This window comes from Gordionus sp. m RMFG-2023, chromosome 5, assembly GCF_954871325.1.
Source record: "Gordionus sp. m RMFG-2023 chromosome 5, tfGorSpeb1-WG-v2, whole genome shotgun sequence".
Classification (NCBI taxonomy): domain Eukaryota; kingdom Metazoa; phylum Nematomorpha; class Gordioida; order Chordodea; family Parachordodidae; genus Gordionus; species Gordionus sp. m RMFG-2023.
The window spans coordinates 10595784-10739962 of NC_088779.1; the positions used below are offsets into that span (position 1 = coordinate 10595784).

The following is a 144179-nucleotide window of genomic DNA, read 5'->3' on the forward strand; positions in this document are numbered from 1 at the left end:
GTTACCAAATCAAAGGTACACAAAGGGCTGGTCTACAATGACAATTTAAGAGGAAAGCACCTAATCTACCCTATCCCACCCAGGAAAATCTGGTCTATATCTAAGCTAAGCTAAGCATCATAAGAAAATTTAAAAACTCCCAAAAATCAGATTTTTATTTTGTATTTACAAAAGGAACTTTTATATTGGCATTGACTCTTTAAAAATTTTAGCGTTGGTTTTATTTAATAAAATGCATTATTTTTTTATTGAAATGACATAGAGGCCTAAAAGGGAAAAAAAATTATTTATTGGCCTTCTCTGGCGAACAGCTACGCATTTCCATAGCCCTCCGCCTTGGCTGTAATGCCGTGGTTCCCTCAATTTGCATCGACTGTGGCCATCTCATTGAATCGAAAGCTTACCATCCCTTGCACTGCAAGTTCTCCCACGGACGTAACAACAACCTCCTAGCTGCTCTTAAATAATATTCCATCCACCCCCGAACCAGTGGGCCTCTCAAACGAAAACGCCATACGCCCCGTGGGATATCTCTCATTTCCCGGAACAATGGTCTCCTACTAGCTTGGGACTATACCTGTGTCGATTTTGCCGCCAAGTCCAACCTCTCATTTTCTGTCATCGAAAAGGCCGAAATCCTAAAAAAAACAAATATGCTTGCCTCACTAATACTGTGTTTATCCCAATCTTTACCAATACCCTAGGCATGTTCGGAAGTGATGCTCTCAATTTCATCAAAACTATAGGAAAAAAAATGAGGCAGATCTCAGAGAACCCCAATGAAGGATTTTAATCTGCCGGTTCAATTTTTTAGTCATTAACTTTTCTCTATGGTAATTTTTACCCTTTTTTTGTTAAATTATATTTTTTTTATCTCATTTCTCTTTTATACATATATATTTTTTAATTCATTTTTAATGTATTATTTGCTTTTTAATATATATTTTTAATTATAATTTGTAAATGAAAAATTTGTGAAAATTAAATAAAATATTATCCATTTAATTTTATGTTTAGCTTCTGAGATCTTAAATTTTTCTTCTTCTTTACCTATTATTTAAGAACACACAAACCAAGCCAACGTTCAGATGGTACAGATGAGATAAGAAAAAATAAGATCAAATTAATTATTAACACAACAAATTGATTTTTTTTCTTAACAAAAAGAAAAAGTTAGAAATTTAAATATAGGGGAAAAAATAATTGACAAACAATATATTTTACAAGGCATTAGAATTAATTTAATAAAAGTCGCTAAGCAAATAAAAAATTATAGGTAAGAAATTTTAATTTATATATTCTTAATTACGCTGAACCTTTAAAATTACATTTAGTAAATCTTTCTGAAGCCGGCATAAAAATTAAAAATCATTTTTTTTATAAATTTTATTTATGATTTGTAATGGTTTCGTTTCCTATGTAAAATAGAAGTTTTATAACAAATTATTCTTTATGAGATATGAAATTGTTAAATTTTTCGGGGAGAGGGGGAGAGATAAATTTTAGGGGAGGAAAGGAGTGATATTATTATTAGTTTAAAGTTTTATTTTAATTTTCAATTTTATAAATACTAAACATTTATATTTACTTTAATTTTAACAATTATGCATTATTTTACTCTACATAATTTCTTTTAATAGAATAAATGTTTTACTGGTACCTATGCACTAAATGGAAGAATAGTTTTTGGAAAATTATTAAGAATGACTCTAGTCTGTTCACAAAAATAATTCTTAACTTGTAAAACTGGGAAGAGTGATAATACTTTAACTATTTCTTATATTAGCTCCTCATTCTTTATTTTTATATGTTTTGGATTCAACTTTCAAGCAGGCTTAAAATATAGATAGAGCATGTTATCTATTATAATTTTATAAAATCTAAATAATTTATATAGCTGTCAAAAGTATAGCATATCTTTCGATACTAGAAGATCGTATCAGATAAGATATATTAACATGCCAAAGAATCACGATATATTAACAACTCTATTAAATTCATTGCTAAACAAATAAAATTTCATTTTTTAAAATTTACATATCATAATTAAGTTCCTAAAAATAACAATTAGGTATTAAATATTTATAATTGTATTTTCTGCCCTTAAAATAAATCTTACTAGGTTTAATCGATCTTTTGTGATTCAATTATTTTTTTGCTAAATTCAAGGTCATGGAGCGAACAGTCGTTAGCAGATGCTATTACTATATATTGAGGAATTTAAGAAGCATGTAAAGTTTAAAGTTAGAGATTTACCATGGCCCAATAAATAATTGCCATGCCAGCAGATCTTAACATCGTCCGTTGACAGGTTGCAAGGGCCTAGCTAACCTTGACTTTTGATGCAATGAAGTCCAAGTTTTCTTTAAAGTTTACTATATATAGGTTGCATTTCATGCAAACTTAGGGTTGAGCTAGGTTGTAGGCATGTCTATAACTTAGTTTTTCTCCGTTGTTATTTGTTAAGAGATTTTTTTAGTTTTGGCTGGATAATGCTGCAAATTATTCGTACCCTCATTTTATTTTAAAATTAAATGATTTTGAGAGAGGAAGAGGGTAAATGGGCAAAAATATAGGATTAAGGATGAAAATATTTTTGCTCTACTATTTCAGGAGAAATTAGCATTTTTTTATAGAATTGGTCAATTTCTATATATATTATTATTTATTTATTTTAAACTTAATTTATAAAAATTGGTAGAATATTTTTTGCTATTTAATCTTGCTTTTTGAGTATAATTGGAGCTTGACTATGTTCTAGTTCTAACAATTTTTGAAAAAAAAATAATTCTGTTTCTTTGAAATTTAACCAGGTTCTCCGGGAGGAATGAAATATTTTTTTAAAATTTAGATATTTAAATGGACCTAAAATATATAGCCAAATTTTTATTATACATATAAATTAATTTTACTGTTACAACTGGTTGAAATTTTAAAAGGCCCTGGTTCCTGTTCATATAAATTTAAGATATGAGTATCCGATTTTTGAACCTAAAACTGTTCTTTTATCAACAGTAAATTCTCGTTTTTGGTTTCATAAATTTTAGCATTTATTAAAAATGAAACATAAATTGTTGATTTATAAAAATCTTAAGATATTATAATAACTTAAACAGCCACCAGGACCATAACATAACTAAAAAATTTTGCTTGAATATAGGAAGGAGGCAATGAGGGAGGGCAAAAAATTTTTAAAAATGTATACCAATCAAACTCATTATATAACCTTCTTTTCATCGGCTATCTCTTCGTTAGTAATTAAAAATGTGCTTAATCCAGCTTATTATCGCAAAATCTATAAGCAATATAAACAGATGTGAGTGTTTCGCATATTAATAAAAAAGCATTGTTTTTCCAAAATGCGCCTATTCGCGCATTTTTTTAATTGCCCGCAAATAAGGTATTTATAATCTAATAAAACTTGATTCGACATTTTTATAAATGGATTTAATAATCATGAATAAGAAGCTCAATATGATTAAGGTAGTATAAATGTAATATAATTATAGAAAATTATCTATAATCTGTAAACTAAAATGACGGAATTAAGAAATAATAAGCATAAATTTACATTAATTAATACCTTTCTAAAATAATTCACTTTAATGTTAGAGTATGAAAAATATATTTAATAAATTTTGAGCAAAATCTTTTTTTTGAAAAATAATCTAAATTAAAAAAGATTTACTAGATTTTGGTGTTCGAAAATATTCTGCAGATTTTTTTCAAATTCTATAAATGTATGTAAAGGATAAAACGCAAAAAAATTAATTTTGAATAATTTAATTTAAAGTCCATAATTTCTTTTAGAGGGGGATGATTTTAATCTCCCTTCCCAGCCCATCGTTACAGCCCTGTCAAGAATTAAAATAGAAGACTTAAACGACGATTGAATTTCTAATATGAAATATTTTCATCTCCTAATTATCATGATGAGAATTTATTTAATCAATCTACATCAAAATTTTTTTTCTATATTAATGGTAATTAAATATTTTATATCCTTCATATTTATTTACCATGAAAAATATGTTTAAATTTTTTATTTAGAATAAAAAAGAATTTTAAGAAATTGTTTATAAACATTATACCATGTCAATTCAGTAAAATTTTTATCATGCTACACTTTTTAGTAAATTTTTTATCGCGGAAAAATTTTAACGCGAAGCATATGGCGAATCCATAATCGCGTATTTATTTTCGCAAAATCTGAACAGCGAACCTTTTAAAGCGCATACATTATAGCGAAACTTTTATCACAATATTCTGAAGCACAACTTTTGCATAGTTATTATCGAGCATTATCACGAAATAGTGAAATGATATTAGTTACCTTTTACTAATGTGAAATAAATTAATATAACAATTATTTCCTGGTCTCCCTCATCACATATCATTCAAAGTATGTATGGGACACTTTGAGTTTTATTTTTAGTCCCGATAAATTAATCCCCATTTCCTCCATTTGGCTTTGTAAATATAAATTTTTCAAATTTTTAAAAGAAGAAATACTATATTAAGAAATTTTTAGTATATTAAATCCTTTTTTCTTTTTAAATAGATAAATATAGCTTATGTGTCAATTTTTTTATTTATTTACCTTAAATTATATAGATTTTTTCAACTGGAATTTAAGCCTTTGGAGATCAAGCCTGTTAATTTTTTTAGCAATATAGTTCTATATGGATATGGTCAATATTAAAAGAAAGATAATAAAATTGAGTACTAATCACTTCAAGTCCTCTAGTCTCACAGATGATAGCTGGTTAAAAACATTAAAGTATCTATACGAACCATAATAAAAAATTAAAGTTTTTTCTATAAAAATTTACCTTATTTTTAAAAACATAAACCAAAAAGTTAATATGAATAATAAAATATTTTAAATTTGTCAATTATAATAATTTGTAAAATAAAAATGATTATATTTATATATAAAAGAAATCCTTATTTTTTAAGTGGTGTGGCAAATATACGTCCCGGATGGGGTGGGGAATGTCGATACTATTTCCGGATTTTTTTTTGAAACCAAACTCTTAAAGGAGGTTAGAGATGTCTAAAATGTCGTCAATAGTGTTGTTAAAGCAATTAGTTACAAGTCTAGTTATAATTTACTAGTTACTGCTAAAAAAAAATTAATTCTATTTTTAAAACTATCTAGAAAATGCAGCTAAAATCTATTAGGAATTTGTACATATATAATATAGGTCTTAATCATCGGCATCATTATAAATCGGAATCGAGAAAGGAAAGAGTCGGACATCCAGAAATTTTTAATAAAATTCAAAATTGGTAATTCTAAAAACAGATATACTAAATTGTAATAAACCCTTATTATTATACTAATTCATTCCAAATCAGGTAGATTTTGTAAAGATATTTTCTAGATCTAATTTTCGTCTATTATTATTGAATATAAATAAACCAGTTGAGGTCATTTCTTCTATTGACTACAAAATTATCCCCCCTTTTTATTGTAAAGTTTAAAAGGAGCATCAACCCCTTCAATTAGAGATATGTATCGGGCCTAAAGATTATTAGGGCTGACCCGAAATTTTTTACAAAAGGATTGACATAGCCCAAAAAAATTTATTTTAAAAAAATAGGCTCATCCCAAATTAAAGTAAATTCTGACTCAGGGGGTGATCGGGTTGGGCTTGCAGATCATTATCGTCAATATCAATATTGCATAAAGCTAGTAAAAATAAATATCGAGATTTTCATGATCACTTTTACCCACTAATCTTATAAATAGCACAATATAAGGCCAGATGGTGTCATTTTTGCTCTGGTGATCACCCAATTTTTGAATAAATTATGAATGCAGAAAATATTCAGAACCCACTAATATAGCATTGCTAGTATAGAAAATTCAAGAAAGATGCCTTTAATTATTTTACTTACAACTTAATATTTACAAAATATACATCATATTTTTAGGAAGTCAATTTCGACCAATGCCATTAATACTAACCTTGGCTGACGATTTATTCATATGCATTATAAAATATATATACAATAAAATCCGCCATTGAAAGGCATTTATGCAAATGCGAAAGGTATAAGACATAATACCTCTTAAACCATTGTATTATAGCCAATGAGATTGACTTCAGCTTACACTAAAAATTCAGCTGTATATTTGTATTAATATAATGGTGTAGCTAAGATTATTCAAAGGGGGGGGGGGGGGTAATTTTTTTTTGGGGAGGGGGGGGGCTTTGTTTCCAAACTTCCATTTTATCGGATTTCTGCTAGGTCCCTCCTATGAAAAATTCTTATTGAATATTGTTGATTCTAACATGGCTATTTTTATTTTGCTTTTTAAAATGTGTATATCTTCCCTTTAAAGTTGGCTATACAATTGGAAGCATTATTTCCAAAATCAATGACATCTTATGCTTTATTAGTGCTTTAACTTGTATATTAATCAATATAAATTAGTTATTAACAAAAGGAAATTTTCCAAAATTAGTATCGATATTCAAGATAGAAGAAAAAATACTGAATCACTAAAGCAATTGTAATCTAAAGTTAAATAATATATATATATTATAAAAATTATCATCATTCGGTAGCTTAGGTGTTGAAACTCTTCCCTCCCCATAGAAAAAATGACTAGATAAAAAATTTATTTTCCTAATACTTTTATATTGATAACTAGATAAAAAAATTTCAGTTCATATAAATAATCAGATTTTCCATTTTCTTATGAATTATATTTAAAAAAAACTAATACTCCCAAAAGTTAGTTCACTTCATACTCAAAGCTTGATGTCATAGTTTTCATTTGATTTTTTTTTTTTGATTCTCAAAATTGATTGAAGAATTAATAAGAATTAACTAGGCAAGAAATACTAGTGCAAATCAGATATTTAGATTTTCTATATTTTCTATTATAGTTAGCCATTTTTTCTTATTTTATTAATTATTCTCTTTCTACTATATCAAACGGATAAAATTTAACAATTAAGCAATATTGATAAAATTTGCAGAATAAATTCCTTCCATTATCTTTTAATCGTATGGTTGGCCAGAATTTAATTAATAATTATTTTTTCCTTTATACTGTACTATACTGTGGTTGAAGCAATCATAGGTAGTAATAAAACACGAAACATCGGCATAGATTTTGGAATTAGTGCTTACAATTGTTCAACCCCTTTTAAAGGAGATGATTAAAGATATAACATATTTTAAAAGCAAAATAAAAATAACCATCAAAAAGTTAATAATATACATAACTTTCAACCCCCCCCCTTCCAAATAAACTTTTAATCGTATTTTAAAAAAATGAGCCTCGATGTCTTTGACTGTATCTTTGGCCCTTTTATAATTTAGTAGTGACAGCATTAAAATGTAATCAAATAGACTCGTGGAATCTTTGAAAAATGTAACACTAATATAAGAAAAAGATTACTGTGAAATTGAAATTACATTTTTTTTACCCTTAAGACTAATACATTTTCATCTAAATATCTATATAAAAGCATAATTAAAACAATAATATTACCTAATCATATTTTCACTGTTAAAAATACATTATCTATATTTATAAAAATAAAAAACCAAATTCCTCATGTACGAATAGACTACATTCGTCAAACTTGAATAACAATAAACTAGTTTATTTGAATTTTAATTATTTATTTTCTTTTAGTTTTTATTCTAATTCACCTTCTCTTTTTTTAAACCTCCACCAAAATAATGCTTCTTATAAAGTCATTAATTTTGTTTGTTATACTTATATTTTAATTTGCTGCTAATTACATTTTCTTACCATATGATTAACCATAAAAAACAGAATAAATGAATAGGATGGCTAACAACGATATAATAAAATGTTTATAAAGCATAACACGTTTTACAATAATATAAATACTAATTATATTTAAAAGGAATGGTTATATTATAAATTTGATATTTATACTGCTAAGATCCCATTATACCAACAATATATTTAAAAGGAATGGTTATATTATAAATTTGATATTTATACTTGCTAAGATCCCATTATACCAACAAAACTGTCCTGGACCATTTTTATGAGATTGTGATTAAACAATATTATAATTTTATGATAATACGATAACGATGATTTATTATCAAAACGCTAATCATTTATAATTTTAGACTTCAAAACAAGAATAATAAATACACATTACTTAGATAATTTTTACACGCTTTTTCTTTCAGTTTATCTCGTTCATAATTTTAATTAAAAAAATTAATTAGCTTGAGGTAATAAAATCTGCATATTTTTTTACAAACAATTAAGTTTCCAAAAGTTTATTTTGTAGATATACTAGATTTAAGCAATTTAAACATAATATTCAAAACTCAAAAATAATAAAATCAATATCTTTGTCAATCTTTTATGTTCAATTAATAATTTATTTTGGCAATAAGAATATGAACATTTCATTTATATATCAAAATATCATAATATGGCAATAAATCTCCGGATCCGATCGAGTTGATGTTATGCATAGATACCGAGATAATTTTTAACATGTCAATAATTGTATTGTCCTAATGCTGATTCTGATTCGCCGTTATTGCACATCCTATCTATCCTCATTTTACTAGTTATTAGTCTATTTTTTTACAGTTTAATAATTTAATAAAAGCTTGCTTGAAATGCACGTTAGCCAAAGCATACATGAAGGGGTTAAGAGGACTATTTAAGTAACAGAGCCAATAAGTAAAGGCGTAAAAATGAGGATTAATTTGACAACTATCGCAAAAACCCCATATAGTTTCGAGAATATGATATGGGGTCCAGCACAGCACAAAAGCTCCCATAATGCAAGTGATTGTTTTAAGGGCCTTTCTTGCCCTACTATTTTTTTGGGGCCTTTTTTTATGACTTCTGGCCTTATGGGCGACAAGTGTGTTAGATATTTTACTTCTTTTTTTCTTCTCATTTTCTTCTTTCGCCTTGTTTTCATTACATTTATTATCTAGTCTCTCTCCGTTTTCCTCATTACCATGTTTAACATTGCTTGCATCTTGAAAATCGTTGAAGCTTACATTGGTTAAGGGCATAAACGAGGTTAAATAAGAAGACGGGTAACTTGTACTTTTTAAACTTGTTATATTACTAGTGATAGATTTATTATTTTGATTGTTATTATAAATGTTTTTGACCACTATGGTTTGCTTTGGAAAGGTAGGCTTGTTGTTTGTTAGAATAATTTCTTCATCGGAACCCTTTTTGATTTTATGGCTCGGACCTATACTTTTATTAATCTTCCCGTTAATCATGGTGGGCCCTTTGAATGGCAGTTGAAGAAGTTGACTTACATTTGAATAATAATTATTTTGTTTAGACACTTTAGGCAAGACTTTTAGGTTATCAGGTATTCGTTCAAAATTCTTGTTATTTTCCTTATGGCCTGCTTCTTTGGAATTGTCTACTGGTTTATAGCTGATAATTTTACCGGTTTTGTTATTAATATTGTTCAAATTTTTATCATTAGATAATTTCGATTCCTTCTCTGATAATATCTCGCAATTTCCTGGCTTTAACAATTTCTTTTTTTCAATCAAAATTCTAGACAAGAGATCATCATCATATAGAACCATGTCTTTGTTATCAGTATTTAAATTTTGTTTTACAAGGGCATCATTACTATTTGAATTGGCTTCATTTTTTCTCAAACGAAACCTATTAAAAGCATGAATAAAAAACGGGGTTTTTGGTAATAATCGTCGAGTCTTTTTAGAAAATAATTTTGTCGGCGTCGATTTAGGGTCTATAAAATTGGAATCAGTCAGTGCTGCATTGGGTTGCACTTGGCCTAAAATATCTTTATTATTTTCTGACAATGTACTTCCCTTTCCTTCCTCTTCCTTTATGGTAGAAGAGCTTATAACTTTAACTGACTTTTGATGACTAGATAGCTGATCTAATCTCTTGTTATGATCGTCAATGCATGAATAGTAATACGGATCCACGGGCCCTGAAAGACTACTTCGACTATTATCATCTTCTGATCCCGACTTTTGAAACTTAGAATTTTTTATGACAGAGTTTGTCATATTCATTGATTTGTTGCCTGTTACCGATTTAAGAGAATTGTTCCTCAAATATGGAGAGTTATCTGAAGGAGTTTCGCTAAATACTCTTTTGTATTTAAGTGAAGGGGCATCTCTAAGCTTTAGTTGATTTGGATTATATTTAATTACTCTGGTAAATAAAGATTTACTGAGATCCATATCGCTATGATTACGTTCATTGTTAAAATTGACGAATGGAGCGGAGGTATTGGATAAACTAAAATCTTTGCCATTAAAGTTTTCGGATATACTTTTACTTTTGGAATTACTGCGAGAAGTTGATTTATCAATGCTCGTGCCATTCGTGTAGCTATCCGATAATTTAATAGTTTTAACATTTTTAATATTCTTGGCTCTTAGAGATGGTGACAAATCGTCGGATTTATTTTTAAATGACTCATAAGGTATAATATTATCGGTATCTTCATCATCTGGATAATCTTCAATTATTAGTTTTGTTTTATCTGGCCCCAAAATTTGTTGAATTTTTTTCTCTTGTTTTAACCTCCTATCTTCATCCGATTGATACTTAGAACCTCGCTGACTAAGAGTTCGTAACAAAGGAAAATTTGTCGTAGCTGTCTTAAATATTATCTCGTTACCTTTGAGCAGGGTATTTAATTTACGATTGTCAGATTTTTTGGCTATCTTATAAGCCACTCGATAGATCCCGTGATATAAGTAGAGGAGGATAATTAAGGAGGACCAAAAATAGCAGAATATAAGAGCTGTATTGAACACCTTGTTATTTCGAAATGGTACGTAGCATTCGGTGATACCTCTCAGTCTGCGCCCCGTGATAAGTGGCCAACCCACAATAGACGTGAAGAATATTCCGAATGAAAGAACCCACACAAATACAATCAAAAATTTTAGTTTGTTGTTAGTTCGCCAAGCCCTGTATCTGGCCGGTATTCGCACTGAACAAAATCTGTCTACAGTAATAAGTAAGACAGTGTATTGAGAGACTAAACACGCGGTATAATCGGTTGTGAGCCATAAATCGCATAGAAATGGGCCGAGTGGCCAATAATCGAGTAATAAATACAAAGTATAAAAAGGCATGGAAAATAGTCCGATCAACAAATCTGAGGCAGCTAAAGACACTATGCAATAGTTGTTAGGTTGTCGAATGGAAACATCCTTCATAAATGCTAAAATGACCATTATGTTCCCTATAACGGTCATGAAGCATAGAATACCTACCATGAGCCATATTACTATCTCCTGCCACAATAAAAAAGGTTTTGACGATGGGACTATCATAATAGCCGTAGTTAGGATCGACGACGAAGGCTTAAAAAAATGTGTAGCATTTATTGTGTTCATTATTTGAAATTTTTAGAAAATATCTGATTCTTCACGCAAAATTACATATATTCTTGTATTTAGAATTAATGGTATTTTCTAATATTATTTTGCTTTATTATTGATTTCGCATTTTTCTTTTGATAACTGGAATAAATATAAATATTATTATAAGCAATAGCACCATAGAATATATCTTTGGCTTAAGAATTGAACTTCTAGAACATTGATGTTGATTTTTATAATTCTAAAATGATAAAAAATAAATTATTATTTCAAATAATTTTATAATAATTAGAAAAAAAATTTATAATGATTATTACTTATTAGAAGATTCACAAATAGCTAATATTTTGAACTAAGCTTTATTTTGATAATCATCAAATTACTATTATAATAAAAATCCTAATAATTAATTTTTTTTAAATGTATAAAAAAAATGAAAATAAAATTATATATAAAAAATAGGACATTTCAAAAAAAAAATTTAACTTAAATTTTAAAATTTTATTGATAACTTATCATTTTGATAAGAAAGTTCAAAAAATAACTTAAATTAGTCAATAAAATAATAGACTGTTGTTTAAGATATTAAAATCATAAACGAAAAAAATAATAATCCGGGTATTCTAAAAATAAAAATGAAATGTTAATTAAAAATTACCGTTAAGAACAAGGTTTATAAAATCTCATAAAAACCTGTCTATTGAGCGATACCAAATTAGATGTTATTCCGTTTACCAATCAGAGTTCATTAATTATCGCGCGTTACTGTTAAGTTCAAGGTTCATATATTTTCATAAACTTGCCAATATTAAGTAAATTACTCATTAAACAAACTGTTATTCCGTTTACCAATCAGAGTTGATTAATTATCGCGCGATAGTGTTAAGTTTAAAGTTTATATTATCTTAAGATTGCAAATATTGAGTGAACTACCCATTAAACCATCATTTTTTTAAAAATATATCATTAATTTTAAACGCCTTTTTTTATCGCTAAATTAATTACCGCTCAATTAAATTTTTCTTTTATATATATCACATCTTTTCTTTTGGTTGTCTTTATTTTCGCCCTGTAACATGACTTAGGTCTAGCCTAAAATTCATTCATATTAACTCTTTTTTTATCAATTTTTTATTTTCGCATCTGGATATAGCTTTAAATTCTTTTATTATCTTATTAATTCATTTTCCTTACATATAGTGGCGCTATTCACTTAAGTTTTGCTTTACAATTTATAACAATGGCCAACCCCTTTGAACCAAAAATCTGCTCTCCCTGCCTGAAACTTATTCATTCAACAAATGATGGTGTATTTTATGTTCATAGACCAATCATTAACAGGTGCCCTCATTCAATACTTTTACCTCTCTCCTAGAACCCGCTTCCCAGCCCTTTCATAGAACCCCCTTTATATCACGCTTCTAATACATTTTTTTAGACCTATTCCTCAATACCAGAAAACCCAAAATCATATCAAGAATTCCCAAAGGTGCTGGATTATGAGTCGCTATGTCTCCCTGATTGTATCTCCTCTCTATTGATAAACTTTAAAAGTGAGATGGAATGGCTTAAATTCCTATTCTTTATACCTTTAAATTACCTGATAAACCTCAAGAATTTATTTAACTAAACAAATTAAAGATGCATCCTGCAATGTTTCTCCCCATCTCCAAGAGTTTAAAGGTCCCACAATTTTTTATAACCAAAAAAACTTCTCCTATTTAATTTAAAGCCAAACTTATTTCAAAGAAAATCGACTAAATATTAAAGGTGCTCTAAAATTGACCACTTTTTATGATTCACTTGATAACCACTCAGATGAGACATACATAAAACTCCTTTCAAAACACCCCTCTTCCACTTCAAAACCAATCACCCAACATTGTGCTTCCGATATCACTTCAGATAAAGTAAGGAAGGCAATCCTATCTTACCCCCGAGATTCTGGTTCACAGCCTAGGTGGAATCAGACCCATTCCTCCAGGACACCAATTCTCCATTAATCAGCTCACAAACTTATATCCTTGCAACCGAATCCTATATGGTCATGTTCGCAACTTTTAGAGGCAGAAGTCATTGGATGATGTGAAACCGCTGTACATCTTACTTGTCTTTATTTGGAGAGTAATCCCATAAATGAAACACTTATCAGTTGAATTTGCTAATGCATACAACACCCTCACCCATAATTCATTCTTGCAATCAGCGAGCATATCATTCCCATGCAACACTAAATATTTATATTCTTGTTACCAATTTCCATCGGCCGAGGACATCCAACAAAATGTTTCACAAGGATCCATTTTATTTTGTCTTGCAATCGTACACATTATCAATTAAATGGGATGCGCTGTTAGTCTCATTCTCAAACCCTAAAATCCGAATTTATGCAAGTAAACTTCTTTCAAAATCTCCACAATTCCAAAATTACCTCCAAGGAGGAGCTAACACATCTAGGTTACCTAGAAGGCAAATTCACTGCAATCAGTGCCTTCCTCTACTCTATTCTTGATATCTACTCTTGATATCCTTCTAACCTATTACTGGTCAACGCACCATATCTGCAACAGTTGCTATTTATTGATTTTTCACATATAAATTTTTTGAATTAAATTATTTCATATATGATTCCTATAGCTCGAAGATTGTAGTATAACATTTTAAAAAATATTTATTCTTGAGTATGCTTGATGCCATTGAAGATCGACAATTTTGTGCTACTAATATGCCATATGTTCTAGACTCCCTCGTTGAAAGAGTATTTATTCCTTTTAAATGTAATTGAAATAAATTTATTCCTTATAGATTCCTTAACCTATTCTAATTAATAGGTGCCCATCATTTTATCTATTCAAGTATTTATAATTATATGTTTTTTTACTGATGATTTTTGCAACGTTGACCACATAAGGATTCAAAAAAAGTAATTTTTCTAAAAAAAATTATATAAAAAATTTGGCATAATATTTTATTAGAAATTTTTGTTTATATTCTTACTTAAACAAAACTACTATATTTTCATCATAATATTTTTAATATTTATTAATAAAATTCCAGTATTTTTTCATCTCATATTGGCCAAATTTTAAAATAATATTAGAATATTATTATGACAAAACAATTTCTAACAGTTGATGAAGCCCTATCCATGCTTTTCGATGAAGGCCCTAATGAAGAAACAGATGTTGCAATTAGTGATCTGTATCGGGCCTAATTTTTCAAGCATGGCCCGGCCCGAAATTTTTTTAAAAAAGTTTTGCCGGTCCGGCCCGAACTTAAAATTTTTTAAAAAGTTTTGCCGGTCTGGCCCGAACCCGAAATTTATTTTAAAAAATTTACCGGCCCGGCCAGGCCCGAATTTATTTAAATATAGAAATTAATTTTTATAATTACTTAAAATAAAAGACATATGTTATATAGAGTTTAGTTTCAATAAATTAAATCAAAATTTCTTATTTTACATAAAAAATTCAATATAAAATTGATAAATTTAGATATATTTAATAAGATTTCCAAGGTCCGACCCAGCCCGGCCCGACGGGCCGGCCCTAACTTTGCAAATCTCTAGTTGCAATTATACCTCCTAATACTGCTTTAATTAGTGATGAAGAAGATTATGATGAAAACGATCTAACCGACACACCTAATCTTCCACTAGATACTGCAGGGGAGATCGAAATCCATAAACCAGCAGTCATTGATATTGTCTCAAAATCCTTTATATCTACAAATCAAGAAAGCAAATTAAATTTTCGAAATAATTTAAAATGGAGAAAAAATGATCCAATTTAATAATCTTTATAAAACCCATATATAAATTTACCAAATAAAAAGTTTCAACAATTTGATATATTTTTATATAATTTATGCATAGATGAGAAAATGTTGGGTAACGAAGAAGATATTCCTGTAAAATGTTTATCAAAGGTAAACCCATTCTATTTGAATATAAATCATTGACTCTTGCTTCATCCGATATATATTGCATTTAATATAGATCAAGGTAAAAATAAAAGCCCAATGGTTTCGAAACTTGGATTAGGAAGTATAGTTGTTACAAATTTATTCAAAGTTGTCCAAGTACCTTCTTTGAATTCTATTTACTTCGATAATTTTTTTTACATCTCTATTATCGCAATTGAAAATTATCCCCAAGAAACAATTAAAGTTATCGCCCAACTGGTATACCCATAGAAAAACTATCATAGTTTTTATGATCTTCATTAATTACCGCCTTTTTACTTTTACTAAGTTTACCTGTATTAGCTGGAGCATTAACAATATTAATTTTAGACCGAAATATTAATACTTCTTTTTTTGACCCTTTGGGTGGGGGTGATCCTATTTTATTTCAACATTTATTTTGATTTTTTGGACATCCAGAAGTCTATATTTTAATTTTACCGGGATTTGGACTTATCTCTCATATTTTAACAGATAACGCCAATAAAAAATTTACCTTTGGTCATCTTAGTATAATTTATGCTATTATGGGAACTTTGCAAGTTTAAAATACCTATTTATCAATATCTTTCCATGCCAGAAAAGTGAGGGGTTATTACGATTATCGATTTGAAAAGTCATATGTAATATTTGTATTACGATGGAATGATAGTTCATCAATATGTAAAGCTCAATGTATTAAGATTCTCTCGAAAGATTTTCTTAAAAATAAAAATTCACAATAATTCATTTAATTCCTATATGGGTGGCGTTAATCTGTGCCATAACATAGTTTCAATATGTAGAATAAATATGAGGTAAAAAAATGGTGGTTGCCTATTTTTAGCAATTTTAATGTATTAGCAAATAGTAAATTCATGGAAGTTATGGAATCGAGTGAATCCTGATGATATAAAATCATTACTAACATTTTGGCAGGAAATAACTACGACATCTTTGAAAGCTTCCCTGGTGAATAAAAAGATGAGTACAAGTATAGGCCATCCTAGTCAATTTTCCTCATTAAGTGAAACAGCTGAAAATTTATATGTAAATTATGTTGCAACTATTATCGATAACAAAAGGCGACGTTTTAAGCTTTGGCATAGCAGGATAAGATATATATTTAACATGTGTTAAATACCATTACATATTGATTGTTTTAAAAAATTTCATAAAATATAAAAATTACAACTTTGTATATTATAAATTTAAAATTTGTAAATAAATTTTGAAAATATCTATCGTATTTCAATTTTTTGCAATAATATAATTTTATCTTATTTTTATACCCCTAATGGTCAACGTTGCAGATATGCAATAGTTCAAATTTCCTATTTAGGACGATTTTTTTATGATTTCCTAGTTAGATTTAAATAAATAAAATTTGAAAAAATCAAGAATTTTTATCGGCTGGAAAAAGTGTGACCATTAATGGGTTAAGCTTGGTTACCTCCTTCAATATCTATTTTTACCCTCCCAATATTTATGCTAACCTAATATATTTTGAATCTAAAATTCAATGAAACAGCATGGGCTCAAGCTTCATTACCCACGAAAAGTGGTGGATTAGGGATAAGATCTCCCACTGATCTTTCTCTCACTGCCTTTATTACAGCACTTTACTTTCAAAACCCATAATCACGTCCCACACCTCACAAAATGACTTTCCTTAGATGATACCTGCTATGGAGGACACACATTTATGATGTCCCATCGCCCGAATCCAATAGGTAGAAGGATTGGGACAGTCCAGTTGCTGCATTGAATCCCTATTATCTAGCTTGCTCCCAACAGACCTTTCTCTCTTCACTTCTTTACTATGTATGCGGGCATGAATTTTTAGAAGTCATTCCTTCAAAAATCTTCAACTCCGACTGCAAGAATGAGCTAACCCACGCATTAGGAATCCGCCTAAATTGTACAATAATCCTTCCTCACTTCTGCTTTGGTTGCAGTATCCCCATAGCTAGCAATAGAAGACTCAGTTTACATTGCAGACCGTGCAAAGACGAAGTCTCAGGCACACTAACATTTACAATATATTTCATCATTATTATTTTGATTATTTTTTTCGTATATAAATTTTTTGTTGACTTGTATTAATATGAATAATAAAAATATTATATCATTAATAGATAGAAAATGTTGGAATATCATATTTTGGAGCCTTTAATATTCATTTAAGGCTATTTTTACCGAACTTAGATGCCGGTATTACTAATAAAATATTTCAAGCCCCCTAGTTGAGGACTGCAATTATCGGGCTTTTTTTAACCCAACCTCTCGCCCATTCATTTATGAATTATTAACCCGCCCGCCCGTTTAAAAATTATTTTAATGGCTGGTTTGGTCCTTTACTTATTTATTTTAATGCATTATTAATTAAATATGCAATATTATGAAATATAACTATTATTTTTTAATAAATTGAAGTCTCTTCTGCTCATTTCACCTGATACTAAAAATTTACACGCCCATGCCCGTCTATTACTTTAAAAAATTTTCAACCCGTACGCCCATGTTGAAAATATTTAGAAAACTCAAAAACGTATGTAAACCCGCCCATTGCAGACCCTACCTCTCTATATAATATACACTGTTTGTTTTTATTTATCTTAAAGCTAACCCTAACCGAAATCAGATTAGATAAATAATTAAAAAGAATTTAAAAAATTGTAAAATTTATCCTTATATTTTTTAAGCAAAACCTTACAAAAATCAGTCTTCCACTTATATCGAAAATATACTAACCCCACAAGCCTATATCAGGCAATGATATATATGCATACTTTTATTTTAAAGAATTTTACATATCATTTTAGTAGATGAATATTTACCGACACCCTTGCATAAAAATAATTTTTATTTATTGCTCCTATTTTCAATTTGCCTTTGAAATCATTTATAAAATGCGGCTAAAATAAAATAACAAAATTTAAATAATCAGAAATAAAAAACTCAGACTCGTTTTCTGATTCAAAAAATTACAATATTTTTAAAAAAATTAGAGTTGGGTAATAAATTTCAAAAAAAAACTATTTCTCTTAATCCTGCCAAAGAAATTTCCCTAAAGATTGTAGAGCGAGTAAATTTTTTTATGTTTCTTTAAAACTTGAGAAAAATCTAAAAAGACCCGTGAGGGTTTTAGACTAAAACCTAAAAGTCGTTTATTTAGCCGACTAAATGACTAAAACGGCTAAAAAAATAGAACAATTACTCAAATAGAGCTTCTCTACCCCTCCCCCCTTTTATAGAGTTTTTGTAATAATTTTTCATAATTTTACTTTAGACATTTTTAATAGATATTTATGCTATTTATTATATATTTTATAATAAAAAGGGGGGGGGGGATTAGTTAGGTCCTTTTATTTATTAAAAAAAATATATACAATTTATTCAATTAAATGCCAAAAATTTCCTTGTTTTATTGCGAATTACGATACCAAATTAAATTAAGCCCCGAAAAAAAACTATATATGGGAAATAAAATAATAATAAAACTTAATCAATAATTAAATTTTTTTTTATTACTATGTTATATGTTGTTAGTAAAAATAAAACTCGATTATTATGTAATGGAGTGTAGCAAAATTTAAAAAGAATTTGAGGAAATAAGGGAAAGATTGGAATGAAAATACCGGAATAAAAATAATAATGTATAACTATAAAGAAAAAAAAAATATAGACATCGATTTTCATAAAAGAAAATTATTTTTTTCTTATGAAAAAATGAAAAAGAAAATATGATTATCATCATTAAATAAACGGACTCTACCTTTATATTGCATTAATAATTAATTCACTTTTACGTTATATTAATATTAATTATATATTTTTAAAAAAAATTATCAAGTATAATATTATAATATAAAATATGCGTAGATAAATTATCCTCTTCTTTATCTTAGGAGATTTAAGGGGAAAAAATAAAATAGAAAATAGAGATGAAAAGGAAAAAGTATATAGAAATCGTTTTCATTAATATTAACAGCGACTTTAATAACATAATATTCATTATTTTAATTAATTGTCCATTCAAGAGAAATTATTTTTAATTGAAGGGATATAGTTGAGAAGTCGGCGAGGTCCTAAAATAATTGTCTTATCATTACAAAATACTATTAAATATATAACACTTTTTTCTCAAAATCGATTTTAGTATAAATTAATTTTTGCCTTGTCTTCAAACTATACCTAACGAACTTATTCGATATTCAATTAGATTTTATTCATTCGATTCCCATTTTACGAAGAATAATTCGAATCTAATATGAATTAGGAAAATATATTATCTGTTGAAATATTTTATCTATTATTATCACTCACTCGCAGTTAGCTCTAATTCACGGTGGATCAAAATTATTATTATTTAGAATATTTTCTTAAATCATCTAAATTATTTATAAATATTCAAATTCATAAATATTTGAAATTATTCAAGTATTTAACATTTTAACTTTTTCCATATCTAGAAATCACTTTTTTAAAAAATAATATTTTCATTTTTGAAAATTTATTTAAAGAATTTAATTTTCAAATCAAATCGAATCGAATGATGTTTTTATTATCCGTACGAATATTATGAATAAGGAAATAATCAAACCGTACCAAATAATATAATTATTTGATTTTGAAAATATGAATCAAATACGAATAATGCAAATATTCGATTCAATTCCTATTTTTGTAGGTATACCCCAAACCCGAGTTTTATAGAAAAATACATTAAAAAAATTATATAAAAATGATATGAGTAGAAATATTTTGAAATTTAAAGATGTTAAAAATTTTTTTTATAAATTTTAAAATTTCTATGCTCTAAAATATTTCCTAATTTAATTCTATTTTCGTAGAATTCAATCTATAATATTTTGCAATTAATACTAATTTTATACTATTCAATAGATATTATAGTTTAATAGATAATATTTGCATAATTTAACCGACCCCACTAACCCTGATTATACTTACATTGACTGTATATTCACTAATAACTTTTAAAAATACATTTATTGATATATGATCAAAATTTCCCAAACTAAAAATGGTTTTAACTTATGCTTATTTATAATTTTAAACTGTTAATTCTATATAACTTTAAAGTCGTGATATAAAAATATTTTAATTTTGATTTCACTATATTTCTTTTATAAAAAATAAAAATAGACGATGGATTTAAAAAAATTGCCTTAAAGATATAAAATATACGAATATTTTATACTGTTTTAATCTTAAATATGACCAACCGCGGTCTCCTTTTCACAGTTTTCCATCCAAAAAATCGAAAAGTTTTGATGACGCACCAATGGTGACAAATAGGATATCCCAATATATGCAATAAAAAATATTGTAGGGAAAAAAATAAACCTTTTTTATTATTATCCAGTGATCGTTTAGCATAATAGATTAGTTTTAAAATTGTAGACATTACAAATATGATTTTTATAAAAATAAAGCATAAAAAAACAATTCTGACCCCCCCCCCCTCCACCTCCTTCAATATCTAAAGCGTCCACAAGGAATGATGATTACTATTATAAGGAAATTTTAATAAGTTGCTTTTGATCGCTTCAAAATTTTAAATCATAGAAAAGATTTTTAAAAAATTCTTTCCCACGAGGACCTAGAATCATTCTACTCCTAGTAATGAATATGATAAATTTTAAATTAGCGTCCATTAAAAAAATGCAAATCTTGACCAGTAAATACCTAGAACCATCCCCCCCCCCCACTCCAATTTTGTTACAGTTAAAATATTTTCGATCACCTTTCATCTGATATCTATATCAAAATTTCCCTCCCCCCGAAGAACTAGACTGGTCCATTTAGAATAATTAGAATTACTTTGGAGAATCGACAACATTATTACAATTACAATGTTTATTACATAACCATATCCACCATTTTAAAGCCTTTATGAACTATATAAACCGGGTGAAAGAGTTCAAGTAGGTTCTTTTTATTTTATAAATAATAATCAATGTATGCAATTTATTTTATCATTTTGTCTTTAGCATATTTTCCTAATGTTGTTAAACGTCTCAATTTTTAAAAATGGCTAACCCAATATTTTAGCCAAAAAATATTATGCAACGGGATTTCGTTAATAGATGTCCAAACCTTTCTTCCATCTATGAAAAAAATCTCCAGGCTTGGGTAATATTTATGGCTCAAATATTGGGTTAGCCGTTTTTAAAAATCCAGCCGTTTAACAAAACTAATTTTTCCCTAGCTAGGCGCTATTTTTTTAAAATCATATTTTATTTAATTCTTATGTATTAAAAGTATTATTATGTAAATTTTATCTACTATTTATATTACTTATAATTTTATTTCTTTGTTTGTTTTGGATGATGAAAAATAAAGATTGATTATTATTTGTCATTATAAAAATAAAAGATAAAAAAATTCTGGAACCTAAACTGAACCACACCTTTATCAAAAGGTTCGACACTCCGATTGAAATTTATTTAATGTTGTCTTTTAATGTTATTGTTTGTTAGTATTAAGAATAAAATTATTTGGAAGGAATAAAAAAAATATATAAAAAATGAATCATTATAATTAATAAAAATTTTAAACAATTCCAAAATCAAGTATAATTTTTAAAATATTTTTAAAAACAGATGAATGCGTCTCTTCGTTTAAGATTTCCCTTTTTGATTGACTCTTTTCTTCTAAGATTTCTTTAATTTATTTTTTCCCCTTTAAAAAAAACTTACCTTTTCCTTTTTTATAAACCCTATCATAAAATAAGAAGATATAAGATAACGTTGGCCATAAATAAACATTTTTTTAAAATGTTAACTTTTAGACATGGTATTAATATTTTACGAATGATCAATTGAAAATCTAAGTATAGTTGGGTAATTACAATATCTTTAGCCGTTAAAGCCAATTTTTAGCGAGCTAAAAAATCGGTTAAACAAAATTTTTAGGCAAAAAATACCATTTTTGCCTCGGGCTTTTTCTTTAAAAGATAGTAGAAAGACTCTAATATAAATTAAAACACCTTATTATTAACGGATAGGCGCCTGAAGATTCAACCTAATCAGCCGACATTTAGCCATTACTCAATTATAATAAGGAGGAACCAACTCAAAAAACTATTTCAAGATCAATTTTTGATAAACTTGTAAAATATTTTTATTATTTATATTTACTTTTACTCTAGTCTTCAAAATTTCCAGAAAAGTAGTAAAATTTATATTTATTTATTTATATTTAGTGATTAAAATTAATTGCCAGGTGTAAAAGGAAAATTAATATTGTTTATGAATTATTAAGATCTTCAAATTTATTAAGTGGAAAAGGGATTCAATAATCGATTTTAACTAAAATATTATTTTATTTTAAATTTATTATTGTAAGAAACCTAGATATAATGAACTCCGATCTGCTAATAATTATTAGTTATTGTAGAAACAAATTTCAAAGTTTGGCCCAAAATTCTTATTCTTACAGGTCAAAAATGTTAGATATTAGTAAAATTTATACTGGAATCCATTAAAATTTAAAAAAAAATTTTAATTCAATTGAAAATAAATTTTCAAATGCTAGCAATAGTTGATTACTCGTCAGCCTAAAACTGAATTTATTTAAAATTCATTTAAAAATATTTTTTTTAAGTTTGGACCAAAACCGATTGTCATAAATTTTATTATTTATATGGATGAATATTTGTATTATTAATCTTAACCAATATTAGTATGAATTTTTTATATTATTTATAATTAAAATTTTAAATATCAAGCAACAAGAGAAGACCCAATGGCATCTATCTTTTCACGTCTTTGGTGAAGGATTCCTGAAATTTATCAAATTATCGGTAGAAAATTAAGCGAGAAAGTGGGAATCATAATAATATCTTTCTATCTTAATCGAACCATTATAATAGTATTTCATCAGCATTAGTATTGCTATTCATGGTTCAATATAGGGCGGTAGCTAAGAACAGAGGGGAGAGGGAATGGGACGATTAAAAATGATAAATTTATCTTAGACCAGAATTATTTCTATAGAACCTAAGTCCATAAAGTATTAGTTATTTCGTTGAGTAAGTATAAATAAGGGTCAAATATGGTCAATCTATAACAGGGGGTTTAGCCTATAAACACTTCCATCTATTTAAAAATGACTTAAAAGTCCTGTTATCGCTTACCCGTTGTTTAAAAATAATTTGATTAATTAGTGCAGGCGCGTACGCAGGAATTTAGTCTGGGGGGTGGTGGGGGGGAGATAATAATTTTTTTTAAGAATTATCATTGAGCATAAATTTATTAGGACTAATAACTTTTCTAATACACAATTTTAAATTAATATGAATTAGAAAAAAATTATATATATAAACCGGCATATAAAACACTACAAAGTAAATGTGTTAAAAAATATTAAACGGATATAAATGGTGGCATTGAAATACAATAAAATAAATGTGAATTATAAAATATAAAGTGAATATAACCACCATATGAATCACTTAAATGACCCAACATAGAAATTTGAAATTTTTGAGCCTTTAAAATTTATATATAAAGTATAAAAAATTTAAAAGTTGGAAATATAAATTAATACACAAAAAGTTTCTTAGGAATAATTGAATTTTGTATGTTTTGAGCTAATTTTACAATTATCTCATATTTGCTTGGCGTTAAATGCCTATGAATATTCAAAAGATTTAAACCATTCAATCTACTTTCAGAAGTTTTACTTCATAGGTATGTTTTTCAGAGACTTGCAGACCCAGCTCTCGGGCCGGAACGTATTTTAATTTTTTTTAAATATACCCTGGCTAAGGGGAAATATCCGGGACGGGCTATATATTTTAAAACCAAATATTTGAAATCGCCATTATTAGCTATAAAAATCAAAAATAAATATAATATATTTTAAAAAAATTCAGGCCGGGTCTCAGTTCAAAAAAGCCGGGCCGGGCCTGAAAATTTTTTTTTTAAAAAACCCCAGGCAGGGCTGAAAAAAATTTTGAAAAAAAAATCCGAGCCGTGCCCTGCAAATTGTACCTAAATATGCAGGGCTCTGTTATTCTTCTTAAAAAGAAAATGTTCTCTCATTAGTTTACTAATGGGAAGAGTTGCTAATATATTTATAACCATTTTAATACATTAGGAATATAATCTAAAATTTTTTTTGAAATAATGCAAAGCATCCATGGCATTTTTTGGGACTATATCAACCATAGTTAATCTTTTAGTCATAGTTATTAAGCTAATAAGGCATCATAAGATACTTTAACATCTTCATGATAAAAATTTAATAAATATTTATTTTTTTTCTATCACCATCTGAAAAAAGTTAAAGGCTTTTGTGGAAGTTCTGCAGATTGGTAAGTGCTGCATGATGAATTAAAAACCATTCATTTATTTGGGTTATAAATGTATCTAAGAGTTGGCACATTTGTTTTATAATTCTTCTATTGATCCTATATTAATGTTTTGATGATGAGCTTGCTTGCTGCAAGTCAAGGGAGACAAATATTAAACGGTATAGATCTGCCTTTGACTCAACAATAATATATAAAATATGAAATTCTTTATCAACTTTAACTCTAATTTCCTTGAGTTTTAATAAAATGCTCTCCGCTATTCTCATCTTCTTAATCAAGTCAATGTCATGTTTTTGAAAAGTATTACCTAAAATAGTTGTATAATTAAATAATACATTCTAATGAGAAAAAAAATTTGGAATAAGTATTGAATCCTATAATTTTCTTGCTTCTGAAGAAATATTTATTTCAAACCATTATGATATTTCAGTAATATCATTAATAATCGGCTCTTCTAACTCCATAAATGCTTTACTACTTGATGGCAGCGACTCGATCTCGTTGGACAAGCTTGCAATTTCTTTCTCCCTGTTAGACAAGGAGTTTCAGAGATAATTATTATTTGACTAGAAATTTAGATAAATATTACGCCACTAATATTTGAAAATAATAGGTAAATATTACGCCAAGGAAAACTTGAAATCGAAATTAATTGATAAAATAACTTAGTAGATGAATGTGATAAATAAATGTAATTAAATATATATGAGATAGGAATAAATATTAACAAATATAAATTAATATTAACAATAATATTTTTGAAAAATATAATCCGGCATCTGCATTTACTGGCTTTAAGGGGGGGGGGGGGAATTGTCCCCCTGCCCCACTCCCGCTGCGTACGCGGGTTAGTGTGATTTTTTAAATTTATTTTGGTTAGTAAATTTTTTTTAAATTAAAAATATTATATAATGCAAAATTTTGAAATAAATGATTCTAATAAATATAAATGTGTATGCTCACTAGCTCATTGTTTTATTTTTTAAAATCATTTAGGCCTTAATTTTTAACATTCAAAAAATTTTGCATTATCATAATATTCAAAATATAAGTTCATGAATTTAAAAATAATTACATGTTGATGTTTTTATCTTCTGCACTTAGGACTTTCCCCGATTTAAAGGCAAAATTAAAAATGTGGCCTAATTTAAACATACAATACAGTTATTTACATGTTACACTTCTGAGAGGAAATAATAATTTAGAGTTCATGCCGTTTCGTCATTTTTAGATAACCGTGAAAAAGCAGATTAGAATATGAACTATGGAATAAATAAACTATATGCAATATTATAGCAAATGATAAATAAATACTAAATGACTAAATTAGGTAATATTAATCATAATTTTTTTAATATTAAGCATAATTTATGTAATATTAAAATTAAGGATAAATAATTTAATATTTATATGTTTTTTTACAATTCACTTTATGGAAACCACAAAAAAAATGCAAAAATGAACAATATTTAGTTTAGGGTGGAGGGTTTCGAGGAGGGCGTGGTTCCCAAATACCTTTCCATAGTTATGACTCTCTCATTATTATTGGTATATATTCAACCCAAAAATTTAATGCCATAATGTTTAAAAGTTTGAGATGCATAATACAATGACCATTTATTTGATAATATGAAAACTGAATGTGTAATGAGGTATCCATTTCACCAATCTAATCAATCATAAAATTTTCATAGAAATGTTTTTGTTCTACCGATATGATGAATATAAAAAAAAAATTCAAGTTTAAAATAAAAATTATTTAATTAATTAGATTAATAAGATGAATGAAATTTATATATTCAAAATCCAATTCCTATATAGATTAGAGAGCTTTAAAATAACTTTAACTAACAAATAAAATATACCAGGACCTTAGTCTTGCAATTGACGTTTTTGTAATTTCTTTTCAAATTTAGATTTTGTAAAAAAAACTCTGCTCGCAGCATAAAATAAATAATTTGCTTAAAACTAAATCGCGTGATCATAATTTATAAGTTATTACGCTTTGTTTATATCCTTCCTAATATATATTATACTTTTTATTTTCTATTTTAAAACCTTTAAATAATTTATAAGATGTTTTAGCATATTATGACAAAAATATTTTTTAGTATTTAAAGCCATACAAGAAATTTTAATTTTATTCTATTTCTTATTAAATACTATTTCAATTTCTACATTGATTATGTAGTTGGATCTTTAAAAGTTTTGAATTCGAATTTCAGAAATCTTATCATTTGAAGTATATCTTCCATTTTGGCATTTTAAATTTCTGGCCTTTAATTTTCCTGTATATAATTATATCAGTTTATATAAGATGTTAATATAAAAAATTATATATTCGCTATGTTAATTAAATAAATCTCCATCATGTTCATTAATATTAGATATTATAAAATGTTTATTGAAAATTGCTTGAAAGCCTTTATAATTTTAATTACACCTTTTATATTTATAAGAAGAGTTGACTAATATATTATTTTTCAAATTCAAATCTAGAATATTTATTTTTGTTTTGAGGGTGGAAATGGTAGTAACCTTAGGAAGCCAAAAAAATCTCGTTAAATTCAAACAATTATAATGATTATGACTAGTGTTGAAAATGCTTGATTTGAGCCTAATTTTATTAACGGCTAACTCAATATTTTATACAGAAAAATAATACCCAGGTCTGATTTGGACATTTATTAGAAAAATCTCGAGATTTAACCAATATATTTCTGGCTAAAATATTGAGTTTGCCGTTTTTAAAAATAGACTCAAATCAAGCAGTTTAACAACACTATTTATGATAAATGCTTTATTTCGGCGTGGGTAGATTGTCGGCCTTAATATATTAAAATTTATATATATTATTATTTGATTCAACCTAAGCCCAAATATTAAGTACCTGTGTTGATTAAGGTTATTCTGTCACTATATGAAGTCAGAGTTAATTTCTAACTTAATTATTGTTCAGCACAAGCAAATATCAATATACAATTTTTTAAATAATAAGTTTTAAAATTTTTTTTATCAATATATACCGTCGTAGAAAGATTTCGTTTATTATTTCTTCGCTTTTCAAAATTTTAATTTAAAGAAGATAAGGATTTAGAGATTTAATTTTTTTTATTTAAAAAAACAATTATCTTTATTTAGATTTACTATTTAATTAATTTTTAAAAAATGAAGTTTTCTTTTTATAAAAAAAATTATAAGGTCAAAATTTTTTTCCTTGCCATATTAATATTTGATTAATTAAAAATAATATTTTAAATAATATACTATCATAGATTGATTGCTTGAGCTTAGTTATTTTTTTTAGTAATCTGATAATGTTATAATTATAAATATTATGTTAAATTCAATTCTTATAATCGGTTAATTCGCGTATTAAATGAGTAATAACCTGGTTAATTAAGTATTGCCAATATCAACAATTTATTGTGTGTAGTATCTATCCAATTTATATTGTGCATTTGTTTTACAATCGACAAATCTGATTCTACCGAAAATGAGTAAAAATAATGTATCCCATAAATTTCCGACTATATTATAGATAAACATTTAAAAATAAAAAACCATATTATAAACGGGAATGGCATGAATTTAAAAATAAAAAACATCAATTCTATATAAATTAAAAAAATTACATTTTTTTATGTCGTAAAAATAAATTCATAGGTATTGGAGTGTTCTAATATTGCAAGGCGAGAGTATTTTGTATGTGTCTACACGGAGGTTGCAACTAATTACTCGATATATTGATGCATGATGATGTTTGCTCTAAGTGTAGGAACTCTATATCTCCCTTTCAGGTGATCTATATTATACTTTCTAATGCGATTGAACTATGTCACATATACGGGTTAAATAGACTTATGATAGCCCTCGATTGGTCCCCTAATAGGTGATTGCATAAGCTACGGCTAGGTAGTAGGCATCCAACTATTTGTAAACTCTTTGTCTGTTATCAAATTAACAAAGTGTATCGAATCTACGGGTTACTCCAAAAGCTTACAATAAAGGAGGAGTATTTAGCGAGGTTCAAGTTTCACGTAAACATTATAATATAGTCTGTGTGTGTGTTAATTATAATTTTAACCATTTTATATATATAATGTTTTCCAAACAGAAATTTAAATGGTTAAAAATAGGAAAGTTTTATAAGCGATAATGTTATGCCTTTAAACGTCTCCACATATTCTAATTTCTAAATTAATTAAATAAGCATTTATTTAATCCAAATTTTGTTGGGCATATTGCCTGGACTTTTCTAAGCCAGCTACAATGAGGGTCCCCTTTGTGACTGAAATATAAAATATTTAATTATATAGTGGATACTGACTAATGTATGTTGGATCCCCTTAAGTTTTAATAATGTAATTGTATCGCGCCCTCTTCCCCTATGTTAGATGGTCTTTTTTTTATTATATTATACAATAAATATTTATTTATATTTTATTTTTGATAAATGAAATTGCAATTATTTAACATGTATATGATGTAGATCATGTATTATACCTAATATCATGTAACTAGTTACTTTTTATTTCCAATAACTGATATTAGTTGCTTTTTTTATGAAGTAATCTAAATCTAGATATTTTTAAAAGTAACTAATTTCAAAACTAGTTACTTTTAAATTTCTAAAGTAGCTTTAATAACACTAAAAAAAATTATCAATATCCTCCAAAATTACTATTATTATTTAAAATGTTCATTAGTTTTGTTAAAACCCTAATTTTTTAAAAAAATGGACATATTTAGCCAAAATAATATTAAGCAAGCCTCAAGATTTGGCAAATAGATGTACAAACCTTTTTACCATATATGAGCAAAATCGGTTTACATAATATTAATCGAGCCGTTTTAAAAATCGACCAGAATCGTGATTTTTAAAAACACTAATGTTCGCCTCTTAAATTTTACATGTGAATAGTTAGTCCGATCATGGGCATGATAAAAAACATTTTTATTTTAGCTGATACTCAAAAAATAAGTTGTGCTAATTGGGAAAATCTAATCAAATTAAAATGTTATTATTTCAAATTATAATAAGAAAGAAGTTACACAACAAATTATTAAAGGTTTCTTATTTTATTAAAATATCTGTAGTTCAATTATTAAATTAACATTATATACGATCATTGTATCTATAACCACAAATTTTATTACGGTTGATATAAAACATATGTTTATAACATTTACTATTATATTAAGTGTTTGTGTGTGTCCAAAAATTACGAATTAATTATATTTTTTATTTTTAAATTATTAAATATTTCATAAATTACTTCAATTTTTTTTTGTAATTAATATAAACTTGATATATTATAAAAATATCATTGATAAAAATATAATTATTTATTATTAAATTTTTTCTAAATTGAATAATTATATGTCTCTTTTTTAAGTCTTTCTCGTCAGAATAAATAACCAAATAAGTATTAAAATTTATTTCTAAGAAAATTTATTATCTTAAAATAGCAGTTGTAGAATTGTATACAATATTTTATATTTACAAAAAATCTTTTATGAATATTATTTTTTCCAAAATATAACTTATCTCTCTATCTTTGATGAGATAAAAAAAAATGTAATTTTTGTCATTATTCAAAAAAACATGTATATCTAACATCCTTTTTTTTATCAGTTTTCTATTATCTGAGTTATTTCGTACTTCTAGTATGTGTCCATTGTTGGTGATATTTGTAGAAATGACCTAAATCAAAATGAACAGATTAAGGGACTTTGTTTTCACCCATATTATTAAAAATAAATGTATCGCATACTAAAGGATGACTCAAGATTCTAAATAGTTGGAAGCATTAACAACTGCAATTGTTGACATTCTTAAACAAATGAATAACAAAGCCTTGGACAATAAGGTAAGGTGAGAGCTAATTTAGTTTCTTGCGAAAGCTTTTTAATAAATATTGATAAGGGAAAATATGCCAGAAGGTGTAGCAAAAATAGGACATTTAATAATGTAAAATTATAGTAGGATCAAAGAAATTAGGCATTAAAATTATGGGAGAAATTTATTTAAAAAACGACTACAAAGAAAAATTGACGATAATGTAGGGTATGGTTTGTTTTGTTTGATGTGTCTCAGTTTTGGTTTTAAATTCAGTCATGATTTTAGATATCCGATAGTCTGAATTGGCTAAACCAGATTGACCTTCATTATTCAGATAATATCTAGTAATTTAATATCGCTCTGTTGAGCCGATTTTTAAAACGGGTTAACTCAATATTTTAGCCAGAAAATATAGCCGAAGCCTTGAAATTTCGCTAATAGATGTCCAAATTTTTGTGCCATCTATAAGCAAAATCTACAAATTTGCTTAATAATTTTTTGGCTAAAATATTGAGTTAGCTGTTTGTAAAAATTAGCTCAAATGCCATTTTCCATTAATAGTCATAACTCAAAACGAAAATAAATAAATAAATTTCTTCAAATTTTTGTTGAACTAGCTTGGATACTTATAATTATTTCTTAAAAAGTAAAAAAAAAAATTAGTGTCCAATTCCTCCTTGCCAAATTAAACATGTTCTGTTAAATAGATCCATCACCTCTTTATCTTGACCAAAAATAATTGAGACTCTTCGATAACTGACCACCTTATAGAAGTTCAATCGCTATATACTATTATTTATAATATAAATTACCAATATCATTATAAAAAAAATTTTATCTAATAAAAATAAAATCCATTCTTTTATAAAACTTATTATGAAAGCCAACGAATGATAAATGTAGATGTACAATCTCAGTGGAATTATATAAATATGGATTTATACTTATTTATATAACGTTATTACCGATTGTTTCAATATTTTAATATTATATTTATTTATTTTTTTTAAATTTATTGAATAAAACTAAAAGCTAAAGAAAAACTTAATTTAAAAATCGTTTTATAAGTTTTTTTTCATTATAATAAAAAATATTGAATTTAAAAAATAAAAAAATATAATATCGCAATATATAAACGCTTTTTGCACGCAAAAATAAATTTTAAATTTGTTAGCAAGGCTCAAATGATAAGGACTAAGAACTACCAGCCAATCGGGTCGTTAGCTTTTTACACTATTCGGAACAGCAAAACATAAAATTTTTACTTAAAATTAGCAAAAAAAATGAAGTTTTTGCTCATCAAATCTTTTTTTGAGCTCCTGTATGACCCCATTCTCCAATAACGATGTTACTGCTACTAGCTTTTCCAAAATCCCATTTCTATATTAGTGCATTTATACTTAAAAACATTAAATTACCTTTTAAAGAAGGTTATATTTGTTAGTGTTGGTTAAAGTTAATTTTGAAAAGTAACTAGTTTAGGTTACAAGTTATGTAAATTAAATTGGTTACAGTTGACATTTTTTACGTAACCAGTTATATTAAAAAGTAACTAGTTATATTGCAATCACTTTATAAATTATAATATTTTTTATTATACAAAATAACAAAATATTTTGCGATTTGCAAATTTTTATAAAATACAATATAAATAAAGAAACAATGGCATTTAACTAAATAAATCCTAATAAAAAATATATTTGCACTAAAAAAAGTAATAATGCATTAAAAAAAATTATTAACATTAATATAAGAATATTATATTTATTAATAAATTTTTATTCGGTTTTAATAAAAACACTATTTTAAAAATTTGTCAACAAGGCGGACTAGTTCAGAATAAGCTTCTCTAAACAAAACAAACCTTCTACTCTAGCACCTGATGTAAATGAGACATATATTTATAAAAACAAATTTTAAATTAAAGAAATTATCATATAATAGTAAAATTATTTATATAATAAATATTTAACATAAAATAAGTATATTTGTTTCGTTGAAATCTAATTGCATTTTTTGAGTAACATTATAGTAACTTTTTTTTGCAAAAATTTCACTAGTTTTAATAATCCTATTCCTATGCTAATAATTTAAAAGGTATTTTTAAAAAATGATTTAAACTGTTTGTGTTTCACCATCTTATTATGATTTATCATTAAGATTAATTAATTATTTTTTTGAATTTATTGGTTGATAAATAATATTTGAAGTCGACATTTATAATCAAAAATAAAATAAATAAACATAAGATATATTTTAAAAAAAAAATTAATTATAGAATTCGATTTAATTATTCTTTGTTTTTTAGGGGCATCTAGAAATGACGTTATTATAAGTTAGATCTAAAAAAAACAAAATTTGTCCTCTTCCCATAATTTCAGGATACATGATGTCTTCTATCTGCAAAGTTTAGCTTGTGACTATCCCCCCAACGAGGGCTGGGGTCTTATGTTACACCTCTGGATAGATTCAAATTAGGGTTAAAGTTAAGTTATACTAATATTATATAGTATATCTTAATCATGAATTTTGATAAATTTGTAAAAATAGTTCAGGGTTTGAGTTACCATCAAAGCCAAATTTGATATCTTTATATTATATATAATTTCACACATTAATAACAATTCAATTAATACTTATTTTTTAAAAAATAATTAATTCAAAATTTATCGTCTTAGTATCACAAAAAGAATTTTTAAACGTCATTAAATATTTTATTATAATTCTAAAAAAATAACACAAACTAACTTTTTTTCGAACAATTTTCTCCAGGAATAAATTATTATTTAATAAACGACATTAATAAGACACTTAATTTATTGATTTCTCCTTTTTATTAATTCCTTAAATAATTTATGAATTAATTTATAATAAAATATTATCTTTAGAGGCCTAAAATTTTAAACTAAAAAAAAATACATGCTAAATCTGAATTATATAAAATTTAAAAATTTTTGGCTGGTGCATCCCTTCCCTTTATTCCTTGATTTACTATCCCGACCCTATAGATGGGAAAAAGACATCTATCTTGTATTTTTCATTTGTTAAATGCTATGGGAAATCTTTAATTACGACAAAACAAATATTATAAATTATAATATTATTATATATTGTGTGTGTATTTAATATTTTGATTAATTCAAAAAGAATCCAATTAAATTTTAATTTAGCAAGGAATAGCTTATCATTTTAATTTCTGTAGGGAAAAAGATGAAAAAAATATATAAATAATAATATAAATTTGTATCTTTTAAAAAGAACACAATTTGGCATAAATTTTTTTTTTGTTTATGTCAACATGAATTTCTTCTTCTACGATGATAAATGATTTATTCATATAATAATATATTTATCACTAAATTTTTCAATATTATGTTAATGTCCTCCTTTTACAACCATTTTTGGCAGCAATTTATCTGACAATGGGATATTTAATATTTATGATAGTTAGGTATTATACCACCATTCACCAACAAAATAAAATTATTATAAATTTTAGCCTCATTGATTGTTATTGTTGTTAGAGAGGCCATATAAAAAATAAATAAATAAAGCGAAATAAAGAATGATCATATTAAAATTAATAATTTCTTTAAAAAAATTTGTAAATATAAATAATATGTTATAACATCCGGCTTGCAGCACGATTATGAAGTGGAGGTCACAAAATTAATGTTAAGAATGTCCTTCAAAATTTTCATAATTAAAGAATGATTATCGCTCACATTTGGTAATAATAAAAGAAGTGTATATCTTATCTCTTTATTTAGGGGAAATAATAATTGTCAAAGCCTTTTATATTCTTTAAAAGATAATATTAATAAGTATGAATTTTAAACCAAAAATTTTCTAATGCTGAGATGGTCTTTTTATAATTCAATCTGAAAATAACTTATAGCACTTATTAACTTATCAAATTATTTTGTGTTAAAAAAAAGAGAATTTTCTCATCCCAGTTGATAAGTTTTTAAATCGAAACCTATATTTATTTAGATAACCGTTTTACAAACTTAAAACTATCACCTTAGAGAAACGATATGAAAAAAAACTTTCTGAGTTCAAGACGATGCCTAAAAATTGAATAATTTAATAGAAGGTCATTGAACCTCAGATCTTAAAATCTGTATTTTTTAAAAAAAAACGATAATAAAGATAAAGATAGAAAACAAAGTTAAGAATTTTTAAAGAAAAATAAGAAAGAATAGAATAGAATAAAAATGGAAAGGAATAAATCGTTTTTTCTACTAGGTTCCTTCCTTTAATTCCCGTATATCCTATTCAGATTTGATTCTCATTTTTTTAAAAAAAATTTACTATGAATGACTAGTAAGGTAAAAAAATAATTTGTAGGCTCCTTAGATTTTTTTATATAAAAATATTTTTACAAATAAGACCCGAGATTAAATTTTGGCCAATCACAGATTTTTATTTTTGATCATTTTTTTGATAGCTCAAGGAATTCTTAAAATTTACTTATTTTGAATAATTTTGGCTGTATTTTGCGATTTTTTTTAAATGGAAATTGAAGATACATATGAATCTAATAAAGCGCTATATTATATAATTTTCTAAGATTATATTACCAATTAATTAGTATAATTCTCAATTTATTTTTTAGAAGTCGGCCCAGACAAAATTTTAATTTTTAGGCCCCATCCCGGATTTTTAAAATTTACATTTGGCCCATTCCCGAGCATGTCCGAGATCAGGCATGTAGATCTTTTATATAAACATCTACTTCCTTAATTTTAGTTTAATAACTCCGAAATTATAATTATTATTAAATAATTTCTTTTTTTTTATAAGTGAAAAATTTTAAATAAACATATTCCCAAATGTATAGTAATTTTAAAAAATCTATAACTTTATGCAATCCAATTTATTTACGTTTTTTTTAAAATTTAAATCAAAGAGATGAGATAAACCACTTTAAGTGTGGAAATCAAATGTAATAAAATATTTTATATTTAATATAGTAGAAAAAATATAATGTTAAAAGCTACATTTAAAAAGTAATTAGCTAACGTTACATTCTTAGTAATTAGTAAGTTACATTGCAATTACTTTGTTATTTATTTATTAATATTTTTAATTTAGTTATTGTTATTATACAGAATAATTTTGCGATTTAAAATTTTAATCAAATTAATTTGAATGATTATGACAATATATAAACAGTAATTTTAAAAAGGTAAATCATCATATAAAAATAATGAATGAGATATATATATTTAATTTATAAAAGGTAACTAGTTACTTTTAAATATTTAATTTATAAAAGGTAACTAGTTACTTTAAAAATACTAGTAAAAATGTTATTTATTTTTTTTGGAATACTATGAGTTAGAAACAAAAACTTTATGCTTTAAATCCATCCATAGTCTCTAGAAAGATAAATTTATTGAAAAATTGTAGCTTAAACCTATAGTGACAGATGAATCAATGTTTCTGGAGAATAGAAACATTATGAAATAGCAATGGCATTTCTTTTCATAGGCCTTTAACTGATGAGAGAGGGAAAAGTGAGAGGATGTGCTGGCCTAAGGAAATTTATTAGAAAAATACATAAGTGATAATAATCCAATAAAAATTTGAAAATGAAAAAATATATTAATTATCAGGTAATTTGGAGCATGAAAATCTAATAATTTATAATAAAGTATTGTATAAAATTATTTGTCAGTCTTGTCCAAATCATCAATAATATGTAATTTTTCTTAAAGATCCTAAAATTTGCATAAATTAAAAAATATTTCATTTTTCAATGTTACTAAAAGAAAATTAAAATTTATTACACATTAGGGACACATTCGAGCTACTATTTATTTCGTCAAAATAATAGATAAATAATTTCACCCCAATATAAATTTGGTTAAATTATCAATAAATTTTAATTTAAAACATTTTTAGTGTTTTAATTGAATGATTATATAATATCATAATTTTTAATCATTTCTATTATATGTTACAATCGAGTCAAATTACTGCATTATAGTTTTTATCACATAAAGTATTAAATCAAACCCAGTGTTCTCTTTCAATCTAATTAGTAATGAAAAATGATATTATGAATTTGAAAAAAAAACACTATATTACGTTGAAATAGGATATATTCTGTAATGTGAAGAAAAAATGAATAAAAAGGGGAAAAAGTACGACAATAGGAGGGAAGGTTAAAAGTTTGGCATAAAATTTAAAATGTTTATATTTTTTAGCACTCCCAAAAAATATAAAAGCTTACGACTTCTATTTAAATGAACATTTATACTTGAATCATTTTTTTAACATTATATGGGTATAAAAAACAATATAAATTTGAACAAAAGTATGACAACAAAATGGTCATAAAAAAGATTTCTATAAAGTTTTATTCAATGAAAACCTTAAGATTTCATCGGTAATTAAAAATAAAATTACCTCTATCTAATCTACCCAAATAAATGAAATATTTTCATAAATATTAACTATCACTTAGACAAAATTATATTCGCCCAACCATTAAAATAAAAAATATTTATTTTGCTTTTTATTTTTTACCTTTAAGTTCGAATCAGAGCATTATTTTGAAATTTTTTTGTTTTTTACAAAATGATAAAAAATATAATAAAAACATTGTTTAAAAAAATAATAATAAATATATAAAATATAAATTTTGGACTGCTATTTAAAGCAAAAAAAAATATATAAAAATCAATTGAGTGTTTTTTTTTAAAAAAAATTTAATTTTAATTAATTAAATGTAAAATTATTAATATTTAAATTTATTAAGCATTTCATTTTAATTTTGGAACTAAAAAAAATTATATATTGATTAAACAATGGGAAATGAAATGTGGTCCTTTACCTATTAGTTCCTTATTTCTTTTATTTTAACCTAATCTGGCTCTTAAGTTAGATGATTATGATTTATATTCTTCAAAAATAGTAATTTTATCCATTTTAGATCATTACCGATTTTAATTTTTTGCAAATTAAACTAGGGAAATTGGACTGTTTTTTTAGGTGAAAAAAATTGTAGCTACAAAGAATTCTTTCTAATAAATTTAATAGAAAGCAATTATATTAATTGCATTTATTTTGTTAAATTGTGAAATTTATAAATATTTATCCATAATAAAACCGAAATTATATCAAAATCAATATATAAAAATTGGCTATATAATTTTAATTGTGTGAATCCTGTTCTAATTAAAGAGAATTCAATTTTTTTTTTGAAATTTATAAAACACTAAAAATAAAGACATTTTATAATTAAAATGCATACCAAGGTATATTTGTAATATAAATTATAAATCAGGCCACATAAAAATCTCGGTAATATTATTTTCCTAGATTTTAAATTAAATAATCTCAGGAGACCTACTAAATTAGTTTTATTGCTTATCGCTATGCTCATATTACACAAACATAACTTCTCTTATCAATATTATTATTAATAATAAATTTTTAAGCATCGTCATAAAATTTTATAAAAACTCTTTTTTTTAAAGAAAAATTTAAATAGGTTTTTCAAGCCTCCCGAGCCCGACATATTTATAAGCCATTCTTGAGATCAAATTATGCCAGATAGTTTAGTATATTTATATATATAATGAAATGACAAACTATCTTAATCCAAATTTATTGTATTTCTGTATATATCTTTTTTAACTAATCCAAAAAGTTAATTAATTTCAATTTTTTTTTAAATATTCTATTCGGAACGTGAGAAAAGTTTTGTTTTTAAATTCATAAATTTAAATTTATTGAAGCATGATATGTTATGATGAATTAATAGTTTTAATTTTTTAAAAAAAAAAATTTTTCACTTTTTTTTTATAAAACAATGATGATAACTTTTATTAAAAGAATTAACCTTTTTTTATATCAATTCAATTATATATATTTTTTTAGAATTTCTTTGTGGAAAATCTGAAATATAAAACCTAGGGAAACACTCGATGCAATATTAATCTAACCTTACCCATTTCATGTAGATTTATCTAATCTCACATTTCATCCTTTATTAGTCTCTACTAACAAACTGAAATCAAGAAAATATTTAAAAATATTTATTCATGAAATCTAACCCTAGCCAACAATTTCATTTATATTAACCCTATTCCACAATACTTTTATTAACTTATGTTTATAGTTCATGTGAAATAAGGCTAAAAAAATATTATACTAACCCTAATAGCACAATCAATCCATATTCAAGGAAAAGATTATTAAATTTAATGAATATTACTATCTTATTATTGCCATCTTTTAGAGATTCATTGTGTAATCAATCTCAAGCCTTAGTCTCTATATGATATCTGTTTAATCATGATTATATCGTAGAGCATATAGGGCCATTAAGCATACATTTAATTTTACTTGATTGAGAACTAATTTCCTAATGTCAATTTAAATTAAGAAAAAAATATGGTATATTAATAAATTATAATCCATCACCCACTCTCATAAGATCTGCTTCCTAGTTAGAAAAGATTATATAAACATTAAATTTTGAATAAAGTTTTTAAGAAGATTGATAGCCTGCAATTTTAGTATACTCTTAATTCTAGGGTCATCGATTCAAAGGGTCCCAAAACAACATTATTAGCATGTAAGAAAACTTTAAATCATCTAGCTACCTAACTTATAGATTTAGCTAAAATTAAATATTCAATAAAGCATACTAAATATTTGATTTTACATTTAATTCTTTTATTTGAGACCAGGTTTTTACCTTTTAAATCAAGAGGGGCTTATCATCTCATAGAAATATAGAAATAATGCTTCCATTTTTTTCTAGTACTTCCTACCCCCAATGTACAAAAATCCTTTAATTAGATCTTAATTTATTATATATTAAATAGAGAATATTTATCCCGATTATAGCCACTGCCTAGCTTAACATAAAGCAAATGAATATGACCAGTATTTGCGCTTTCTTAAAATATATCAATATGAGGCGAAGAAGAATCGAAATAGATCTAGATTGGTCTTGCGATATCTCCTTGCCTATTTTGTGCACGAGTTACTCTTCTGTAAGGTAAGACACTTTCTTGTTCCAACTCTGTAGGTTGGGTCTAGAGATATAGAATAATCAATATAATAAATAGCCAAAATTTTAGATAAAGCTGGATTCCCAATTCAGGTGGAATCAACTGATCTATCACTTAAAAATGGCATAGCCTAATGCGGTCTTTATCATGATTTAAGAGGAAAGCCATTCATGTGAGCTTACCAATGTACATATCTGGATTCCCTTCAATATTATATTTCGATCTTTTCTATATAACTCATGCTATTTAGTTTAATAAATATACAAAATTTAATATATATATTGATAACCACCCCCCCCTTATATCTAAGCACCAATCAATCTGAACAGGTTACTTTCGGGTGAATATACAACAATAAACGCATTTAAAATATAAACTAATAATATTATTGCTGTGTCCTGAAAAATAAATTTAATAGTATCAATAAAAATACTAATCACAACATTTACAGTTTTACTTATGTCAAAATTAACTTGTTTAATTTTTTTTGTGAATTTAATATATTATTTAGTATCTTAGTTAGACAGCACTTAAAATACGAAGAAATAAATATATTGTAATTTATTTTTAAATAGTATTGACCAAAATCAATATTATTAGCTTTAAATTAAAAAAAAATATGTATGAATTTTAATGCCTATAGGGACCTATTAAAGTTTACAAAAAATCAGTAATCTGGGAGGCCCTGCCTGATTGTTTATGTATTAATTGTCCAGCCTGGCCCATTATAAAAAAAATTAAATTTTCCCGACCCGCGGGCCAGGCTAGGATATGCGGGCTGGAATTTGCAGATCTCTAATTAATATTAGGAGGAAACATAAAATCAATAATACATTTCCTCTCCCAAGTTATCATATATTCTTAATAGTTAAATTTTTATTTTCTTTCAATGATATAATTAAATAAATGATTGTTTAATTAATTTTTTACTTTTTGATTTACCTTAATTTCACTTCTGGGAGCTCTTTCTGGTTATTTTTCAGATTAATATTTCTATTAAAAAACAATATTAAATTGAAGAAATAATGAAAATTATTATTAACTTTTTAAAACAGTAAGTGTGCATATTATTACAAAATAATTTTGATAAAATGATTATTTATAACACGGCTATACAATTTTTTTTTATATAAAGGATTTGTATTATCTTGTAGAATTTTCAGAGTGGTTGGTTAAGATTAGTGAATTTATGAGCTAGAGTGGTTCCATTATTTGCAACAAAAATATTTTTTTAAAAACCAATTACATTTTATCTATAATATAAAGTCATTTTGATAAATAATAAACTTAAAAATGGATTATTTGAAATTATTATATTTCAAAAACTAACTTTTATAATATCATTCATGTTTAAAAACTATTTATCCCCATATAATAACAAATTATATCAAACTATACTTTATACTATGAATATACTGCTATATGTTTTATATATAATTGAGATTTTTATATTTTTTGATAAAATATTGTATATATACTATTAATATTTATTTCGGTTTAGTATGCCATCAGTGTTTTTTTAACATTATTTTTTTTATTAAAACTATCCTATTTTTTAAGTTAAATATTAATAATACATAAAATAAATATATAAAAATTTGAAAAAGTAAAGTCATCATGATTAATATCCCCTTTCCCTTAATTTTGATAATGTAAACTATACCCTTAAAATTTGTATAAACTATGTATCAATCTGTTAATAAAAAATATTAAATGTTAAAAATAACAAATATCGAATGATAAGGTTTTAATTTGCAACACATATCCATAAAATTAAAATCGAATAGTTGTAAATCTAGTATAATTTTTATATTTTGAATTAATTTTATTTAGCAACACTAATTAAAACAGATGACCCACTATTTTATGGCAAAAAAATATTAAATACGCCTGGTGATTTTGCTCATAAATAGCAGAAAGATTTGGACATCTATTAACGATATTTTGAGGCTTGCTTAGTATTATTTTGGCCAAATCTTAAATTAAAATTGGAGAAATCAAGTCGTTTAACAGCAACTCTAAGGTCCTTTTAATCATTTATTCATTTATTTGTATGGGATCTAAAGATGCATTTTAAAAACTATGAATTATATAATTTCTTAGAAAATATCCAAGATATTGCCCACTTATTGCATATTACTTAAATGAACTTTCCTCGTGGTATCGAAAATCGAACCATATTCACGTTCTATAAGATTATTGCATGTTCTCTTTAAAAGAACGAATTCTCTTTTGAGATATCTAAAAATATGTCTCGAGTATATATTTTTTTATTTTACCTAAATATATATTCTCTTTGAAAAAAAAATAAATTGAATAAACTCTTAATATTTCTAGTTCTCTCATTCCTTGATGTATTTGTTTAAAAATTAAATTGAAGTTATTGATATGTTAAAAACCATCGTTGAAATAAATTGTTAACAGAAAGAAAAAATTAAAATTTTATTCAATATTCCAAACAAATATTAAAAATGTAAAATTTAGGAAGATACAATGATGGCGTGTTGATAATTATGTATCAATACACGTTGCATTATTTTTTTAAATATTTAGTAAGAACATCTACAATAATTATAAAATTTATTTAAAAATTAAAAATAGAGTTGGTGTAACTTAGAATAATCTATAGAATATTTGCAGTTATTGAATGCTCAATTTTGTCACCTAATCTTTCATTACAAATAAAATTAGTTGTATTTTCACAAAAAATTTTTTATAGCACGTTCTCTTTTCATACATCATAAAAAGCCAACATAGAAAGAATACTTTTCTTAGTCGCAATTTTATTAAAACTAAAAAATTTTTAATCGCCTCATACATAAATTTCTATATATTTTTTTCAAAAATATACCAAATAAATTACGAATAAAAATAAAGTGAAAATATGAAATATATTTTTATAAGTCACAATAATAAATTCTGTTTATTTGTTTTATTATTTAATAATTATTGATAAAAAGATTTCCATTACAGACCTAATAGATTTACTTAGGGAAAGGATGTTTCATTATAAAAAAAATTTGAATTGCCAAGGTTATAAAAAAATTAAGCCGAATATTTAAAATAAATTAAGCTATCCTTAAAAATTAAACAAAAATAAATATATTTGTAAAATTCCCAAAATGGACCAGGGAAAATTTCCCGGGAAAAGGAAAAAATTATGCACTTAGGAAAAACAATAATTTTGTAAATTTAGCTTGAAAATCTTTAAATTTGCAATATAAATATCACTTGTGGAATAATAATAAAATTGGCATTTAATGATATATAACATCAAAATCTTTATCAATTATGGACTCTTATTTTGACTCCTGCCTAATATAACTACATTCTATTTTTATGATTGGACATTTTATATATAAGGATTCAAGGTATTTTCTTTTCAAATAATTTTAAAAAGGTGGTAGTAAAACTTTATATTTTAATGGCCTTTAATTTATAATTTTATATTATCTGTTTTTATATTGTTTTGCGGCTCACTGCTAAAAGGTATCCGATTATTTTCCCATAACTCTTATAGAATAAAAAAACAATGTTTAAATATTTTGGTAAATTCCTTACATCTATATTTTTAAGCCTTTCAATCTTTTATAGATAATGTAACCTCGTTCTCCTATTAATATATTTCAATAAAGATTTATTATTATCATATTAATAATTAGTATGAATTCTATACTACGAAATTGTCTAAAACATTATTAGAAGCAACTCCATTACATCAGAAGATTAGCCCTAGTCGTAGATATTTATCACAGTCTTTAGAGTAAAATGTTGTATCTCTCTCTTTATCTAGATACACATTTATAAAGCGTATATTATCAGGATACTATTCTAGAGTTAACTGTATCTTTTTATAACTTCCAAAATATATTTTGAAATAATTTTATCTTATGTTTTTTTATATTATAAATAATAATAATATTTGATTAATATGTCCGAGTTTATTTCATTACAAAAACAAACCAGACAAACTTTATGCGATGAATCATGACAAAATTGTAGATTTTATATTATAATTTATTTCATTTATATTAATTTAAAAAATATGTATCTTTTAGATTAAATCTCTGAAAAAGGTGTGACTAAAAAAAATTCAAGTAATATTTTGTTTAAATGTATAATCGAAATTTTCCGATTCAACTGTATCTATACATGGGTCATTAAGCCCTGCGACTAAATTTATTTATTTTTTAAAATATTTTTTTTATAGATATGGATGGTATGTGTTTAAATTTTTATAATCAAAAATTTATCCTATTCTAAATTTTTTCCATATTGAAATTGAAAATAAAAAAATAAAAAAACAAAAAATTATAACTATAATAATAATAATATAAGTGAGAAACATTTTTGTGGCCACCCCTTTTAATATATGAAAACAAAAAACATTTGAAGCTAAACTATTTTTCAGAGAATTTCTTATTTTTTAAACTCCCATCTCTATCTTATGAGCAATTAGGATCCTATTAAGATAATGGAGCCCCCCATTCCCCAACTTCTTTTAACCTCTACTCACTTTATTTGAATTAAGCACTTCTACCATGAGGAGATCCTCAGGTGAAGTATTTCCATGATTAAAATAAAGGAATAGGAGTGTAAAATGTAAAGAGAGCATATAAAGTATGATAATTTCTGTTTTGTTTTTAATTTCTTTTTTTTGGCCAATTTGGATTTGAATTTCTAGCTTTTTTCTAGCTGCTTGCATGATTTAATTATTCCTAAACTAAATAATGCAAAAAATTAAATATTAAACAAAAGACGAAGATATCTGAAATTTTCTCGAAAGAATGTTTTTTTATCCTCTGCATCTAAAATTATATAATTACTTAGATTAGAGAATTATGAACTTTTAATTAAATTAAATATAAAATGTTTTTAAAAAAAAAATATATGACAATATAAAGGAAAAAGCCGCATGGCAACCTTTTGTATAGGATAGATGATATCATTACCAAAATAAAAATTAAAACTAGCCAATGAGTAAAATTATTGTCACTAATTCTTGTTTGAACAATATTGTATAAACATTATATAAATTTTAACTTTTTTTTAAAAATTATAATTGAAAAAATATATATGAATTTTTAGTTTCAATAGCTTCACTATTTTAATGAGTTAGAATTAACTTCAAAGTTTGAAAATTTTTGAAAAGAATTTTTTTTTGGAGATTGCTCGAGAATTAAATTTCCAACCCAGAAGGGTGTTTTGGGGGTTCATTAACCTTAAACTGAATTAAACCCGCCAAACAATTCCCGAATTTGAGCCTAAATTTTTTTATAAAAACAATTTCTAAGGATTTGAAGGTTGCCTAAATCTCTATTGATTAAAAATTGAGACCAGTTAAAGGAATAGCAGAACCAAACATTGTATTTTACATCATTTTTGTTTTGCTTTATATTAATATCTCTTTACACTCATCAAGCTAGACAAATACTATATAGATATTTGAGAAATAAATAATTTTTAGTTATAGGAGAAGAGATTTGGTAGTTCCACGCCATGTACAACCTATTCTTAAAGTCAACCATGCCAATGAGATCTAGAAATGAGTTCTGACATAAAATTTTATCTAATATATAAATTTATTTTTTCGAAATTAAGAATATCTTGATGTTAAATCTCTTGGATTAAGTTTATAACCTTCGAATTCCAAAAATTCACTTAATATCTTAAAAAACTAAAGTTAAATATAAATAATTTATAGATAAGTAACACATAGTCCAATTATTGTTTAGAAACAAAATTTCCATAGTCGATTTTTCTCGATTAGGGTGTGGCAAAATTTTTACATTATATTTGAAATCAAGAAAATTTTTCATAAATCGTAAATTTTAATTAAAAATTTTTAATTGTGCAAAAATATATTCCAATCCAAATTTGAATTCCCAAGACGACTGATAATACATTGTAAATAATGTTTAAGCTTTTTCTTACAAAACATGTGAAACTATATGATAGTATTAATTTAAAAAATCAATTCATTTTCTGGATATATATTGCTAACAGATTTACTAAGCTGGAGGTAAATAATCGTTTTAAAATGTTAAATAAAAAGTTCGATTAATAGAAAAAGTATAATTAATCTAAAATGGCCACCAAATATGAAATATGTTTGTTAATTTAACCCTAAATCAAATATCGAATTTTGAAATGATACATAGTAAAGTTTAGGATGGTACTTTTAAAATGTTATCTTAAGTGATATACACTTTGAAGTTTAGAATGACATTCTTACAACGTAAAATGTCAATTAGTATTAGAAGGCAATTCATCAACAAAACTAAAGCGACTTTTAAAAAAATTGCCAATTCTGGATAAACTTCTCTTCTACCCCCCCCCCCCCCAACTCTATTAAAAGATATTATAATTTCCGCTATAACCCATCACTTAAGTAAGGTATCCATTTACAATCACAACTTAATTTACTCAATGCTGGATCAAATTAAAATAAGGCTCATAATGCAATTATTCGATTTCTTGCTTTCGTGTTATTTTATGTTTTGTATATATTTATTTTATGAATAAAATTTCAAACTACTAAATCGGTATGATATATATTATTTTATTAGTGATAACTTAGTATTAAGCTTCTTTAAAAAACCTTACCTTTAACATAAAAGATTTTCTAATTTTTTTAAATATTCTTTCAAATCGTAGATTTTTTTTGAGGTTTTGTTTCATTAATTTTTGGGAACAAAACATCCAGGCATGTAATGCCTTTGCCAAAATTTACGTAAAATGGGATGCCGATATCATCTCTATAAAAGATTGCAAAAATTATTGAAAATAATGAATATCTTGTTAACTACATTATATTATAGATAGTAAATTTTTGATAGATCTTTGGCTACTTAATTTTATTGCATTTAAAAGGGAGAAATAACCCCTTAGCCTCTATTAATATTTTAAAAAAAGGTTGTATACAATATAGGAAATAAATGAATGTGTTATATTAATATTTACAATAATAAAAGAGTTAAAAATTATCTAAATTAATGAATGATTTGTAAAGATCACGTAATATATAATGTTAACAAGTCAAATTCTAGAAAAATAAAACAAAAATTTCAATCTAAACTATTGACATGGAGATATGTAATATAATTATTACAATTTTCGTACAATCAAATATAACCTTAATTTATCTTTATTTACACGATCCCTTCTCGCAATGTGCCTTTTACCCTTTTATATCCGCAGTCACTCACTATCATAAGAGGGGCGTAGTGTTTAAAAATTATAGATCTATAAAAATTACTAAATTTTTCATGTGTGAAATAATTTTGGAGTTGTTTTAATATTTATTAAGCTAGCATGATATTTACTAAATAGGAAGAAACGCAAGACTTTAAAATAACGGGAATTTGCTAACTTCATAAAAAATTTGCCATGCCAATAATTAAGATGACAAAAAAATAAGAAAAATTAGGAACTATATTGAAATTCATATTTATAAAAACACATATTCTTACCTGTTTTCCCGGACCAATACCTGAATATCAGCAACTTGGCAACTTTGCTATATAACTTCTTCCTTTTCATGGGATATAGTCTTCACCTACCTACATCCATTCTCGTGCATTATTTTTTATCTTTGCCTTTCAACATTCTCCCTAAACCGTTCTTCTTATTATCATAATTATAGCCAGTACATCAATTTCCTTTTACCAATTCTGCTTCATGAAAACACATGGCACATTCACTTGATCTTTATCATATCCAATTTTGCTTAACACCTTAACCATTTCTGACTCTCGAATAAAATTATCGTAGGAAATTTCTTCCATACGCATCGCATCCTTGCCATCCATTCATTCTGCTCTCAACTAGTCTAAGTAACAAAATTTATACACTTTTCCCAAGGCAACTCCATTACCGATAATTTAAAATCCTGATAACTTCACACGTTGCGAGCTTTTAAATTGAAGGTAGCTCATTATTCAAATTTTTTTTAAATTGGCATAAAAGGTATTTATAATTTTGCAAAAATATTGTGGGATGGGGGGCTCCAAAGTTTTCAGACAACTTGAGCCCTATGCGCCCCTACAAAGAAACAACTGCATCACATACTAATCTAAAAAAAAATTAATACCACAAAGCATTATACCTAAGTTCTTCAAAGTGACCTGATATAGCATCCCGCTAAACGCTTTTCTCAAATATACATTCATAATTATTTATTTTATGTACAAATATCTTGCAACATTTCGCTATGTTTTTACATTACTAGTTGTACTTTTTTCTCCAATTGCCTTAACTATGTTAAGTCACGCCTCCTGGTGTAGTTGCTCTTAGTCTGAATTTACTTATCGTTTATCGGAATCCTGGAAAAACCTGCTTGTATCCAGGGCAATGACATTACCAATCATCATATTAAATGCATTATAATGTTAACACATTGAAGTTAACCATTGAAAGGCTTTTAGGTAAAATATCTTTCAATGGTATCTACTGTAACCAATTACATTGGGTACAACTGACTTCAATGTATGTAGTTTTAATAAATAAATCGCCAGCATTATCACGATAGATATTACTGAATTGTGCCAGATTATTAAAAGATTTATTTCTTGCACTTTTCTTCCGGTTCAAAATCTTTAGTCTCGACATATATCTATTTTTTCTACCACGCCTTTGAATGTAAGCGCCTTCATAATTAACCGATATTATAATACACAATCTTCTGCCTGGGATAATGTTTATACCAGGGTCTGTAAATATCAAAATTCTTAGGTTCAGTCCGGTGAGGTTTCATTTGGCCCAATCTGGAATCGCTTTCATAAATTAAGATTATCAGATTGTTAAAAATATAATTCCATTAATTAATCGTACTATAAGAAAATTATTTTCATTTTAAGCTATATTTACACTATCACTCTATTCAAGATTTAAAGGGTCACATTTGATGATTTAAAAAAGATCAATAAAAACAAAACTATCGACAAATAATTTTTTGCCCTAATAAAAGTTTCACAATTTGAGAATAATTTATACGGAACACAAGTCTTTAATATAAATTTTTTTAGTTATATAATTTCCATAATTTATAATAAACGAAGCATTTCAATATAATATATTACAGATGTTTCCTTTTAAATTTATGCTGAACAATATCTCTCACAGGTCTTCTTATACGATTTTCTTTCTTTCTTGATAAATTCTGTATGGTTTGTTTAGATTCGGATTTTTTCTTGTATAAATGTAATTTCGATTATATAATTTTTAATAGCTATATAAAAGAAAAACTTTCATGTCCCCTAAAAAATGAAAGTGGGAAATTATATGGCATAATCTTACTAAGTCGATTTAAGCATTAAAGTCTGTCCTAGTTTATCTTTTATACTGCATTTAAACCCTAACACTATTTTTTTTTGTTCTAGTCATTTAGGAAGAAATTGGTTCTAGTTATGCAAATGATTAGAGAAGGTCATGTTTGTAGATGACGTATCGAAAGTATACTATATCTTGAATGATAGGTGTTTTTCCATAAATAATTTAAAATTATTATAATATTAATAATTCAGTAAAATCTGTCAAAAGGGAAATCAGGATAAGATGGAAAATGATCAAGAAAAATTATTTCTCCTTTATAAATTTACAATTTCTTTCATTTTTTATGGCAAAAAAAATCGACAGAAATAAAGAATTTTTCTTCTTTTTATGATGTCTAATTCTATTTTCGTAATTAAAATAGACGGAAAAAAATCCTCTATTTAGAAATTTGGCCTTAAAATAATTTTACCACCTGTATATATGAAGAAGCAAATTTTTGAAGATAAAAAAATGAGTGAATGCTTATTTAAAATTTTGATCATTATTTGCTCAAAATTCCAAATTTTTATTTGGATCTTCATTTTCTCGATACTTTTTTTTATCTTAAATAAAAAAAATGTTAAACTCTGAAAAGAATATGATTATGTTTTTTTTTACCCTGTGAGAAGTTAATTTAAAGGTCATTTCTTTGTTTAAATTTTCATTCGTGAATGCTTTGACAATGGAAGAATTGCGTTTTACCGTTTCTAGACGAGTATGCAAATCCATTCTAAAAAACAATTTTAAATAAATTGTTTAAAAAAATCAATGCATTAATAATTACAACCTTTTTCTTGCAATTTTTAAAATCTAAAATAATCCATTTCATAATCCCTTTTGATATTTAATTATATATGAATTCCGATATTTAATTGTTTACGTATATGAAATTCAGATATTTAATTGTCTATGGATATGGAATTCAGATATTTAATTGTTTATGGATATGAATTCAGATTTAATTGTAAATGGATATGGAATTCAGATTAAATGTATATGGAATCCAGGTATTTAATTGTATATGGATATAGAATTCAGATATTTAAGTGTATATGGATATAGAATTCGGATATTTAATTGTATAAGGATATGGATTTCAAAATTATATGAATTATATTATTTTGATAAAAACAAACAAAAAACGATTAATACTAACTTCTCAATTACGATTTCTTTATTCGAACCAAAGCCTTCTTCCGATATTCCGAATTCGTATCCCATTTCTACATAATTTGCATTATTTTGAGTTTCTGTAGAATCCTTCACTCCCATATTTTGGGGATATTTACGATTTCCCAGATTTTTGCGTCTGTTTTGAATAGATAATTTATGATTCATTTCCGTTTCGTCGATTTCACTAGATGAAGGGCTACTTTTAGAGTTGAAAAAATAATTTTCGTCATCGGAAGAAGATAAAACTCGGTCCTTTTCGCCGAGGGAAATGTTTTGATCATTCGATTCGTCGACCTCCTAGTTCGTTAGCGTATAAATTATGTTTAAAAATTTTTTGCAGAAAAATATGGAATAAAAATATGAAAACTTCGATTAATTATTTTTAAAAACCTCACGGTCATCATTTTGCGCTCTCCTATTTTTGAGCGCTAATTTTTTCTCCATTCTATTTATTATGGGATTTATGAATTTGTATTCCTCACTGCCAGGATCTATATTGAAATTAGAGTCAGAAAATATGCCCTTGAATCGTTCATCGGTTAGGATGTCAGTAATGGTACAAGTTGATTTATTTTTCTAAGTTAAGTGCAAAATAAATAAGTTCACACTAATATTTTTAAAATAATTTCGGGCCGGGTCGGGTCTTGGAAATTTTTTTAAATATATCTAAATTTATCAATTTTATATTGAATTTTTTATGTAAAATAAAAATTTTTGATTTAATTTATTGAAACTAAACGCCATTTATAACATATGTCTTTTATTTTTAGTAATTATAAAAATTAATTTCTATATTTAAATAAATTCGGGCCAGGCCGGTAAATTTTTTAAAAATAAATTTCGAGTTCGGGCTGGGCCGGCAAAATTTTTTTGAAAAGAATTTCGGGCCGGGCTTGTAAAATTAGGCCCGATGCAGATCACTAAGACCAACCCAAAAACAAGAAAAGGAATGAGTTAATTATTGAGAGATAACTATCATCATATTAGTTGTATGTATTCAATTCACAAAATTCAATGCTATAATAAGATTCTATAACACTATTCATTGTCATATTTATATTATATTATAAGAAAAATGTTCTTATTAAAAAAACGTATTACTGGTTGCTCTGATAAATTTTCTTTTCCTCCTTTGGATGATTGCAGAAGCCGAGATAACTTTTGAGCTAATTCACTATTTACGCCATTTCCTATGTGAATTGCATTAAGTTTATAAAGAGAAGTAAACAATGTCAAAATGAAACTTTATTAATAGATATATAGCCCCACCCTATTTTATTTTAATTATATATAGAGCGATTCAATCTAAACAATTATTTTCAAAGATAATTATATCATGTCTGAGTTGGAGAATTCATAAAATCAATTTATTATACACAAAATAATTATCACTATATAACTTATTAATAAATTAGAATTCAAAACTTCATGTACCTATAATATCCTCCCTGGGTCCTAGTTTAAGCCTTTCCTTTTGGGCAACCCTCTCCGCTATAACCCTGTCTACTTTATGGCTCTTAAAGGTATTCAAACTGAAGGGATCCATAATAGCCAGGGTTTTAAAATACAGGTCAGCTTCTATAAAATAGCCGTGCATGTAAGCTCTCAGGGTTTGAGTTCCTATTAGATGAGAGAGTCCAAGCTTTTGTAATTGATCGGAAGTGACAAATTTGTAATCGTCGTATACCAAACGAGTTTGTAATGATTTATCGTCGAGATTTGAATCTAGTAAGATTTTTATAAATAGGCGAAAAATTTTTATTTATAAAGATTAAAAAAATGTTTAAAATTTCTCTCGTTATAAAGTTGTATCTCCACTCTAAAGCTTTTTTTTTTAAAAAAACCCTGCTATATGATTAATAAGGATTTGAAAAAAGCACAATATTTTATGCAAAAAAAATAACAGTGGATCTAGCAATCGTCTCACTAACAAGTTTAAAAAAAAGTAATTAATATAAATTTTAAGGTAAGAATATTCCCGAATATATTTGATTTTCATTCGCGCATTTTTAAATTTATTAAAATGATTTGTAAATTTTATTATAATGATATAAAATATGAGTTTGTAATAAAGCAAAAACACGAAGGCTAAATAGTGGAGTTAGTTAAAACTCTATAATAATCAAGGACAATATTACAAAATTTAGACATAATCTTCCCTGCTCAATGGGGTACCATAGCAAATCGATCAAAATTCGACCATTTTCGTGGACCTCTTTCAAATCGAATGAACTACATGATTATATGTTATGTCGATCTGCGCATTAATTTTTTAAGATCTAACTCAACTAGTTCCGTAGATATGGCAGGTCAAAGCTAAAAAAAATATCGTCCTTCCTAATTCGGCCCGTGAAAAATAAAAATCACAAAAAATATAAATGATAGACTTCTATTTGGTATTATTAGACAGCCCTTAAATCTCTTCCTTATAAATATTAAAATTTTTTTTAAAATCTCGGGTATTTTTTCATTTCCGGGAAAAGTAAAGGTTGATTTTTTAATATATATTTGAATTAAAAATTTTCATTAAAACCGTGATATCTTTCTCCCTCTAATTCTTCCGTCAGAGCATCAAGATAAGAGAACCATTTTGGAGCTGGTCCCAGTTTGGGAATAAAATAGGATGCTATTTGAGGCTCCTCGAGGGCTAAAAATAACATTCCACTATTCGGAACGAAGCAAACATCGTTAAGTGCTACATCGCCTTTTATATAGAAACAAAAAAATATTCTGAATTATATTATAGTACATGAAAACTTGGTGTTAAAAACATTTTGATAAGAATTGCTGTCTTTGAATAATTACTTTATGAATATTAAGCCGAATAATAATAATAATTTTAAATATTATCACTTAGCTATACTTTAAAAATAATTTTTTTTAATAGAATAGTATAGTAACATACCATTTCCGGGTTCAATACAAGTCAAATTTTTTGGATTTAATCCTTCTTCCCTTCCTTCGCAGTATTCATTAGATGTTGAATCCCATATCTTGAGACATTTAGCATCCATACTAGCAACATACTCGTTTTCGTAGTTCGTGAATTCTTCATTCATTTCTCGATTATTGTAATTGAAAATCGACGAGGAATTAGAAAGAAATTCTAATTTTTTAATGGGTAACCCGTACATATGGTCCTTAGTAAGGTAAGGGGTTTTGCAGCGCAAATCATAAAGGAGTATCTAAATAATTTAAATTTATTTGTCATTTATAAAATATTTCCAAACTTATGAAAATAATTAACGCTATTGTAAAAAAAAATGAGGGCAATTGTTGATTCAAGATCATATAAAACCACTCCTGGTTAATGAAGGGTTAAACTAAATCGAATTTTATACTCACACACGCAATTAGGGTCGATTTTAGAAAACGGCTCGATTAAGATTATAACCAAAATAACATTATGTAAGTCTAAAAAATTTTACACATAACTGGCAAAAATACATGGACATCTATTTGCCAACGATGCTTACATAATATTGTTTTAGCTAAAATCTTAATCGGGCCGTTTTGAAAAATTGACCCAAATCGGGCTTTTTAACAACACTAATTCACGTTGCTCCCAATTCTAAAGAAGATAAAATATAGGCAATTTCAGGGTTGAAAAAAAATTTACAATTAGCGTTACATTCATTTTGGAAATATAGCGAAGAGTCCCTATAACCGTTACATTTGTCTGTGTAACGTAGGGCCTATTTTTCGTTATTTTTAAAACATATTTTACGAATGTATTCAATGTTTAAGGTGAAATGCTTGAATTTATTGATTAACGGAAAAGGTATCCAATAGAAAGAGGGAATAAGAATTCTTCGTTTTTAAATCTCTTAGTTGTAATATTTTGTGGTTTCGTTTTCTATTCTTAAATCATGGCAACTATTGAAAAAGTTATTTCAGCAGAGAGATGACGATAGTTTTCTTAGAAGAAAATGAATTTAACACTATAGATTGACATATCAAAAAGAAAAAAAGAAGAGATTACTTAAAGTTTTCATTTAAAGTATTTAAAAAATAAATATACAGTATAAATATTTATTCGCTATAATGCATATTTACCTCACTATTAGAGTACTTATTTTCGTTTGCAAATTTAATTGATAGACCAAAACAGGAGACGAAAATGATATTTCATTTGAAAAATTAGTACCTTTTATCAAATGGTCAAAATGATAACTTTGGTTGTTATTATAATGAATTAGACAATCAAATTATTTACGACTGCAAATTTAATTAATAGAACCAAACAGGAGAAGTGTAGAGGTGGGCGATGGACAAACTCATATCTATCGATCATATTTTATTTTTAGCTCTTAAAGCGGTAAATTGTTTAACTTTTAATATTATTTTTTATTCGGCGTAAGCATTTAGCTTTTATTTTATAATAACTCAATTTTACTTTTTTATCATTTTTTTATATACCGGTTAAAAGCAAAATTTTTATTATCTTAAACTAATTGTTTTATTTATGTAACTTAAAACATGTTTAAATTATATTTCGATATTTATTTTTTGAATTTCGTTAAATATATTTTTTAATATAAGTATTCATTATTAATCAGATTAGACCCTCAAAAATTTTGATCCAAAAATTTATATTTAAAAAATACTTGTTTGATACTTATTTTATACTTGAAATATTTAAATAACAGAATAAATATATTTACCAAATGTATAGTAATGTAGAACTTAAATGTATAATTGCATCATGATACATATATATAATGGAAATATATGTATGAATATATGGTATTATATATTTTTATGGATTAATATTTTATAATGATTATATACGCATGTATAATGTCGAGTGGTAATATTTAACTGCCTAACATGCTTGCTCTGAAGAAAGATCTATGATATTTTTACATCCGTTTTATATTGATTGTTTTATATGTGGAATAAATGGCGTGAATGAATATGATTTGAACTAAAATATTGACGCAGTATAAATTTATTAAAAAATGGTCTAAAATTACAAGACGAAAATGATGCATCATTTCAAAAATTAGTGCCTTTCTCAAATGCTTAAAAAGATAGTTAGTGATTGAAGAGATTGAAAAATTAGATCATTTAAATTTCTTATTTTATTTTTTAAATAAAAAACTTCTAAGAAAACCATTATACCATTCCGAAATTCGTTCCAACTCCAAACTTGAGCCCATCCTTGTATCTTAACGCGGAAAACCCGGATGGAATATTTTGAAAATTCGTAATATTTTTATGGTCAGAATGAGGCATTTGGTGATCGTAAAAATTATTTTTGTAATTTGAAAGACTGCAATCAATAAGGGAAACCCTATTTTTTGCTCTAGGATCCCAGCATTCAATTGTGCCATCTATCGTGACACAGGTGAATAAACGGTGGGAAGGATTAAATTGACAAGCCGTTATTGTTCTAATATAAATCAAAATCAATAATTGTGTGAAAATAATTTTAAAAAATTGCTTTTTGTTAAAATTCTTATTTTTGCTAAATATGATCTCCATTACCAACTTATCATAAGTTATAATATATAAAGCCAGGAAAAATATTTGCTTTTGATTCATTATATAAGATAAAGTACTACCTTGCATTGGTCTGTAAAGAATTCATGAACCTTCCTTGTTGCAAATTCAGTCTAAAAATTTCTGATCTAAAATTTTAAAAAAAATTATTTTGATAGCCTTAGTAATAAACTAAAGAACTATGGCATCCTAATTTAAATTTTCTGTTTAAACACAAATTTATTTTATAAGAAGATATATTTTTTTTATAAATTTGAATCATAATACTTTGTTTTTCGTTATTTTTTTAAAAATATTTTGAATTTAAAAAAAAAAACCTTTAACAATTTAAATTTTAATTATAGTAATTCAAAAAATATTATCCAAACTTTGCCTAGGTAATAATGCAGCTATGCCATTGCTTAAGAATATTTAGATTAAGCATGGATTTTGCAAACTTAAATAATAAAATATATAGAAATATGACATTTATTTATTTTTTGTGTACCCATTTCCAACAAAATAAACTTCACAACTGATTGGATCGTAATCAAGATCTCTCCCAATTTTAGGAATTCTAGTCTTAAAGTGAAATCCATAGCTGGCATGAAACTCCACCCATCTATCTTGTTCTAAGCATATAAACTGCAATTAAATTGGATATATACTATAAAATTTATGCCATTCACACCTATCTTTTTCAGTGAATAATAATTTTTTAATCAGTTTACTTTAAAATACATGTGTTTTATTTGGATATGAAATCCATGGGGGTTGACAATCTCTGATACACCCAAAATGAGTATAAAATGTGCATCCTCTGCAAAGGAAATAATTTACTGATGGTAAGGGATCAATAAAATTTAATTTATAAATATAAAAATAAATATATATATCAATGATAAATTTAATATGAACAATATTTTGCTTTTTTTTAAATTAAGCCGCACAATTAATATATTTTCAAAATTCGTCTCACTCAAATTACATCTATAAGGAGATAGTATAAATTTAAATGTTGAAAAACATCTTTCTTGAGTAGCCGGCACTGCCAATATGATATCAGATTTGATGTGTCATTTATAATAATATTTTGGATTTAATTTTTCTCTAAGCTTTATAATTTCTAAGCTTAAAATATTTTAAAATGTTGTAAAATGACAATATACTAAAGTTTATAAAAATTATGACTGGCACTTATCAATTAAATGTGATTGATGATAATCTTTAAAATTATTCGAATATAATTGAAATCTAATAATAACTTACATATTATTTTATAAGCATAAAATTATTATGAGACTCAAACCGGTTTCGGTTCAGGTTCGGCTGAAATTTTTTTAGGTTTCGGTTAAGGTTCGATAAAAAATACCGGTTTTTAGCGGTTTAACGGTTCAGTTTGGATCCCTGGTAATTTCCAAATTTAAAAAATATGATTTGGCCAGAAATGTATTCCATGAGTATCCTTTGGACAATTTTGCCATTAACTTTTAATATATTCTTAATTTGTATTAATTTTTCTTCATAGATTTTGCAAAATATATATAAAAATTTATGGCCGTCTAAAAATTTATATAGGTAACTACATGTATTTAATTCCATTCAAATTATATTTTTTAAATTTATAAATCAACTTTAGTAGATTTAAGATTGTGATTCCAAATCCTCATGGATTTATATCTCAATAAAATATATAATCCAAATTAGAATCCATAAAGTTTTATTTAAAAATTTCAAAAAATAGGCTAGATTCAAGCTAAAAAATAATGTATATTTCAAAAATTTTCATGTAAACTAATTTTATTGAAATTTCAATTATTATATTTCAATCATAAATGTTTATAAAATTAAATATAATATTTTGAAATTTAATTAGTTAATTATCAAAGCTTTATGGGAAATGACTAAAATATGTGCCAACAAAAATTATGCTCCCCCTATCAAAGAAGCTTAATTTAAATTATATTATTACAGAATCGTATTTAACTTCATAAGATGAGTTAGAAAATGTTTTTCTTTGATTTAAAAAAAATGGCAACATAGTAAAATTTTTTAAAAATTATTTTTTTACATGACTAAACTATGTGCCCCCTATCAAAGAAGCTTAATATATAAAAAATGAATGCAGAATATATAATTTATTAAATAGAATCAAAAAATGTTAATACTAAGTTTATAAATTATTTATAACTTATTGAGATTTTAAAAAACACTTAATTTCTTCTTTTTTGACTAAATTTTTTTATAAATTTTACTATGTTGCTTTTTTTTAAATAAAAAAAACATTTTCTAACTCATCTAATGAATCTAAAGATTCTGTATTAATATAATTTAAATTAAGCATCTTTGATAGGGAGTGTGTAGTTTTTAGGGGAGCGTATTTTAGTCATGCCCGCTTTTGTTGATTAATTTATTTATTTTTTTACAATACAGTTTAATTTACATTTATTTTGTTAAGTATTTTTTAAATTTATTTAACATTAAAATTTATACAGTAATAGAAGGTAAATTAAAGAAAAATTTGAAGAGTTAATGCATGGTAAATAAAACTTTTACTTAATATTATATCAATTAATGTTATTTTTACTTACTTTAGAATAATCATCTGTTAACAAATGAATTTTGATGATTTCAGCATCAACACATCTTTCAAATTTCATAGAAAGTTGTTTTACATCATAACATCTGATTCTTGGTTTATACATACCTTATTAAAAATAAACGTATTGTTAAAAATCATATATAAATTGAACTATCTTAACATAAACTTAATAATAATAACTTGATATTATATAAAAATAAGCCTCATTTTGATATGTCGTTTTTTAATATCAAATTAACATAAAATTTAAACCAGTTGATAGTATATAATTTCCATCTTTGGTGATACATATAGAATTTGTTACAGCAGGCATTTCAAAATCTTGAATTAATTGAATTCTTTTGTCCAATTCTTCATCCTTCTTGATCATCGCTTTTTTCCTTTTTTGTGATAACCACTATATTATGAACCAATTTAAAAAATCTATATTAGTTTAACTTCTGGCAATATCTTCCCAGATGTTAAATTGTAAACTTTAACACCATTTATATCTGTCACATGCATTTGAAATATATGGAAAAAATAAAAGATACATCTGTCATCTTAAGATATGACCTGTCAGATTTGATAGCTAATAAGATCTTGTAAGAAATATCTCTTCTCTTCTCTTCTCTTCTCTTCTCTTCTCTTCTCTTCTCTTCTCTTCTCTTCTCTTCTCTTCATATTAAATCAGCTGAAGATTCAGCCAGACCCTCTTCGATTTTTTAAAATTTGTATGATGGTAATATATAAATATATTAACATATAAAATTTTATTTCCCAACTCAGCTTATTTCATGAGATATGGCCATTTAGAAACGAAATTTCCAAAATACACTATATTTAATTTAAGATACCTTAAAAATAATTATGATAAAAATATAATTTAAATAGCCCTAGAATAGCCCTTTAATATGATAATTTATTTTATTGAGAATTAATTACCAAAAATCAAAAGCAGTTATAAAATGAAAATATATATTTTTTTTTTCAAATTTTTTAATAAAGATTATACTTCCTTATTTTGTGCAAAATCTTAGACTGGGACAAACTCTGGTTTAAAAGATTTTGCACCTTAAATATTGGTCATATGACTAAATTCGTATATATTATTTATGTTTAAATATATATATTAATTTCTTCAAATTTTCAAAATTAAAAATAAACCTAAAATTTAGACATATTGTAAAAAAAAAAATAGATGGGTTGGCATTGTAAACTCTAAGTTTGGGCCTAAAATTTATAAAAAAAATAGGACCGTTGACGGCTTTAGAGTTTAAAATAATATTAATATATTTTAAAATTTTTTCAGGAACAAGTAGCCAATATTTTATGTGTATGATAGTCAACTCGATTTTGTTTAATAGCAAAACTTAGAAAAATATATAATTTCTATATCTAAAAAAAGTGGGTCGCGGATAAATAATTTTTATTTCTGGTTCGGGACATATAAAATAAATTGATTGGGATAGGGCGCCTATTTTTTATAAAAATTTGGCTTGATTTTCCCGATTCAGGTCACTAGTTGACATTATGTCGTATTTAAAAAATAAGTTTAGCTTCTATTTATTTTTTAAATTTTAGATATAATTTAGCAACTTTTTAATTCAGATCAACCATTAAATTTCTTCATTTTTATTTTAAATTTTCAGTCAAGATTGTTAATATAATCAATATTGAATCAATCAAGGGTTAATTTATATTCTTATTCTCGAAAATCATAATTTACTTTATAAAGAATATTATGTCAATTGCACATATTTTTTCAGGTTAATATGATTTAATCTGCCCTAGGCCCAGAGTTGGGCATACCGCGAATACTTGTATCTATGATACAAGATCCTTTTCTATCTTTTACTCCGTATCTTTTTGGCATTTCTAATAAGATTATAGTATCTGTAACTAAGATTCTTTATTTAAAAAAGAATCTTGTATCTATTTCATTTTCATTTTCTTGACAAAAAATATAGATACAGATTCTATTTAATATTCATTTAAAATTTTACATCTCACAGTATATATTATATTTTCTTCGAGAATCTAGTATTCATTTTCTTTTTTTTTTCCGCCATATTTTTATATATTGACAGCCAAAATTGGGTGAAAAATTTACCACTCATAATAAGTACATAGATAAAAAATATCAACACCAAAACGAGTTAATAGATTCGATAGAGTAACATTACCAATTTTATTTAATATTTTTAATTTGTAGAATGATTAACACTCATGATAGTGAAGAAGAAAGTAGTGAAATATAAGTTATAGAAATAAGTTCCCCTGAATCATATCCCAATTTTAAAATTTTATATGGAAATTTATTTTAAATAAATGTTAAAAAAACAATGTACAGGCTAGATGTAGAACCTGTATAAACAAAAAAAAGATAAAGGGTTAAAAACAAATTTTATTAAATATATTAAAGTATATTATTTATGTGGAGTTAAACATAAGTTATCTTAAAAATTCAAGTTTACAATATTGACTATCTTTATTAAAAGCTGCCCAAGATAGTATGGGCAAAAGATTTTAAGAAAATATTTTCATATGATTTAAATATAATGAGGCGTTTCTTGGCATCAAATCACATCCAAATTTTAAGAACTTAAGGATTAAGTCGGATGATAAAAAAAATTATTAAAAGAAGCCCTAAATGTAGTACCTGTGTATATAATCAAGCTAAAATTATAACACAATAAAAAATCTAATAAGGTAAATGATTATTATTTTTCTTTTAGTAAAACAAATGTCGCTGTGTTCAAACAAATAAAATAAATTTGGAGGTTTTAAAATATATTAAAGAAAGTCGAAATACATTATAAATGCTAAATTATTATCCTTCATTAAAGGAAATTTTTTTAAAATATAATACTGGAATACCTTCATCAGCTCTTTGAAAGAGTTTTGGCACAATGTTAAATACGCCAAAACGGCAAAGGTCTAATTATAAATTATTTTAAAAATTTGATTATCTCATAAAATAATGAATGTATTTTAAATGCGCTTTTGAAAATTAATATTTCAACTCCCATTAAAAATACTAGTCTCCCTTCTTGATCTATGTTAAGAATGGGCTAATACTAATATTAAAATGCCTGATAATTATGTTAACTCATCATTAAATGTTTTATTAATTAATGGAAATATTTATACATATTATATTTATTAAAATTGTATTTTATAAAATATTCTAATTTAATTGGTAATGATAATTTTTTATATTTAAGATATCTAATTAAGCAATAGATTCGAGTAACTTTTATCTTGTATCTTTTTAGTATTTAGAAAAAGATACTAATATCTGTATCTAAGATTCATTTTTTCACAAAGAATCTTTATCTGTATCTTGATTCTTTTTCTCCTGCCAAACTCCGCCTAGGCCCAATATAAAACATTTTTTCCACCAATAAAAGGGTATTAAGTCTGCACTTTGTAAAATTATGTATCAACTTAAACATGACCTCAATTAAGAAATAAATATGGGCAGTCTTCAAACTACAGATATTTTTTTTAAAAAAATGGAATGATATCTGATTAAATCGGTTATAACAAATTGGAACTCTCTTTTTTAACTGAAAATTAATAGTCTTATTAAGAAGAATGACCAGATGCAAAAATATTTCACCAACGCTTCCCTTTTAAACGGTTTTAACATATTGTTTTCTTTTCGACAGAAATATTTTTGATGTTACTCTCTAATATGCAACTTCGAAGAATTGTATCAGTTGCAAATTCAGTGGCGTAGTCAGGATTTTATCATGGGGAGGGATTTAAAAAATTTTTTTTTTTGGGGGGGGGGGGAGGTCGCCCTTCAAACTTCTCATTTTTTTTGAACACTTAATTGCTTATATTTTTGGATTTGTTAAAATTGTTTTATATTCACATTCCTTTATTTTATCATGTATATATTTTTATTAATTAAAATATTTTCAAAATTTTGATATTTTATATAATACAGATTTTAGTATTAAAAATTATAATGTATAAAGACTCTATTTTAAAAAAAGTAATTTTTTACAATTATATAAAATATGTGTAATTCTTATGCAAATAATGGTATTTAAAAAAATATGAGGATATTATCTTATAAATATTACTTTTTTTACAAAAAAAATTGATTATATATTAAAACTAATAAAATTTTATTGCTATTTTTTGATTTGAATTTAAAAAGAGAGATCTACTTTTCTCTGAGATTTTGCTAATTCATCTAGAATCAAATTTTTATCTAAAATAATCTCCTTATAAATATTCAATAGGTCTAATCCATTTCCATTATAACGTTTTTCACCGGTTGTGTTTCTTAAATAGATTTTTAACCTTTTTAAAGTTGAAAAAGACCTTTCATTTTTGCAGGTACTAATTGGCAAGGTAGCTAAATCAATTAATAATGTTTTGATATTAGGCAGGGAATCTAAAATGTAATTACAGATGGAAAGTATGAATAAATTAATGATTTATATTGAAAATGAGAAATATATATTTTTATAAAATGGAATATGACAAACAAGACAACTTTTATAAAATGCAAAATAATAATATAAAATTTATTTTATAAATATAAAAATAATCAAATGTGTATATCTATTATTATTTATAATAAATTTAAACATAAAAATCAAGCGTTTATTAATAATTTATTAAATTAAAATTAAAAAAATTTAAAAAAATTAAAAAAATAAATTTTTTATTCATTTTTCATGGGAAGGGGGGGGGCATGCCTACGTCACTGTGCAAATTCGAGCTAACAAAATGGAAAGTAAAGCAAATATAGAAGATGACGATTAGCACAATATATATTATTTACTTATAAGGTAACATCTATCCTCTTATTTTTATTTTGAAAAGCATGAGGCTCTATAACTCATTATATAGAAGACATCCTTTCCCATGGTATTGGCGTGAATATGATATTTTAAAGTTATCAAAGCTAAATCAACCTCTTCCCCCCAAATTGCTATATGAGGTTTCACCTAGACATGCAAAATTGACAATGGCCACATTGGAACATATGGGAGGTACTAAACTCAGACTTGAACAATTAAAACACCTTGTAGCTAACTTATTTAGATTTGAGCGTATAGAAACTACATTTATAAAGGGGGAGGAGTGCAGGGGATATGCAGAAAGAGTAAATTATAGCTCATTTATATAATATAATTATTTATTTTGCATATATAGTTGATAAGAGATGCAATTGATTTAGGAGATAAGCATAAACCTACTATGGAAATGGCATCTTGGTGGCTGAAGGTATTACACAATTATTCATTCTTTTAACATGTTTTCTAGACTAGAGATGAATGTTTTCCTATCATCTTAATGTTAACAATTTTTATCTATCAACTTTCCTATTATCTTAATTCTATATTTGTTTAACTCAAAATGATATATATTTTTCCTACAGCTGATATGAAGTTCAACTGAATCCAATATTCTTACCTCATAATTTTATTTAATATATTTGATCCTCTATACCAATATTAATTTCAGACATGCCAATGCCATTTATTGATCAGTATCAGTATATATCACTACATTCAATTTTAACCAATACCAGTTGATTCTCATAATTTTGATTATTTTTTTAGCCTACATTAAATCATGAATTAATTTAACTAAATTTGAGCTAGAGGTGGGCAATGGCCTAATTTTTTATTCACGTCCCACCTGCTCACGGTGGCAATAAAATCACACCCATTCACGCTTACCACTAAAAAATTTTGACCACACCTGACCACTCACGACAAGCAATATTTTCATGTTTTTAATTTAAAATCCATAATGATAATATCTCCTATAATGGTTAAAAAACTTAGATTTTTATAGTCATCCATCCAAATATCAGTGATTATGGACAAGTAATTATTATTGATCATGCTTTTAATCTTAAATTTTATTTCATGGTATATTTTTGGACCTATAGTATTCATGAGAGTTTTTCGATTTACATTATTTTGTTATCCATATGTAACACCAACATTTATCTCTTGGCCTAGCTTGTCCTTCACCTTCTGTTGCATTTAAAGATTGAAGATCTTTATAAATAATATAACTGACTTTTCTGTAAAAAGTTTAAGCAAAATTTAGCATAAAGTCTTGCAACAAAAAACACCTAAACATAAAAAAAAATAGAACTAACTAAATGATACCGGATGTTGTTTATAAAATGCAGAAATTTTTAGCTTTCATAAATTATTCTTTTTAAAAAAAGAACTAAATTAAATAAGAAAATATATGATATAATTATAAAATTGCTAATTTATATTTATAAAAAAATAATTTAAAAAAATTAAAATTTCCGTGATTCACGGGAAATTTATATTCACACCCGATCACGCCTGGAGAAAATTTTGGGAAGGCCCGTCACACCCAGTCACGCCTTGGAATTTAAAATTTATTCACACTCCCTAATTTCACGGCCTGCGCCCACCTCTAATTTGAGCTATATATTTCTAAACTATGTAATTTTTTTTAATTTATTTCGCTTTTAGCAATTTCATATATTAATTATAAATAAATATTTATAAAAAAGCTAATAATATCTTAATTTTCTGAAAAACATGCATAATAATAATATTTTTTGGTATTGGTTACTACATTTGGTTTTGGTGGCACCAAAAATTGGCATCTGTTAATTTTTTTATAACTTATTTGGAAAATTTTGCTGCGAATAAATCTAATTAATCAAATCCATGTTATTTATTTTATTGGTAAATTATATTAACTACTTGGAAAATAAAGAGTAGGGCTGTGCCAATCCTCAATTTTTTTTCTGTTCTGATATTACTACAATACCAATCCAAAATTTATATTGAATTTATTTACCATTTATAAGTGTTGTTAAATGGCTCGTTTTGAGTCGTTTTTAAAAATGGTTAACTCTTAGCCAGAAAAATATTGCCTAAGCATCGAAATTTCGATAATATATGTATAGACCTTTGTTCCTTCTATGAGTAAAATCTTCAGGCTTGCGTAATATTTTTCTGGGTGAAGTATTGAGTTAGCTGTTTTTAAAAATTGGCTCAAAACGAGCCATTTAACAACACTATCATCTATATTTGAATAAATGCCACAAAATTATTTTCTATTCAAAAAAATTATTAAGTATATTTTGTTTTATTTATTCAAAGTTAATTATCTCATTTATAATATTGGCAATGTTCTGAATGCTATGTTACACCTTGATTTCACTTATTTTAAAAAATGGATATCAAAATTTAGTCAAAATACAAGATTTTAGCTAAAAGTAAATTATCCAAGCTTGAAGATTTTGTTCATCAGTAAGTTTTGGATATCTATTGCTAAAATTTTTAGGTAGCTGTATAATAACACTAGCTTAATTTACTTGTTATATATTCTATAATTATTTTCTTATTGCAAATAAAATTTTAATTACTATACTTTTTAAAATAATATTTATTTTTTAAAAAAAACATAAATAAATTGAATTTTATATTATAAATCATATTTAAAATATAAGATCAATTATATATACAACCATAGTATAACCAAAAACAAAACTTAGAATTGGATTGAAAATAATGGCTGAATCCTATATTAATGCAAAATATCAGATCTGATATTAAATATTATCACAGCCCTAATAAAGAGTATAACGAAATTATATCAAATATATTCTAGCACAAATTTTATATATAATATTTTTAGGGTACAGTTTGTCATGAAATTAGAGAGTATTTTTTTTTAAAATATTAAGTTAAGATTCAAATAATTATTATATGGGGGAATGGTTTAAAATCATAATTTATGTCAATCTGGAATAAATTAATTGATTTCTATTATCTTCAAAGTTAAGCCTTATTTATAAAAAAAACCTAAGCTAAAATAATGGTTTTTGATTAAAAAACTAGGGTTGGCCATTTATTAAATAGCTTGCTAGAAATTAGTGAAAAGATTAAAATCGAATACTAATACCTGGCTAGAAAGATTTTAAGCTACTCTAATTTTTTTTTGATCTAATTAAACTTATAACATCCCATGACAACTATAACAATAGGAATTTTTTTATATCCCCTCCCAGAGCCCTTTAAACCCAGCCTAATTTTTTATTAAAATCTCGTCTAGTTTGGGCATAAAGTCTATTTGATTTTTCAAAATTAAACCAGGCTTGTGCATAAAAATTTCTGATGAAATAATAAAAATTTCAAAATAAAATGATAGTCTTTGGCACTGTCTAACATAATCCCTTAAAATACCTCTTAACACTAACTATCAAATTATCCTTTGATATTTAAAATTTTATTTTTAAATATTTTAAAATCACATAATTTCTAAATAATTAGTAATATTAATATTGTTATCTGAATAAAACTGGAAATTAAAATGAATATGTATAATTATATAACAAAAAAATATAAATTAAGATTTTCATATTTTTTTTCGAACTCTTCTAGGGACATTCATAGAAGCATTCTACTCCATTGTAGTTCCATAGTTTCTCCAAATTCTGTTTATTGAACGTTCCATTTCATGTCTCTAATTACTATACAAATTTATACCTACCTTTAAGGGTACAAAAAGTAGCAATCTGTATAATATTTAGAATTTATATTGAATTTACACAATGTAAAATGTTTGAATAAATTCTGTTTTAAAAATTAAACCTTAAAATTTGATAAAACTATCGTTTGCACTAATTTTAGCTTTATTATAAAATAGTAAAATATTTCCAATTAAATTTTGAAATAAAGTAATTTAAAAAAATTATATTAATTTTGTTCATTATATGATTTCTATATTAAACACCTATATAAAATTTACAGATGAGAATGTAAAATATATAAGTGTAAATTACACAGAAAACTTTTAATATAAATTTTTCGTTTAGATTTGTTGAATATGTTGATCGATGTTATTTTATTATTTATTTTGGCAATTGATTTATTTTTTTATATATCAATTTTTATTTAAATTTAATCGGTGAAAATTATATATTAACATTTTTTTTATACATCAATTTGTATTATATTTTTTTAATTATTGTTTAAAAAAAGGATATATAAAGAGATATAAAAAATGTAATTGATCTTTTTTGTAAAATAAAAATGTAATTTATCATATAATAAAATTTAAATTATGATTAAAAATAAAATGATAACCAATGAAATATGTCATATAATTATCTAACTATAATAAAACGTGGAATTAACACAATTTCAACAAGATTTTTAATATAATGGCATGATTTGTATAACGATGAATAGAGTCGTATGCTCCAGTGCTCTAAAACTTCTATAAATAGGAAATCATTACTTATTAATTTATTATAAGTAATGGTTATTAACAGCATTACATAACAACTATGTAAAAAAAAATTTTGAATCAAAATATCTATTAAACAAAAATGTATAATTTATATTTTAAGGGAAATGAAGATTTAGTACACAAATTATTCAAAGTATTAGCGCCGAGATATACGAATATTAGAACTTGTGTGACACAAATATTTAAACGTTCCAGTCAAACCCAAAGATTATGTGTTTTAGAATTAAGAAGTTAGTTTCTATCCTCCCATTTACTAAATTATTTATTTAATATTACTATGTGGAGCCATTAGAATAGGGTCAAAGCCATGCACTTATTGAAAAACTCCTGAAACTCGCTTAAAAAATTTTCGCTCTTATTTTATAGTACGACTAAATGTATTACCCCGTACAGAAAATATCACAATTAATAATAAATATTTACTACAATAAACCTATTAAATATATTGTTCTGATAAGATTAATTTTATTTTTTCAAATAAATTTTAGTCTTTTTTGTCTGGCATTCTTTTATTATGTAAGATATATCATTTCAAACTTGTACCGTGCTACTTAAAAAAAAATATATTTATCAATTAAACCTGATAATCAAAAAGCTTTTACAGGTTTGATTAATACACTATAAAAAATTTTTTTTAAAAATCCTATCTTATTAGACAATCCACTACCTCCTATCAAGCCATTTCAACATACTTTCAAGTATACCTTGAGCAATGTGCTCCTCGAGGAGCTCAGGAAAGATTTCGAAGAGGCTAATATACCCACTAATATAATTGACAAAACTATGATCGAAAAAGCCCCAACACCTGAATCTAATGACAAATCTGACCTGAGAGGTGTACCATTATACACTAATGATCCTATATAAACCAATAGATTATCACTAAAATTTATAAAGTTGTTACTCTGCATGTACATATATAGATTGAATATGCAGTCCCAGGACAGAATGTCCGCCGATACATACATAAAAAATATACTATTTTGAGATTGATTTTTAATTATTCATATAACATAACTTCATTTATTAATAATATAAAATTACTATATTTGGATGGTTGTTTTTGTGTTCTTAGTTACTTTGTATAAATATATTTAAATGTTTTTTTTTACCTTTAATCACTTTTTCTTTTACTTTTCTCTTTTGTGTGAAGTTTGAAGAGACAAATAATTTTGGGAGGGAAAAGAATAAGAAAACAACTATAATAATTTTATTTCGTTTTTTTCTTTTTATATCTACTATAAAAATATATATATAATCTCTATTATCTAAAAATAACAATTTTACATAAATCCTTTTTAATAATAATAATAATATATTAAAATCAAAAATAATTCATTACCAAAAATGAATGACTTCACACTTTAACATAAAAAAAACCACCCACACAACAAATAAGATATATAACGAATGCGAATTTACAAAACCATAATATATTTATATAAACATTACGCATAACTTATAATTATTCATATCAACATTATACATTACTTATCCCTCTAAAATTTCTCATGGGTGATTGCTCTTGTATAATATGTTGCTACATTGTCATACAACCCCCTCTCCTTTTACACATTTAGATAACTAATCCTCTATCTTTTTGAGACTCGTCATAATTATGTTTTTGACAAACCAAATGGTATACACAATTGAACTGTTCTTGAAATCAGTAATCCGTTACAGGGCAATTGGATCGTAGTATCCAATTTCTATCAATAATTTACTTTTGGTTACATAATCTTCCATTATTTAGTCATTTCTAGGTAGTCTCATATTAGAGATATATCAAGGTTATCATTATTGGCTATCAAATGATTCCATATTTCATTGCTAAATCTAAGCTAAATTTATGGTACATTCTTTTTGAGACAATAAAAAATCCGTTATACCTTTAACTAGGAATTTCAAGAGATCCTGCATAAAATCTTTATTAGAATTAAATAATTTGAGATTATTTTTTCACCATTCTATTTAACATATAATAATTGAACTTTTTGTTGGTTTTATTCACGCTCTCTAGCATCGTTACAAAATTATACCAAAGTATAGGTTTTTTTTAAGTATTGTTTTTTTCATATCAAATTCAAAAAGTTCAAAGGATTTCTACATCCAATATATCTGAAATGTTATCCATAGCTTCGGCGAAGTTTTTCAGAATAACCTTTTAAATATGATCATAGTTATAACGCAACAATAGTTTTTTTATTTTCTAATTTATTTAACATCATTATGTAGCCCATGCTCTAAATACATTGTATATAATTATAAAACAAATTGTTTTAACTTAATGTTTGTCTATAATAAATTTAAATTTAACAAAATATTTAATAAATCTGATTCTGTTAATTAAATAGAAAAAGAATTATAAAATAATAGAGGAGACCAGGGGAACAATGGACAGAATTTTATATAAAAATCTCTAAATATTAACGAAATGTTAAAATCTAGCCAGCTTCTTTACCTAATATTTAGGATTTTAAAAATATTGCAATTCAAAAAAGAAAATACCGGGTACATATGACCTTCTGTTTGGTATATATATAATTGGGAACTTATTTCTTTTAAATAATCTTATATAATTCGTCTGGGTGGATACCTAAATAATAAAATTAATTAAAAGTCCGCCATTATGTAGATAAAGGTATATAAATTTGATTATTAGAAGTAAACTACAAGAAACAAATGAATATTTATAAATAATTTTTCCAATTACAAAGTGAAAGTATAATATAATGTAAAGATATCTATTACGACATTATATGTCTTTTACTGATTACAAAATATTATAAAATCTTGCAATACCTAAACAGAAAACTTGAATAAATAAAAAATACCTATTTGTATTTGGATGAAATAGTTTCCTTTTCTCCCTCAATCTTTTGATTAGTATACATCTGACCTATAAGGTTTGTTGGTATCCTTGAAAAAAAAATCGCCATATCCTCCATATAATTCACGTTCGCTCATTTTGGGCAGGTCTATGACCAACGTGCTAGATAAGATAAAAGAATTATTATTTATCAATTTAAATCTTAAGTGGGTACGATGGATATTGAATAAGTTTAAAATACTAGTTTTATTGATTACTGTTTGTTGTACTGGAATTTTTATTTTATTAAATCATATGTTTATTTCTAGATTCTCACTATGCTAAATAGTAAAATTATCATAGCCAACATAACTCTTCCATGATCAAGTTTTTATTTTATTGGGCGGCTTTTTACCTCTCCTCTTATTTCCCATGGGATGGACTTTTGAGTAAGTAGCTTTGCCTCTTACTGATGAAACAATAGTAATTATGCTAGAGAAAAATGATCCTATCATTCAGATAGTCCCAATACGTAGTGTATTTTAACATTATATTTTTTTAAGTTAATATTGATGAAAGATCTGCTGTATATTTTATTATAATAATTTATTTATCAATAATACTACCATATAGATAATACATCCATAGGTACAAAATTAGCAATCTGGTTAAATTTGCTTATATTTTAAAAATATGTATATAATTAATTTTATAACTTTACCATGCTATTTTACAAATAAGAAAGAATGCTGATTGCGAATTTAGCAATATTTTTAATTTGGTGCATTCATATAATATGATAACAACATGCCAAGAAATCAAGACAAGTACATAGGAATAATATTTCCATGTAATCAGTTGATGAGGATTACAGAATTACGATTTTTATACCACTTATGGATATATTTTTAACTTGAATTAGAGAACGTTTATTGAATCATAGACTGTTGCTCAATAACTTTCAAATTTAATTATCCTCTAATCCATCATTGACATCTCGGATGAGATTATTATAAAATTCACTATTTATATACGTGTTATTTGCAAGATATGGTAGCGACTTAATTGGAAGTAATTTGAATTTAAATATTGGGATGTTAGCTTAAAAAGAAAGGACATTAACCCTGAGAATGCACTAAGTGCACTTAATGTTTGTAAACACACATTATTATTCCAAACATTACAAAATTATTTCAAATTTTAGCATGCCTCCCTATTATGACTTGTATTAATGGAAAAACTTTCTAGGATTTACGAAGGCTAAAAACATATTTACGGAATACTATATCGCAAAATAGATTAAATGGATTAGCGCTTATAAGTATTCATCGTTAATTATCATAATTATCAAATTCTAAAAGAAAATTAGATCTAACATTATAAATTTTTAACACGTTTTTATATCAATATATATATGTGATATATATTATTATATGAATATATATATTTCCTATTTGTTCTAGAATTATTTTTTGTTATAATCTCTTATCCTTCATATATTTTAAATAATGATATTTTTTAAATTAAAATTAACCTCCTATCCTGTAAAAATATTTTATAACTATATATAGACTAAGTTAACCCATTCAAAGACTAGACAAAAGCGGGCCGAAGACCCGCCCAAAATGGAAACTGGCGCGAAGCCATAAGCAATTTATTAATCCCCACCCCCCTTAGGAAAATCTTTGATATGCCTATGGATGTGAATGTATTGAAGAATAGCTTGTGTGTGGGCAGCGTCTACATGACAGGATTTTCACTGGAGGCAAAACCCCTTCAAAAACCTTTGCATACCCCCCTAAAAAATCCCCGCCGCCTTCACCTATTTATTTATTGATACTCTTTTCAAATAATTTATAAAGGATAAATTAAATTAATCTATCTCTACTACCAACTATCGATATTTTGTGAATATAAATTATTTATTTTTTAGAAAATAAATTTAATTAAAACCTCCATTTACAATGAATTAATTATTATGGCATTATGAGCTTGCTGAAATATCTAAGCCTTTTAAATTATATTTAAAAGGATAGTTTATTTGGAAAACAATGTGTAAGATTGTTTGCAATATATAGATTTGGTCGATGAATTGTATTATAATAATACTATAATAAAAGTATTAATTTTTACAGCAATTAACTTTTTCTTATTTCTTCTCAAAATTTAATAGATAACCCCCCAAAAAAAATTTATCCTACCCCCATTAAAGCAGCTTACCCCCTACCCCCTCAAAAAAAGGATGCAAACTGTTCCTACCCCTCCCTCTCATGTAGACGCTGTGTGTGTGGGATAGTAAAAGCTCGATTTAAGTCGATTGTAAAAAACGGCCTGCGTAGATTTTAGCTAAAAACTTTATGTAAGCCTAAGGATTTTGCACATAGCCGGTAGAAATGCGGTCATCTTTTTGCCAAATCTCTATGATAGTTGAAATCTTAATTGAGTCATTTTGAAAAATCGACTCAAATCGGACTTTTAACAACACTATGATTATTATGTGACACTAAGTATATTTATTTAAAATATATTTTTCTAATTTATTTTATATTTATTAGATAATGAAAAATGAAGAGATATTTGGTTTGAGGTGAATGTTAAAAATGTTGGAACTGGAAACAATAGACCTTAATGATATAGGAAGAATTTTGAAAGATTAGTAAAAGTTAAAACTATTTAAAATAACCACTACAATTCATTGAAAACCCTAAATTATTTTTGTAGAAATCTAATATGCACAAGGGCCTACAATTAGTGGACCAGAGGATATTCAATAAAATTTATGGGTGAAAAATTTATTTATTAGGCCGCTCCCCTAGAAAAATCCTGGATACGCCTATGTAAATAATAGAAGCTATATGTGAGGTTGAATCAAGAGATATGAACGATGATATTAATTTTTTATATAATTAAGGATAAAATTAAACATAGGTTTGAAATATGAGTTGTATCAAGCATATCACAAATTTGACATTTTCCAACGTCAAATATTTTTAGATATGAAAGATAGCATGAATTTAATCATTTCAAAAAAGAAAACCCAAAATTATTTTTGTATAAATCTAATAAACCCAAGGGCCTACCATAATGGACCTAAGAATCTCCAATAAAATTTATAAAGGAAAAAATTTATCTAATAATGCCCCCACCGCTAGCAAAATCCTCGCCTATGAAAATCATGAAAGCTATTTGTGAATCTACAGATATGAAGTATGATAATATTTTTTTAATATAATTAAAGATAAAACTAAACATAGGGGTGAAAAATGAATGACATCAAGTATGTCATATTTGACATCTTACAACTGCATGTATTTTTAGATACATGATTTTTATCAAATGTCAATTACATTTTTTTATAAAATCTAGAGTTTATTTAACACCATATATGTGATAAGTTTTTTTATTTTTTTCAAATCGAGATCATCATGAAAGACACATTACTTCCAGTACCAGGAGATAGGGAATCTAGGATAAATAGTTATATGGATCGGGTTTAATAATGTGAATTTTATTTATTTTAATTTATACATAAACAGCACGAGCGCTATGTTAGAGAGACAAAAGAAAGTGAAAGTGAAATATTATTTATTGGAGATTCATTGATTGAGCACCTAGTTCAAACAGATGTTTTATATTTTCATCATTGCTAGAATTTTTTTAAAACTTAGATATGGGATCAATTTAGTCAAATGCATGCCCTTAATTTTGGAATAAGTGGGGACAAAACACAAAATGTTTTATGGAGGATTAAAAATGGTGAGCTAGATTTTGAAGATAATAAACCAAAAGTTTTATAAGACACTTAAATGATAAAATCTTAATTATATAGGCTGTAATTTTGCTCATTGGAACTAACAACACTGAGAGTACTGAAGATATTGTGGATGGCATTATTGAAATTATTAAAGAAATTCAAATTAAATTGCCCAATTCATACATACTTGTCATGGTAAATGATGATAGAATTTATTTAACATTTTAATTATCTATTTGATTTTTTAAATATAAATTCATTGTTAGATAAACTTACTTTTGATTTATTTAGAAAGTAATATTAATTATTTTTTTTAAATAGCTTATATATATTTAAACCCCTATAGTCTTTATTTCCCAAAGGGCAGTATCCATGTCCTGAGAGGTCTAAAATAGCATCCATTAATTCCCTCCTTGCAGGTAAACTTTACTTTCCAAAATTGGTTGATTTGGATCCTACAATTGACCAATCAAAAGACAAGATATTTTCTTCTTTAGTTCGATTTGTTGATTTAGATCCTGGATTTGTTCAATCAGATGGCCGGATTAATCACCATGATATGTATGACTATCTTCATCTGACCAAACGAGGGTATGAAAGAGCCTTTTCACCACTTATTCATATTTTACAAAATCTCATATATGAACAAATATGAGAAATCATTAATCATAATTTAATATTTTCTATAATTATAATCATGTAAATATTTGGAAAAAATTGTATTTTAATTAAATTCAAATTACATACAACAGATATTATAACTATATGTCTTTATACTTGAAATCAAATAAATTTAAAATTATAACCCCCCTCCCCCCTTCTTTTTTACAATGTTAGATATTATCAGAACATTGTAGTTGAATTAAAACTTGATTATCCATTTATTTAATAATATTTCTCTTAAAGCCACAAAGCATTTAATAAAAATTACCTAATCATAAACATCCTAACATTATATTTGCTTATTAGTATATTATGTATATAAATATCCAATTATTTTGTTGTTTCATAACAATTTTTTGTTTAAGATTTTTATAGCTGTGATTAGATATGTTTTTTTCTAGTTCATTCCACCATATTTCAACCAACCTATAATCTCAGACCAAATTCATTTTCTTGGAACTTAGAATTTATATGTCATTTGTATACTTTATATAAATATATAGTCTATGTTTCATATGTAATTTATAAAAATATTTATATTATTTCAGAGTTTATAGAGTTTTATTTATTTAAATTATAAATGCTTATTGTAATATAAATCTTGTTATAATGGCAAATTAAATGATTATTTATTTTGTGTCTTTATCTTGTAACAATTAAAAATAATTATTTGTAATAACCACCTATCTTGCAATCAAATTTCCATTAATAAGTATATAATATAACTCATTTTAAATTATATGTAAAGACTTAATTGCTTACAAATTTTTCATCATGAATCTTATTGTAAGAATAATAAAAGATTCACCATTTAAAATGAAATCAATTGGATTTAAATCAGATCTTTTTTTAAAAATAATATGAAAAATTTTTCTGTAAAACAAGATTAAAATATGCTATATCGGAGTTAGAATATAATGAGTTATGGAATTATATGTTTTAAGTAGGGATGTACCAATATTTTTATCGGATCGGGTCGATATTTCACCTATTATAAAATATCGGTTATCGGCCAATATTATAAAATTATCTGTAGTAAACTGTGTTACTTTATTTGTTAACGTCGAAATTAGTGGGAGAGCTTATACTAATTGATGATATTTTACTACTTCTAATATTCTTTATTCAATTTCTTTTATCAAATTATCGTCTGTCAAATAAGAAAGGTTAGAATATAATGATACTAAATCAGACTAATCTCGTTAGAACTAAAATGATACTAAATCAGACTTATATCCTCGATTATATATATTTTTCTATAATATTGGTCAAATCAGAAAAGTTAGAACTAAAATGATACTAAATCTTTATTAAATAATAAGTTAAAAATATAATCAACTAAATTAAAAAAAATTAAAATAATCAAAAATTAAAATTAAAAATTATAATTTCGTAAAATCATAATCATAATAATTATACAAATATTTTCGAATATATATACTTTTCTATAATATTCATTTACATAATGTTTTACAAACAAACTGAAAAAAAATCTTGAACTTTCTTTAATTTGAATAATCATTCTTTTTTATTCATCTTTCTTTAAATCATTTGCATTCGAAATTTAATTCTTTTTTCTTGAGTAGATTTGAATATCTTTCGGCTTCGTAATTTGGTTTAACAATTACAACATTATCCTATCCGATATAAAATGGCTTTTTTAACATAAATATCATTTATTTTTATAAATAAAATCGGAAATTTTTTTAATAATAATAATTAATTATTAAACATTGTGTCATATTGTTATTTTTTTGCGCATTCTGTTTATAGTGTGCGATAATCTCTTCAGAATATGTTTTTAGTGAAGCTGGTGATATTGATAGTTACAATCGCCGTAGGCTGATTTCTGATAAATTGGAAATTTTGGTATATCTAAAAAGAAATCTTCGATATATTAATGTTAAATATTATTTTAAATATTTATTTAAATTTCATAATATATTTGTTTATTACTTATTATGTATATAGATTAATGTTGTTACTTATTATATAAAAGTGATTTAACAATAAAAATATTTTATATACTTTTAGAATTGCAATAGAAATGAATATAAACTATAACTGATCATTATAATATATTTAAATGAGATAAGTTATGGTATAATTAAATTATAGATGTTACACTAATAAATAGTATATTACAAATTAAAACTATTGGTATCTTTACAGAATACAAAATTAGATATGATATCGGATCGGTAATCGGCCGATATCAATTTAATATTGAGAATATCGGATCGGCCTCCAAAAAGTGATATCGGTACACCCCTAGTTTTAAGATAGCCAAAATATTTATAGTATCTGAGGAGAATAAATAAAAATTAGTTTTGTGAACGAAGTACGTTTTTTTGAAAAAATTTGACCAACTTTAAACGTGAACGCGTTCCTTTTTTATAACGAACGCGTTCGAATTTAAAGTTCGTTCAATTTTAAAAACATTTTTTATTTCATTTATTTGAAAAATTTAATATTGATCCAAATTTTTTAAGAAAAATGTTTTATATTTTATAATCAACTGTTTTTCTTTTTCACATTTCATTTTTTTTAACACACCATTTTTATAGTTAATTAATTTAAATATTTTTGTTTATATTTTAATTTAATAGATATATATATGCATGGATATTATTATCATTATCTGATTCTGAAAATTCAAAATCAAATGAGTTAACATTACTATCCCAAATATGATAAATATTTTACGTATATTGAAGGAACTAATTCAATAGTTACCAAATGTAACATGTGCTCAATATTATATAATTTCCAAATCTTCAAGTTCCAATTTAAAGCGACATTTTTTATTGTAATATTAATTATTTTATTTTACATAATATAACTCATTAATCATTAAATTTGAAAAAAAAATGCTAAACCTATTACTATCAAATTAATTATACTATATTTTTTATTTTGAAATTACCTAGTTTTTAATTCTTTATATGTATATTTTAATTAAAAATGTAAGAAGAAAATAAAATGAATAAAAAGAAACCAAAATTAAATTCATTTGTAATTGTAATGTTTAATTAAAAAAAGTATAACTAAAAATGGTAAAATTATTTTTTTCAAAAAGAAAGAAATTATATAAATATAACGAATCACGATCACCCATAAACATTGCCAATATTTTAAATGATTTGATTAATTCTATGTGAAATAAAAATAGAAGACATCGAATCAAAAATTTTAGCCTCCTATTCCTAAAAGTTCCTCATATATTCAAAAGTGCCAAAAATCACTTTTTTATTAGATGAGATAGTTTAAAAAATAATGATGCTAAAAATAAATTATGTGTCATTTTGTAACTATTATACAAATCTTTTAATAAATATTGAAGAATTTTTAAAATAATATTGCGATTTTCCGTATTTCTTTGAATTTGATATTTTATTATTCGCTTATATTATTTCTATTTGTAAAAAGATTTAAAATTGGGATGGCTGTGGTTTTTTTTTAGTTTTTGTGATTTCAAAAAAATAAATAAATATTTTTTCAAAAATAAATGGCACTCCTATATAAATAAACTCATTTTGTTAAAATTATTAATTTCTAATGAATAATAAGATATTTAGAATAATAATCTGCATCGGACCTAATTTTTCAAGCCCGGCTAGGCCCGAATTTTTTTAAAATGTTTTAAGCGGCCCGCCCAATTTTTTAAAAAAAACTTTGCTGGCCCGGCCCGAAATATTTTTTAAAAATATTTACCGGCCCGGTCCTAATTTATTTAAATTAGAAATTAATTTTTATTATTACTCATAAACAATATATATTATATGGGGTCTAGTTTCTATAAACAAAATCAAAAATTTTTATTTCATAAAAAATTCAACATAAAATTGATAAATTTAGATATATTTATAAAAAAAATTTAAAATACCGACCCGGCCCAAATTTTTTAAATATTAGGCGGACCCAGCCCGAACCCGATTTTCAGGCCGGTCCTACTTTTGCAGATCTCTAATTTCGAATACTATTTCTTAAAAAGTTTTAAAAAACGTAATTTAAATTATTTCTTATATAAATAAACTCATTTTTGTTTAAATTATTAATTTCTAAGCATGAATAATAAGCTGTTTCTTAATAAAATGTTTTAAAAAACGTAATTTAAATTCTTGGTGTTCATAGCCTCATCTAGGTTCTTGAGGTTATAATCTTAGCAACAATATGAAACTTTAAGTATACATCTTATTTTTATGTTAAAATTTAATTCTTGATTAAAAAAAAATTTCCAACAATTACTTGTTTAATTTATTTACTATTTAAACATATACCTTCAATTGTTAAAATTAATAAAAGAAATACTCGAAATTTACAATTTTTCTAAATAATAAAATTGTTTTTTTTATCTACCTCTACCCTAATCAGGAATGTGAACCCGGACCCTGAACCCTCGTATTTTTTTTTGGAGCCAAACCCGGACTCTTTATAAGTGGAGGGTTCAACTCTAAGTGTCAAATTTTTAAGGGGAGTTATGCTATAACTGATCAACGTTGCTCACTAGATGAACTTACTATCCAAGCATGTCTACGCCTAAAGAATTGGATGTGCAGAGAATCTTAATATATAATCATTTTTCTTTAGATAATACATATTTATACACATGTATGTATGATATTCTTTATTTTTTATTGAAATCAATTATTTGTGCGTATTATAAAAAAATTATACAATTTATGATCTAAATAAATAAATTTATACTATGCTGATTAAATTTGATAGACTAATGGTAATTTGCGATATTACTACTACAAGCTAAAAAGTAATTACAAGCTAAATAGTAATTACAAATTAAAATCAAATATATAGTATGTAGATATAATATATATTAAGGTAGATTGTCATAATTAGTATAATGTGGGTATATATTAAATTAATACATATTATTCCATTTCATCTAAGTTATAACGATATTTTTATAACATAATCCTGTATCATTATAGGGAGTACCATCAATAACGCTATCTCCAGTTATGTAAATAGCACCGTTAACATTGCATGCTTTTACGCAGGGGTATGATGTATCTAGCAAAGTTTTAACAAGTTAAATAAAGTTTTTATACATAGTGATAGCCAAATATATTATAATATCATTTTATATGCCATTAATTATTTAAATTGAAACACTCTATCATATTGCATACTATGTCATAGAAGTGGCGTAGGCATGGGACGGGGTGGGTTGGGGTTTCAACCCCCTCCCATCCCCTTCCCTACATGAAAAATAATATATTTTTTTAAATTTTAATTTACTAAATTGAAAATAAAGAAATTTATAAAACAACCATTTTTATGTTTTAAATTTATTATAAATAATAATGGCTCTACAGTATTTGATTATTTTTATATTTTTTAAAATAAATTTTAAATTATTTTGCATTGCATAAAACTTGTCTAGTTTGTCATATATTTTATAAAAATATATAATCAAACATCATGGAATTGACTCAAAGAATCAAATAAAGAAACCAAAAAGATTTTGTCGGCCTAAATTCATTGAAAGACAAGAGTCGGTGAAACTAAGATGTTGTATTTGCAGCACTGGAATTTTATATCTCAAGCAAGAAAAAAGATTCAGCAAATGATGAGAATCTTTTGCAGCCTATTATTAAGCCACAGTTTTTAACATCAATTCAATGTGTTTATTTTTTTAATTATGCATATGATTTTTAGCAAAATACTACAAAAAATTGATTTGGATTTAGAGGTTATGAATGGAGCGTTGTAATATTAACTAATTCAAAGAATATGGATGAAAAATTTCATGAAATATATAAGAAAGTAAAGGAGTGCTAATATGTTTTGGATTGAAATTTTTGAACCTAGAGTAGTTACTAGATAATCCAATCGCTCAAATATTAATGCATCTACGATTGAGGATTTTTATAAAATAAAAATTGTTATTCCCCTTATTTATACATTTTTATTTCAATAAAGGTAAATTTATTAGTTATAATTTATTTTAAAAAAGCTTTTATTTTCTTTTGCCGGTTGAGTCCCCTTGAAACACGAGAGGATATTATGAAAATCTCAGAGTTTTACACTGATGATTTAGTAGGCTCATATAATAAGTTACTTTGTGATGTCGAATTTTGGTATAAATATCTCGATAGAATAAAATATTCTTTGATACCGAAATATGCTCTGCAGGCCCTTTCCATGTTTAATTGCACTTTAGATTCCCTGACTAATATCAGAACATTATTAATTATGTAACTACCTTATACCTGCACTAATGAAAAGTTTTTTTCAACTTTAAAAAGGTTAAAAACCTATTTAAGAAATACCACTTGTGAAAAACGTTATGGATTAGCCCTATTAAATATTTATAGGGAGATTATTCTAGATAAAAATATGATTCTAGATGAATTAGCAAAATCTCAGAGAAAAGATGACCGCTTTTTATAAATTCAAATCAAAAAAAAATTGTAATATGATTATATTAAATTAATAATATTTTTAATCAAAGTACTGTGTATTGTTTATATTTGATAATATCGTCATATTTTTAAATTACTTATATTTTATGTAATTGTTAAATTACATTTTTTAATAGTCTTTATTCAATAAAATTTTTAATATTATAATCTATATAAAATATCTATTGAAATTTATTTTAAATAATAAAAATAAATACATGATTAAATAAAGGAATGTTATACTGTATTTTTATATAATAAATAAAATTTAAAATCTTATTATATGCAAATATTTAAAATAATTTTAACATAGCCTAAGATAGCAATTGAGTGTTCATAAAAGATAAGAGGTTTGGAAAGCGAAGTCTCCCAAAAAAATTTTTAATCCCCCCCTCCCATAAGAAAATCACGCCACTTGGTTGTAGAGGTTTAGCAATCTGTTTTTTTTTGCAAATGGAAAAACTTTCATTAATAGTAGGATCTTTTTTTAAGCATATTCCAGAATATATATAAATTATTCTTTATTTTTATGTATAAATATTTTCATATAATTTTAAAAAAAATACACAAATCCTTTCTGAGCGAAATCGCTTAAAACGATGGTAAATACTTTATAGATCTTGTAATTGATTCTTCCAAAATCAAGTCCTCCAAAAAAAATACACACACTTTATAAATGTTTTAAGTTTTTAAAAATTTACTAAAAAACTCGGCAATGAAGTGTAGCTCTGAATTTACCTAAAACTCCTATGATAAATGCATTTATATTTCTTATTCTTGCTATTTAAAACTTACGAGTCATAAATTTGCCACCGGGATAATTTGCATCGCAATAAGGTTGCTGAGCCTCAACTGGGGTTTGGGAACAACCGTTCTATAAAAGATACATTAATAAATATTTTATTGATTAACATTTAAAAAAAAAAATTAAATATATGTGAAAACTTAAATGATTCCTTTAAATGAATCAGTTTTTCTATATAGAAAATAATTTGTTTTATCATATGAGTGTGAGTCATTAAAAAGCAAAAGTAAAAGTTTGTACTCTTGGAATTTTTACTTGAGGCGAGGAAAGGGTGGGGGTTAACTAATAAATTATATGGGGAAGTCGATGATAAATAGATCGTTATAAATTACTAATTTATATAATATCTTTTTTACAATATACTTTTAAAATTTCATAAAAAGCATAATAATTCAAAATGTTATTGAGGAAAGGGAGGAATTGGGAGGGGGGGGGGCTCAAGCTATGGCCATATTGGCATTTCTTTATGATTAAATTATTAAAATATAATTTTATAAAAATTTACATTTGAACACAAGGAGTAGTCTACGAAATCATCGTCGCAATAAGGGCCATAAGGGAAGCTAGTTTAAACGCGATATAAATAATAGTAAAACAATGTGTATTAATGTTAAATCAAGTAATTATTATCCTTTCGTAAGATAATGTCCTATCTGAGTTTATTAATTAATTCTTTCCCTTTTCCTTTAATTTTTTTTAACTTACAAAAAAATTTAAACATTCTGTTTTGTAAATAATTTTACAAAAGCATCCTACATATAAAAATGAGATTTTCGAAATTTTTATAATTTAAAAAAAATTAACGTTTAAATAAAATAAGCAGGGGCATAAATAATACTTGTTCCCGTTGCATGTTCTGTTTCTTATTTTATAGCCTGTGGGACAAAATCCTTGACAACTACCCCAATCCGACCAAGCAGCCCAATTTCCCACCTTAGCATTATCTATAGTGCTCTTGTCGATGCATAAAGATTGATAACAAACCTGACGGGTGGATATATTGATTATATTATATTTAAAAAATTGATAATGCTTATTTAAAAGAAGAGAGGGCCCACTTTAAATTTTTTGAAAAATGATCCCCGCTCTCGCGTATTTCAATATTATTTTTTAATGTAAATACTGAACCTAATCCTACTTTAATCAATTTATATATTGTATTCATAAATTAATGATTATATTTAAAAAAAGAGTATATATCTATTAAATAATTATAATAACCAGAAAATTATTCATATAATTTTTATTTGGTTCTAAGAGTACTAAAATTTTAATTGGAAAAACAAATATGCTTCTCTTCTAAGCCCTGTTTAGTAGTAATGAACAAGCTCTCAACAGTAGTATAAGAGGGGAATTTTATTTTATTTAATATAAATATATATTTAAATTATTATATTGTACCGTTTTATCTCGTAAAATATCCTTTCAAAATTAAGGCGATCATTTTAAGCCTGTAAAACATTTTGATCTTTACGAATATTTAAAATATGTAGTTAATAAGTTTATACTTTACAACAAAGTTTTCTTTGAATCAATCTTATCAAGATACACTTTTATAACAATATATGTGTCTAGGGAATTTTTTAGTTATATCTTTATATATTTATAGATAAATTTAATAGATATGCTTTGATGCAATTTTATTTTAAGTTTTATCATATAAAAATATTTTTAATCCTTTTAAAGCAAGTTTCTTCAAAAAATAACTAAAAAAAATATATGCTGGTAATAACAATCTTAGCTTGGTCTATGACCCCTGCCAAAAATAGAGCGTGAATTACACAGAAGCCCATCCTCGGTATAATTATGCCGGAATCTTTTTAACAAGGCCAACTATTCAGATTAAGTAAGGGTAGCACTAAAATCAACGACGTTATAAGTTAAAACATTGTATAAAAGCTTAAAGTGAAAGAGAAAAGTGAATGAAGAGAAAAAAGAGGTACAATCCCTAGACTTATATAAACTATGAGTTAAAATAAGGATCTAATATAAAAGTTAACTTCCGTTTATGGACATGATATTAAATAAAATATAGAAAGAGAATCCATTTATTAAATACACTACTCTCGGTTTCAATGACATATACATAAATTTAAAGAAAGCTAGTTCAGAAGAAATAAATGTACAAATACTAATAGAACAAGACCTTTTGTATTATAAATTTTTAAAAATATACACGTTTTTTGTGATTAGAATAAAAAAATGTATCTAATATCTTTATTAGATAATTTTTAAGCCATATAAATCTATTTGAACACATTTGAAAGATATCATTTAATAACTTTGCATTACAAATTTTTTTTTTTAATGATACTTTTTAAGATTTAAATAATACTTAACAAGTATAAAATATTTTACGAATTAAAACTATATAAGAATTTAATAAAATACTTTGTCTTGAGTAGATGTAGATAATACAACACCATTAGATCCATTCATGCAATAAGTGCCATCAGGAGGCACGTAATATTGTGAATAATAGTCGGTTTCATTTTTACAATATAAGGAGATGCAACTGGAATTCTAAATTTATAAAAATAATATATAGTTCGATGTCTTGATAATATCCAATTAAGTTAAATATAAAAATAAGAATATACAACAAATAAAATTATAATTTTTGAAGTTATATTATTTTGAAAGGGTAAATTATTTCCATTTAATTATTAATTCAATCTTAAACGAAAAAATCAATTGTTCTAACAAAAAGAACGAATTTATTTACACCGCGGATTAAATAAGATATATGTTAAACCATTGTAAGTAATTTATAAAATAAAATCGAAAAATAAAGTTGTCTTAAATTATTTATTGATCATTTTGTATTTCAAATATTTTCTTTAATAGTCTTGGCAGTAGTGTTGTTTTTTTATAGTAAATAAAGTTGGCAAGGTGGTTATTAATTTGAATAAATAGGCCGATTTATGCCTAAAAATAGGAAATACGTAATGTTAAATCAATTACCTTTTTACCAAATTTATTTTCATTACATAAAAACTCATTCGGGCTAACCCCTAAAATTTTCCGATCATCATAGCCATGATGTATTATGATATTTGTAGATTTGATACTTTGTCGTCGATATGTAATATGTAAGTCGCTTATTATAACATGTCTTTGTATTGATATTATACAAATATATAATAAAATATTATAGGCAAAAAGAATGGTCCATCCGGGGCTTACCAGTGCCTTTGGTAATGGAAGGGGGGGCCCGCAATATATCGAAATCTTGAAAAAACATTAAATTCTATAAAAAGAAAAGAAGATTAATTAACTTTCACTTAGAAATTTCTATATTTTAATATTATTATTAAAACGTAATAATCTGTACACTTTTTAAATAATCCAAAAAATCCCTATTTAAATCTTGATAGTCTTTATTTTATAGAGAACTATTTTAAAAATGAGTAAATAAAGACTAAATGCAATTCTAAAATGCCATTTTTTAATATCTGATCAAAGGGGTAATACTGCCATGTATATTTGCTTTATTTCAATACACAACATAATGAGCCGAAAATTGATTTGCCTCATTTTTGCTTTAAACAACTATTTATTTATCCTTGGGTTTAGAGAATCAAATTCATAAGTTTTTACCCCAGTCAATGAGCACTCAATTATCATCACTTATATTATTAGGTTTGACTCTAACTCTGCACATTTCTAATCCATTATTTAATGAAAAATAAATCCATGTAAAATGCCTAAAAAAGATGTAAGGTCATTTTAGGGAGCTTTTAAAATATGTAATAGTCAAGCAAATATTAGATTTATTCTTAATTCCTATATCTATTCGTATCGGGTATAAAAAAATTTTTCATATAAATTCTCTGAAATAGAAATAAAAAATTTCCAAAATTTTCAAGGAAAAAGGGATTAAACAATTGTAAAATTCTATAATTCTTATCAGAAAAGTGGGAATAATTTGAAAAAAATATAGAAGAGAATACAGAAATTAAATATATTTATTTATACCTCGGGTGTACTAGTATATCCTTCTCCAAAACCCGTAACGCATTGAGCGTCCAAACTAACACTTTGGCCAGGATATTTTTCCATTTTATAATTCTTCCCATCCTTAAAAGTTTCCTCTCTTAGACAATCTGCTTTATTGGTCCTTTAAAATTTGAAGGAAAAACATCGAAAAATAGTGTTGGTTTAAAATCGCAAATTTACACTATCTATCGGGAGACAAATTTAGGAATCGGAACACATTTTAAAATTTCTAACAAATTATATTGTTCGTAACACTTTTACATTGAAACCTAAGAACCTTTTGAACCAAATCAAATCTAAGAACCCCTTTTAAAAATTTTTAGGAATAGGAACTAAGTTTTAAAAAAAAATATTCAGTAAGAATTAAAATTCACTAGCTATTTTTTCTGTATAAAAATTACTATTGATAAAGATTCAGAAAATAGGAAATCAAGTTAATTAAGTATCTTAATGTACGAGTAAAAACAAAAGTCAAGTTTGTACATAATAGAGGTCTGCAATGGGCGGGTTTTTAGCCAAAATGCCTGCCTACTAGTTGTTTGCGCCGCCCACTTATAATTTTTTTTTTAAATTTACCCGCTCGCATACATATTTATCTATAAAGTTTGTTTAACCAGCTCGCACAATGTTTATAAATTATTTTAATGGCTGGTTTAGCTCTTTATTTATTTATTTTATAATTTTAATTAAACATATATATGAAATATTATAAAATAAAACTATTTTTTTAATAAATTGAAGACTCATTTCGATTAAAAAATAACAAAAATTCACCGCTCCACGGTCGCCCATTAATTTAAATTTTTTAACCCACCCACCCCCCGCTCAATGTTGAAAATATTTTAGAAAACCCTACCTTACCCACCCAAATTATGGGCGGACTTGGCGGGGGGGGGACCCTCCCAATGAAGACCTCTAGCACATGAGACTGTGTGCTAAATGTTTTTAAAGAAATCTCAAAATTTGTAAATTTTTGCAAATTAGTAAAATTATGAAACAGTGATTCCTAAATTTTCCATTATTTTTTTTTTACAAAAAAAACCAAAAGAAAAAAAAATATAACCAAAAAATCAAAAAAACAAGAATATAATACATCATAAAAATTACCCAAATAAATAAATTTTAAAATAATTTTAATTAATATTTTTTTTAAAAAAATAAATTTTTGTAAATGACGAAAAATGATTTAGAACATTATTTGATTTAGAACATTATTTGATTTTTACATTAAAAATCGCTTATGTTAATTTTTTCTTCAAAATTTATTTTTATTTTCAGATTTTGGGCACAGCCTAAAAAACAAAATGAACTAGTTATAAGATCATCGTGAGCGATAATAATAAATTTTCAAAAAAATATTATTCATTATTTTAAGGTTGTTATAATTTAAAAAAATTTGCAATAAAATTCATCATTAACCTCAGTGTCTGAGTAATTTGGAAAGCACTACAAGGAGACCAACTATTGGCCTGCTCCGGGGAGGCAGCATAATACATAATTCCAGGATTGTCCGCACATCCGTTTACATCATCATGTGCAGATCCTAGGCTAAACGTAAAGTTTAAAGATTTATTTGTGGACTGATAGACATCATATGATTTTAACACCCGCCCCCCCCCCTTCACAAGAGAATCTCACACAAAAAATGTTATATCTATTACGAATGCTTCCCTCTAACTTGTCTCTGACCGGAGAAGGAAAGGCTAACGGCCTTGTTGACAGCATATATCTTGCTAAGCCAATAAACTGAGCTCACTCTCTAATTTTAAGCAGAAAAAAAGGCTTTGACTAAGTAATTATGCTTCTTAACCCTGATAATTCACTTTTTCATTGTCTTCACACATAATAAATGTATGTTAAGGCATTTATACTTGTGTCCCATTTCATGAACAATGACTGGATAGGTGAAAAATCCAGAATCCATAACGACTACACAGCTTCCAGTAGGATTACAGATATCGCCTGTCGATGATGTGCCTAAGGAAATTAGTCATATTTTATTGTTAAACACAATTTTCATTATATAAATACTTTTTTTGTATATTATTTGATAATTAGTTTAAATAAAGAAAAATATTTACCTAGTGTGCCTCCGGGTGGGGATTTAAATTGTCTATGATAAAAATTAAATTGCATATTAAAAATTTATATAAAAAATAATATGAACAATTACGTGGTTATTAAGAGTGCAACATCAATATCTGGAGCATTGGAGCTTTTGTAAACCGACAGTCTATATCTATTGCCAGAATCATCGTCCGGGATAACTAGACTAACCTTTTTAGAAGTTATTTAATAGATACTAAATACGTTTATTGTATCAAAATTCAATCTGGATAAAATGGCCTTGACAGGATTTAGTGATGTTAAACTGTCCGATTTGGGTCTATTTTTAAAAACTGAAAGTCTCGAAATTTTGTCATAAATGGCAGAAAGGTATGGACCTCCATTTATCAAATCTGTAGGCATACTTTGGATAAAATCTTAATAGGGCAGCTAGAGCCCAAATCGGGAGGGATATATATATTTTGAGATAATCTCTTCTTTATTTATCAAGGCTCTTTAAAATAAATTTTTTAACATGGTTCACAAATTTATGATTTAAAAATGTTTTTATAATTAATGCTTTCCATAGAAACTATTAAGTTGCGGTTAAAGTTTTAATCAATCAGTTAATGTAAATTTAGTTTGTTAAAAATATCTGAAAATTGAATCACGGAAAAAAAGAACCCGGGATAAAATGATACCGGGCAAAAATACCCGAATTTTCAAGAGTATTTAAAAATCTTTTAAGGTGAAGTTTAACCACCAATTTAAGCATTTAAACAAATTTCTAAAATTGGGGTGTTTTTATTTGATCTCTTTTTGCCCGAGAGTATTCTTATCCATTTTCTCATTGTCTGGAGTACTTTTATCTGTGTTTGTCCAGGACATTTCTGTCCATTATTTGTACTATTTTATATATTTGTGAATTACGTAACTCATAAAGATTTTAAAAATATATATGATTCATTATGATAAAAGAAAGAATATTGATATACATTGTAAGGTCGAATATCGCATAGCTTGAAATTGATTTTGGCTCCTAGGCTTGGATCATTGTAAAAATTGTTAATCTAATATAATATATTTAATTAGGGTCATAAAATCTTAAATATGAAGGTGTTTATTAAAATTGACTTCACTCCTGTAAACGGTAAATATAAATAAAAAACACAAAAAGATGGCAAATGATTTAATTTATTTTTATAGTCAAATACTAATACGATTAGAATCAAACAAACAAATGCTTAATTATTTTTTTTACCTGATTGAATAATGTATTTTTTATTATAAGATCAGTGCAATTTTTATTTATTTAGAAGGTTCTAATATCATATTTTTGTTTTTTCCCCCTATATTTAATATAAGGCTCAAGAAAATATCGAATAAACTTATCTTTTTAATAATGGATTTAAAGTAAAAAATAAATAATATTTAACTTGTGAAGCAATCAATGGGTAATATTCCATGGGTGTCTGATGATCTTTAGGAGTTACGTAAATTATAGTCTCCATGGTAAATGTCTGTGTGATTGGAATGTGTCGCTTGTTCTTTCCATTTCTTTTGTTCAAGGACTTGCCTATAAGTTTGAAATGATTTTTTGATTTTATATAAATCGATCAATTTAAAGTAAAAATAGCTGATAGTGAAATTTTTTTTTTTTTTTGCTCCAAAATTAATAAATATATTGTTAATAAAAGCCCCATAAATATTAAATAAATAATTTTTAACCTTCATGGTCAAAGATAAGTTTTTCTTGTTTATTATCCTTAACTTTATGATTTTCTTCCCCCACGTTACAATATTGATTTTTATTTATAAACTCAGAAGGATATTGAGTGATTTTCAGAAGATGGTCGTTAAAGATATTTTTTTTTATGAGCCTTCCACTATCTTTGACAACTGTAAATAGAGAATGTTCTAGGAAAGGTTTGACCTCAACGTGATATTCATTCGTGTTAAACAAGGCGATCTGAACGTTAAATTTTAAATAAAAATTTATACGAAAGGTGAAAGGTTAATCATTATAAATATTATTGATATGAAAGAATTGAAATAGCATTATAACTTTAGGGAAAAGATTAGTTCCTACAAAAAAGAGAATATAAAATATAATTTTTTTATTTAATAGATAAAAGATATTCCACTTTTATAAGGATTTAAATATAATTAAAAATGAATTTATCAAAATAAAACCATCTCCTTTGTATTCTCGTCGTAGGCTACGGTCAAAGGAGCTTTTTCAATCAGAAAATCGGAACTCAACTCTTTAAGGGTATCTTCACTATTTGAAGTTTGGAAGTTGCTCATAGCCTTTTTGATGGTGCGATAATTCTGGTGATTATTGGATTTGTTCCTATGAGGAATAAATAAAACAGCCTCCCCTGTGTATAAAATACTATCTATTCTATGAAAAGTTTCGGCATTCAAAAAATCTGTCTTAAAATTGGAAGAAAGCACTTTTTCCTTGTTTTTGATGAATTTTAAGAGAGTGAACGCATTTAAATGTTGATTTTTATCCTTTGAGGTTGATTTATTACTTTTATGATCTTCATTGGGTCGTATCATAATAGGTCTATGGGTTTGAGTGTCATCTTTATCAAAAACTACAGTATGGCTCTTATTGTCTTTTCTATCTTCTGTCTTGATATCATATATAGGCTGAACAAGATCTTCAGTATCTCCATAAGAACTTATTAAGACTAAGTGATACATTTCTTCATCATTTTTCTTTAATGGTTTGTGATTTTTATTGTTCTTCCTATCGTTTTTTGTATCATCATTATATTTATCTTTATTGAAGGTACCATTATCATATTCTCCACCTTTTTGCAAATAATCCTGATCTAATCTGTTATGATTATCTATGGTTGGAGTTATATATAATGGGCGAACAACTTTTTTCCATACTTTTTGACATCCTGTTTGTTGAAATTGATATTAGTGATTATATTTATAAATATAATAAATTAATTTAGTTAGTGATAAATCTTATCATTTTTATTTACGTTTCATCGCCCTTTTGACAAAAAATATTAAATAATATCAAAACCAGTGTTGTTAAAATAGCACGCTACTATAGCGCCCTACTTTTTTCAGTAGCGGTAGCTTTAGCTGGCTACTTTTTTTAGAAAATAGCGATAGCTGTAGCTTGCTACTTTCAATTTTACATAATAAATACATCTAAAAAATATTTTTTATTAAATCTAAAATTATAATATTTTTATTTAATTTAATTTAATTTTGAAATTTAAATTTATATTTAAAAATATACATTATAAATGTAGTTAGCATTATAAATCGAGTTATTAAAAATGTGTGAGATTGTTGAAGATAGCGAAATTTCTTTGGAAAATGAGAAAAATATAGATTATCCTTTCTATAATATTAATATATAGTATTAATATAAAATTCAAAATTAATATATTATTAATTACCTTGTGTATAATAATTATATTTTTAAAATCTTTATTTACCATAATTTAATGCTATTTTAATATTTTTTTATAAATGAATCTAAATCTCAGATAAATTTAAATTTTGAAAATTAAAAAGGTATGCTTCTTTTTCTATAAATACAATCGCTTTATATATTATAGATTTCCAGATCTGTATGATGATGATGATAATGTAATAGCTGAGTTCATCCTAGTTTCAAGTTAAATTGGTCATACAATAATTTAACTGAATCTAAAGGGCAACTTGATAGGCTGATGGTAACGTTAAAAAATGCCATGCCTAACCACGATACTAATACTATAGCAGATCGAAACCGCGGCCTTCCATAGATGATTCTTTTGAAATAAATAATAATAATAATATTATTGAATCTCTAGATGCTTTTTTTATATCTTAAAAAAAAATACTCATTTAAATATTTTTATGATTTTTTTCATATAAAAAGTGTGTTTATTAAATTTAATACTGCGTTGCGCTCAAGTGCTAGTGCTGAACGATTATTTAGTATGGCAAAGCTTATACTTTCTGATCATCGCTCTAGATTTGGGGATGAGAGTACCGAAATGTTATTATTATTAAAGTGCAATAATAAATAAATTATATATATATATGTGTAACAAATTATAGTCATGTTTTTATACCAATATTTTATTTGTGGAAATAAAGTTACGTAAAAAATATTTTAAAAAAAAATCAAAATAGCTGTATTTTAAAAGTAGCTAATAGCGCGCTACTCATTTGAAAACGATAGCGGTAGCGGTAGTGCGCTATTTTTTTTATAAAATAGCGGTAGCGATAGCGCGCTACTTTTAAAAGTAACGTTTAACAACACTGATCAAAACCCATATTTCATTTTAATTATCTGATAATATAATATCATATTTCAAAATTTAGAAAATAATTTATCATATAAATTTGCTACATTATCGATTATTAAAATATAATAAAAATTTTGAACAGATAATATAATAGATAGAATTATTCAAATAAGAGAAATAATTGCACAGAAATAAATATTATGAAAAGAAAAATATTTAAAATATAACTTACCATAAAATTCCAGTAAAGTTACCCCAAAGACCATTAGATATTTTAAGTTTAAGAACATTGTTTTTAAAATATATTTGTAATATTAAGTTTGGAAAAAAAAATTGTTTTAGAAAATGCTGACTTTCACTTCAATTGATTGATTTTATATAGTAATGGAAATGGTGTCAAATATCTATTTAAAATTTAAAAATATCTATGCTTATATTTATAAAAAATATTTAAAGAATCATTTTGTTTAAAATATTATAACTATTTAAAATCATCCAGCAAAATTTGGTCATCATTGTTTATAAATAGGAGCATATAATTATATTTTAATAATATAAATTTATTCTTATTCTTATTCTTAGTTTTAATTATAAATTTTATAAATAGAAATTTTGATTGTATATTAGTTCAGGTGTAAAATGCGAAATATAGTGATGGAAAAAAATATTTAAAATTTTTATATATTAAATTTATATTTTATTTTATAAATATTAATAACTGTTTTGTTAACTTTAAATAGCCTATCTAAATTAAAGAAATTTAAATATACATATACATATTTTTTTTGGATATTATTATAATTAAATTATAATAAAGTATCAAAGTTGCTATAAAAATATATCCAAATAAATTAAAATAGCTATTGTAAAAAATATCAAATTTAAATTTACCTCCTCTTTACCTCATTTTTATCTCTAAAAATAAAACCAGTTTTTTCTTTCTATTTTCATTTTCAGCTGGATAAAAAAATAAAATAACTTTCTTAAATTAATTATAAGTGACATTATAGTTCTCTGAAAAGGTCCAAGAGACATGTTTAGACGAGCCCGTTACCAAAAATTTTTGGGAGAGCAGGAAGAGCACGAAGTGGTGAATTTTCTGAATATTTATATTTTATATAATTAATAATAATTCTAGTTTAATATCAATTTTAGAATATGAAAATGAATTAAGGCTCATAATAAATTTAAATAAAGAAAAATTGCTTTAAATGACTAATTTAGGTAATATTCCTTAATTTTTTAATTAAAATGTAATTTAAATTTCATATATCGTTGACCCAGAATCAGAGACATGCAGAGATATCATTGTACGGCCCGGGATTTTTTTTTTCAAAAATTTTTTTCGGCCCGGCCCGGCTTTTTAATTTTCTGGCCTGGCCGGGATTTTTAAAAAATATATTATAATTATTTTTGAATAATGGCGATTTCAAATATTTGGTTTCCGGACATATTTTTTTAAAAAAAATTTCAGGCCCGACCCGGTATGTTTAAAAAAAATTAAAATAAGCCTCGGCCAGGTCGTTGATCTACATATTAATTCTAATTGCAATATCCAATCAGAAAAATTTTTATATCATGCTATTTTGAAATAATTTAAAATTATATTTAAAATCATTTATACATGCATCTAATGGATGATATAATACAAATTAAAAAATTTTGCCAATATTAAAATTTAATTACCATTATTATTCAATGAAGTTATTGTTTTAATTATCACCAATATTTTAAATGTCTTGTTATGCCATTATAAATTTAGAAATTTTAAATTAATGATTAATTCGTATATTAGAAGAAAGTCATTTTTGACAAAAAGTAGATTCTCAGGTTATGAATAGCTAAAAATGAACCTATAGTCAATTTTAGCACAATTGAGAAAAGGGTTCGGTTCTATATCCATGATGAGTAAAATTATTAATAGCCAAATAAATATTATTAAACCTTAAATTGTAAAATTTTATTAAATGTTTTTTGTCGATGGATGCGGTAACATCCTATACAAAGTATAAACTAAACATATATTAAACCCCCCCCCCCCCATAAGGTAAATTCCAGAGGGACATGTATAATGACTTAGGCAATAAGGTAAATAAAATAAAGGAGGTAAATATTAGGTATAGTGGAGTGAAAGAAATTAAAGTAAATTAAGATGAAGGAGAAAAGAAGAATTTTGGTGTGGTATTTTTTGCATAGTTGGGGTTAGGGGGGGGGCAAAAAGGAAAGAGGAGTCATAAGATAGGATTTAATATTTATAGAGAAATGAAGTTGATGTAAAAGGAAAGTATACGAGATAACAATGGGCAAAAGTCAAGAATAGGCATGCCTGAATAGACCGGAGATAAAAGTAAAGCGTATTGAATTTCAAAAAAAGGTAGTTATGAATTTCCAAAGTTAAAAAAAGTTTTAAATTCCAAAAGCAAAATATTTATTTTTTTAATTTTCTTCAAAAAATATGAAAAATTAAAATATTGATCATAAACAAAATTGCATTCTTATTTTATAAGCCTTATTTCTGAATAATGATTAAATTTATTATTTTAAAATGCATTAATTTATGTAAAAATTAAGGGTCATTTTTTTTTACTCATTAAGAATTAGAAACTTTGAATGATGGCATATCAACAAATTTCAAAATCAACATGATTTATCTAAATTTTAATACCTTATTAACTGAGCAGTATTTGTAAAAATAATATGAATTTAATAAAAAATAAATGCCTCAATTTTGCAAAAACACGTTTTTTTAAAAAATTAAAAACTCGTATTATAACTTATTATTAATAAAAATTTGCCAAAACAACTGGGACAACAAGACCTAAACTTCTAAGAAATGGTTCAAATGCTTAAAATTTACTAAATAATTTCAATGTTTGTGAACTAAAACGTCAGCCCACATGGTCGTAATGGGAGGGGGGATGGTAGATTTTCTAACAAATCCATTTATCGTTTTTAAAAAATTAAATGCTATTATAATATTACTACAATGAAATCGCTTAAATTTTTCCTGCGAAATGAATAGAGAGGGGGGGGGGGGAGTATATTTTGAATACGATTATCGAAAAGATTATTGTTTCTGGGAAAATGTGCTAATAAAATCATGTGTTATACTTTATAATTTAAAATAAAAGTCTTGAAAAATTTCTAATACATTTGCTTTTCTTATAAAAATGAAAGTAATTTTCAATACCGTTTTTTAAATATATTTTTATAATACCTCTATACTTCTAATGCTTCTTACTTTCATATAAACTGGAAGAAGTTTAATAACTTAGAAAATGTACCATCCATATTGTCATTCAAAGGACCATAAGAGATAAAATTATAGAATCATTTTTTGTCTTTTTTTTTAACTGAAGGGTAGGACATAGAATAAATACATTTTATATTTTGTAAAGTATTTACATGTATACAAAAATAAATAAAGATCTCAGGAGTATCTATATTGGACTAGGTACTACGACGAAATTGAATATTATATGCAATAATAGTAGATGCTACCGCCTGTTATAATATTCAAATTTTATAATTTGATATTTTTATATATAACCTCAACATTTTCATATTTTAGATGTTATTTGTTAAAATACACCTGCTTAGGTTGGAAATATGTTTAAATAATATCATCTACTCTTTCCAAATTATGTTGAATAGATTCATAAAATGGTCGTCCCTAAAAATCACTGAATATGAAATATGCAAGAAAGCCCTGTTTTTTTTAAATAACAATTTTTATTACCATTTAAAAATGAACCTTATAAAAAAAACAACTGTCAAATAAAATCTTATCATTGGGGTTTTCAGAATAGTTTCTAATTGTATAATACTGAAATATCAATGTTTAATAATTGCATGAGATTCGATTTATATTCAATCTTTGAAAGGTTGATTTCCTTGGCTAAGTTATCCAAATGCAATAAAATAAACAAAATTTTTATGCAGAATAAGTAATAAATATATTATAAAAATATCTTAATTAATTTTTAATGATATTTTTTTCCCTTCTTTTTATTTTTTTAAAATAAAGTAAAATATAAAAATTCAAAAACCAAAAAGTGATCATTACAATTTCTTTTTTCTCTAATAATAATAATAATCATCATCATCATCAATCAGCTCTTTCAAAATTAATACATCTTAAAGAAATTATTTTATCAAAAACGAGCACATAAAAAAAAATATGTAAAAAAGTTGTAAATACAATATATAGTGTAGATAGTAATATATTTATATAATATTACAATAATTAAAAAATATATATTATGGGACGTCCAAACTCAAATATATAAAAAAAATCCATTTTTTTGGCTGTCCAAACTTGAATATTTTGGTGATTAATTTCTTAAAAAGGTTATAAAATTTAGTTTAGAATTTATAGAAAAATTGAATTTGAACGTATTTACTCTTTAATATTTGTTAAATATTTAAGTAAAATAATTGAGGGAGTTCAAAAGATGTCTGATTGCCAAAATTCATGCAATCTCTACACCTATATTGATCTTGGTAAAAGAGACATTGTTTGCAAAATATTCTATTGGTCTGGTAAAATCCTACATTTGTCAAATCTAAGAACCACGACGAGTCATTACCTATAAAATTATACAATCATATTATATTCTATATAGAGTAAGTATAAAATTACTATCTAAATTGATAAAGAAGATTTGGGTACACAAATCATGCATATTAATACCGTCTGAAAATTTGGGTATGAAATCAAATTGATATAAAACATTGTCGACATAGTTAAATCTTGTCAAATCCGCCTTAATTATGATAAAACATTTTTTTAAAGTATATTATATTATGTGCCTTATATATTTTTATTTGTTTAAATACTATAGCATGGTGTCTAGATTCATGTGGAAATAGAGAATTTCTAGAGGAAAGCTGAAAAGTTCCATTGATACCATTAATTGGTTGTAGTTTCAGTCTATTATTGCATCCATCTCCACTAAACTCGATAAAGCATTTGCTTAAAACTAACATTCTCTCTAAAAAAATTTATTTATTTTTAAATAAAATTTTAGAAATTAGTGTAAGGCCCCGGTAAATAATTTGTTGATAATAACATTTTGCATTATTCGATAGTGAAAAACATATTTTAATTATTATAAAGTGAATAATAAATATTTTTTTTTCCTGAACCAGAATCCTCGAAAGGATAAACCCAGAAGTTGAAACCGGAAACTGTATTTCTTTCTTAAATCTAAAAAAACCAGAAAAGACTATTTTAAAATTTACAAGAATCGGAGTCGATTTTGCAAAAGCGTAACTAATTTATATAGAATATCTGGTATAAAGTACTATTCATTTTTTGCAGGAATTTCTAATATAAATTTTTAGAATTTTTTTTCATTGATAATTAGCAGATGGGATTAGAACCTAAACCCTTCTAGGCCGATCAAATATAAGAAACCAGATGATTTAGAACTTAACAAATTTTATAGGAACCGACCAAAACCACTTTCTAATATTTAGAACTCAAATTCATAGTTCTATTTATATATTTTTTTAGCAATTATCATCTTCAATCTTTGTTCCCATTTATTTCAATTTATTCATTTCTTTCTTTGTAAATTTAAATTTTTTAGGTTCCATTTAATCTTCCTTGTTATGATATTTTTTTTATAAAATGGAAATTATAAAGAACTTTGGTTTTTATAATTTAAGACTTGCTGGAAATAAATTATAAAAGGAAGAAATAAATATAAATAATTTATATTTTTTACAAAAAAAATTAGAAACTTTATTATATTATTTAAGTTTTCAAATTAAATAAAGAATTCCAAATTAAATCCTTTGAACAAAAAATCTATGCAAAACATAATAAAGTAAGCCCGAAAAAATGAATATTATTACCATGTTTTATACCGAGATGGGACATTAGTTAAGAAATAGCTGAACCTTTCAAAAAACAAATACCCTGAAGGGACATAAGGATTATAATGATATTAAATTAATACCATTGAATTGATAATAGTTACTTTTATAATACAATGCAGTTTCCTTTGCTCCAAATGTCTATGCACAATAAGACTTTGACATAAGAAATTTATGTCTTCTCAAAAGGGGGTGGATTTGGAATATAATTTATCTTGATTGTATTATTGAATCAAAAGCCTATCAGTCACAGTGATAGGGAATGCCAAATTTTAATCAATCTTGCATAACCATAAATTAAAAAAGTAAGCTTAAATATCCGAAGTATTTCTCGTGCCAAAATGTTTTTATCAATCTTCCATAATTATAAATTAAAAAAGGTAGCTTAACATCCGAAATATTACTCATATCAAAATTTTACAAAAATATGAATTATCTAAACGTTGTTTATTCCCAATACTATTTAAATGATTATTTATTTACCAATAAGATTATCAAAAATAAAAACATAATTAAAATAAAAAGAACAGCTTAACAATCATGCATTGAAATTGAAATCATTAGTAAATAAAGTTGATATAATTAAAATCTAACTAAAGGCAGAAATGGGCATTACTAAATAAAAATGTCAAGATTTTTAAGTAGATCTCTCCTCATCCATAAAAGTTTTTTTAATAATCACTTTTTTTTAAATTTTCTTTAACATGTATAATAATATCTTTGTATAATCAGTTTTAAGTTGCATATTTTTATAATTTAATATCAATTGCGTAGACGGGGGAGAGGGGTTAATAATATAATTTAAAATAAATATTAAAATATCTATTAAATAAACTGAAAAGAATAAGCAACATCTTTATTAATTATAGAAATCATAAGATTTTTTTAATCGGGGAAATGATTTAATGTATTTGGACGTATAATTGATTTAATTGGATATTTAAACTTAAGACGACAGAGTACCATAGTTTTTGTTTTAATTATAATTGGCTTTTATTTATTGAATAGAAAAACTAATTGATGAATTAGTAGGTATTACTCATGCCTTTCATATTGTTTATTACTTTAATGGTTTTCAAAGACCTGCGCTGACCCAAAACTCGGCCCATTTACATAACCCCATATTTTTTTTATAAATATACCCAGGGCGAGCCGGGTATTTTTTCAAAATACATTTTTTTTTTCCATCCTTAAAAAATATTTCTATAAAAATATTATTTAAATTAATTATTAAACTGATCATTATTTAAATTAATTATTTTTTAAACTAATCATTATTTAAGGTGATATTCAATCAAATTAAAAAAGATACAATCAATATTTAAAATATAATACACTTTTTAAAGGGAAAATATATTAGTATCACTTTATTTCTCCTTTTCTCTTTTCTAAATTCAGGTAGTTAAGTATGCAGTCAGGGGGATGGCCCAAATAATTGATACTTATATAAAATACTTAATTAAATTACAAGAGGAACAGGAAATAATGGAATTACGATCCACCAGTCAGAAAGTAGGTATATTTTAATTTTTTTTTAAAAGCCATAGAAAAAATAATTTATTTTTTAAAGAAATTCCGGTTAAAAATTTTTTTTAAGAAAAATTTGGGTCACGTCGATCTCCATCTACCAAACGGGTTGACACAAAAAAGTATGAAATAGCACTAATTATTGACATTATCAGAGATAATATTTCGATATCTTTGGATGACTTTACAAAGTCGAGATATCATAGTTTTTATTTGCTTCGTAATTCGGTTATACTTTTTATGTGGCTGGCGAAATTTAATTAAACAATTAAAAAGTATGTAAACTAGATAGTTATAACTTTTATATTCTCTCTTATGGCATGACGCTAATTTTGGATTTATTATCAATTATTCTTTTTCCATTTAAATAACCTACCAAATATAATAAAACAATAAAATGTTCTAATAATAAAGCCTTACATAATGGTTTAGTTTTCGGATTTTTCCTATACTCATTTTAAAATTGAATATACTAGAAGATTTTTTTTACCCTAATATAGCTTTTATTAATATGTATTGCATATATAGACAAAAAATCTTTTGAATTAATTAATTTTTGAAAATTTTATTTAAGATATATAATTTTGATGTAAAATTCAAAAGAGTTTTACATGACAGAATTAAAATTTTACTGCCAGATCGTTTTCTGTTAACTCCACTGAAAATACTAAGAAATAAATCATTTGTTTGTTCAGGTAGTCTAAGACACCTACGGATCATTTGAACCCCCACTGGAATTATTCAAAACAATTGGGCAAAGGATAAGTTTAATTATAGATGATCCAAAAGAATGTTTTTACCTGAATTACAATCAAAATTTGCCGATCCAACTGTATCTATACATGGGTAATTAATCCCTGCCGACCTAACCTAAATTTTTAAAGTTTTCCTTCCTTTTTAAGTATATTTTTTCATCTGCTTTTTTTGAATATATATATTTTTTTTATATAGATATGATATGTTAATATTAATAATCAAAATTTTATCTCATTGAAATCTTTTTTAATATTGAATTTGGAAATAAAATCTATTAGAAGAGTTATATAATCATTTTTATATAAATTAAATTTTATAGAAAGTTTTCACACTCTTTTATAATTTAAAATTTTATGAATATTTATTATGTCTGGGTATTTTTTTAAATCATGTTAGTAAATTTAGAGCTAGCGGGGCTTGCTAAGCTACACACGTCAATCCATTAGAAGGAATTTATTTTGTAATTATTACATTATTAAGATTTGGTGTGAAAATACTAATCCAGTAAAATTACAAATTGTTATACATTTCTATACTTATGATTTTAATAAATAAAATGCATTCCAATATATTATAACTTAAAAAACCAATAGAATTGTTTGCCTAACCTTGCTATTGCGGCTTTTTGGGAAAAATTTCCACTTTTACAAAAAATAAAATTTCAAAAAATGATTATATTTTTAAATTTTTTTATAAGGCACCTTTGGAGACTATAGTTATGTACATAGATTCATATATTGATCTTTATAATATCTAAAAAAATACAGGACTTAGCCGATTTTTTAAAAAGTGGTCCGACTAGGCTCAGTCTTCCTATTAGTATCAGGCACTAAATATTAGCGCAGGTTTCCATTCTAGCATAATACCAGTTTTTTTTCTTTCTACTGTCTACCAAACGGATTAAATTAATTTACAATTGAGAACAATGATAAAATTTCCGAATAGTGCTTTCAGTTCAGTCGCTAAGGTTGGCCAACTTTTTATTTAATAATTTTTATTTTAGTTGGCTATAATTGTTAAAATCAGACACTAATAACGGATAAAACATTGACATATTTTAGAATTAGTACTTCCAAATGTTCATATAACTTTAATGGAGATGATATAAAGATAATCACTGAAAAATAAAATATATAATCTTGGCTAGGCCACCATTAATACTGTTCATTTTATTTTATATTTATAGAGTGTATTTAAAATATTCTACAAATTATAAAGTATACTATACTGAAAATGACATTTGTAACATCCAAATTACACCAATCCTTGTCACAATGACTAATACTATTGGTACAATTTTCATTCACATTAGACCATATATTTTGATTCCAGGATAAGTGGCATCTAAGTTTATATTTAAGCGCATTTTAATTGTTTGAAGGCTTGGAATTATTTTTAGCCAATTTTATTAATCGTTTGTAAAATCTGATATTTCTCTCAGCGCACTTTATTAAAGAAATCAAAAACTCATTTTAATTTTACTCTTTTGAAGGCTATCTATGTCTTCTTAGCTTAATTTTATACTTTTAAAAATAAAACCATATGTTTCAAAACTATTTTTTTAAAAAAAAATATGCTAATGATTGACTCTAGAATTACAAAAATGATATTATAAAAAAAAATTTAATATAGGAAAAAGTATAATAAGATTTATACCCAAATTTAAATACACGCGTATAATTATGAATCGTATTGATGCATGGTGTCGTACTGATGCATAATGTCATGTTAGCGCACGATTCATTGGTAGAACATGAGCTAGTACCATTTTCACAATCCGAACAAAAACAATTTTCTAATATTGGTATTTAAATAATATTATTAAAGTTTCCTTATAGTGAGCGCTTGTTTATAATTTATCCTTATTCTTTAATAAAACATCTTGATACTCTGCAACCGTTGTCGTCGAAATTAATCTATCCTTAATAAAATATTCAATATTAAAGAAACTTTTCAATAGAACAATAAATAAACATTTTTATAGACGTGGTGGATGGGGACATCCCCTCTTCGTGATTGGCCAGCTCCCGTAAATATCATTTTAAAAGTTAATATAATCCCCCCTTTGATATAAAAACGTGATCTCGGTCTATATCATTAGCAAAGAGGTTAGGTCAGTTTCTCCATTGACGACATGTAAACGTGTCCTTAATTAATTTCTTCGTCATAATTATTCACAAGTTATTCTCATTAGGTTTATTAAAAAGCTCAATCCGGGTTAATTTTTAAAAACGGCTCGATTAATATTATAATCAAAATAATATTATGTAACCCTGGAGATTTTGCATATAGATGGCTGAAAGGTTAAAACATCTATTTTCCAGATCTTTTACATAATATTGTTTTGGCGAAAACTTTAATCGGGTCATCTTTAAAAATCCACTTGAAATCGGGCTTTTAACAATACTATTATTAGGGCATTAGTTGTTCACCAGCGGCTAGTTGAACATTAACTTCCAAATATATAACTGTCATCCATACTGAGCTCAGGAAGTCTAGCTTTAATTTTTCATGTCGAACATCATCGTTCAAATAAGTATATTGTCATTCATAGGTTCATAAAATCTCGCTTTATTTATCCATGTCATCAGATATTCTCTGACCATACAATTTCCTGGATCACTTTATTCTGGTAAAATTATTAATTTATTTTAAACGAATTGACCAGATTTATTTTTTAGATATATCCAAATGTATACATATTAGTTTATCATTTACATATCCATATTTACGCTTCCCAATCAAACATATTGGGAGAATTTGTCTTTTCATTGTAATACCCCGGATAATTTAATCTAGGTTTAAAGTCAATATTTGAATTATATTTTTACATTTTAAGTTTTTTTACTGGTTATTAGTCAAATCATTAATATCATCCTGACCAGTCGCCTGAGATAGCCATATAAAATTCTTTAACAGAAAATATATAAATCAGATATCGTTATAAATTGATATACTATTTTACACCAAATGTTTAGTACATGATAATTGAAATATAGATTTATATATTATTTTTCAATAAATTTTAATGTATACATAAGGTATAAAATAATTAAACCTAAACTCCAGTAAAATGTATGGGGAAAACCCCTTCATAGTGTCTGCCCCCTTAGCAAATTTTTTTAATAATATATATATAGTGCTGTGCAGATTTAATTCAAAACATTTCCATATTTATTAATTTATTTGAAAATATAATTATTTGACTTGTAAAAAGTTGTTAAATAACATATTTATATATTCTTATCAATTTTTACAAGTTAAATATTTTTATTTACAAACGAATTAAAAAATATGGAAATGTTTTAAATTAAATCTGCATAACACTGTAAATGAGTATATCAGAATACATTTTAATGTTATCATTTTAATTATAGCTTCTCCATACAATTAAGGTCGTAATCAATTAATACTTAATAGCAAAAAATTATAATTAGACAACCTCCCCCTTTTTTATATTGATAAATTACTTTCTCAGCATATAATAAAACAATAAATAAATTAAAACTTCAGTGAAAAGTAAAAAATATATATCATAATGATATAGTTTTAATTATAAAATTTTAAATATATATATATACTTGTGAGTTGAGATCCATAACCAGTTTGTAATATATCTTTTTTTATAAAAGATAAAAGAATAATTTTCTTAGAATCTTAATAAATATATGGTCATAATAAAAGATAAAAATAAGGCAGAGTTGGGTATTTTACCGGGCTCGGTTACACAGGCCGAGCCTTTTTTTAATTTTTAAATATACCCGGGCCGGTCATAAATCTATTTATAAAACCGAATATTTTAAATTGATTGTATCATTATCTATAAAATTAAATAATAAATAAAATATATTTAAAAGATCCGGGCTAGGCATGAAAATATAAAACCCGGACCAAGCCGGGTAATAAATTTTTTTAAAAAAAATTTGAGCTGAAATTATTTTTTAATGCAGATGGTAATCTGCAGGAATAATTATATATAATATATTTAATCAAAAATATTAAAAAATTTGGATTTGACTTCAAATTAACTTTCCGTCAACTTATTTGAAAGGCTTACCAATCCTGCAATAAGTTATCTACTAAAAAAATATACTTATCTCTAAATATATGAAAAAATTTAACATTTAAAAAAATCATTAAAAACAAAAACCATTTAGATTAAATCACTGAATCATAATAATGTATCATGTATTAATTTTTACCCATAATGACTAGGAATATTGTTGGCACTAATTTGTTCATTTTATCTTAAAATAGGGAAATAATTTTAGTATAATCAAAAAATATTTTCTGAATTAACAAATCTATGAAGAAATTAGCAATATAATATATTGTATATATGTTCTATGAGTTTTGAGAATAATTTTAGGCTTGAAATTATATTTTACATTAGTTTTATTTACAAGTTTAAAATATAAACCTTCTGATTAAAATTTTAAATAATAATAATATACCCTTTTAAATTTTTAGTTCTATTTCATTTATTATTTTCACCTTTTCTATTAAAATATCTCTAGCTCAGCAAAATTTGATATGAATATCCTATTAAAATAACTGAATTTGTTATTAAATGTACTCGTTAGGAATTATTATACATTAATTTTCGTTTATTAATTAAGAATCTTATATTTTCTAATTATTATTATTTTTATTGAGTTTTTAAGGTTTTCAAAATAAATTGTTTTTTTTTATGAGTAATGATAACGCCAAACGTTACTTTAAATATTTTCCTAAAAAATATGGGAAACTATATTTTATTTTAATATATATTTTTTAAATTTTAAAAACTATTTAACCAGGATTCAGATCAACTATCAAAGTTCTTCATTTTTAATTATTTATTATATTTTGTTATTAAATTTTATTCAGTCCATATTGATAATCTAACTAATATCTATATAGGTATGTTAATATATATTCTGTAGTATTCTAATTTATTTTATAATAAATAGATGTCACTAGTACCTATTTCTCAGATAAAGATGACACTGCCCTGGCAACATTTCTTGCATAAACAAAAGATCATTCTTTAAATATTTTTTAATAAATCATTTTTTATCATTAAATATAATAAAATATTCTCATCTTCTGTGCCAGTTGAACATGTTTTTTACTCCGTGAAAACTTTGTTGAGCATTAAACGCTCATGTTTATCTGATAAAGTTTTGAAAATCAAATGTTGTTAATAAATAATTTTATTACAAAAAGGACATAAACTGTGTCCTGGTTTGACTTAATTTGGATACATAATTGTTTTTTGGTGTAGGCTAAAAAGTTTAAAACTAGACACCCTTTTTGATTTGTTTTAAGTACGAACAAGCTCGTCTTCTTTAAGTATACTTAAAAGGTATCGAAATGTCAATTTTTTTATTTTAGATCTTATAGTATTAGTTCAAAACTAAGATAAGAAGAATATTTATTAGATTAAGGGGAAGAAATGTTACTTTATAATTGTAATAATTATTTATTATTATAATTTGAATTTCCTATAATGGATTAAAATTATATATTGCCTTTTACCCTTACAATATCATTCGATTTTACTAAAAATTGTTATATATAATGTAAAAATTAATAAAAGAGAAAGGGAACACAACACTTAAAAAAGATTTAATTAATTTAATATAAAAAAATGTAATTAAAATTTTTAAAATATATTTAAGATCTTATTAAACAATTTAAACCATCTTAATTTCCCATTTGAAATTACTAATCTACCTATAACGAAACCTCGTTCCAATTTTATTTATACCCAGCATTCACAACACCGTCATTATCCTCTTAAAAAATCCATTGATAATTTAATAGTGTATTTGATACATTCCTAATAAATTATCAATCATTTTTTTATGCTCCTAGGATTGAAAAATGTTACAAAATTAATTTTATCACCTACACTTTTTGTATCAAAATTATATTTGGTTATAAAATTCCTTAATTCTATCAGTTTCTCAGGTCACCTAAGATTTTGAAACTTAATATGGATTAATATCTTTTCCTTGAGATATTATATATTTTACTATTTCCGCATTGCTTTAAGGTATCCATCCATTTTATAATTATTAAATTATTAAATTATCAAAATATTTGTTTAATATTAGTAAAAAAGTATATATTAATTTTTTCACTATGACTTAAATTTATCAACAATCTTATTCTCTATATTTTAGTATGCAAAATATATAACCAATTTGCAGATTTTTGATATAGTTTATTTATTTCAATAATTTAAGTATAATATCACTACCTACCCATGAGTAGTTTTATATAAGGGTCATTTCTCATCCCATCAAAATGACCAATTTATAAGATTAAATTTATTATATATTATTTAAAGAATTCTGGAATTTTATTGTATTTAGTAGTAAAAATATTATTATAAATTTTATTTATTTTCCTTAAAAGTTTTTTAAATGGTTCGCCCAAGAGTTAACTGGTTGCTTTTTTCTTATAGTATTCTCTTAAATGAATCAGTCTGTAATATAGATAAGTGAAAAATCAAACATAAAGTGACCAGGGAGCTAATTTGGAAAAACATTATAAAAGGCATTATTCTGAAGAACTTAAATCCCTAACTATAAAGAAATAAAAGCTTTCCAAATCTATTTAGCCATCAATATCAATATCCATTTATAATATTTCTATTTAGCAGTCATTAAATTTAATTGGAGTTAAATGGGATAGAGACACATCAATAAATTCTTGTACAGTTATGATTTTTATATTTTCATATAATATTCATAGATACTTATAATAAATATTTTAACTTAAGTGATGGCAAAAATTTTAATAAATAATAATGATAATTAAATATAATATGGTGCTGCCTCAATAAAAATAATTTTTTTATTTATAACCGCAATGAATCCTTACAAACTTTTACAATCAACTGAACCGAACTTTCATAAATTTTTTCTTAAGAACCGTAACCGAACCTTAACCATTATGAATCTTTATATATAACCGAACTGAACCGTTATAAATAAAGGTTCGGGTTCGTGTCGGCAAACTATTAGTTTCAAATAGATAGGCGGGTCAAAATAAGTTTCTATGCACCCCATACTATGAAGGAAAATATATTCCTGGATGTTATACAATCCTAAAATAACAGATTTGTAAAATCCCTCCCCCCCCCTCCCCTTTAATTTCATGTTAAAAACAAAAAGATTTGCCTTTACTCAATTTAAGATATATAAATTCTGACCAGAAAATTTCTTCAAAGTCAATGAAATCATTCAATTAATATATTTTTTAAATATGATATTTTATCTAATATATTTTAAATAATGTTGTTAAAAAGTAATTTAAAAATTTAAGAGAATATTCATAATAAATTTTGTTGAGCTGGACAAGGTATTATAATAGAAAAGGTGAAAATAATAAATTAAGAAATAGAACTTAAATTTAAAAAATGTATTTATTTTAAAATTTGAATTGGAAGGTTATTTTCATTGTATGAAATTAATATAAAATATAATTTCATGGCTATAACCCGAACTTTTAATATAGTATAATACAAATATATTGCATTACTGAGTCTTCATAGTTTTGTTTAAAATTTAAAATATAAATATTGATAATAAAATAATTTATATTTTATCCTTATTTTAAAATAATTTATATTTTATCCTTATTTTAAAATAATTTATATTTTATCCTTATTATAAAATAATTAAAATGAACAAATCAAAGCTAATAATATTCCTTATTATGGGTAAAATTATATATATAATACATTATTTACTGACTTAACTTAATGGTTTTTTTTAAATATACTTTATAAGATTTACAGATAATATGTTTTTTTACTAGATACTATAGGGTTGACAAACCGGTGAAATAAATTGACTGAAATTATACTTGCCCGGTCAAATACTCCAAAATGTTATTTTTAATTTTTTTGATTAAATATATCATATAATTATTATTAAATGAACCTGTTTATTAATTTAATTGCACAAGACCATTTTCAGCCCCAACGTTTTGCAAAATAATAAATATACAGCTTATGGATGTATCCGTCTAAACGACGCATTTTTGATGAATGCGATTTTGCGTTTTTTATATATCAAACTAGTTTGACATATTTTAACGATTATAGCGTCTTATACGATTGAAATGAAAAAGTTCTTTTTTTAATATTATATTATATAATGATTTAACCAGGTGAAGCTAATTCTTAGATGAATTTTATAGTCTAAAATCAATTTTATTTTGATGTTGTATCCTATCTTGTTGAGTTTACTAAACATCTTTTTATCTATAATTTTGAATCAAAGGATTTTTTAATTAATTAATCATTATTATTTGATATAATAAATATATTAATTTATATTTCTGTTATTAAGATAATAAAGGTATTCAATGAATTTATGGAAATTGATTATAGAATTATTAGATAACTATCCATGATCATTTTTATAGAAATAAATATTTAAGCAGATCTGATATTAAATTTAATATATCTTAGAACAATAGAAACGCTAATATTCCATATATGTTGTTATTGAATTTTTACAATTTGCATAAATTTTTATAGAAATTTTATACAATTTGCATATATTTATTGAAATATCATAATAATTACATATTTACAAATAAAAACCTTGAATTAGAACGAGATTTAATATAATTTTAATTCTTTATAAGTTATAGCAGCATCAATAGATTTTCTATTCTTATCCCTTATTTTTTCATAAATGCATCTCTTAATTCAATATTGTACAACATGTGTTATATTTTTAAGATATTCATTTCCTACCTTACATTATTTTATGCCATTATATTTATTAAAATTTTATAATAAAAATATATAAACTATCTGGTCTAATATTTAATAAAAGTAATCATCTAAGCTAAGAATTAAGTCTTAACTTTCTCTTAGATAAGTTAACCCTCTAAATATTCAGTTTGTTTATTCATGTATGCATTTTATATTCTTTTAAAATTTTTACTTTATATGCTTATATAAGTAAATAATAATAGCTTTAAAGTAAAATTGATCCCTTACTAAGGTTATAGTGCTTTTTGAAAATATTTTGTAAATGTAAAAAATCACCTGTATAATGAAAGTCATTTGTTGCTTGGATTTAAAAAATTTTCAAAAAAGTGCCTTTGAAAATGTTTGAAAAAACGTTGTTTGGAAATGACCTAATATAATATAATATCAAAAATTTTGATTAATTTGTATCTTGGATTTTTAGATGTGATTTATCTGAAAATATGTTTTTTTTTAAAAAATTAAAATATATAAGTAAGATTTTATTTCTTGGAAATATATTTATGAAGATTGCAAATATCATAAATCCCATTTTACTATTGTTTCAGGGAGCAATATCCTTAATATAAGCAATATAAATTTTATGGTAATGACACCGGTTTTTCTTTTTTATTAGTTTTAAAATATCTAGAAAAATCGACATGTGGCAGATTATATTTCTTAGTAATTTAAAAATATAATCAAAGAAATAAATTCTACAAAATTTTATTCTTTACTATGGATAATGCAGCTAATCTGCTTGGAGAATTTTAAAATCCTAATCGGCCTTTAACCATATTCTGTGATATAGATGTACTGCACACATATTACAATTATTACTTTCAGAATCTTGAACGAGTTGTTAATTAACAAGGGTAAATTAAAATTTAAAAAAAATGAATATAATACCGAGGGCAGTTTTTCTGCTATAAAAATTGCATGCCATATCATATACTATAATTAGTTGGACGCGGCGGTCTTAATTTGCATAAGAGCTTTAAAAGCGTTCATCGTTGAAATAACTGTTTGTTATATATGCCCAAAAGAAATAAGTTATAATATAGACGAAGAAAATTTAGGAAAAAAAATTTAACGTTTTTAAATATATTTAAACCGTTAGCTATTTTATTGATGAATATTCAAAGAAATAAGATGCTATCTTTACAACAACATCTTATTCAATCGTGCCAAAACCTAATATTTTCTCCATCACAATAATTTTTTTTTATAATGTTTGAAATAAGAAAAAAATCGAAATACAACTGCTCATAATGTTTCCTACTTATTAGATCACCAATATAAAAGACAACATCTCACGAATGATGAATTCGACGAAACTAATGATATTACAAAGGTAGGAATTCTGTTAAGTGGTGATAATCAAGCCTTCCTAGGTATTATAAAAAATTTTCGCTGTAAAAGAGTCTTTCATAATATATGAAAGGCGGGAGAATCCATAACCATTAATTAGAATTCACATCAAGCTTATTTCAAGAAAGAATCAAATACCAAATTTAATAATATACATTTATTTATGAAAATATTTGGTATATTTGTTAGTATATATACCCAAAAAGTGAATATTGTCAATAAAACATTAAATTGAATTTGAACGGTCAAATATCAGTCAATTGACGGAATCATATTGACCGTTCAAACACCCAAGTTTGACTTATTGTTGCCCCATATTTATTGAATATTTAAGAATATAATTCCTTTATATATTATCTTTCATAAAAAAATAAAGATATATTACAAACCTATCATGGATCTCGACTCAAAAGTATATATTTAAAATTTTATAATTTAAATATTTAGTTATAATATGTATAATTTTTAAACTTTTTGATATTAGAAAGTTATTAATTTTCACTAAATTTATAATTATTTTATTTGTTTTTTTATTTTATGATATATTTTTTGAAATCCAGGAAAATAATTCACCGGAAAAAATATCCCCATGGAAAAAATACTTAAAAGAGAAAAAATTCTCAAAAAATAATTCCCTGGAAAAAAAATCTCAAGAAAATAATCTTCCGGGAAAAAATGCCTCATTTTTTGGATCTTAATATAAAATTATTCATAAGATTTACAAAATAGGCCTAAAATAAAATCCCCAAATAAAATTGTTGAATTTTGAAAAATAACAAGTGTTTAATGTTAAATTTGACCTATTAAAACCTTATTAATTAACTCTAAATCATATAGTGGGTAATGTTATGACCATATCTAGAACCGATTTTTAATGAAATTAAGTAAGACAATTTTTATAAAATAAACTAATGCAAAACTATATTCCCCTAACTTAATTACCTGTTGGATACCTAGTTTCTGTTGTAAGCGAAATATTATCCTAAACTAAGATCTGGAGGCAATAGCCAGATTTATAAACTTATACCATTTTTGATCCAAACCAGCAATACTTTAATTAAATCAAAATCTAAAATTTTTTATCCTCTCGAAGATTTGAGGGTTCAAATAACTAAACAAAAATGAATCCTAGTTCACCTTTACAAATTTTGTTCAACTTTTAACTTGGAAATTAGTTTTACATTTTGCACATTTTTAGATTTTCTTAATATTAATTTAAAAATCAAATTGAGTGATCTGAGGTTTTTTTATAATAGCCTTTAAAATGGTTGGCCATTTGAAAATTTTTTCTGGGACATAATCAGGAGTACAATAAATGAAGTTTTTTCTGATAATTTTTAGATTATATTTAAAATATATTATTCTAGGGTGCAAATTATTTTATTCTTTAATAATAAGAGGTTTTAATTTAATTTTTGTATAAATTTTTTTAAATTAAATTTTTAATTACATATAATCTGCTTGGGATTTTTATATGGTTTATAAAAATAGAATTTTTCAAACATTTTTTCAAAACAAAGTTTAAAGTAAATATAAGTTATTGATTATATTGGAATAAAAATTAAAGACCAATCTAAATTAGCTAAGATGTATTTTTATTCTCCATCGGTCCAAAAATTTATTTTTGCTGCTAATAGTTATCACAACAAAAGGGCTAACATTTTAAACATAATCTTTAATTATATTATGTCTGGAATTAAAATTAAATTGCGAATTTTAAAATTTTAAGATGTGATATTTTTCCTTTTTGATTCGAATTGTTTGCTGTAAATAATTTAGGGGGGAAAAGACTAATTTAAACATAATTTTGAACTCAAATATGCGTCTAATGTTAGATATAGCATAGACAACTTGTAGCAATTACTAAAAAACCCCAATTTTTTTAAAAATGTAATAAGATATAATTTTTTAATATACATATATTAAGTCCGATCTACTATATATCATCCCCAAGGACGGAAGCACCAAGTTGGCTTCAGAAAAAGACATGATACGGGATTCGAACCCAGAACCTCGAATTGAGTTATTCGCACTCATCCGACTAGACCAGAGGCCCTCTTACAAAACGACTATTTGTTAAATATAAATATTATTATTAATATATCCTAAAATTTTCCATTATTTTTAAAAAATATATTAATGAAGTATATATTTAGTACTTTTAATTTAATGAGCACAAGAAAATATCTTTTCTAAGAAATTTTTATTCATTTGTATTGTAATTTATATAATCTAAAAAATATATACTTGATAGATGTGAGTTTTGCGTAACTCATTCTCTATTTAATATTGCCAGACAAAACCCTCATATAGCAAAAATAAATTTCTTAGATTATAAATTACAAAAACAAAGTTTAAAAGATTATCTATTCACACAAATTATAGAATGCTAAATATATACTTAATATTTTATAAAAATAATGAAAAATTTTAGAATAAGCCCCTCGTCAAAAAAAAATAAATTTTGGAATTACATCTCGTAAGATAGGAAAATCTGATTTATACTTCATCAAATAAGGGCGAAATTTATTATTCAACCATCATCGAATAAATGGAAATATTCTGATTCCCCATCATTATTAACGGGCTATCGATTAGTATAATATATTGTATTTATAAAAATCAATAGATATTTATAAAAATACACGAAATATTTAAAATATTTAGGCCGGGCCGGGTTTAAAATAAATTTAGGCCTCCTAAGTATTTTTGGAATTTTTTCTATGGTTCAGTCCGACTATTTAACGAGGAGGGCACGCTCCCCATCTAAACTACCCATATAATAAAATACTATATAATGCAATCTCGTCTGTTAATTATTATTCTATTAAAAATTATTTAATATTCAATATTTTTTTTTCACTTTCTATGAGAATAAGAGTTGTAGAGTATCAAGATGTTTTTATTAATGATAAATAATTTTAAAAGAATTGAGCTGGCAAAGTTTAACCTAATTGTGAAGAGCAAAACCAGGACTTTACAAAAAATTTAATATGGCAATAATGTTATTTTTAATGCTAATATTAGGAAATTGCTTTTGTTCTGATTGCGAAAATGGAACTAAGTCATGTTCTACCTATGGATTGTGCATTAATACGACACTGTGCATTAATACGACACAAAATCATAAGAGAGAATTTAAATTTGGGTATAAATTTTATTCTACTTTTTTATATATTTATTTTAAAAAAAATTTTTTATAATAGAATTTTATAATTCTATAGTCAATCAATAGCATATTTTATAAAAAAAATATTTTGAACCATATAGATTTTTTGTAAAAAATTAAACTAAATACATAAATTTCTTTCAAAAGAATAAAAATAATGAGTTTTTAGTTTCTTTAACAAAATGCACTAAGAGAAATATCACATTTTACAATCGATTAGTGGAATATAATTAGCTAAAAATAAGACCTAAACTTCAAATAATTAAGAATTACGAGTGATTTAAAATTGTATTAAACGAAATGTCACACTTCAAAAAAAATTAATCTTAGCATTTATTTTCCACCTACAATACAAAATATATTATAAACTTAGATGTCGCCTACCCAAATGGAATCAAAGTACATTGTCTGAATTCAATGAAAATTGTACCAATATTATTAGTTTTTGTGACATGGAATGGTGTAATTTGGATGTTACAAATGCCATTTTACGTACAGGATACTTTATAACTTGTTTATACATTTTAAAACTCTGTAAATATAAGTTCGCTACTTAAAATAATATATATAGTCCAATATTTTTTTAAAAAAAACTAAATATTTAAAGATATTTATCCTAAGTTAAGTTTAAAAAATTTAAGTTTCAAAAAAAGCTTTTATGGTTGAGGAGAAATCTACTAAGAAACCTTCTCGACACTCTTTAATTAGTTGTCATAGTCTGCCCTTTAGTTTTGATATATAAGGACTCTTAATTCACACATGGTTTTAATTTTAATGTATTGTGAATCAGTTTATTTTTATTATCTTTTTTTGGTAGAGTACCCAGGTGGTGAAATTTAGTAATCATAAAATTAAAATTGAATTGTGAGACCCAACGTTTAGAATATTCATATCTTTCTAAATTTTGCAGACTAATACATCGGACATTTAAGCTTCCTTTCAAATCTATAGTTAAAGAAGAGTGGAAAAATTTCCCGGGAATTTATCACTGTAACTGAGAAATTTATATCTTCTCAAAGGATATGGATTTGGAATATAATAATCAAAATTTTCTAGTAATTGAAGTTACAACTACAAAATACTGATCTGATATTGATATAACAAAAAAAGATTACCTCTGTATAGACCAAAAATCTAATCGACGGCAGGCGGCGCGCCGATTTTTAGCCGCCTCAACAAAATCGGCATAAATCGGCGTAGTTATAAATTTTTATAACCTAAATTTTTTTAATTGCTTAATAATTTTTAAAAAAAAACAAATATAGACTACTCTACAGATATCTCGACATATTTTTTAATATTTTTTTAATAGAACACTCATTATAAATCCAAAATCGATTTCGTAATTTTATTTTTATCATGTATAAAAATTATTTTATTTAAATATTCGGGACATAAAGATGATCTCCTTGAATTTAACGTCAATCAAGCGGTAGAGAAAATTCTTTCACTAGGTGTGCTAGTCGCCGGAATGCAAAGAAATTTTTTGGCCAGACTGGAAAGATTGAGAAGTTCACTCTTCTTTTCTCTCCAAAAATTTAAAACGACATCTTATCGTTTTCCAAGAAAACTGTAGCATTCTTGTTCTAAGTCATCTAACTTGGAATCATAATGTATATTTGTTGAATGTTAATTTCCCTATTTTGTCAAATAACTTGAATTTAATAATTACTCTTGATCCTCATTTGCTATATTTACTACCTGATTATCATCATTCTCTATAAGTTTAAGATGTTTTATTATAAATTCTGAAGCTGAGCAATTATCTCTATTAAATACTTTGACTTGTCAATTTTTGAAATCATGCATCTAAAAGAGAAGACAATGTCTAGATAATTTTAAATAAAAAAAATAAAAGAATATACTTATATATTATTAGTTGCAAATTACAAACCGGAAATCGTAACGCAAGTTTATTTAGCATATTTTCCTTAAGGGAAATGATTTCAGAACTATCACTATTAAATGTGTTTTAATTTCACTTCTAAAAAGTAACGCCAAGTTTAAATAAGGCCCTTTTTGTACTGATAGAAATTCGACAGTTTCTTTAAATTTTGAAAGAAATGATAATAGTTCCCAGATCAGATTCATAGTTTGACAATTTGAGAATGTGCTTCCCAATTCTTTTCATAACATTATTAATTAAATTCTTATTTAATCCAGATATGCTTTCTAGCATAATATACTATGCCAACGTGTTTGGACATTTAATTTTAAAATTCTAATATGCGTGGAATTATTGTTATTATTATCATTGGAATTGCCAATTTGAAAACCATGTCTGATGTTAAATCTATTGTACTTAGCATTTTCTTCGATTTTTCTCGAATTCAAATTTAATCTCTGCAGTTTTATATCTTAGAGCAGTAATAATTTCTCTATTGTTTTGATGAGATTTTCAACAAAGGGTACCTTTTTGATACCATCTACTGTAAGCTGATTGTGTAAACCATCACCCATACATAAGTGGTGTTCATCTTCACCTCTTCGAACATTTTTTCTAACATTAGACCCAGCATCTGTGACTATTTGTATTTTTTTCTTTACTAAATTAAATTCCTCTTCTATTTTATCAATCTTAGTTAGAATAGTCTCAGCTGTGTGTTTTTGGGTTATATAATGAGTTGCTAAAGTAAAGTAAACCATTTCAAAATTATCATTTATTAAAAGAAGTGTAAATGTAATATAGTTTCTTCTTCTGCATTGATCTATCCATATATCAAATGTAATTGAGAAAAATTTTGGCCCTGAGATAATTTGTTCTTGTACAAGGGCTTTCATTGATAGGTAAACATCATAAAGAGCAGTACGGCTTAGTGTTGTCCTGTTTGGCAAAATCAGAATTAGAATTGATAACTTGATATTTCTAAAATAAGTATTTTGAAATTTATAACAGAAATTCATTATATCTTTAATTTATATTAGGCAACAAATTACGGAGAATTTATCAAGAAGAAATAAATTTGTTAAAAATTTGAATATGCAATTATGCACTATTTATTAAATCATATACTTTATTATCAATTGATTGAAAAGGTAATAAGTCAGCACAACATAATAACACAAAATTTCTAGAAGCCATTTTTAGAAGTTTTAGATTTTGTCGAGAATTTTGGTTTGAATATAAATCTTGGGATTTTGATGCAGTATCTGCTTTATTATATTCAGAAGTCAATTGTTTTAACTAATTTTCCTGTGCTAATGTTTATTGAAAAGTTTTGAATTTTATAGCTAGATTATATTTTACAAAAAATTTAATTTATTAAAGATTTTGGCTATATATGAGAAAAAATATTTTAAAAAAATATACTGTGAAAATGGCTTATTTGAATCATCATCGTCTTCAATAGAAGCAACATTTGCAGTAAAATTTGTCAGCTCAGAGTTTATGGAAATTGTCTTATTATCTCTTTTTAAGTGTAAGTAACCAAATAATTTCCAAACTATGGATTTTTATTATTTAGAACTAAAATATTTATAGAATTATTTAATTTATATGCATCCATTTTAAAAATATATAAATTTATGGTAACTTTTAGAATTTTTGATTGATTGAATTCTATTCTATAATAACGTCAATATAATTATTATTTTAAAATAGTAGAAAATAAATAATTCATCAAATCCTGATTGACATTGAAAATATTATAACAATGATGCTGACCAATTATTAGAATAAATAGGTATAAAGTAAGTAATTGGGGCGCGCCGGCGTGATTTTTTTTAAACGGAAGTGTTTTCGGCATATCCAAAAAAGGTGCGCACAGGTCCACCTCTGTAACTATAAAAAAACTCATATTCTATGAAGAAAAAGTTGATACAAGCAAAACTAACGTTAAATGCCTCTTGCAACCAAAGAAAATTGATTGCTGACGAAAATGTTAGATAATTTTTATAACATCAAATAATATAGCAATTAGAAGATTATTTAGACTAGGGACACTTTTAAAGAACGCTAACAAGAAAGACCATATGTTAATAACTTTGAGTGTTATATTTAAATCAAATAATATAGCATTAGAAAGATTATTCAGACTAGAGACACTTAGTTTAAAGAACACTAACAAGACTCACTGATAGTAACTTTGAAAATAGTATTTTATTAAAATCAAATAAAGGAATGGTCCCATTTTTATAAAAAAAAAAATGTTTTTATAATCTATTTTCTTTAATATTTTTTTAATCGCAATTAAAAAATATTGTATATCATAAAAAGTTGTTATATATATAATTTAAAATTAAATGTGACCTGTTACTTCAAAAAAGTGTAAATTATATTTCTAACCAGTTACTGTTTACATATTTTATAAAACTAAATAATTACCTTTTATAAAGCTGTAAAAATTTACTTCTTAAATCTACCCTCACGTCTAATAATATGGCAAAAATGGGTGATTTATATAATCGGACCATTTCTAACATTATTATAAGAGTTTTATAATTATTATTTCGATATTATATATACCTTTTTCTATATAATTGGCACTCAGTATGACTTATTCACCATTCGATTCGATATTATTTATGGGATAATTTTTAAAGTGGTATTAATTTATTGGTATTAATTTAATATCCTTATAATTCCTCAGTCTCTTCAGGGTATTTATTTTTTGAAAGGTTTATTATTTATTAATGTCACCGCTGGCATTCCATATCCATATAAGAAAAAATATTAATAATCATATTCGTTTGGTCTCACTTTGCAATGTTATGCATAGATTTAATGTTCATAGGATTTGTAATTCATAATTTAGGCTTTTTAATAACACTACTATCAAACCTTGAATTATAAAAACCACAATTATATATTTCAATTTAAAAAAATATTATAAGATTAAATGGAAAATTTAAATTTAATAAAAAAAAATGAATATATAAATATAAATGAAGATAAGTTTGAATGTGATAACTACTAAAAAAGGATGATATAAATTGAAATTTAGAATCTGAACTTGCGAGTTTAAATTCGATTTCTAAATATTTTCTAAAAAGTGGTTTTGGTATCAGTTCCGATAAATTTTATTTAATGTTCTGAGTTCTGGTTTCATAGATTTTAATATGTTTAAGGTTTTGGGTTCTAATTCTATTGAAAAAAATAATAAAAACTTAAATAAGAAATAAATTCTGTAAAAAAATGAATCGCACAACAATTAGAACGAATATTTTTTATAAATTAGTTGCACTTTTGTTAAATTTATAATAATTAAAATATGTTTTACACTATCAAATATTAATTTTAGAGAGAATGTTCGTCTTAAACAAGTGCTTTATCGAGTTTAGTAGATATGGAAATATAAATAAACTAAAACTACAACCAATTAATGGTATCAATGGAACTTTTCAGCTTTCCTCTAGAAATTCTTTATTTCGAAATGAGTCTACACACCATTCTATAGTATTGAAACTTATAAAATAGATAATGTGATTAATATAATATGCTTTAAAAAATGTTTTTTTCATAATTTAGGGGGATTGGACAAGATACAACTATGTCGACAATGTTTTATATCAATTTGATATCGTACCCAAATTTATGAACGGAGCTAATATGTATGATTTATATACCCAAATCTTCTTTATAAATTTGGATGGTAATTTTGTACTTAATTCTTTATGAAGTTGTAAATAATTTAACAGGTAATGACTCTTCATGGTTCTTAGATTTGACAAATGTAAAATTTTACCAGACGAATAGAATATTTTGCAATCAATGTCGTTTTCACCAAGCTCAGTATAGGTGTAGAGGTTGCATGAATTTTGGAAATCAGACATCTTTTGAACTCCCTAAATTATTTTACTTAAATATTTAAGAGTATACGTTCAATTCCACTTATTAATAAATTTATCTAAACTGAATTCTGAAAAATATATACCTTTTTTATTACATTTCTTTATGGCCAAATTTAGATTTAAATATTTTTAAAATATCTATACCATTTTAAAAATATAATGTAATTTGGACACCCCGAAAAATTTGGGATTTTATTTTTCTATATATTCTAGTTTGGGCATCCCATAACATAAATTTTTTAATTATTTAAATGTCATTATATAACCATATTTTTGTATACACTGTATATTGTTACAACTTTTTAACATATTTTTTTTAGTGCTCTCAGCATATTTTTTTAAATAATTTTATTTTGCAGTTGTGAAAGAGCTGATTAATTATTATTACTACATTTAAAAGAATTTGTAAACTTTTTGGTTTGTGGAATTTTTATGTTTTACTTTATTTTAAAGGAATAAAAAAGAAGAGAAAAAGGATATCATTGAAAATAATTACTTATAGTGTATCGCCATCCGTGGCGATTCTCCTAAATTGAAAATAAAAATATTTTATGTTTTTAAATAAATTAAGTAAAATTTCCTTTCCTGTTACATCTCTGTTTTCTTCAATAAATTCTACAAGCAGGTTTTCTTTTTAGAAACTGTTTATAACCTAAAATAATTGTTTTATTACTTATACTTATTAATGGCATGCCTATAAATAATAATTTCAGTAAAGTGATATTTATTCGTTATAATACAAATTTACTTTACTCCACTCCTAATCTCCTTTTTTCTCTTATAGATTTATTCAATAGACCAAACAGGAAAAGAAAAAGTTGTTTTATTTGAAAATTAGTCCTTTTATCACATGATTAAAATGATAATCTTTGATTGTTATTATTTTAAATTAGATAATAAAATATTAATCAATTAGTGTTCGATTAAACTTTATATTGTTTTTATTTATTTTAGACTATAAAATGAATCTATAAAAATTCTTTATCGCATTTTTAGATTTTCATTTATTTTTATTTTCCCATAAATCTCAAATAATTGGTCTCCAGTAACGCAACTATAGAAAAGAAAATTTGATAAAAAAAATGCATGCTTTTTAAGCCCATTTTTTGTAAAGAATTTGCTATTGAAATATTAAAAAATATATATGGTAAAAAAAAGGCTGCTATGATATTTTCTAGGGTACGTACAAAATCATAAAAATTAAATAATTAATTCCAAAATCAGTTATCTAAAGTGAATTTTTTTTTTATTGATAAACATTTAATTTAACAAAAGGTTACTATTACTTCTTCCTAGAACTTTATATTTTAAATTTTGTAAAATATATTAAATATATAAGGCCTTTAATTGTCGATAATTAGGGTACTTTTGAAATTATGCAAAATTTAGCTTGATCAAATAATTGTAAAATAAAACCTGATATTTATTTTCAAATATTTTTTTTACTTTGACTAGTGTTGTTGAACGGCTCGATTTGAGCCTATTTTTAAAATCGACTAACTCAATATTTTAGCCATTAAAATATTTCAGATTTCGCTATTAGATGTCTCTTTGTGCCATCTATGAGCAAGATCTTTATGGCATAATATTTTTCTGGATAAAATATTGAGATAGCTGTTTAACAGCACTACTTTGGACAGGAATCCTAAATGTAAATAAAATTAATAAGGAAATTCTATTTTAGCATGACTTTAATTACTGAGTATTATGTATATTTTTAAAGTAATAAGTTAAATATATTTGGTAAGAAAATTAGTTGATTTAAAGGGCTGAACACTTGTTATGATGAGAATTGTCGAATCTGTTAAAAGCCAATGATTGAAAAATTGTTATTTAAATAAAAATTGACATAAATATGAAGATATAAATGATAGATTTATAATCTAAAGAAATAAGGCGAGTATTGAGATTGACATTATTAAAATTCCTATATTTTTTATATAATGAAGAATTGGTTGGGGTCTTTTCTACTAGATAACATTTTACAAATAACTATCAATAAAAAGAGATAATTAACGTAATAAATCTAACTTCCATCTTATATAATAAAATAGCTTTTGCTTGCGTATGAATTTAAAAAAATACGTAACATATTTTTTTAAAAAATTCTAAGACCCGACTAAATTCCCATTAATGCAGACTGAGTATTGACCATACACTGTTCCATCTAATACTATCCCATCAGATTTAAAGTAGCGTCTATTTCTATTGTTAGTATCTTTGTAGCAGAACAATTGACATGGAGCTACATCGCCTTTATATTGTTTATGAATATATATTTACAAGATATGTAATTAACACAAATCAAACGATTCCTTAATTTGTTTATAACTTACATAAATTTAGAATTCAAATGGAATTCATTAGAGAAATCCATTTTTTAATACAAATAACTATCATCATAATTTATTAATACAATTAACTATCATTATATTTGTACTAATTGAGATTTAGGCATTTTTCTGTGACCTTGGATGGAAAAATACGGTATTTAAATTTAAGATTAAAATCAAATTTTATTACTTCTTTTACAGATTATTATTATTCTTCTTTTTCACCTTATCAATCTTTATTTCTATTAAATTATTTTTAAGAATTGAACTCGGCTTTAAACTTCATTTCCGCGAAAATAACGCGACATGAATACTCTTTAATTTACAAAATAATTAATGAAATTATACAATGCTATTGTAATAGCCATGTCTTAGACTGATACAATGCTATTGTAATAGCCATGTCTTAGACTGAAAAAGTACATTTTACAATTGTTATACCATGTTTTACTATTGCTATTAGTGTTGTTAAACGGCTCATTTTGAGCCGATTTTTTAAAACGGCTAACTCAATATTTTAGCCAGAAAAATGCCTAAGCCTCAAGATTTCGATAATATATGTCTAGACCTTTGTTGCTTCTTTAAGCAAAATATTCAGGCTTACGTAATATTTTTCTGGGTAAAATATTGAGTTAGCCGTTTTTAAAAATCGGCTCAAAACAAGCCGTTTAACAACACTAATTGCTATATTAACCAGAGATTTGCAGAAATACCATTTGCAAGTATAATTTTAGGTTAGGCCCGGTTATTTCTCGGATTTTTTTTAAAATATATTAGATTTATTCTTAATTTTTATAGCTAATAATGGTGATTTAAATGTTTAAATGATTCTGGTTTTAAATATATGGCCCGGCCCGGCCCGGGTATTTTTTAAAAATTATTTAGGCCCTGCCCAGGTATATTTAAAAAATTAAAATCCGGGCTTATGGCCAGGTCTGAAGGTCTCTGATACAAACTATATATAAAATACATTATAAAGCAATAATATATTAGGTACCGAGATAAGTGTTATATTTCCAGTTAGGGTAAAACTTTGAGCCCTTAATGAAGGCGTTACACATTTCATCATTTTTGTCAATAAAAATTTTTTGAGATTTTGCGCATCGATAATAATTCATGTCGATCTGTGTTTATTATAACATGTTATTAAATATTATAAACAATTTTATTAAATAAAAAGACTTCTTACTTCACATGTGTGTAATTCTTGGTTTCCCCCCAAGCAAAAATAGTCTCGAGAATTTCTTGCATAATAAAAAAAAGTTTATTTAAATATAATATAAATAATCATCTTTATGAATGTTGAAATTTTAATTTAAGTAAGGAACTGTGCAAAATCTGGTAGTATAACAGAAATATAGGGTGAAATACTTAACAGAAAAAACGGAATGTATATTCTTCAGAAAGGTAAAAGAAACAAGAATGATTTGCAGGATTTGCATACTGTTCAATTTTTCATGGTAATGATAATGCAAAAGCTAGTGAGGAGAGGGCCACCTAGTCATAAATGCGAATGTTTACTCAGCATAATTTAAAAAAAAGAAATTTCACAAGGAAAAGCAAAATAATAATGCCACAAGGTTATCTACTTAAAATAAAATGCTAGAATAATAGTAAGAAAGCAAGATGCTAATAGGCATAAAGAGAATGAAAAAGGAAACAGGAATATGTTCCAGATAATAAAATGTTGAAAGAAACAAGAGTCATTGACTGCTTATAATGTTAGATAATAACGAAATTAAAGAAACCTGAATGAATTGCATAAGAAAAGTTGCTTAGTAAATGATGGTATAACTGAAGGTTTTAAAATAGAAAATTTAAAAAGCGTTTAAGAATGTGAAGAGAAATTAATATCCTGTGAGCATAACTAGAGTGTCAAGAAATACAAATAAGTTAATAAAGTTTTGTAAAGAAATAGAAAAAAGTTAAAATTATTTCTTTGAATTGCACAAAGAGGGCTAATCTCAGTTTACGAAACATAAAATAATTATCTGGGCTAGGGGTTAATATGGACAACAGGCTTTTGGTTAAAACAAGAAAAACTTATACAAGGAGAATTGTATAAAATCTGAAAGGCATTTGACGCATACTACAAAAGATTGCAATCAGAATAAATTAAAATTGGTGTCTAATTGGTGTCTCCATTATTAACTAGCTTCTCTGAATTTTAAGGAAACAATTAAAGATTGGGTAGAAACATATATGGGTTGTTATTCGCCTTTATTTTTAAAATAATAAAGGAATGGTAATAAAATGTTAATGAAAAAGTGAGAAATGCAAAAATCATAGTTAGTAATAGGCAAGAAAATAAAAAAATGAATAATAATTTAATTTCTAAAATAATCCTTTAATAGGACCTAGACTAACTTTAACCAAATTTTATTGTTCTTCGAAATTTTATCAAAAAATTAAATTTTTTGAACTATATCATTTATAAATTCATCCCTTCATCCTATGGTATAACTAAATAAGACTTATAAAATGATATGTTATTAGCTGTGAAAGATCCAATAGTTTTAATTTTATGGACTTTCAATTCATTATACACTAATTCTGGTCTCTAAAATGGGAATATAAATATGGTGAAAAACATTGATATGCGATAACATTGTTGGAGATGAAGGTCAGTATAGAATTAAATTAATAAAATGGATTGCAAAAGAGAAAATGGGTTATAGGGCAGGAGATGGTAGGATAAAGTGTAAGGTTAAAAAACTATAAGGAAATAACAATAATTAAGACTAAACATCCAAAATAATTATAGCACAAAATTAAGTTGGCTACATCGTTATCAAATCTTGTGCTCTGCTCATAAATGACTGAAAATGACATAAAATTAGTTATTTAATTATAGGAATGTAAAAGAAGTGGATAGTGTTGGTAGCGAAAGGGGAGGGATGAATAGTATCAATAGTTTAAGCCCAGATTAATGCCTTTAAACTTTTAGTCGTAATATAATCTATAGTTTAAAAAAAAAGAAGTTAAATTAATATATATAATTTATTACTTCGCCACATCACAAATCCTATATCTCGCCCTAACTCCTAAATGACAATAACCAGTACAATTAGACCATGGATTCCAAGTGATCCATTGGACAGGTTTAATATCAGAAATACATTTACCTTTATAGCAAATCTTTTTTTAAAATATTACATATGCCATTTTTAAAATTAATGTAAATTTAATCTCATCTAATTCGATTATTATGGTTTGATTTCATTAAGTTATTTATTATAATATAAGTTAAAAGAGATTCAGCCCAGAAAAGATAATCATCAAACAAAGAGGTTTTATAGATGGTTTGTTCATTAATATAAATGGTCTTCATTTATTTTAATTATGCACGCATAAAAAATGAATATCTTTTAATTATTTAAAAGCATGTGTAAAAATTAAAACTCTGCGAGATTTTTTTGAAGACAATCTTGAATTCCGATGACAAAATGTTCCATCAGTAGAGGCCACGTTAGAGGAAACATGATGAGTTCTGTTGTGGCATTTTAAACTTTCACATGTAGATTTCTTAATAATGAATTGATATTTTGAAAATTTAAAGTATAAAATTATAAATAAGAATTAGAAAAATTACTTGGAAAGATACTTTAAAATTTTTGGATCTCGTTTGGCATAGGTATCGATTGATTTCATCAGGAAGTATAGTATTATTAATTCCCCTTTCAGAAGTTAAATTCAATAAACAATTGCCAATTCCAGATCTAACATACGATAAGCATTGTTAATTTATTGTATATTAAATATTAGAATGAAAACCTCGAGAATGCTACATCTTATTAAAATTCTAAATAAACTTTATAAATAAAATCAAAAATAGAAAACTAAAAACTAAAAAGGGAAAGAAAGAAAGAAAGAAATTATAAAAAGATCACATTAGCTACTCAAAAAATAATTATGGTTATTTATATAATAAAATTAGTTGAAAATAAAAATACTTCAAAGTTTTATGAATGGCCTTCACACTACATTGAGACCAAACGTTATGTCTTATAGGATTAAAAGAGGAACCCATGATGCCACTTGAGGTATAATGTTTGCATTCTGGAAACTTTACATCATGATTTGCACCGAATCTTATAATAATTTAAACACAATATTCAATCTTCTTTCCTTCCTTCCATCTATCCATTTTTCCTTCCATCTATCTATCCTTCCTTCTCCCTCCCTCCCTCTTTATACTTTTAGAATTAATATAATTACAAATGGCCTATCTCGTGAGTTATTGTTACAGCGGTATCCAAAAGACTATCATGAGCTATAACAACGCTATCTATGAAATCGCACATTCCACCATTTGTTGCTTTTGCTGCATTAAATTCTCCTTATCATCATTTTTATTATTTTTATAAAATGTATTCAATTAATTTTATAAGTGACAAAATATACATCATTATTTTTTTAAATATTATTTTTTCATTTTCTGATGCAATTTAACATTTAAGCAATATATTTTTAAATTAATGTCAATTTAAGATTGGAAATCATTATTTTTTTTTCTAAATAGTACATTTTTAAACGTTTATAAATCATAATAACGTATATGAATGTAAAATCAACAATAAATGAAAACAACAACTAGTTTGGAATCTGCAAACGACTAATAATTCAAAGAAATTATAATATTAAGGTAGTTATTATACACACATTTAGTTTCTCCCACACCTCATGTCTACGCCACTGATCCTTCTAAATCCCAATAAAAGGCCAGTGACCCTACCTCCAAAAAAATTGGGAGGAAAAACCGTAGAAAATTATTTAATTTATGATAATCATTGTTTGTTATAATATGTGGAGACAAATCTTCAGAGATTTTTACTTAATGTTATGTTCAACACTATTTTTACCCTTAATTCATTAAGATGCCATGTCCTAATTTGATTCTCGTTTTTACAATTTTTTGCCATTAAAATTTGTGTAAAATAAATATTGAATGCTTATTTTTCTATGTATTTTACAAAATTAAATACAGTCAAACCTGTTTAATTTTTGCTCTTGTTACTTTGGGCAACTTCTTAATTTGACCAAAATTTTGAATTCCAATCAAATTCCTATTAACTAACTACCATGAGAAAATGTCTTGATAAATTGGGCAACTGTTTATTTTGAAAAGTGGCCAGATTTTAATTTTTTGTCTATTTTCGTAAGATCTCCACAAATGGGAATGTTGTTGCATTCATTCAATTATAATATAAATTTTTATCATCTTTTAAAAACTATTTATGCCAATTAACAAAATTATTAAAGTAAGCAAAAAAAACAAGCTATTATTAATTAAAAAATTTAAGTTATTAAAAAAACAGGCAAGAAAATGTGGATAAAGATTTAATATTAATAAAGGAACTGTTGACAATATTAATAAATCTAAAAAATACATTTAAAAAGCCATGCAAATAAGTAAATATTCATAGTAGATAGAACATTATTAAAAATATTTTGTATCATTTATTTTAGAAAAATATATAATAGTTTAAAGGTATAATTTAGTTTATTATAAAGAAGGTGCAAAAATATTATCTAAAAAGTGACTATTCATAAATTTCCCCAATAAATGTTTTACAATCTATTACTTACTACAAATATAATTAAACATTAATGCTATCTAATTATTTTTTTATTTATAAAATATTATTAAATTTTATTGAAAATCAATGAAAAAGAAGTAATACTGATCGAAACTTAACTAAGCCCAACTTATCCTATCATTAAAATAAGTTTGTTTGTTTTTTTTAAATATTTTGATTGGATATTTTAAAAAATTTTTTAAAATTATAATTAATGTGTTTTTAGTAAATATAGCAACTAATATATATTATATTTAATTTAATTTTGTTATTTTTTTGTCAATATTTATTAATCACCCATCTCCTTCCTATCTTTCTCATTATCATATATACTATCTAACCCACTGTAGTCCTTAGCTCATACCTAATTTCGGCAAAATAGATATAACCCTAACCATCTCATATGTACAAATCTTAGTACCAGGCTTTAGCCTAATCCATACCTATCTCATAAATACGGGATATGATTAATATACCTTTGGTTATTGAATTAAAAAGTTATTTTTATAAATTATTTATATTTAGATAAGATATTTATAAATTTTCGATATTAAGATTATTTTATAAGAAGCTAAAGATCATTTTGTTATAAATCGACTATTTTTTTTATAATCTTAGCTATATTTTTACATCCTGTTCTATTTAAAGCGAAATATATATAGACCTTTCAACAATTATTTCAAATACAACTTAATGCCAGCTAGGAATAAATCCTATCATACTATTTGCCATGAAACGATCAAGTTTTATTAAAATATAATAGGAAGTATTTTTAAAATATGGGCACTATATATCATACCCTGTAGCAAGGACCCATAGTTGGTTTCAGAAAAAAAATTGGTCTTTGTTGGATACGAATAAAAATATATATGATTGGTAATCTAGCTCATCGCCATGGCCCATGGGTCAAAGACCAAAATTAAAAAAACATCATTTTTTTCTTATACTATAGTGATAAATGACGACATTAAAAAATTTATAAAAAAAATTATAAAAACGAATCCCGCTTGACAAGGATTTATAACTTCTTCTTAACGTCTAAGTGTTATATACTTTAAAATATTCCTTTAACAATGAGCATATGTTATTTATATATTTCCCCCAGGTCTCCCCCCACCATTTTTTTTGATTTGGGGAGTAGAGAATTTTTCTGGAGAATTTTTTTCCCGATTTCTCGGAGATATATTTTATTTAGGTTTTTTAAGCCATTTAGACAATATATTATATAAATGATCTTAAATAATTGTTACCATTGTTAGCTCTATCAGATATCATGCTATTTTTAAAAAAAATGATATTTAGTTATAGTTTTATATTTTTTAAAATAACTTTGATATCAAAATTGCTACATCAACATATGGATCATGTATTATTTTAAATTGTTTGAGGTTAATCAGCATTGAACCAGAAGAATTGGCGAAAACTAACCTATTCTTAAATTAAAAATTAAAATTTTTTTTATTATAATTAAAGTATTTGAAAAGCATAAATTCTTATCAGATCAACTAAATAATTTTAAGCATAGCATTGTATTAAATTAAATGAGCACATCTTGCGTATTTGATAATATGGCATGGCCAAAAAAAATATTTACCTCGTAATTACTGATCTTTGTTAAACGAAATCTAATTATAGTTTTGATAGACGGGTCTGAGAGATATTGATCAACCTAAATAATAAGTTTCGATATAATGTAAAAATAATATTAATATTTGTGGAATTAAGAGAATATTTATTTTAAAAATTATAAATTTAAATACAAATAATAACTTTAGCGGCAATGTAGGGTAAATATTCATAGGGTAAGTCCAAATAACCAGGTGTTATATAAAATACAGCTTCTATCGTATAATTATCTGTCAAAGCTTCCCTTGCTAATTTCAAACTCATTCTTTCTTTATTTATTTTTTTTAAAGCAATTTATAATTATTATATAAATGAGTATAACTCTTCTATACCTATTGAATTTATAAAGTAAAATTCTTTGTATAATTTGAAATTATTCGTGAAAATTCGAAATTATTCGTGAAAATTAGAAATTATTCGTGAAAGAAATTATTCATAAATATTCAAAATTATTCATAATTATTATTCACATATATTTATTATTCATTAGGTATTTATTGAGAAAACTTTTATTTTTAAAACTTTATTTCCCCATATCATAAATGTAAATTTATCATATTTAGAACCCTATTAAATTGTAGTGACATAATAGTTAGTCCAAATCAACAGGGGAAGAGCCTTATCAAAAACGGTCTTCAAAAACTGACAATTATTACAAAATAACAGAAATAAAATTTGAAGAAGAGACTGTTAATCCAATTATTTATATTTAAGAAGACAGCAAATCATATTTATACATAATTTTAAAAAAATAGCAAATTATTTAATATATCATCTAAGTATATTTTGCAAGAAATTCTGATGGTAAAAATTTTTATTTAATAAAAATAAATCAACTGGTAGAGGGAGAGTGGGGGCAGAAATTAAATTTGAAAGCACAAACTCTTTTTCTGTCTTATTTATGTCGTTAGAACACATGGAAAGTTTATAGAAATTTTGCGACGGGGTTTATAAGTAGATCATTTTGTTTTTTAAATACATACATCAGTATATATTGAATAATTGAAAAAAAATTCAAAATAAAAAGTTATCACCATGAACATCTAGAGATTTTAAAGGCTTAAATAATTTATAGCCTTTTTTACATGAGTCCTTTTTCGGACATTCTATTTTAGTAGAGCATGTCGGACTATCGCTATCGCTACCGCCGTTAGCCGTGCTTTGTGTAAGTAATTAGCTCAATTTGTCGGTTGTGGACGCCACTAATTAGCGCTAACTATTTGCTCAAATAACTTAAGCTTATTTCTCAATTTATAAGATTTTATAAATATTATATTATCATACTATTTTCGTAATCAGATTAAAAATATTTTGTCTAGTTCATGATGTGTGTAATTCAGGTCCACTTTACCTGTTATGAGATGAAATTGTGCATTTAATTTGAAGAAATTGTTTTGCATTAAAATATTGTTTTGCATTTGATATTTATAATATTGTTTTGCATTTAGATATATATATATCTAATTTTCTTCGAAAATCTTGTGTTAATTTCTTTATTTGTTTCCGCCATATTTTAAATATAATAACAATCAAAATTAACTAGAAAATTTACAACTCATTTTAAGGTAGATAGATAAAAACTAACAACACCAAAACGAAATAAGTAAAGATTATATTTTATATATGTATATATCTGTAACTAGATAGAATATCATTACCAATTTTATGTAATATTTTTTAATTTATAGGATGATTAACACTCATGATAGTGAAGAAGAAGATAGTGAAATTTAAATTATGGAAATAAGTTCCGAACAAATTCCAACCTTAAAATTTTATATGGAAATTTTTTCAAAATAAAAGCTAAAAAGTCAATGTTTAGATAAAAACCTTTATAATCAAAAAAATAAGATAAAGGGTTAAACACAAATTTGTTAAACATATTAAAGTATATTATTTATGTGTAGTTAAAAGGGGCATAGGTTATCTTAAAAATTCAAGTTTACAATATTGTTTACCTATATTAAAAGCTGCCCAAGATGCTATGGGCAAAAGATTTTAAGAAAATATTATCCTATGATTTGAATATAATTAGTTAACAACAATATCACATCCATATTTTAAGAACTTATGAATTGAGTCGGATGATAAAAAAATAGTTTCAAAATATATTAATAAAAGAAGCCCTAAATATAGTATCAGAGTATATATCAAGCTCAAACTATAACACCAATAGATTTAACATATAGTAAAGAAAATGATCATTATTTTTCTCGAAAGGTCTAATGATAAATTATTTGAAAAATTTGATTATCTTATAATATAATGAATCTATTTTAAATACTCTTTTGCAAATTAATATTTCAACTATTAAAATGATATTCTCCTTCTCTATCTATGCTAAAAATGGGCTAAATGCCTGATTATTTTAATTAACTCATTATTAAATATTTTATTAATTATTGCAAATATACATTCTTATTATATGCGTTTGTTGTTCTTAAAAAATAAATAATAAAAACTGTATTTTATAAACTATTCTAATTTAATTTAGTAATGATAATTTAGATGTATCTTGTATTTACGATACCCTAATTAGGCAAAAGATATAAGTATCTTTTATGATACTAGTATTTCTATCTAAGATTTTTATTTATTCACAAAGAATCTGTATCTTTCTAGATTCTTTTTCCGGAGGACCTGCCAACTCTGCCTATTTATCAAATATCATTAGTTTCACATACTCCTTATTTTCCCTAAGACTTTTTATAAAAAATTAAATTAATAGAGACTCAGATTTAATAAGAAAGCCAGCTATTTATGAAACTTATTTATATTAGAAAATTGAAATATTTTGGTTACCATGTTTTAATTCCATTGAATTATAAATTCTCTCGCTTCAAATTTATTAGGGCCATTTTAACTTTTTTGCCGTTTAATTATTTTTAATGGTATTACTAGCGGACCCAACCGATTTATACGCCGATTATATACATTTAATACTTTATAATTGATTTATATAATATTTGTGTATTCGAAATTGTCAATATTTTATAGTCATTACTTTAATAAATATGAAACTTAAGATATTTTTAAATGGCACCTAGAAAAATTTCTACAAAATCTTTTGATTATTCTCCCCTCCCCCCCCCTCCCCACAGCGAATTCTGCTTAAGCTACTGACATAGTGAATAAATATGATATATATATATATCATGATGGGCAAAGTTTGTCAGGCTTTAAGCAAGTCCTTCTCTCTTTTTTTAATATTTATTTATCAGGTTGGACACCTTTTAATGCCACTAGCCCGAGTTCAATAGAAATTTTTTTTATTATTCCATTCTATATATAATGGAATTGTCATCGCTTTCTCTAAAATTTATCAAGTCTTTATATAATATTTGAAAAAGTCATTTACTTTCTGGTATATTTATGTCATCATGAGAGAGATCGTTAAAATCTTTAGATAATTCTCTAACGACTAACATTATGTGTGGTACCATATCATTATTGGTTTTCATTTTATCTTCCGCTACAGGCAAAACGGTATATAAGTGGGCATTTTCTTGGAAAATGGCATTCTTGTAGAAATATATTAACATAATTTAAATTAATTTCGATAAGAAAATCTATTTAAAAAATAAAATAATGTACTTATAATACCAAATATCTGGCATCCCTATCGTAATAACATATTACAGATTTTTCCGAACTCAATATTCCATTAAATTCAACATTTGCACTGTGTATTAGAGATTCCTTGCTCTTGAAATAAGATTTAGATAGAATGTCAGTCTCAAAATCCTCTGATAATATATTATGAGCCAATTTTTGAAGTCTCATCTTTATATCATTTTGAAGATCTATAGTGATGAACCCTTCTTCATCACGAGTCCACTGAGGTATGATGACTTTCAAATCTATAATATCTAATGCATGTAAAATAAACTTCGACTTTATATATTAGATTCTGATATCTTTTGAATATTTTTTATTTTGATTAATTTTGAAGATAAATATCTAATAAAATTTGAATTAGCTAAGTGTCATAGAGGAAATAAACTCAATTTGCCACCCCCCCTGGACGAATGTAGGTCTATTTTTTGCAGCCCTAGGGTTATATTTTTAAAAGTTAATGCTAATTTTTTAAATTTGTTATTTATAATGAAAAGTTATACCAATGAGAGGAAAATTAATCCATCCACCCCTTAGCCAATCAGTGCACGTAGTTTTTAAGCATTTTTAACCTAATTTGATTTTTCCATTTTATAAAAATGTTTAATGCTTAAAAATTAATTTTTTAAATTTATATTATTTTCCTTTTACTATTCTCTAAAAAAAATTGTTTTAAGTAATTATCATTAACTCATTCATCTTTTTCATAATTATATTTTGTACCAAATAAGTTGTAATGAAAAAGAGGTACTTATATAAAATTTTCTCTTCAGTTTGATAGAAATGAGTAATGGCTTACTTAGCTCTGTTGTATTTATAATTAAAGGGCGACACGCTTTTATCACGCATAACAAATCGTGAATTTTTACATTTTACTTAACAAAACGTATATTTTGCAAATAAATTAAAAATATGCAAATGATTTCCTTATTATTTATCATAAATTAGGGAGTCGAAAGCGGCTCTAATTACGCCATTCCTTATCTACACGCCTAGTGAAATTTAAAACTAAAAAAATGGTTTAAAAATCAGGAAAAAAAACTCAATTCTTTTTTTAAAAAAAAATTAATATCAAAAATCGGAATAAAAAGTATCAATTACGGTACAATTTTACCTATACTTTTCTAAATAAATAAAATATTTTTAGAGGGTGTTAATATATTTAACAAAATATGCTTTTCACCTATTACAATTTTTTACCGGTATAATTTAATGTTATGTAAAAAAAAATATGAGGATCAATTCACTCTTTTAAACAATAAAAATAGGTTGGTAATATTTTCCGGAGATTTGGCTTTTCTAAATTTTTTTTCTACCAAGAACGATTTATATTGGTAAAAATTTTATTTGTTAGGGATATAAAACAAGTGAAAAGTAGGAAAGAAAGACCATAAAGGATCAGGGGCATATAAGTCCATTCAAATTTATTTTAAAATTAATTAAATCTACGATTTTTACTTAATCATATAATAATAAATTATGATATACACTCTTCGACAGAAAAAGATTTTGCCTTATACTCAAAATTTTTTACTCAAAAATATGTTTCTAAGGCTAAAATATAAAGAACTTTAAAATTCTAATTTAAAAATTTAATTTTCTAAAATAATTAATAATTAATAATTAATTATCGTTTAAGTTAACGGGGAATATTTTTTGTTAATATTTACAAACTTTATAATGGATTTTACGAAATATGATCTTCTGTGCCCCTGTCTCCCTTATTACATAAATTTTTAATGCCTTATGCCTCATTTATATTGCTCAAGCTAGGCAAAATATAACCCTAGATAAATCACAGCTGATTCATCTCAAACAACATTACATACACATAAACAGCTGTCGGGTTTTCATCATTTCCTCAGTATTAAATTATATCTATATTAACTTGATTGTAAATTAAATAGGAAAAGTGCTCATTATCAATTATAATTTCATAATATCTGATTTGTTACCTTTAATGTTGCCGACTTTAATCAAATGGGTTTTTTCATAAACCAAGTTCCCATCATCATGATTTATATGTCGAACAGAATACAGGTCTTGTTTATCAGCAAATATTATTTCTTCCTAAAAAAATGATATATTTATTATTTACATTTACACTATAAAGAAAGCCGATGAAGTAAAAACATCCAAATTAGGGAGAGTTAAACTAAATAATGTAAATATATTGCTATTTTAATCAATAAAGGATATAATTGACCAATTCTTTAAAAAAATAATTTATCAACTTTTATAGTTCTTACCAATTTATGGTTAAATCGAGATAACACTAAGCTATAGCTATCCTTCCATTTTAGATATCCCAACTTTAAAATGTGGTGTTTGTCGGGTTTTGAGAGGCATTTGACTAGCTGTTTCAATATTTGAGTTAGCTTTTCACTTATAACATACTTAAAAGTGTCGTTTTCTCCTAAATTGACAATGTTTGCAAGGGTTGAGTGAATGTTTTTGAAGATGCACAGCTCATGTTGAGTTTCATTTGATTTCAATAAGTATACTTCGCAAAAATTGCTGGGAAATGCGTTCGAATCTCGTATATTTGAAATAACATAGAATTTAATTTTTTAATTTGCCAATATAAAGGTAAAATCTATGAATATATAAATTTTAATTTTTTTACCCAAAGCTATTATGGTTGAGAATACCAAGTTGAGCAAAATTACTACAATTAACATTTTTGGTTAAAAAAATTTTATAAATAAAAAAAATATTAGTTTAATATTAGATTTTTAGAAATTTGTATATAATCGTTAAAATCTAATTAAGTAAATTAAATAATTATAGATTTATATCTTTAATTTTGTTACTAGTATAAAGAAGAGGGTTATTTGTGTACTATTTATAAATATTTGACTTCTTTTTTAAAAAAAAATTTTATATAAGCTTTTTCTCAAAAATAATTATTAATATATAACACTGAATTAAAAATATATCAATTGCTTTTAAAAAAATCGTTTTCACCTTTTATGCTAACAATATCTATTGTTATATGGCATAACGTGAGGTTCTATTACTCCGATAATTCCCATTTTTTTTTCTACTTATTTTTTTATGAGCGAAGTCATATAAGAATAGAATACTTAATCTAGACCGTGACCTTCAAACAAAAAAATTACAACGTTAAAATAATTATTGCGTCAGGCTTTATATTTTTTTTTACGTTTTTCTTATTATGTAAGGTTGCGTCTAAAATCTATTTTAAAAATTCAAAAAGTTTCCAGAAATTTCAAAATTCGTATTTAAATTTTTGAAATTTTGTAGAATTATATTTTATTTTGAATTATGTATTATTTTTATATTATAAAAGCTCTTCTTTTTTTGTAAGTTTAAAAATTTAATTTTTCCTAATCTAAAGTAGTTTATTAAATAATAAACCCTTACTAAAGGGTAAATAAAACTATTATACAAGGTTCTTTAATATATTTTATTTTGTATCGAGTCACTGCCAGATTGCCACAGGTCTCCCCCCTTAAGCGGGGAATTCCTGCAATTTTTTAGATACCAAATTTATCCCGCTTTATAAAAATTTAAAATTTTTTATTTTAGTTAAGTACTTCCATTATAATATAATATATCATTGTATATTCATATAAAAAATATTCAAATAACTTGTACAATTTTAATTTTAAACCCTTGATAATAGAAATTTTAATATATTTTATTTTGTATCGAGTCTTGCCAGATTGCCCAGTCTCCCCCCTTAAGCGGGGAATTCCTGCAATTTTTTAGATACCAAATTTATGCCGCTTTATAGAAATTTAAAATTTTATATTTTAGTTAAGTACTTCAATTATAAAGTATAATATATCGTTGTATATTCATGATAAAATATTCAAGTAACTTGTACAATTTTAATTTTAAACCCTTGATAATAGAAATTTAACATCCATTAATATTTGATTTTGGAGATATCGGACGGGAAATTAGTAAATAAGATTTAACGGATTAAAAAAAAGCTATATAATAAACTATTCAAAAATGTAAATTTTATTAATATTGGCCAAAAATGTATAATGCATAAAGCGTGGTATAACGCCAATAAATTTTAAAAAATCAAAATAGTCGCTATTTCAGTTTCAATACCTGGTTGCGTGGCCTTTAGTGCTAATTACAGCCTTTATTCTTTTATGCAGGTTTGAATCAAGCGTTTACACCTTCCTTTTCGAAAAATATTCCAGAAATAATTGACTCTAATCGCATTTATTTTTAGGTATATGATTGCCTACATTTTTTTCGACATTTTTCGACTGATTTTAAATAAGTGCTTGATGCAGGCCATTCAATCCATGCTATCTGATAAAAATTTCTTAATCGATTTTAATGTAAGACATGGTGCTTTGCATTCCTGAAAAATAAAATCACCTTGGGAAAACTATGCCTTTGTCAAACTAATGACCTCATTCAAGCAAAATACATGTTAGCTTGACATTTATCCACCATATAACTTCACAACAAACCACTTTTTGGGATTAATCCGCCCTAAGACAGTCAGGTTTACAGACTTTACTGGCTTTCGTATTATAGAACTCTTTACACTTGAGTTCTATAACTAAAAACTGCTTTCATCGCTGAAATTGAATTATCCCATGATGTTCCTTCGCCCATTTGAATCCTTTTCTTTGTAGGTATGTCGGTAAAAAAAATTTCTTTGCCATAAAAATAGCACATCTCGATAAAGTGGATTTATAATATATTTAAATTACCTTATAAAATGAAAAACCTGTAGAATTAATTTTCTACTTGCTAGTAATATTATTTTTCTTTCAAAATCGTATAAAAGATTATTTCAATTAAGTTTTCCAATTGGAAAGGTGCCCACTAGTTACACTTAGATAATTTTCTTTTAAGATTGGAAATAAAAATTTATTTTTATTTTTCAAGTTCCCTTACTCCATATACCTACTAACCTTATTTTAATTAATAGTTACAATGATAAAGTTAGAGTGAGTTTGTAAAATTAATAATAGTAAAAAAAAATTAAAAAATACAGTTAAGATTCAATAAAACGGAATAGATGTTTACTTTTCCAAAAGAAAAATAGAATTAAATAAATAGTTTTTGTGATTTTTTTTTAGATAATTTAGAAAAATTTATATAAAGTAGTGGGTAACATAGGGTATACTTCTAGCCTAATTTTATAAAAAAAATTAATCAAACTTAGATCTGTGAATGGGCTAGATTTAGCTGGGTTCAAAATAAATTAGTGTGCTAGGATGGATTAAACTATTCAATATGCTTAAACATTTGAGTAATAAATGTAGTCAGTTTTAATATCATACCATTTATCAATATTTTCTATAAATGGTTTTATTGGACTGTTAAAAAGTTAAATGTTAATAAGATATTTATTTTGGCTTAATGCTGATTAAAATATTTTTTGAAATTTAAACCTACCATAAATGAAATATTTTTTGTTAAAAAAATGATGTACTTTTAATTTTATTAAGGTTTGCCTTTTAAGGTTTGACAAGATCCCGGTCTCCTATAACATTATTATGATTGGTTTTTGTTTTTAATGGTTTTAAATGTTTATAATTTTTAAATATTTTATAGCTCTAGTATATTTCTTTTTAACAGATAACTAATTGCACATAGGTAAGCCGGGCAAATATGGTCTTCCAAAATTATATTTTTAATATTTTTGATTAAATATATTATATAATTATAAGAGACCTGCAGAGGTACCATTAGCATGGTACAAGCCAGATTTTTTAAAAAATCGGTTTTAAAAAACAAATCTGCCCGACCTGGCCGGGGCTTTATATTTTAATATATTATTTATTTTTAATTTTTATAGTTAATAATGGGAATTTAAAATTTACGGTTTTAAGATATTCGGCCTGGTCCATGTATTTTAGGGGAAGAAATTTATGCCCGGCCAGGGTGTATTTAAAAAAATCAAAATACGGCCTGTATACCTAGGCCAGTTCTGCATGTCTCTGATAATTATATATTTTTTAGTTTTTTAAATAAATCTGCTTATCAATTTAATTGCACAGTAAATATAATAATATAATAGTATAGGAAATTTTGATTAAATTATTTCATTTTCGGAACTTAGAATTTTTGGAAAATAGTTAATTTTTAAGAAATGATATTTTTAGATGTGATTTAATCGAAAATATGTTTTTTTTTAAAATTAATATATCGAAATCGATTTTATCTTCTTGGAAATATATGTATTTATTAAGATAAATCTCTTGAAAACATAGAAATGAAGATAGCAGATATTATACATGAAGTTTTCCATTTATCAAGCATTATAAATTATGGCAATGACATCGTTTTCCATATTTTATGAATTTTTAAATACTCAGGAAAATCGTTATACGACAGATTATATATCCCAGCAATTTAAAAATACAACTGAAGAATTAAATTCTACAAAAGTATATTTTTTGGTTATAGATAATGCGGTTAATATGAAAGCTGGGAGGGAATTTTACAATCAAAATCGGTCTTTAACCATATTCTATCTTAATGATGTGCCGAAAACACATTACAATGATTATTTTTTAAAAAATTATAATTTAAAAATAAATATGAGCAGAACATGCCAATCTACTTTAAATGCAATTCGTTTAACGAGTCGGGCTATTTCAATAAAATGAATAAACAAATACAAATTAAAAGAGTTATAAAGGGGTCAGTTACTGAAGAAAATGTTAGTAATATATGTCCAAGAGAAATAAGTTATCATATCTTAGAAGGAATTTAAAGTTTTTCAAATATACTTAAATCACTAGTTATTGAAAGCCCCAGAGATAAGATTCTATTTCGCAGTCTTTTAATTTTTTTTTTTAAAAGATAAGAAAATATGTTATTTTATAAAAACAGAACTTTCTTGCATATTTTCAGATATTTTTTGAAGCAACCATTTTTTCAATCTGTTTAACATAATTTGGAAAGAGGTGATTTGATTTTAAATATATTTCCTGCCTTCACAGTGTTTTAACAAATATCATTAAATTTGGAAAATTTTTATTACTATGAGTATAACATGGGTTTAATTTGAGAAAAACGTAATTTTGCCTGAATTGAAATTCTAGTATGTATAGATTACTTACTTTGTGATTTTCACACAATTTTATCTTAAATTTTAACTACTCTCAATTTATGCTTTTATATTTTATACTTCTACAATAATATGGTTAGTGATTTTATATCTATAAGTACTAAAACAAATTTATTATATGTCAGTTATCTCTCTACTATAATATATAAGTTATTCTATTTAAAATGACTTATATAATTAATTCACAATGTTATAACATCAGATAATATTAATGCGATATACAAATAATATTATATTGTTAACCTAAATATATTATACAATAGTCTTTAACAAATATAAATTGACCTCTGTATAAAATATAACAAATCTCTGATTTTTTCAAATTAAAAAATACACAAATATTCATTACGAAATTAGCTGGCAGGAATACGATTCATTACGAAATTAGCTGAAAGGAATACGATTGTAGCAAAATCAGGGCACAACAAATTTTTAAAACTTAAATACTTTATTGCAAAGAGGAGATCGGAGCACTATGGACTAAGGGAAAAAGCAAACCAAGAGGTATAAGAATCCATTCCAATTTATTCTAAAACAAATTTAATCTAAGATTTGAAATCTAATCCTATAATAGGTAATTATGAAATCACTAAATGAAAACTATTTATTTCATGTCTACTCAATAAAATTTTATGCTCAAAAATATATTTTCGACGCGAAATTATAAAAAAATTATCTTTGATTAATATCGTCTGGAGTTAGAAATATGTAAAACTTCATATATAATAAATCAAATGAGAGCTTAAATTCTTCTTTATAGCTTATGCGAATAATATATTGTGTTATAAGATAGAGTATTAGTTATAGATGATTTTTATCACTGAGAATAATAGGTGCATAACAGGCAAGGGTACGTGGGACTATTTTAGATTTAAATAAAACTTTTTTACATTTTAATATGTATCATAAAATTCTATATTTTTCGTGTTCCAATCTTTATTTATACAAAGATATTTTCTCAAATATTTTTTTATGACACTATGAGTATTCCTAAATGTACTCTGTTACTTGTTCCAAGTCCTGGGTTTTTGTGGCTTAAAACATCGAAATAAATTTAAAAGTTTAATTTTCTAAGAAAAAGGCTACCTTTCAAGAGGTAATTGAGAATATTTTCTGTTAATATTGAAACATTTTTAAAAGTTTTATGAAATTTTCAGTGCCACGGTTTCCTCAATTACTCTGTGAATTTCAGACAATTTTAGAATACTTAATTTTTAATGATTTCTAAAAACGGGTACTAAAAATAACTGAAATTTTAAAAATTTGCTAAAATCTATAAGTAAACTAATCCTCTTATACTAAATTATACATGTACTGGTTTATTCAAACTTTAATATACACATTCATAAGGTTGTTAATCATATGGAAACGATTGCGGAATTTAAAATGTATGGGTGTTAGGTAGTTAACTCACCTATTATTTTATTATCATAAATATATTCAATCATTATAACCATATCTAGTTGACAAATATAATAATTCATAATGTATAAATAGTATATATATTATTATAAAACCACATTACTATATTAAGATAAAATTCATTAGATCCCTATGACAATAGTTAAAAATAATGAATTTATAACAATACCTTTATGTGCTACATGACGTAATATTTTTAATAATTAGCATATTTAAGCTAAAATGACCATATTATTAACAATTTATTTTTTAACAGTCATTTTAGAGCCATTTAAAAAATATTGATAAACGGTCGATATAGCTATTTAAAAAATATTGATAAACGGTCGATATTTGAACTGAAAATTATTTCGTAAATGTTTAAATATACATTATTGAATAGTTTTTTCCATCCAAGCCCAGTAATATATATATATTAAACCCATCCCAAATCTATCCCATTTGCAAATACAAGTGTGGTAGAAGAAAAAAAGAATTATAAAATAAGGCTAGAAATATAAACTTTTTACACACTACCATATTAATTTTCTAAATTATCTATTTAAAAGTCACAAAAGTATTTTTTTTAAATTCTATTAAAAATAAACATATTCTTTTTATTGAATCTAACTGGATTTTTTAATATTAATTTTCTTTTAAATTTCTTTTACTATTATTAATTTCACAAACTCACTCTAACATTATCATTATGACAGTTAATTAAAATTAGGGGAAACTAAAAAATAAAAATAAATTTTAATTCCTTTCATTTTTAAACTTTAAAGAAAATAATCTAAATGATGCTCGAACGGGCACCTTTTCAAATACTATACTTTTATAAAATTTAGAAAAAGTATTGTAATTATATTTGTATATATTTTATTTTTTGAACTTTTTTATAGTTAGTTTTACCTTCTGCAGTGAACGGGTTTTAACAAAAACGCGTCCCATTGTTTTAAAAACGTTTAACTAGCTTGCCCACCCACCCAGGTATTTTTTTATAAATTTGCCCTCTGCCCATTTATCTAAAAATGATTTTAATTACGTTAAAAGGCAGTGAAAATGAATTGATAAATCAGCGTTTTATGGAAATCTTTAAGACAAATCTAGAAGTTTGCTGGTGGGTGAGATGACATTTTGAAAATATTCTTAATATTAGAGGGGTAAATTTGAAATATATTTCGTACAAAATGATCAGAACAGACTTCTATTTATTAAAAATCAATTTCTTATTTCATAATATTGCATGTTTTAAAAGTTTAAGTAAAAATACATTAAAATATATTGAATAACGAGCCAAACCAACCAATAAAATAATTACATCGGGCAGGCGGGTTAAGCAAAGACAGAACAAAATAATTATTTTAAAAAATTATTTATATATTAAACTGAAGATGGCCTAATATTAATACATATTAAAATTACACAAATTTAAATTTAGAATTGGTAGGATCTGCAAAGCTCGGGCCAGGTTCCTACCAAAGCTATAATTTATTATTGCGGATTGCCCGACTCGTCCTTTTAAACTTTTGCTTATAATATTAAATAATTTACATGGATTATTAAAGGATATTTGTAAAACGGCAACTGTCAATTTATATCCTAGAATATGTTTTAATAATTAATATTACCCCATTTGTTTTCTTTATTAACGTTTGGAAATGTTTTTAACTATCATTCTATACCCTGTCACATTTGGTATAAACATAATAATCATTTTGAATATGGCCACAAATTTCAAGACTCTTATTCACTCTACATTATCAAATAAGAATTGTAAAAAATATTACATACGAATTCTTCCAACTTTGATTGCTTAAGGTTCGTTGCACATTATTTATGTAATTTTATATTATTTCCATACGTATTTAACAATTTCGAAAAATATATAATTAATTATTTGACAATCTGGTATAATTATATAATACATGTCATTATTTGCATATTTATCAGGTTAGTTGATAGATGACAGATTTCAATCGCTTTATTTAGATACAATGATCAAAATTTAGTTAATCAAAAAATGTTATTTTTAAAATTATCAAGGTAAATAACAGTGATCATTTATCTATGCCCATTGAACAGAAGTAAAGTATTCTACATGTTATAATTTTAGTAGATTATTTAGCTATAAATCATTTTGCTCTCTATTGATATTTAGTTTTCAAATTTATACCCATTATTTGTTGGAGATTTACCCTCTTCATGAGATTTAATCATTTTATTTCTTTAGTATTTGATCAAATACAATAATGATAAATAAATTATATATCCTTATAGAGAATTTTTATATAATATACTTTGAAGTTTAAATTTATCATATAATTATTTACTTGTTTATATTATTTGATAATGAGTATTGACTATTTATTCATTTAATTTTCTTTGTATATTAAAATTGACAGGGATGTTAGCACTTGGTAATCAATTTTTAACATATGCAGATGTCAGAAAAACTTTGAATGATTATGAAAATAATGTATATACCAATTTTTTTATCTACAAATGTGAAAAACTAAAAGAGCCATCACCTTTGGTTTACCGAAAACTATATTTTTCCTGTGTTGAGGGGAAAAAGCAAAAATCAGCTAGTAAAGGAATTCGAAAAAGGAGAACTATGAAACATGATTGCCCTTCAAAAATCATCTTTACTCATAAAAAGGAACCCTACCCTCTATTAGAAATTACATTAATTAATGAAAATCATAACCACGTATTAGGCAAGTGTTATATCATATATATATAAATTAGAATCAATTTTATGTATATATAATGTTAGCATCAAAATGTCTTTCCATCAGCATATTATTTTTTCAAATTTATACCATTTTTTGAGCATGTTTTTTTTTAAATTTAAAATCTGATATTATTGAAAATGTAATTTAGCATGCTTAGAAGGCCTACCTTGTGAATTTTGGACAATTTTACCATTAACTTTTGAGTCATTTATAATATATAAAATCTATGGAAAACTTTGTATAATTATATTCATATGAAAATTTAATCACAAAATTTTCTAAAAATTGCAGAATAGGTTTTCTACACATGCTGAAATACTTTTTAACAAAATCATATTTTAAAATATTAAAACAAAAAAATCATTTAAAGCTGAAAAATAGCACATTGATGTGGA

At 25.0% G+C, this 144179-nt stretch overlaps 5 protein-coding genes and 1 long non-coding RNA gene across 9 annotated transcripts in view; 3 read left to right on the plus strand and 3 right to left on the minus strand.

Annotated features, from left to right (window-relative positions):
* Positions 1-8373: 8373 nt before the first annotated feature.
* Positions 8374-37063, minus strand: LOC135929691 (probable muscarinic acetylcholine receptor gar-1). The gene is made up of 3 exons (XM_065466393.1): positions 37047-37063; positions 14957-15100; positions 8374-11617 (listed from the first exon to the last, which is right to left on the minus strand). The coding sequence occupies exon 3, from the start codon at positions 11389-11391 to the stop codon at positions 8593-8595; it is 2799 nt and encodes a 932-aa protein (XP_065322465.1). The 5' UTR covers positions 11392-11617; positions 14957-15100; positions 37047-37063; the 3' UTR covers positions 8374-8592.
* Positions 26889-70716, plus strand: LOC135929693 (large ribosomal subunit protein bL17m-like). 3 transcript variants are annotated; one of them, XM_065466397.1, is made up of 7 exons: positions 28038-28164; positions 28331-28464; positions 62943-63225; positions 63276-63347; positions 67483-67612; positions 68038-68217; positions 70521-70716. In XM_065466397.1, exons 2-7 carry the CDS (start codon positions 28418-28420, stop codon positions 70538-70540), a joined length of 732 nt encoding a protein of 243 aa, XP_065322469.1. In that variant the 5' UTR covers positions 28038-28164; positions 28331-28417; the 3' UTR covers positions 70541-70716. The 3 variants fall into 3 exon arrangements, with proteins under 3 accessions (XP_065322468.1, XP_065322469.1, XP_065322467.1); XM_065466396.1 differs by lacking the exons at positions 28038-28164; positions 70521-70716 and adding an exon at positions 26889-26906 and having other exon boundaries at positions 68038-68496; XM_065466395.1 differs by lacking the exon at positions 70521-70716 and having other exon boundaries at positions 68038-68496.
* Positions 48573-58640, minus strand: LOC135929692 (nucleolar protein 10-like). Its single transcript, XM_065466394.1, has 14 exons — positions 58554-58640; positions 58368-58512; positions 58105-58220; positions 56022-56158; positions 55597-55662; positions 55154-55424; positions 52935-53214; positions 52563-52733; positions 51464-51754; positions 51131-51219; positions 50420-50605; positions 50013-50326; positions 49475-49586; positions 48573-48734 (listed from the first exon to the last, which is right to left on the minus strand). Exons 1-14 carry the CDS (start codon positions 58617-58619, stop codon positions 48621-48623), a joined length of 2358 nt encoding a protein of 785 aa, XP_065322466.1. The 5' UTR covers positions 58620-58640; the 3' UTR covers positions 48573-48620.
* A 2871-nt stretch (positions 70717-73587) lies between the features above and the next one.
* Positions 73588-75192, plus strand: LOC135929530 (platelet-activating factor acetylhydrolase IB subunit alpha2-like). 2 transcript variants are annotated; one of them, XM_065466145.1, is made up of 5 exons: positions 73588-73682; positions 73728-73817; positions 73860-73979; positions 74021-74140; positions 74292-75192. In XM_065466145.1, exons 1-5 carry the CDS (start codon positions 73617-73619, stop codon positions 74598-74600), a joined length of 705 nt encoding a protein of 234 aa, XP_065322217.1. In that variant the 5' UTR covers positions 73588-73616; the 3' UTR covers positions 74601-75192. The 2 variants fall into 2 exon arrangements, with proteins under 2 accessions (XP_065322217.1, XP_065322218.1); XM_065466146.1 differs by having other exon boundaries at positions 74308-74490.
* A 50232-nt stretch (positions 75193-125424) lies between these two features.
* LOC135929532 (uncharacterized) lies at positions 125425-126055 on the minus strand. Its single transcript, XR_010572609.1, has 3 exons — positions 125963-126055; positions 125698-125835; positions 125425-125463 (listed from the first exon to the last, which is right to left on the minus strand). It is a non-coding gene; the product is annotated as an uncharacterized LOC135929532 (long non-coding RNA).
* A 16964-nt stretch (positions 126056-143019) lies between these two features.
* LOC135929670 (uncharacterized) overlaps positions 143020-144179 on the plus strand; it is a 3180-nt gene continuing 2020 nt past the window's right edge. The window contains exons 1-2 of the mRNA XM_065466355.1: positions 143020-143133; positions 143452-143766. Of these exons, the coding sequence (XP_065322427.1) occupies positions 143454-143766 (313 nt within the window). The 5' untranslated portion in view covers positions 143020-143133; positions 143452-143453. The remainder of the gene's footprint in view (positions 143134-143451; positions 143767-144179) is intronic.

Bases quoted from the DNA above. Each gene is read 5' to 3' on its own strand.
- LOC135929691 (XM_065466393.1), bottom strand. From the start codon at position 11,391: ATGAACACAATAAATGCTACACATTTTTTTAAGCCTTCGTCGTCGATC.
- LOC135929693 (XM_065466396.1), top strand. From the start codon at position 28,418: ATGATGATGTTTGCTCTAAGTGTAGGAACTCTATATCTCCCTTTCAG. The intron at 28,465-62,942 runs GTGATCTATATT...TATTTTGAAAAG, and splicing joins ACTCTATATCTCCCTTTCAG to CATGAGGCTCTATAACTCAT. The intron at 63,348-67,482 runs GTATTACACAAT...TTATATTTTAAG, and splicing joins TGGCATCTTGGTGGCTGAAG to GGAAATGAAGATTTAGTACA.
- LOC135929692 (XM_065466394.1), bottom strand. From the start codon at position 58,619: ATGCATGTGACAGATATAAATGGTGTTAAAGTTTACAATTTAACATCT. The intron at 53,215-55,153 runs GTATAATGGTTT...TAAATTATTTAG, and splicing joins TTGGAACGAATTTCGGAATG to ATACTCCTTTATGATTTGCG. The intron at 48,735-49,474 runs GTAAAAAAAAAC...CATTTATACAAG, and splicing joins TTAAATTAACTTCTCACAGG to AAAAAATCCGAATCTAAACA.
- LOC135929530 (XM_065466145.1), top strand. From the start codon at position 73,617: ATGAAAGACACATTACTTCCAGTACCAGGAGATAGGGAATCTAGGATA. The intron at 73,818-73,859 runs GTTTTATATTTT...TTTAAAACTTAG, and splicing joins AGCACCTAGTTCAAACAGAT to ATATGGGATCAATTTAGTCA. The intron at 73,980-74,020 runs GTTTTATAAGAC...TTAATTATATAG, and splicing joins TTGAAGATAATAAACCAAAA to GCTGTAATTTTGCTCATTGG.